The following is a 144,179-nucleotide window of genomic DNA, read 5'->3' on the forward strand; positions in this document are numbered from 1 at the left end:
CTCCTGACCTTAGGATTGTCCCTGGAAGTCGACTTGTTCGCTTCCCCGTGCAATCGGAAGCTTCCGAAATATTACTCAAGGTTCAGGGATCCCCAGGCATATGGGATAGATGCCCTCACAGAACATTGGAAGTTTCAGACAGCTTACGCCTTCCCTCCAGTTCTGGTGATCCTGCAATTCCTTCGGAGACTCAGGTCAGAGAAGGCGGAGATTCTCGCAGTGATTCCTTTCTGGCCCAACAGACCTTGGTTCCCTCTACTGCTGCTCCTCAGTTTTCAAGAGCCAGTTCCCCTGCCTCTCAGGTCGGATTTGCTATCTCAAGGCACAAGGTTACATCCATGCCCATCATGTCTGAACCTCAAGGTATGGTTTTTGAGAGGGAAAGGCTAGAAGCTCTTGGTTGTCCGGAAGAGGTCATCCCAACCCTTCTCAATTCCAGACGTGGGAGTACTAATAGGGTATATGAGCGTATATGGTCCAAGTTTTCGGCCCATATGTCCACCAGAGAAAATTCTTGCAGTTCTCCAACAATACAAGACATACTAAGCTTTCTTCAAACAGGCCTTGATTTACCTCTAGCTATCAGTTCATTGAGAGTCCAAGTATCGGCTATTTCAGCCTTTACGGGTATTTCCTGGGCAAACCATGCACTGGTACAACAATTCTTCAAGGGAGCTACCAGGCTCAGACCCCAAAGAAAACCAAGGTTTCCTAAATGGGACCTCCCTTTAGTGCTGGATTTTCTCTCAAACCTTGGAAAGGATTCTACGGAGCCTCTGTCCATAAGGGATCTCACTCTCAAGACCATCTTCTTGGTAGCTATAACCTCAGCCAAGAGAGTTTCTGAGATTAGGAATCTAGGTTCGGAAGAACCCTTTCTGACTTTCTTTCCAGATAGGGCAGTATTGATTCCCATGTTGGGATCGCATCCCAAAGTAACCTCGGTCTTCCATGAGAATCAGGAAGTTGTGCTTCCCACTTTCAAAAACTCAGAGAGTCAGGATGTTCATCCTCTGGACGTTCTCCCTCATGGCAAGAATAAAGGATTGCGAGCTTCGGCTAGATCTATCTCTACCTGGATCGTTCAGATCATTCAGAGGGCGTACAGAGCAAAGGGCTTGGCTCCTCCTGAGGCATTAACGGCTCATTCAACACGGAGTATTTCAACATCGTGGGCAGCTTCTCGCCATGTGGCGCCTGAAGTTATTTGCAGAGCGGCCTCTTGGTCTTCTATTAATACCTTTGTTTCTCATTACTGTGTAGAGCCAGCGGCTCTGTCTTCTGTTAATTTTGGTTTGCAAGTTTTGTCGGTTGACAATGCTAAATAAACTTTTGTTCTTTGCTCGACATTTTGCCCACCCGGGTGTGTTTGGCGAGTTATTTCCAACACGTATGCTGCCATGGAGCCTTTCAGGAAAACGGAAAATTTATATCAAATACTTACCGTAATTTTTCCTTTCCTGATAGGCTCCATGGCAGCAGGAGTTCCCTCCCAAATGTCTGGAGTCGGCTAGTTACGGAACACTGATAGTAGCCAGGAGCAAAGATTTATGGGAGTTGGGTCCTATTGGGTAATCGTGGAGGCGGGGCTACCCACACGTATGCTGCCATGGAGCCTATCAGGAAAGGAAAAATTACGTTAAGTATTTGATATAAATTTTCCGTTTTCTCTGAAGCTCATTGATGGACACAGCATCTTCATCTTGACCTTAGGGTTATATTGCCACCTTCAGGAGAGGACTAGGCAGAACATGTAAAAACAGCAAAACTGCACAGTACCATCCAGGAGGTGGTACTACTGGCTATAAGCCCTCACACTGCATCCAGAAGCTCAGTTCGTCAAAAAGCAGTACAAACATAAATAGGAGGAGGGGGGGGGCTGTGTCTGTCAATGCACATTAGAGAAAAGGATTTTTACAAAAATCCTATTTTCTCTTTCGTTCATTGACGGACACAGCATCTTTATCTTGACGTCCCCAAGCAGGGTAAAAAAAAAACGAGGGGTGGGAACAGCAAGAAAATAACTCCACCCATAACAACCAGAGCTTCTCAACGGAGGAGTTGCAACCTTAAACAGCCGCCTGTAAAACCTTTGTGGGCAAAGCGTCTGAGAGTGCCAGGAAAATGGCCCCCGGCTTCTAGAAAATGTCCAAAAGGGAAAAAACTGGCTGTGGAATGGGGAATGCTGGATCTTAAAAACCTGAGGGGGAACCCCCTGCAACTCCAGCTTGTAACTGTGGGATATAATTGAGGTGACCCACTTGTCCTGAATTATTGTTCTCCAAATGTCCACAAAGTGTACTAGCCTTCCTCCCACCCAATGGAGTGGGGCGTCCCCTCAAAACAAGGGCTAGGTTGCTGGGTTTAGAAGAATTTTGGACCCAGGGCTTTCTGGCCCTGGCCTTGCGGTTTGCCCCTGGCCCTAGCGCCCTGTTGGCGGCGGAACTGCCTTGGCACTGAGACATTTGAGGAAGCAGTACCTGAAGTTTTAAACGAGGGATGCCTGGTGTTTTTCTTCACATGTAGCAGAGAACTCTTCCCTCCAGAAATCTTTTGGATATAGATTTTTCCAAATGATCACTAATAAACCAATAACTTTTCACAAGGAAGCTCGGCTGACCAGTTCTTACACCACAAAAGTCTGTGAATATGTACAAGGCAAGAGAGCCAAACGAGAAATTTTCTGTATTGAATTAAGGCGTCAACAACAAAACACATCATTAAAGGAATATCTGTCTTATTTTCAGGCAGATCATCCTCCTGGTTAGGCCTATCAGGCCATTTGACCTGATCCTTTAAAGACTAGCAGATACCAATTGCTGCAACAGCTGGCTGAATAGCTGAACTGGCCAAAGAAAAGGAAGCCTTTACTAATGACTCCAATTTCTTGTCAATAGGGTTTTTCAAGCCCTGTGCGATATCTACCTGGAGAAGTTAAGTTCTTGTTCAAGAAAGAGACTGTTGCATCTAGGGCTGGCATTCTCCGCTCCCTTTTTTAACAAACTTTTCATCCATGGGATATAAAAGGGAAAACCTCTTAAGAGGAACAAAATCCTATCAGGATGTTCCCAATCAGCATACACCGGCTGTCCTTTGACCTACAGGCAAGCCTAGATTAAGGCTTACCTGTAGATCCAAGAAATATCTCCTAAACCTATACGGTTTAGGAGATATTTACCCGAAGACAGCCACCGCTGTCTACGTGAATCACAGCGCCGGAGCAGCGAGACCCGGGAAGTCACTCCGGGATCCATCAGCGGCGTAATGAAGATACTAGCTCATTATGCCTTTGCCTTACAGGGTGTGTTTTTTGTTTTTTTTAGCCTTTATTTCCTCTTCAAGAGGCCTCAGGGATCACAAGAGGACCAGGGGGGCTCAGTCACCTCTGCAAGAGCAACTTAAAGGCAGACCGAACCATTTTGGTCTGGATGAAAGGCTCTGCGACAGAGGCAGACATCAACTGGTTATCTTTTTGTGCCTGTAAGCACAATACCAGATAGGTGCAGCAGCTCTGATTATCTGGGGATACAACACTAGGGATATGACTAAGTTCTTCAGGAACTACTGACAACATAAGTGTGCCCTTTCCTGTATTCCTGTGTTAGTCCCACTCCTTTTTTGAAGACATATACTAGCCACAAAAAGAGAGTACTTGGGTGTGGTATTAAAACACCTCAGAAGGGAGACGCTTTAATAGGGCTCACCAAGCCCCTATGCAACAATCCTGCTAAGCACCTTAACCTGCCAAGCAACACTTGGTGATTTATGTGACCCGTGTAAGGAGAAATGAACCGCTGTAAGTGCCTCTTCAGAGTCTGCTCTGTGTCCCACAGCTGCCTTCTGGAAGCAGAGCATGCTTAGCATATCCAGCTTAAAAAAGCTGGGTGTGCACTGAAATGTTCTGTGCGCACGTACGCGGTCCTGGTGAATGGGCGTGGCTGTATTAGCGTATGACACAAATCTTCGTGTGACTAGAGACCTGGAGTTCAGAGAGCTCAAACAAACCATGCCATCCACCTTACAGACACTGGTAAAAAACTGAAGTACTTCCTGTCTAAAGACCTTTGGTCTACCAGTGTCCATTGACCTGGAGACAAAGTATAACCCAACAGCTAATGAATATTAGAGTGAGGCTTGGAGCGCATGCCGACAAAGGCAAACAAAGGAAAACACAAGGGCAGACACGCTGACACTCTTCACCCCAAACACACGGCTGGATTAGCTTGGTGCCAGCTTAGGGGCACATTGAAATGTGAGTCTAACAGTCGTTTTTTTAACTTTTAATAAAGAGAAGAGACATTATACACTATGATGGCTATTTATATTTTGTATGAGAACTAATAGAGCAAGAGATACAGACATACTGCTTGGGAAGGCTGTTGACTGATCCACTGAAATGGAGTGGTTATCCAATTAATGAACCAAAGGTGCATATAGATTTGTATCTGACACCTGAAAAACACTGGAACCATCGTACAACTATGAGCCCGAAAAGTCGGTAATATTGCGGATAATTGTGTTCAGCATTACCAGGAACCGCAGAGTCCTTGGAAGATCCAAAGATTGTTCTGAAGGAGATCACTAAAGCGTTTTATATTCCTCATGGAGGCAAGACTCTGGGAGCATTAAGTTTAAAGAAATCACGAAGATCACATACAGATTTGTCACAAGAGTTATTTATTAGAAGAATTGTTCATAGGAAATTTGGGTACATTGCTTGAAAGGACATTGATAGTAACAGATTCACCGTTTATTATTAGTATTTGTGGTTAAACCAGCGCGGATCGGATGCTGGATGAATGCTGGTTTTCCAGTGTGCCCGTTTGACATAAACCAGTCGTGAGACCAACGTCTGTAGGACAGACAGTTGTACAGTACAAACAAGCCAAAAGTCGGCCAGTTCTTGACGCACTGACTAATTTCCGCCTGTGTATACAGTTGTGCTCAAAGTTTGCATACAGAGTGACCACATTTCCAAACTTCCATTCATGGACACTCCCCAGGATGCAACAGTCGATGACGTCACAAGGGGGCGGTGCTCTGCGACATCACTGGGTGGCCCTGCCTCTTACCTATTTAAGCAATTGTTTCATGTATGTTAACCAAACATTGTAGCTGCAGGCGGCCACTTAGATGCACAGAGTGTAATTGTTCTTACAATGTTGGGCTATCATACATGAAACAAATGTTCTTTATATCTAAGGCACTAAAGTTGTATATAAAACCCCCACCCCCTATACTTTATACTGCAAAAGGAATATAAATGACCTGAGGAATCTGAAGTAAAAACTGGACATACATGGACCTACCCGATTCCTATACTGACCATTATACGGACATACCAGATTCCTACCCCCTCCATGGGGGGGGGGCATGTCACATCCTTAGCTCTGAGGAGCTCATGCTGGGACCTGTATTCCTTCATTAGGAGGATGAGGTCAGTGGCAGATTTAGGGGAGGGATGGGATCACTAACTCTCACTTGCTGTCACCTATTAGTCAGTGTCCACTTGGAAGAGGAGAGAGGATTGGTGAAGGGGGTAGGTGAGAGAGGGGTTGAGAAAGAGGGGGGTGAGAGAGGGTGGGTGGAATAGACCCCTAGCCTTGCCTGCAGTCCCTTCTGTGCCCCCCTCTGTGGGTAGGTGTGTGTAATGCACCTACCTCCCACCCATCTTCGTCTCTGGGGCCGCGGTCAGCCTGTCTTCCTTTTTGTTGATGACAGTGACAGCTGGGAGTGGACATTGGAGGAGTGCAGGCTCTGGGAAGTGGCAGGGATGCTGTGCCCACTGCTGCTCAGCTCAGGGTGGCGGTGAGGTCTTCTACCCGATGCCTACACTGACCTACCCGATTCCTACCCCCTCCATGGGGGGGGTCACATACTCAGCTCTGAGAGGCTTGTGCTCTCTCTACCACCCCTCTCCTAGGACAAAGATGGGTGGGAGGTTGATGCATCACACACCTACCCAGACAGGGGGCACAGGTGGGACTGCAGGCAGGGCTAGGGGGTCTCTCACCCACCCCTTTCTCAGAGATGTAGGGGGAAGGTGGGAGAGAAGTGAGAGAGGGAAAGAAGGTGGGAGAGAGGAAGGTGGAAGAAAGGGGGGTGGGGTGAGTGAAAGACCACCTAGCCCTGCCTGCAGTCACTCCTGTGCCCCCTGTAAGTGGGTAGGTGTGTGTGTGATGCAGTCCTCTGGTCCTTCAGTCAGCCCGTCTTCCTTCTTGATGACAGTGACAGCTTGGAGTGCATGCTCTGGGAGGCGTTGGGAATACTGCACCCACTGCTGTTCAGGTCAGGGTGGCGGTGAAGTCTTCTCCCACCCCCTCCTGGGTGGGTTCTAGCCAGCCTCGTGCTGCGCACCGGGTTTCCCGCTCCCCGTTTCAAGATGCCGCTGCTTTAGCTCCGCCTCCGCTGCCCTGCACCCCTACTGCCACTGGATCAGTGGGACTGTCACTCTCTAGGACAGCAGGACCAGAACGTCAGGTGGCTCTAGCAACCTGTGGTCAGGAGCAGAGTCAAGTGGAGGTGGAGCCAGAGCTGCAGCGACTCAGTTCGCCCCTGTCCCCTGAATTCCTGACTGGCCCCAGTGTCAGTTTTATTCTGGGACCCTGTATTGTTCCAGAATGAAGGTGCCCAGACCGGAATAGATGCCAATTATGGAACATGAGGGCACCCTATTTGCATACCCCATCAGATATTTTGGCATGGATATAAAATGGCAATTAAAAGGTTAATCTTCCCACATCTGTGACTTTTTTAAAGCAGTAGTAAACCGCTGGAAACTCTCACCCCCCCCCCCCCCCAGAAAACACCTGCAAGACAATGTGCTAGTATGCATCGCCCAGCCCCAGGGTTTCTTCCTGGTTTGCGGGCTTCAGTGCTGAGTAGCTAGGGCCACAATGACTTCACTCTCACGCATGCAAAAGGGAGCCCTCGGTTTCGCAAAGAAGCTCTGACATCAGCGGCTGCATGGAGGAGGGAATATCTGCTAAATTTCGAAGATATTCATTTTACCCACAGGTAAGCCTCATTGGCTTACCTGTAAGTAAAAATCACAAAGCAGGGTATACAACCGCTTTAAATTGCAATTCGTGTCTGTTTATAGTCAATGAGTTTGTTAGCTCTCGCATTGATGCGCTGAGCAAGCTAGATACTGAGCCATGGGGAACAGAAAAAAAAAAAACCAGTCGAAAGACCTGCATAACAAGGTAATGGAACTTAAACTGTTACTAAACCCACAACCGTAAAATCAGTCTGTATATGTAGTAAAGCAGGCTTGTTTTCCTCACTGTGAAGAGGTTAATCCTCTGCATTGTTTGAAAAGGCTGTTCTTCCACTGACTCCAAAACAGGTCCAGATAAGACAGTTGGGGAGTCAGGCTGCACATGCTTCGGATGTGTATTTATTTTTTTTAACTTGGGAGGGTGCATGTGATCAGCACAGGGCCAATCACCACTATCCAGACAGAGGGTCAGGGATCCTGAAGCCTGATAGGATAGTTGTGGGAAAATTAAAAATAATGCAAGCTGTACTAGACAGTGATAGGGGTCACAAGACTGCTAAATACAGCTGATGACAAAGGGTTTTTAGCAGTTTATATTTACTAAAACGTAAACAGGTGCTACGCTAAACATTATGTGTGTAAGCGTGATCTATGTAAGAAATCATGTGGGATAAGCAAAGAAAAATACGTGAAAAATCACTTAAGTAATACAATTAAATAGATCAACAATGTCTTTAAACCAGTGATGGTGTGAATGTTGTATAGGCAATATCAACCTAGGACATTGAAGAAAAAAAATCCAAAGACAGTCCATATAGTAAGCAGATATCTGCTTCAGTGTATCCAAGTGATGGAAAAAGTGCTCAAAAAAGCAAATAGCTGGCCACACCACCACCCTTAGGAATAAGGCTTACTGGAACTCAGACTTGAAGAGGCTTATACCTCTCAAGTCGTGATTAGCTTGTATTTGGTATCCCAAAGGATTTTGCTGGTCTCTGCTCCAAAATGGTCACCGATGCTTCACGCGGTGTAACGTCAAAGGAGGTCTCAAGGGATGTGCATCAAAGTCACAAGGATTGCAAGTTCTCAGATGAGGCAAACCACCGCTCCACAAGACACTTGAAGCAAAGTCCTCAATTTATGAGAAGGCACTTCCAGGCATGGCACAGCGAGCTTATCATATGAATTTAGAAAAACTTGGATTCAGTGGCAGACTTAAAGGGGTTTGTAAACCCTCGTTTTTTTTCACCTGAATGCATTGAGGAAAAAAAAAACAAAAAACTTGTCACTGACCGACCCTCACTCGCCAGCCGCCCCCCCCCCCCCCCGTTTTACTCCTGCGTTCTCCCGCCATCTCCTCTCTGCCCGGGGTTCTCAGCTCTTGATTGGATAGATTGATAGCAGTGCAGCTATTGGCTCCCGCTGCTGTCAATCAAATCCAATGGCATTGAGGCTGAGTCCTACATTTGGCGTCTATGGACGCTGAATGCTGGACTCCGGAGTGCGCCCGCAAGTTAACCCCCTGGGAGAGCATGTCTTCTATGGGTAGCCCAGAAGTCAAGGATCAAGGCAACGCTGTACAAAACAAACTGCACATTGGAGGCAAGTATGATATGGTTTGTTATATAAGAAAAAAAAAAACCCCAAAGCCTTACAATCACTTTAAAAAGGAGTACAGCCAAAGCTGGTTTTGCTGTACTTTTCCTCTGGATCACAAAAGTGCAGTTAGTTTTGCACTCCCATGACCCATTTTCAGCAGAGAGCGGGCTGAAGTCCACTCTCTGCTGATGACGTCACAGAAGTCGGTCCAGGGTCTGCATTATCATGATAAGTCAGGATCCGCCAGATTCCTGGATCAACACCCAGCTCAGAGAGCTGCTGAGAGCCTGAGCCAGACGCTCCCACCCACTCCACAACCCAGTGCTACAATGAGCAGAGAGCTGTGACTGTCTGTAGCTCTCTGCTCGGGGAACTGTGAGAACCTAGCAATTAGCGGTGTTCAACCACTTGGTTCTCAGTGTAGAGGTGCTGGGGGACAGAAGCAGCATTGGACCAATGCTGCATCCACCAAGGCAAGTAGGATTCAGAGAAAAAAAAAAAAAAAATACAAAAAACCCATACTTCTCTTTAAGAGACGTTTGGGATATCAAGATCTGGTATGAATCTACCAGCACCATTGGGTTAAGTAAAGTTGTGAATAAATTAATGAAACCTCCATGAGGGCACCAAACTGGGCAAAATGGTTAGAGAGGATATGCCCCTAGGAGCTGGTCCACAGTTTATTGTGTCTGGTTTCAATCTCCTACAGGCAACAGTGGAAAGTACATTGTACAGTACATCCACTTCCGGTCTAGCAACATACCCAATCATTTTTTTTTTTATGGGCAGAGGAGGGATTTGGGGTCTTAGGTACTCTTCATGGAGAGATCTGTGGTCTATGTCACATGCCTATTGCTATCATGAGAAGGAAGTGTCACCAGCACCTCCAAAATTGGGTCCAAAACTTTAATCACACAGTATCAAAAAATAAAAGCAACCCCTTCACCAGGCATGTGACAACAAAGGGGCCCTGCATGGCTCTGAAACGTCGCTTTTATTTTTTGATATGTGATTAAAGTTTTGTAGATCCTTGTGTGCTGGTAACACTTCCTTCTCATAATTGCAGTCAGCTCCAGCCATTGGTCATTTCAGCACCCAATTTAAGATACAGCCGTTTGTGCAGGAACTTGTGCGTTGGGAGTATTGCATTGGACATGCCTATTGCTACCACAAGGATATTTACATTCCTTATGACAGCAATAAAAGTGATCCATAAAAAAAAAAAAAAAAAAAAAATGTAAAGGACAAAAAAAAAAAAAAACCACAATGTAAAAAAAAAAAAAAAAAAAAAAAAAAAAAATGAAAAACTGCCCCCTGTCCAAAGGCTAACACACGCATAGCAAACAGCGATGATCCCAAACATGTGAGGTATCACTACGAACGTCAGATCATGGACTTCCTCTGTAAAATCTAAAGTGGTAACCTGTAAAGGCTTTTAAATCATCACCTATGGACAGTAAAACGTATGTAATTTGTTGCCGTTGCACAGACTTGTGCAATTTTAAAGCGTGACATGTTTGGTATCCATTTACTATGTGTGACATTTTATATTTTACAAAAACAAATTGGGTTATGTATTGTTATTTAGCATGGAGATTCAAACGTGTTTTTTTCCCCCTAACAAAATCGTGTTTGAAAACCACTGCACAAATATCGTGCCACATAAACTGAAAAATCCACCAATTTATTCTGTAGGGCCTCAGTTTTAAAAATATATAATGCTTGGGGCTTCTAAAGCTTCATGGACACTTGAACTACTATGACCGCAGGAAAATGTAAAACATGGCAAAAATCGAACCACGATTTTGTGTGTTGTGGCCAGTGGGCAAAACGTTCCTATCCTGAACGCGCTTCTTCTGCATTCAGGAGAGGGAGATTAGGGGCGGTTGAACCACCCCTAACTACAGCAGCTCCAAAACATTTCTAAAAGCCTATTTGTTCATGGACACATGGCTTTTATGGAGTGTTTAGGAGCTTTGCCCAAAAAAACAACAACAAAAAAAAATAAAACGCTCCTTAACACTCAAGATTAGGAGCCGCTAGTGTACATGGAGCCTAAAGAAATTTTCTAGCAATAAATATTGATTGTTACATGCAAAGTGCCAGAAAAGGCCTGGAAGTGGCTATAGTGTTTAGTATTTGATGCACCCTGGCAGAAGAAGTGCATTTTTGGTTTTGCAACAATGTTCACTTAGAATAAAACAAATGAAACACTGTGCCCATTTTAAGATGGTTTCTTGATATCTGCATTATTTGGGAGCCACTGGATTAAATACCTTTTGGAGATGCACAAATCAACTTTCAGTAACCCAAAAGCACCAGATCTCCACAATGATAGTGTGACCAGACAGCAAACGGAAAGGTCTTCGCGTAGACCGAAATATTCTCTATAACTGTCATTTAATGCTGCAGACATGCCAATGAGTTTTAGCAACCTTTACAGATGTAACACGAGACCTCATCTAATTTTTCACTTCTGCAATATCTAATGAATTACTTAAATCCTACACCATAAGGACTCTCCCACATCCTCTTGTTTTTCCTCATCTTCATCATACACAAATGAAATGGGGAAACAGACACTAAACACATATGGTCAGTCTGATATTTGTACATAAGAAATCATATTAACCATATTACCAGAATCAATGTATTTCACGTTTATCACGTCTACGCTACAGCAGTCACAAACAATGCTTCGGACAAAATCATTAGTGTGCATTCTAATAGGAGACCTCTCTAAAGCAAAATGTCACCAAGTAATACAAAGTATGAAGTTACATTATTTTGATTGTTTTATATAAGAATTTCAGAAGTACACAAAAGGGCTTCAGAGCTATAGTAGGTCATGAACAGCTTATTTAGCATCTTCTCTTAGCAAGCCCAGAAAAGGAAAACGTAATGTCCATTTGTTTAACATATGAATGTCATTTAGCTCTTGGCCAACGACAAGCCAGGTCTTCCAGACCAGCTGGTAGGTACACTGGTGTGCAAGTTTAAAGTCCAGCCAAAGCATTCTTCGTTTTGGAAAGTGAGCTGGCTGAAGGCAGAAGCTACATTGCTGAATCCGGTAATAAAAGTGGCGGCTAAACGGTCATAGCGACGCTGCTTTATGATCCTTCGATGTCGGCTCTTCCCATCATTGTGAAGCAGAATTCACCAAGTGTTGGATTGTTCACCCACTAATAGGGAACGTGAACTGGGTTAGACTGTCGTGAGACAGGTTAGTTTTACCCTACTGATGATGTCCATCTTGCTGTGCAATTTCGCAGAAGTGTACAAATTTCAAGCTGAACAGACTTGCAATATTCTTTCAACCAGTAATGCAATATACTTAAAGAAGAAAGACAAAAGTGCAGCGCTTAACCTCTGAGTATAAATGTGACTTTTTAAGAAACTTTATAAATTTTAGTGAAAAAACTCAATAGTAGGGAACTGTATATTGTAAATCTAAATGATGTGAAATCGTTTAGTGCAAGATACAATCAAAAATCAATCTTCAAAAACTTTCAAAAAATCAATCAAATAAAAAACATTAATCTGTAACTCAAATGTCCAATAAATTTGAAAAACCAAACATCATAAAATCAAAAAAAATGTGTATAATGGTGCAACACAGTGTAAAATATCCCATGTGACTATACACCAAAAATGTAGTCGATCTTGTTTTTTCAAACAAAAATAGTGCTTGACCGCGTGGACCCTTCAACTCTGTAAATCAATAGTGAATGGAGGCTTACCAGATCACCGGTCGGTATGCGCGGATACGGACACACAGTCGTTACGATGCAGAAAGCCGGAACCGGGCCACCTCTTCGGATATATCGTAATCCTCGAATTAGGTCGAATCCTCTCGTAAACCGATCTGCGCGGATGCGAGCATGTAGGAGTTTCGGTGCAGGAAGCCGGAAGACGACCAACTATCTCGAATGTTTCGTAATCACCAGATCAGCTCTGATCCTCTCGCAAGCCTCGAAGCAAATCACCTTAATCATCAAAGTACAGGCATTCTATTTATAATGAACTATTTCCCATTCTATTTTCATGTGCGTACCACTGCCACATCCAGAGTGCCACCTTTAAACAGCAACTTCCATTGGTGGCACACTGGTTAGCAGCAAATTCTGGCTATGCAAGTACTAATTGGAGTCTAGTTCTTTATGATCTTCTTTGACACAAGGAGAAAGACTGTAATGGTCATGGACAAGGTACATGAAGAGTGTTTGTCTTGAGGAGAGTTTGCTTCATGACTGAAAATTGTGGAGGGACCAGCAAGCTCCACCCCTTCCTCTCTTACACCCCAGGAAGGGGTGGAGCTTGCTGGTCCCTCCACAATTTTCAGTCATTAAGCAAACTCTCCTCAAGACAAACACTCTTCATGTACCTTGTCCATGACCATTACAGTCTTTCTCCTTGTGTCGAAGAAGATCATAAAGAACTAGACTCCAATTAGTACTTACATAGCCAGAATTCGCTGCTAACCAGTGTGCCACCAATGGAAGTTGCCGTTTAAAGGTGGCACTCTGGATGTGGCAGTGGTACGCACATGAAAATAGAATGGGAAATAGTTCATTATAAATAGAATGCCTGTACTTTGATGATTAAGGTGATTTGCTTAGAGGCTTGCGAGAGGATCAGAGCTGATCTGGTGATTACGAAACATTCGAGATAGTTGGTCGTCTTCCGGCTTCCTGCACCGAAACTCCTACATGCTCGCATCCGCGCAGATCGGTTTACGAGAGGATTCGACCTATTTCGAGGATTACGATATATCCGAAGAGGTGGCCCGGTTCCGGCTTTCTGCATCGTAACGACTGTGTGTCCGTATCCGCGCATACCGACCGGTGATCTGGTAAGCCTCCATTCACTATTGATTTACAGAGTTGAAGGGTCCACGCGGTCAAGCACTATTTTTGTTTGAAAAAACAAGATCGACTACATTTTTGGTGTATAGTCACAAGGGATATTTTACACTGTGTTGCACCATTAAATACATTTTTTTTTATTTTATGATGTTTGGTTTTTCTAATTTATTGGACATTTGAGTTACAGATTAATGTTTTTTATTTGATTGATTTTTTGAAAGTTTTTGAAGATTGATTTTTGATTGTATCTTGCACTAAACGATTTCACATCATTTAGATTTACAATATACAGTTCCCTACTATTCAGTTTTTTCACTAAAATGTATAAAGTTTCTTAAAAAGTCACATTTATACTCAGAGGTTAAGCGCTGCACTTTTGTCTCTGTTTTGTTGTGCCCAGTATCTTGGTTACAGTGTTCAGCTGCTGACATTTAATTTAATTAATTTAATAAATTTTTTTTAATTTTTTTACTAAGCGCAGATTTTCTATTTCTTTAATGCAATATACTTACATTTCAGTCATGTATTTAACGGGAATTGTGCTTTAGCATTACAGAAATATAAGAAATGACTGGTTCTATATATTGTCAAATGCATGTTTTCCCACAACTAAAACCAGTTTTCCAGCTGAACTGAAAAGCAATGTACCTATTAATTTGTATACCACAAAAGGGAAAACATACGCATTGCTTATTATGTAGGGATTTATTTTAAAAATACTCTCATCAACCACCTAGCATCACTAACAAAACGAGTCTGTAATATATGACAATGCCCTGACCGTCAGGGTCTCAGAAATCTCATATTTAGCTTTTGAAAATGTCAGAGCAAGTAGAAGATTTGTGAAAATATTACATTCACCTGGCAAGCCAAGTTGAACTGTTTTCCTTCCATGCTGGTTTGTTCTTCTGCATGTATAGCTGAGGTTAGCCATTTAATTACATGTGTATCTGACTGTATGCATATATGTATGTACATCATATTATACTATACAAATATACATACATCTATATTTATATAAATATACACCAGTACTCGGTGACAGGGCTGCATAAATAAGCATACAAAATGGTGTAAATGTTTCTTTTTTTTAGCAAAATTGAACCAGTTGCTTCTAAATATTCCTTCTGCAGTAGAAAGCAAAGTAACAGCATCTGGGTAACCTAAAAACAGTTACGTTCAAAAACTAGTCTCCTGTTTAGACTTGTGGTGTAACCAAGCAGCATTAGACTTTTTTTCTTTATAATATAGTATACACAGCTGCATTGGTGTAATAATGCAGTGCAAATTACAGTGGCTAGCTGCCATCTATGATTGATTAAACATAGGTCTTTCTCAGGCGGCGATCTGACACTACAAGTCTCAGCCGTCATTAGATTCGACTGCATCCACCACATCAATGATCTGGAACCAACTATTCAATTCTGTGCCATCTTCAGACATATTTCAGTTCCTATAAATTAAAACAGCTGCTAGGAGGAGAGGGGACATCAGAGCAGACAAACTGCAAAGCTAATAGAGCAGAGGAAAAAAAAAAAAAGCGTGGAATAAAAGATTAATAGATTTGCAAAAAAAAAAAAACAATCCAAATAAAATTCACCTAAATGGCAAGGAATAAGAAAAGCTGCTGGTTTTAAGCCAATTTTCTATTGCTGCAGGTACAGAGTTTCCAAAGTTGCATGAAAAAAAAAAAAAAAAAAAAAAAAAGCATGAAAACCTCACTGCTGCAAGTTCATGGACATGTATAAAAAGTGGTCTATGGCAGGTGGCAGCTCCTGCTTTTAGTTTATGTACAATAATTTAAATCAGCTGTATAAATTCCATTCTCAACACCTTTAAAAAACAAAGGAGGAAAAAATAAAATAAAAAATAAATCAGTTCTTAAGTCAATCATGCATCCTCTTGGGAAGTTCTGGATTAAGATGTCTGCCAGGAGCCCAGCAAAGTATCTATAGTATACAGTTCCTATTCACATTCTAGAGCTTGAGTTTCTTAATGGTTTCGAGTTTTTTCCTCAAAAGATCTCCAACCTCTTGTAAAGAGTGCAGATAGCTGTTCTGAACTTTGTCCATAGACTGCTTTGTAAATATCTTTTCTTCCTGAAAAACAAAGATCTTAATGTAAGTAAGAAGTAACAGTACTCAAAAGCAGCAGACCCAAGCAAGCCATACAATATAGCAAATTCAAATTCACTATAAACCTACAGATACAAAACGGATTATTTAAGCTATATATGGTATTATAATGCACTGAAAAGTGTCAAGAATATGTACATGAAAGATGGGAACAGGGGAAAAAAAAAATCTACTGGTGTATAGCCAACTTATGACCCTTTCCATTCCGGCAATACCAAGACAGGAAGTAGAAACAGAGCAACATATTGCTGGTTTGGCTAGTGAGGTAGTACAGTACAGGACACAGGTAATGAAGTCTTTACTATGGGTTATCTTGCAGCTACCTTCAGGCAAAAATTTGAATGCTGCAGGGCCACCCTCCTATATAAGCTGCCCACTCGCAGCTAGCCTCAGGTTTGTAGTAAGCAATAGGGAGCCCGTGTCCCTTTCCGTATCCCAAGAAACAGATTGTACGGTCAAGTTAAAAATCTTATTTCTAAGGTATGGGGCACAGGAACTTTATTCTTTACCATGGAACGTCCAAAATCAGTCCAAATGAGGGGTGGGCAACACAGCAAACAATGCCAAAAGGCCCAAACAAAAGGTCAAGAAAGGTTTGACAGATTCACACAGCAGTTAGCAGCACCTTACGCCCAAAACAGGCCTACAAGGGGGCCTGAACATCCACCTAGTAGAACCTAAAACTGAAAAAATACTTTACCCGAGCACCACAAACCAAAAATGTGATTTTAATCATAGCAAATTCCCCATTCATCTATGTCTTCATGCTTTATTGTGTTGGGAAACCTTTGAAACGCACCCCCTAGTCATCTTGAATAAGGGCAGATTCATGTAGCATTCACTTCCTGGAATTCATTTGCCCTTAGCTCAGGCATGCAAGCAGGAAAGGGTGTGCTTAGCTGAGACAGCCCCTCCCCCTGGGATGTATGACATTTTCTGAATGTAAAAATAATGTTACAAAATTTACTAAACAATAACCAAGTAAAAAAAAAAAAAAAAAAAAATTGTAGTAAAAAAATAAACCCAATAGTGATTAAATACTAGGGGTGCAACAGATAGTCACCGCGCACGGATCGGCATACGCCGCAATCCGCGGTCACGGCCTTAGGTAAAGGCCGCTTCTACGGCCTAGCTCCGAAGCGGCGGCCATCTTTCTACACCCAGGCCATTTACAATGTGATCATTCCGTCAAATGACGGATCGATCACTTGTAAACAAACCATAACATGACGCCGGTTCCGCTCTCCCCTCTCTGTACTGATCTGTACAGTGGAGGGGGAGAGATCGGATAGCTGCAGCGCTGTGGGCTGCATCTGTAGTGCCCACAGAGTTGCTCTTTGACATCCTACTCTGCAATACCCAGCCAATATTACAGTGGGGGAGATTGTGGATATTACAGTGGGGGACTATATGGCAGTGGAATTTTCACAGGTTTTTGCAAATTAATTTATTATTTGCTGATCCGAAAAATTATCCGATCCGTGACTCTGATCCGAGGAACGATCCGATAGTTTTTTGATAGTTTTTTGATCCGTTGCAGCCCTATTAAATACCACCAAAAGAAAACTCTATTTGTGTGAAGAAAAAGATAAACACGTAATTTGGGTACAGTGTAGCATGACCGCGCAATTGTCAAAGTGAGACAGCGCTGAAAAATGGCTTGGGCAGGAAGGGGGTGCAAGTGCCCTGTAGGCAAGTGGTTACAGAAGACCAAGTGGTGATCTTGAACATTTGAGAACCATTCAAAATTCCAGTTTGTAGAACCTAGAGTGGACATTCTGAAAACCAAGTGAGATTTTCTGGGACTTCGGAGAAGTAGGGACACCCCATCACTGAGAAGAAGCCTTGGAACTAGTCTTGGCTGGTTTGGAGGGCCATGGCTTTTTATGAAAGGATGTCGCTGCCTTGGATTCAAAACTGCAAGGCTGATTCCAAACCTCAGAGTTAAAGTCCTACTAGCAGAGGCACAAGCCCTTTTCTGTGGGAGAAGACTAATCTTACCTCCGTTATCTCCTTGAAGTACTTTTCTGAGGTGGTACCAACAGGCATTCACCTTCATGGGCTCGGGTGCTTCTGGAGAGCTTAGCTAATCAGCAGTTAAGCCAAAAGTATCCAAATAAAGCATGAAGACATGGATGAATGGGGAGTTTGCTATGATTAAAATCACATTTTTGGTTTGTGGTGCTCGGGTAAAGTATTTTTTCAGTTTTAAGTTCTACTAGGTGGATGTTGGTTATATATTGGACGCTGAGAAGTTTTACACAGCATGAGCACTTTATAATAAGGATTGGTGGAAGTGGATTTGTAGTCATACATATAGTCATTTAAGCTAGGTTCACACATATGCAATGCGGGAACTTGCGTGATTCCAGTGCGAGTTCCTGCACCACATGTCTCTCACAAGCAGTTCACACTGCCCTATGCTGTCAATACAAAGTTAATGACACCCCCTGAACAGTTCACAGAGCGCAGTGCAAACTACCAAATGGTGCAGGAATAGAATCGCATGGGTGTTCACATCTGTTTCCAGTGTGGACCAAAAAAAAAAGGGCCCTGTGGCAAATAATCTGCACTAGGTGCAAATCACATGCGATGTCTGTCACATTGCAATAGTGGGAACCTAGCCTAAAAGCTAACAATTATGTTGGAATTTAAGTTTTACAAGGCAATAGCTGGCAACAGCAAGCAGATTAGTAATTGTATGCAGATAGCACCAACACCAGATCACCATTTGTATACAAATAGTACAGTACCAGCAAGGTTATTACGATTATTTAGACTTTGTTTCACACATTGCACTGAAGTTAATAGTACACAGTTTTACAAAGTAATAGCTGGCAACCACCTGTAGCAAGTAAAAGAGGGCACTGCCTCCACATCTTAATAAGAATGGGGAAGGTGGTGTGGCAGATGAACTAGCAGAACGTCCAGAACAAGGCATCATATTGAGAGCAACCATCAGAAGTGTACCAAGGCCTTGTGTGGATAAACTACAACCCCCCCCATTGAAGTTGAATGCTGAATCTAAGCTAGGAAAGGGGTATAATTCTCTCAGTAGAGAGGAGGGGGTCCAATGCCTAAGGACATTAGCAACATCCCATCACCTGAAGGTAGCTCCATATAATCTATGGTAAGGACCAACGTTCCTGTGTCCCAAACTCTACAAGCAAAAAATATATTTTCAGTATTCTTGGTGGCATGATGTACAACACACATGGGATAAATATATAACAGCAATGTGCGACAACCCCAAGACTTGTTGAAAACTACTAAAAAATATATAAAAATGACAGATTCTTGTGAGAAGTTTAAACTATGTTGCCAAATAACTTTATAAAGTACTCACAGTAAAGACCATAATCTGATCTAGGCCAAATACAATGTCCTGTTACAAGAAACTCAAGGCACAGGCCAGAATTTACAAAGAAAAGTGACTGCAAGACATGACTATACAAGCCAATATTTTGTGCAGCGACTTCTAAAATTTCTGTTAATTAACTTGTAACGTTTTCTCAACATTCTAGAATTGGTGATATCGGTACATGTCAATCAGAACAGACAGGTGTGAGGAATGCTACACCTGTCAGCGAGAATTAGAGACTAGATGTTTTACACCTTGAGCTGCTAATTGAAGAAAACATGCCCAAGGATAATAAAAAAATAAATACTAACGTCACTGAGTGTTACATTTTCTAAGGAGAGATCTTCAAGTTTCAGTGCAACCAAAGAGGCTTCCAAATCCTTTAGGTAGTCATTTGAGTCTGTTAGCAATGTTTGCAGCCCAGTGATGAAGTCATGGAAGCCAGTAAACACAGGGGGCTGGAAAAGGAAAGAGTAAATACAGTGAGACCAATATAATGTTATTCCGAGATCCAACCTTTATAAAGAGCAACTGAGCAACATTAGCATGCAACCATGTATGTAAACACTTTAAGAGTGGATGCCACCCAATTACAGTATTTTTTCAGTGAGTACACCTTTTGCAGATCAGGAGGATTCTTCTTTAAATTGCGCACTGTTCAGTATCAACAATAATGCATTGGGAGTCAGATAGACACTATGCCGGTGTATAGGTATTTGGTAATGCGCTGGGGTCAGGTATGGTTTAGTTTAGTGTTTACAGTAGAAGTCTTAACTTGAACCTGCTCCCGCCCACATTCTAAGCCCTATTCTAGCTTTCTGTAAAGGAAAGAGGTCTTACCTATCTCCCAAGGGGGCACCGGACCGGTCACACGATCAACTCCCAGCACCAGCTTCAACGGAGAGGAGGGACAGCTCACAACAGATGACAGCAACACACAGGCATTGCGGCCATTGTCTGATCTCTCCTCTCTCCTGAAGCCAACTACTGGGGATATTAGGTTTTTGACTAGACATCTAATTTAGGCCCCTTTCACACAGAAGGGTCGGGTTGGGTCTGCCTGTTCATTTTTAGGCCAACGTGATTGGACAATTCATTGCTCTCTATGGAACGGCGTCAACGCACATGTGCCCCACCTGTACCCCACCCATCTGGCAGACCGGATCAGATGACAGTTGGATGGAAGGTGACCAGCAGTCCATTTCCATCTGACCGCCCATAGAGGAAAGCAGACTGTGTCCGCTCTGGATAAGCAGAGCAGTCCTGTCATCTTCCTGCTCTGTAGGGATCAGTGGACAGATTCCCCACTGAGCAGGCAAATCAGATAGCGGAGTCCACCCACCTGAAAGGAGCCTTTGGCATTATGCAAGCACAAAAAAAAAAAAAACACAAAGCCTACTTATGCAAGGGCTCTTTCACATGTGTACCGTTCAGGTCCGGCTGCCAGTTTTTCAGACGGACTTGAATAGACGCTCCATGTGCCCCTATGGAGCAACAGATAACAGCAGTGACATGTCCACTGACATCTGGATCCCCTAAACAGACGGAACCCTATTTTCCATCAGTCTAGCGGATCTGATGAAAACAGACAGGTGGTTTCATTTTCACCTGATCAGAGTAGAGCAGGGCAGGGCTCTGACAGGTCCATCTCTGCACAGTGTGCGGAGACAATCAATCATCAATGGAGCGATCCCTGCTGAGTAAGTCAAGTCCGTGAAAACTGACATTACTGTGTGAAAAAGCCCTAACGTGCAAAGGACAGTGCCTATGTACATATACAACCAAGATTTTAAAAAACAGTTTTTTAGTAATCAATTTTTTGATTTGAACAAAATCATATACAGTATCAGCTAAGTTGATATCATTGTACACAGACATTACAATATATTTGACAGTATTATAAATTTACCAAGAACGTGCCCTTAGTTTTAAGAACCTATTGCTGTTTATGACCTTCTAAACCGTTGTTTGTTTTAGGCTGCATTCAAACCTGTGTGTTTTCAGCTCATAAAAACACCCCAAAAAAGCATGAAAAAAAAAAAAACACGCAAAATCCCATTCATTTCAATGGGCACCTGTTCACATCTGAGCGTTCTGTCACCTGGAGAAAAAGCTCAAAAAACAAAAAAAACAAAAAACGAACATGAGCTTCTTTGAAGCAGATTACAAGCATTCTGCTTTTTACATTAGTGACCTGTGCAAAGTGGTGGTAAAAAGACACGACTTTGAAACGCTCAGGTGAGAATGCAGCCTTAAAGTTCAACAATACCCTTTCCAGAAATGGCGCTCTACACCCATCTTTACTTACAGTAGTACTACTTTCTTTTTTCTTCTTTTTCTTCTTCTGAAGATTTGACTTGAACGGTCTAAGAACAGCAGCGCAATATCCCGATACCCAGAGAACAATAGATATAGCCTGCAGGAGGAAGAAAATAAAACAGTAAAATTAATACATTTAAAAGTAAAATCAATACATTACTCTCAAACCACAACCCTTTTCAAACAAATGGCTCTTGAAACACAGATCAAACTTTACTGAAAAAACAAGCAAGCTCGCATTCACACAGACAGAAAAAAAAAATTAGCATTTTACAAATCTATGTGCTGCTGTGAAATAGATTTCCTCATTTGGAAAGAACGCACACAAAAGGAGGCGTTTACACCTAATGCGCATTCTGACAGTCCCACCCCAAACATTTCCCCATTAGGCTTCATGTAGCGTTTAAAACCTCTCCTGTATGATATGATTTAACTTGGCAGATAGTAACCCACGTTTAAAACATCAGTTTTTGCCGCATTTAGGTGTGTTTTTCCACTTTGCGTTTAGAACCGTTTTTATAAACAAACAAAAATAACTAAAGTTTTATTCAAAAAAATAGTCAAAAATTAAAAACGCCTGTAAAACGAAATGCAGGTAACTGCGAGTTAGCGCGTTTAGAAGAGTTTGGCACTCCTGAACTCTCCTCTGTTTTATCTTATCAGTACATGTACACAGGGTCTTTTATAGTAATTTCTAGGCAATTGAATACCTGTACGTTGCCCTTTAAGAGGTGGCCAGCAGGCGCCCGCGGCAAGCTCCGCGAGTGGGATCGCTGGTCCCGCAGAATCCGATCGCGGGTATCCCCGAGCGATTCCTCACAGGGAGGAAAAATGGAGATGCGCGAATGTAAACAAGCATCTCCCTGTTCTCCCTAGTGAGTGCCACTGATCTCTGCTCCTTGTGATCAGAGCAGAGAGTGACGTGTCATACACAGCCACACCTCCCCCCCAGAGTTAGAAACACGCCCCAGGACACACTTAACCTCTACACTGCCAGTGTCATTTACACAGGAATCAGTGCATTTGTATAGCGGTCCCAAAAAGTGTAAAAAAATGTCCGATGTGTCCTCCATAATGTCGCAGTCAAGATAAAAATCGCTGATCGCCACCATTTAAAAAATAAAATAAATTACAAAATAGGGGATAGTTTTATGGCATTTTTATTAAAACTATAACTTTTGCGCAAACCAATCAATGATAGCTTATTGCGATTTTTTTAACCAAAAATATGTAGAAGAATACGTACCAGCCAAACTGAGGAAACATATATATATATATATATATATATATATATATATATATATATATATATATATATATATATATATATATATATATATATATATATATATATATATATATATATATATATATATATATATATTTTTTTTATTATTATTATTATTTGGGGGATATTTATTATAGCAAAAAAAAAATAAAAAAATAAAAATAAAAAGTGTTTTTTTCTAAATTGACACTTTGTTTATAGCGCAAAAAATAAAAACCAAAAGGGTGATCAAATACCACCAGAAGAAAGCTCTATTTGTGGGAAAAAAAAAAATGATGTCAAATTTGTTTGGGAGCCACGTCGCACGACCGCGCAATTGTCAGTTAAAGCGACGCAATGCCGAATCACAAGACGTGCTCTGGTCAGGAAGGGGGTAAATCCTTCCGGGGCTGAAGTGGTTAAACATGGACAAACCTCCACAAAGAAGACCAAGTTCTCAATTATAAGAGGCGATGTCTTGCAGTGTCCTTCTCGATAAAACAGAAGATCTCCTTTACACTGGCTGAAAAGGTCTGAAGAGATCAAAAAAATTTGTTTACCATTTGTGAAAAAGAATGTACTGCCAACACCAATACATATTAAACATTCAGCACGTACCTTTTAAATTGCCTAGAGAAGATTTTAATCTGTTCCCAATTTTTTCTTGAATGTCACAGCTATCATCTGGAAAGAGATGACTTTTTAAATTAATAGTCATTGTAGGAATCATCAGTAAATTTAAATATTCAGTCTGTTTTATATACCATATTTATCAGCGTATAACACGCACCTTTTCCCCCTTAAAAACAGGGGTAAATCGTGGGTGCGTGTTATACACCAATCCCTGCTGTCTGAGGGAAGAGGAGCTAGCACCACTGAATTGCATAGAGCCGCAATCTCCTGTGTACTGGGTGCTCAGTCACCACGCCTCCAGGCCCCGCATTGGGCCACTGTTCTGTCTATCTGTTCTGTATATGCTAATGACAAGGCAGCAATGATCAAGCTTCAGGACATCACAGAGTAAGGAGGGGAGAGACTGGAGTTATGTTACTCCAAGACACAGAATGTTCAGGTAAGTCAAAATGCCTATTATCTTAAATCATACAGTATATGACACAGGAATTGTTAGACCACAGGATGTCCCCAAGCAATACATCGAGGTATGGGCAATAGCTAAAACAGCAGCATCAGGTCCATGGGAAAAAGAAAAAGGGTCAATGATTCGAACAAACAGAAGCACCTTTATAGCCATGTATGCATCAGCACAGGCATAGAAAGAAAAAAAATAAAAATTTAATTATATATATATATATATATATATATATATATATATATATATATATATATATATATATATATATATATATATATATATATATATATATATATATATATATATATACACACACACACACACACACGCACACACACACCATTTGAAACCGAGCATCAGGTGGTGGCCCTACAACTTGTGAGAAAAACAGATGCTGGATGATGTAAAAAGCCCCAAAACCCTGACATCTCTGAAGAACATGCTCATGTAGGGAAGGAGGTGCTCACTGATGAAAAGGGCCTTGGGGGAGGAAAAAAAAAAGCCAAAATAACCATCCAGCCAATTAGAATAGGCGGAAGGAATCCCATAGGGACATCTTCCCAAGAGAAGTAGCCATAGATAACAATCCCGACCCCCACCCATAAAGCAAGTTAAAATTGTTTGATGTGCCTTTAAGGAAGGACAAGGGGAGGGAGAATGACATTTCTATTGAAGGCAATAAGATGAGCACCAGGGAAGCTTAAGAACTGCAAGAGTGTTAGGAAGAGGATATAGAAGGTTGAAACAAAGACCTGAAGAGTACCAGGGGCTAGTTGTTTGGTGATACAAAACAGAGGAAGGAGTTGCAGGATGAGGAGCAGAAATGGGTCCTGGGATGGGGTTCCCCATCACTAGATGAGAACTACCTCACATGATAAAATGCAGAGTATGGGGGAAGCAATCTGCATACCCAATAAGAGAGAGGCACCCGACCTAGGAGGGTGAAATGTGCCTAACTGGTGAAGGTTAGTGAATCAGAGATGCAAGGAGAACTATGGGCAAATGTTTGTGAAGCAGTCATATAATTGAAGATATCTGGTGAGAGGCAGGCGAGTACCTGCATACCTACAGAATAGGGAAAACACACATAAGAGAAGCACTGAGAACAGGGGCAATTCAACTTTTCAAATACTAAACTGGCGAATGGAGTGGACTGGTGTAAGATGCCAGTATTTTTGAGAAGACTGAAGTAGAATGGCTTCTCAGCCTGTAAAACTGGTGACTTTGTAATCTGCAAACTGATACAGGGAGGGAGGGCAAAAAAAATTCAAGGCAGAGCCTGAGGGTTGTAAGCCAGCGAGATAAAAGTTATAGCAACAGAGAGTAAACAAGGCTCTAGGTACTGGAGCTAACCTTCCCACACAGTGAGTTGAGTCCTGGTGACTTGGTGGAGAAAAGCAAAAATGTTGCCAATGTCCGATCACCTGAAGGTAGCAGCATATAACCAATAGCTTAAAAATCTATTCCAGAGTCCTGTACGATTGAGATAAAGTGAGTACTCCATCATTAAGTATTAAAAAAGGATGGCATTAATCACTACATGTGTTTGCAAGGTACAACCTGCTAGCAGCAGTCTGCAAACCTGGATAAGACACCTCTAAAGCTGGCTAGCTTTTTTTTCAGTAAAACAAAGAATATCCAAGCTGGAAAGACAGGTTAGCTCTGTGTACTGTACTGTACTGGCAACTAAAACTTGAGATTTGACTTTCTGCTTTTCAAGCGTGAATCTTTTTTCGAATATGCCTGAATGCCTCCTCTCTGCACCATTTGGTAATGGCAGTCATCACTACCATCTGTGGGCAGATGCCACATTGTCTTATATCCTGTTCAGGGACATTCTTGAAGCGGAGGGCTAGGACTCCCAACATGTGATACTAGTAGTGGACTGGCCATGCAGGATCTCTTTCAGTAACATACTAGTGTGCCCCAAAGGAGTGCAGGGCATATTCCAATTAGGGGGTTAAGTTGTTGTAAGAGTATTGATGTACATACTTAAAGAGGTTGTATACTAATTTTTTTTACTTTTACCTACAGGAAAGCCTATAAGGCTTACCTGTAGGTAAAAAAAAAAAAAAAAAAATCATCTCCTAAACCTGTACGGTTTAGGAGATATTCCCCTCGGTATGCACCGCTGCCTGCAGCGGCGCATGCGCACAAGGGGATTCTCGGCTGAAAGTCCGGCAGTGGCCGGACCCGGCCAGGATGAAATCTCCCGCGCACATGCGCGGGAGTGAAGATATCGCGGCTCCGGCCACTCACTGCGGTGCATACTAGCTCATTATGCCTTTTGCTTTGCAGGTGGTAAAATAAAATAAAAATTAGCGGGTTTACTACCGCTTTAATAACTTTAGGGGTTCAACTCTAAATTTGTTCAAAAATGACTCCCTATTTCCTCTCCAGAAACATTAGAAAGTATGGTTATTTACCCATAGCAGGGTTAAATTATTTGGGCACATTTAGAGCCGGACCTCTACTAAGTTACTCAAAATTTGGCATGTGGCCTCAAAATCACAGCGTAAAACTACAGAGTTGAAATCAACCAGCCAAGGAGGCAATTCACAGAGGTGCTATACCTGCAGACGAACCACAGAGATCAGCCTCCCTTTTCACTTTGCTGCAAAGAATCTGAGGTAACCAGGAAGTGATGGCGGCCAAAAGGCAAGAGCACATAATAACCTTAGGGGCTTAGTACACCACATTATTCTAACTGTAGAAGCACATGCATTTATTATTTCATCCCAGACAAAAGTCCACAATTATAACACATTACAGAAGATCTTTCAAAAAGCACCTGCTAATTTCCAAGATCCACAGCATTCTCAAATCCAAAGAATTGGGAATGGTAATACCTACAAAGTAATTTGGCACTTTAACAAAAACCAAAGGACTGTAATTGGTCTGATCTGCATCTAGCACAGAGAAATGAAGTGCTATCCCCAAGAGGGTGATTTAACAATGCTCTTTAAAAAGGCTTCTAAATCTGGAGTGCATCTGCCCATTTCATATACGTATCAAGTGATCACGCTGTTTGGGATTTCTTTAGTATTACTGTCTGAAACTAAAGTCTGAGCGAAAGTTCAACAAGAAATATGACAAGTGTTGATTGCACTAGTAGATGGTAAATGATTAACTCCAAGTAGGTATTAAGGGGAGTGGGAGTGACAAACTGCTAACAGAAACTGAGCACAACATGGGAGCTGGCTGGTTTTCATTATGAAACACTGCAATCATAAGACAATAAACTTACAGCAAGTTATATAATGTACAAGTGAAAGAATACTCACAAAACTACTCATACCGGGACAAAAGCAATAAAACATTCTGCACACTAAAACTTTGAATAGTGCTATTTCTTAAAAATGTTAAAAGTTAACTGCTTATCCAATTCATTAAAGGGGTTGTAAACCCTCAAGGTTTTTCACCTGAATGCATTCTATGCATTAAGGTGGAAAACCTCCTGTGATGCAGCTGCCCACCAGAGCCCCCTTTTACTTAAATGAACCCGGTCTTTCCAGCGACAGGGGTGAGCACACCAGCTCCAGCTGGTGTCTCGGGTCCTGATTGGATAGATTGACAGCAGCGCAGCCACTGGATCCCACTGCTGTCAATCAAATCCAATGACGTGGGAGCCGGGGCGGGGCCAAGTCCTGCTGTCTGTCAATGGATGCAGTAGGACACAGGAGTGAGCTTGTGAGGCCCCTAGATCAGTGATGGTGAACCTTGGCACCCCAGCTGTTTTGGAACTACATTTCCCATGATGCTCAACTACACTGCAGAGTGCATGAGCATCATGGGAAATGTAGTTACAAAACCGCTGGGGTGCCAAGGTTCGCCATCACTGCCCTAAGGAGAGCGCCTCTCCAACAAGGCACTCGAGAAGAGGTAGAGCCAGGAACCCCGCTAAAGGACCCCAGAAAAGAAGGATCAGGGATACTCTGTGTAAAACCTACTGAACAGAGGAAGCAAGTATGACATGTTTGTTAAAAAAACTAAAAACATACAAACCTTAGATATCCTTTAAGGAGCACTCCTAAAGAAGCTCACTGATGGGCTCAGTTTATTTCCACCCTAACACACCTAAGCCATTTTAGAAAACTTGCAAGCTTCTATTATCAGAAGGGTGCATACTGAAGCACATGTCCCTTTCTACAATTGCTTTAAATGAGTAGCATTGTTCTTACCTATGCCACATGAATCAAGCTGATAAATATCATTCACCAACTGAAAAGTCTCCTTCTGACACTGACAGCAGCCACTGCTTAAGAATCCACTGAGCCGAGAAGCTGGAGGACCAAGGAAAGGATACTGTGAAGAGAACAGCAAACAATTTAGAAACCTGGCAAATCCATAGGCCATGCTGGACTTTATATAGATCTATTAACACATTGAATGCAATAAATAAGCTGTTGACAATTATATTTAAAGTAAAATAATTTCTGTATCAATGTGTAGGATAATGAGATGGCAGTGCTCCCAGCTAATATGAACATGCATGTCCTTAACAATGGGGGTTCTTAGAAAAGGGTATTCCATCTTCTCCCCATCAACAAAGCAAAGGCCCCACTTTGCACACTTCTCAGCCTCTGGCTGTAAAACACATAGGTTCAGTATGATAAACAATCGGTCTTCTCCACAGATGATCACAAAAATGTCCAGAGCAAAATGCAATACCGTGCTTTTTCAGAGCGACAAGTGCAGGGTTTTTATGTGAATGCAATAGTCACAACGTTACAGAGTTTACTGTACAATAAACACTATTTTCCCATTAAACAGATGTAAGCAAATTTATCCAAACTTGAAGGTGTATCTACAATTTAAACATGCTTTATAAAAGAAAGAAAACACAGCATGTGTCTTTATAAATACAGCACATAAAAGAATCTTCAGGCAAGAACAAAAAACAGCTAATGTTAAAAAGGATACAAAAAATACCACTTCAGAAGGGGTGTAATAAATAGCTGTACCTTAATATTCCTTTCACTAAACCGTTTCCCAGAATCCACCGTCTCCTCATACTGCTGTAACAAGGTGCGCACCGTGTCAATCTTGGAGGATACCCCATTCTCTGTAGCCTTTTCAGAGTTCTTGGGCTCAGTATGGTTGAGAGTGGTCAGACCAGTAACCAATCTTAAAGTCAATGATCGGATAAGCAGCCAGATACGTTCTTCTTCCAATGAGAGCTCGTTGTAACCCTCCGTATGGTGTCTAGAAGAAGGGAAACCATGATTTCTAGAACACAGCAATACCAGAACAGTAATTACTCCAAGACAACTTCCATCTTTGGAAACAGGAATGCTTAATGTGCCATTTGTAAAGCAGCAGTATGGCATGGACACTGCTTTAAAAAGGGGGATTTAGATGTGCTTTATGGTATCTTTAAGTCTAATATAGGACATGGGAATTGATTAATTGACCCTGGGTTATAAGCCACTACATTCAGGTGATTGGACACTGGCAAAAGTTTGCTGGGTCCGCTTCCTGATGTCCCCATATAACCTCGCCCGCTTAGTGAGGCTCTGGTTTTGTTAGCAAGCAAGGAAGAGATTAGAGGGTAGGGACATATTTCTTGTACTGTACTCCAAGATGCAAAATTGTTGAGGTGGAAGACTGCCAAATTAGATTATTAGACCCCTTTCAGACTGTGCCGCCACCGGTGTCTGCGGTAAATCGGCGCTATTTTTAGCACTGCTTTACCGTCGTTTCAGTTAGCAGTAGAAAATGGGCTAAATCCGTCCGCAAAACGCAGCCGGAGCAACTTTTTGCTGGCGGTATCGCAGCGCTGCCCCTTTGATTTCGATAGGGAGCAGCGGTCAGATCAACGCTCCTTCACCACTCCAAAGAAGCTGCTGGCAGGACTTTTCCTGACGCCCTGCCAGCGCACCGCTCCAGTGTGAAAGCGCTCAGGCTTTCACACTGGAGTGAATGAAGCAGCTGTTTTAGGGCAGTCTGCAGGCACTATTTTTAACACTATAGCGCCTGCAAAATGCTCCAGTGTGAAACGGGTCTTATAACATTGCACATTAAGCTGAACAGTGAGACAAACACTAGTGAAAAACGTGCAAGTCCTCTTATACATCTGCCCTATAAAACCACTTGCATGCACAGCGGTATGTCTTGCATAATAAGGATGTAAGGCATGCTACAGAGCCATCAAGAAATGCAAGCCAGGAACTGGTATGTAAAAGGATACAGGAAAACACTGCTATATCTAGTCTCTGATGGGATCCGGGCTTCACCTGTCACTGTGGACATACCGATCCGGGCTTCACCTGTCACTGTGGACATACCCTCAAAAAGGGAACTTACGGCTCTGGTTGCCATAGGAATGGACCATGGCCCTAGCACTCTGCAGCTAACCACACTGATTTCATCAGATGCCAAGGTGAGACTCAAACACAGGATCCAGTGCCGAAGCAAACATTACAAGCTTGCCTCACTTTGGATCCAGGTACGGTTCCTAAGGTCATCTTACAAGAGTCCTCTTTCTAGAAACTGCTAGTGAACCATGAATGCATCAAGCAGACAAATCTTAACAAGTGTCGGTCAAAACAAGGTAAAATAAATCTGGTGAAAAATACTACGAAATTCTTCTCCAAAAAGAGGACACTGGATACTCATGAAATGTCTGGAGATATACAAGGACACTAGTGGGCAGACCCAGGGAAGCTTTTGCCAGCAATCAATCACCTTAAGCTCATGTCTTGTATGATAAATATATTACACATTTAGGCTTCTAGGAGATGTTTGGCTTTGCTGTCAAAATTTTGTATTAACTGAAACTTCAATATGTGCTGATAATCATTGCTATTTCAAATATACTATTTAGAACACAAGTGAAATTGAATCTACAATAATCTTTTAAAGGCCATTCCTCCCAAAACTGATTTTTCAGAGCTGGTTAGATCTAAAAGTTAAACCACCTGACAACTTGTTGGGTTTCCACACTTTTGTATTTGCTTAGATTATGGAAAATACATCAAATAGAGCTGGAGCAAATAGGCAGAAAATTGTGACAGGGAGATGTCACTGTTGGCGTGCCAGAGGCTGACTAAGCCCACCTATAAAATAAAATAATACTTTTGGATAGACCGACATGTTCACTAGTTTTTGCAAGGATTTTACAAGGCAATTGAGGAAGTGTTCAATTTGTCAAACCAAAAATAAATCATCAAATTCAGTCTTCTGTACTGCATAAAAGTCACAGAACAAGCCAGATTATCTCTATCTACTGACCTGTCAAGTGAAGTTAAAAGTGTTATGTTTAATTCTACAATTCTTTACATCTTAAATAGGAGCTCCAGGCTCCTTCAGAAGAAATATAAAAAGTCAGAATCTACAGTATTTTAATATGTGGACACTTACCCGTGTCCGTATGGACCCTTACCGCAATGTCCTCACCTGAGCAGATTCTTTAATTGGCTGAAGGCTCTGAAAATAAGGGAAACCAGAAGTGAAGCCTTGCGGCTTCACAGTCTGTTTCCTACTGTGCATGCGCAAGGCGCGATGAGCCATCTGAATGGTCTTGTAGTGCTCTGGGACCTGTGATGTGTCACAGAAGACAGCAGGGGAAGGAGGGAGTGGGTATCTGTCAAAAACAGGTAACCCCCCCCCCCCCTAAAAGTGCCAAAGGTGGCAGTGGAGGGTGCAAACAAGCGTAGCTTCCCCTTTTGGGTAGACATCTGCTTTAATTTGAGACTTAGCCATAGTCAGAATTGACTGATCAATGCTGTCAGATATAAACATGTGGAAATTTTCCAACAGGCTGGTTGTACAAAAGTCGATCCGTAAGTAAACTTACTTCTGAACAATTCTTCCCACACATGGATCGAAAATTTCCCACTGAACCAGCCAAATTATGATCAACGTATGACCAGCTTTAGGAAACACATTTTTCTAAACTGTAACTACATGGTTTGTGAAGTTAAGGTATTTATCCGCGTAAAACACTCACTTTTTTCCCTCTTAAAATCAGGGAAAAACTGTGGGTGCGTGTTATACGCTGATCCCCAGCTGATTGTGTGCGGAGGAGCAAGCGGCGCCAAGATACACATAGCTGAGAGTACTCCGCTCACAGTCACGCCCTATGATGGCCATAACACAGGGACTGGGTGATTGTGAGCAGAGCCAAGCCTAGCCCACTCGGCTATGTGTATCTTGGCGGCACTTGGCTCTGCTCACAGTCCCCCCATTGGACCTGTGTTATGTCCATCATAGGGCGGAACTGCTAGATGAGCGGAATACACCCAGCTTTGTGAAGGTCGGTAGCACTCGGCTCCTCTTGCAAACAGCGGAGATCAGCGCCAAATTTAAACAAGGCTGCAATGACACTGGGCAAGGCTGCAGATGGACACCGATAAGGCAGCATTGATGGGCATTTAAATGTACGTTTTTTCCTTAAAATTCCCTCAAACTTGGGGTGCGTGTTATACGCCAGCATGTGTTATATGTCGATAAATACAGTATTTTTTTACTGTCATGTTAACCTTTTACATAATTCATCTTCCTTTTTGTTAGAGCATACAGTATATTCGCTTCAGCATTCTTAATGAAATGGCTTTGCACACATACAGTATATGATTGCTCTGACACTGGAGGGAAAAGGTAATATTTTGAAGTACCAGCAACAATCTAATGTTTTCATCATATGACAAATGGGTATGGGTGTTACGGCAACACTTTCTTTCCAGATATACAGTATGGGTCTAAAATATGTACCCATTTTGTGCATCCCAGCTGAAAAGAACAGTCAGATCCCGGTTATCTCGCAAGTCCTTCCATGGAATGTCATCCTCCTCTGGAATCAGACACATTGACTTGACACTATCTTCCAGGCTGCTGGAGCTAATAGAAAAAAAAATCAGTAACAAAAAGGAACACAATACAAGGCAATACAAGCTGTGATAAACATGCAACAGTGTTAGCCAGAAAGAAAATAACTACTCACATATGTGCTTCAAGTAAAAGGTCCAGTAACATTCGTTCAGTGCGAACTTGTGCAAAATGCAGAGAATTGTTCAGTCGGTTTCTAAAATCAATAAATTCTGGGATTTTCTCAAAGGCTCCATATTTATAAGCTTGTATAATATATTCTGAGGTCTATCAAAATCAGAAAAAAAAAAAAAAATAAAAAAAAAAAAGCTGTTAAAACTAGGAGAGAAATTAACAAATGAAAAACCAAACAAATATAAAAAAGGTAAAAAAAACAAACAAAAAAAAAAGCCCTTCTACATAACTCTTTCCCACCAGCTGTATGCATATATGTGGCCAATGGGCTTCAACACCGAGCGTCCGTAAATATGCATCCATAGGGAATGCAACTAAAAAAGGTCATGAGATGCTCTTGATCCATGCTTGCAATCGGGAGCAGTTTTTACTGACAGACTAAAAAGCCTAAATAAAATACTCACATCTTTCTGGTTTGAGTGGAAAAACCTTAGTGCGGCATTGCAGGCTTGTGATGCAGAGTTATAGTGACCCAACGGTCCTGCAAAACGAGTCAGCAGATAACTGCAAAATAAGAATTACGGTTACATTCCTTCCTGCATAATGCAGCCATTTTCCAACATTAAATTGTGTGGAAACAGCAACAATGAGCTCCTCTGATTTAGAAGAGCTAAAAGGCAATGTAAAAATCTAACAATGAAATTTGCTTATCGTCTGTCAAATATACCACTGGATACTTTTTTTTGTTATAGCTTTCAATAGGTGCAAAAAAGTCATCTCAAACAGTCCTATCAGCTCTGTTCAATTCTTCCAGTGGACTTCAGAACACCTCCCCTTTGGTGTGGACAGGAGGAGAGGGGAATGTGCTCTGTAGTCCTAATGCACTTCCTGTTCTAGCAAAAGTAAAAAAAAATAAAACTGTACTGCCACATCTAAAGGACTGTTAAAAGCTGCAAAAATACAGGACATTTGACTTAACTGTAAATTCCTCACCTTGAAATACATGACAGGACACATGACTTCTATTCATAGAGACCACAGGTTATATGAAGGCTAACTTCAGGTGATTGGACACTGGCAAAAAAAATTGCCAGGACAACGCCTAGTGTACACTCATAACGAATCCCCAGGCAATAAATTGAGTGGTTGGCAACAATATAGCAAACAAAAGTGCCAACGGGTCCACAATGAGAAAACAAGGGTTAAGTAACCAGAAAACACCTGGCAGCTGTATATATTATGGTCTGAACATCCACCTGGTAAAACAGGAACAGGTAGCAGCCTTGCATATGTGGGATACAGCTGTAAAGCCCAAGACAACAACAATCCTGCCGCAATGAGCTTTGAGGAGGGAGGAACCTTTTCCTCAAGGGCATAAGCCCTGAAAAGGAGTAGGATGGTATACCCGGTAATAGTGGGTAGAACAAAGGGGAACTCCGTTTTGCGAACACAGGCTGTGTCTCCTAGGTAGATCCAGACAGCCCTGCCCACAGATATACAATTTAGGGCAATTCCCTGGTCATGTTTTGGGCCAAGACAGAGTAAAAAGGGAAAAAATGTCCTCAATCGGGGGAGAGGGAGAGGGAGAGAATATGGCACCTCATGGGAAAGAGTTCTCTGAGGATCTGAAAAAAATGATAATTGCTTTACATAAAGATGGCCTAGGCTATAAGAAGATTGCCAAGACCCTGAAACTGAGCTGCAGCACCATGGCCAAGACCGTACAGTGGTTTACCAGGACAGGTTCCACTGAGTGAACGTGCTCAGCATCATATCCAGAGGTTGTCTTTGGGAAATAGACAAATGAATACTGCCAGCATTGGTGCAGAGGTTGAAGGGGTGGGGGGTCAGGCTGTCAGTGGTCAGACCATACGCTGCACATTGCATCAAGTTAGTCTGCATTGCTGTTGGCCCAGAAGGAAGCCGCTTCTAAAGATAATGCACAAGAAATCCTGCAAACAGTTTGCTGAAGACAAGCAGATTAAGGACATGGATTACTGGAACAATATCCCGTGGTTACACGAGACCAAGATGGACTTGGTTGGTTCAGATAGTGTCCCGCGTGTGTGGCGGCAACCAGGTGAGGAGTACAAAGGTCCGGGGCTGCATGAGTGCTGCCGGCACTGGGGAGCTCCAGTTCAATGAGGGAACCATGAATGCCAACATGTACTGTGACATACTGAAACAGAGCATGATCCCCTCCCTTCGGAGACTGGGCTGCAGGGCAGTATTCCAACATGATAACGACCCCACAAACACCTCCAAGACAACCACTGCCTTGCTAAAGAAGCTGAGGGTAAAGGTGATGAACTGGCCAAGCATGTCTCAAGACCTAAACACTAATGAGCATCTGTGGGGCATCCTCAAAAATGGAAAGTGGAGGAGCGCAAGGTCTCTAACATCCACCAGATCCATGATGTCATCATGGGGGAGTGGAAGAGGACTCCAGTGGCAACCTGTGATGCTCTGGTGGACTCCATGACCAAGAGGGTTAAGGCAGTGCTGGAAAACAATGGTGGGCACACAAAATATTGACACTTTGGGCCCAATTTGAACATTTTCACTTAGGGGTGTACTCACTTTTGTTGCCAGCAGTTTAGACATTAATGGCTGTGTGTTATTTTGAGGGAGAAGCAAATTTACACTGTTATACAAGCTGTACAATCACTACTTTACATTGTAGCAAAGTGTAATTTCTTCAGTGTTGTCACATGAAAAGATATAATAAAATATTTATAAAAATGTGAGGGGTGTACTCACTTTTGTGAGATACTGTATGTATGCATGTATACAGCAATCATAAAAGAAGCACTTCTGGCGTTAAAGCAGGTGCTATGACAGAGAACTGAACAATGGGGTCAGAAAAAATATATACACAAAAAGCTGGCTTATGAACACAGGAAAAATATATGGACACAATGAGGAAGATTTACGATTGGTTACTATGCACAGCTGCACCCGTTCAAGTAAATCTCCAATATAAACGTTAACAAAAATATTGGTACTTTGGAATATTTTTCAAACTGCAATATAGGTGGAAAGATTAGAAAGAAAAAAACACTTACCCAATTGTGTCATGTTGTATGTGTTTAGCATCCAGGCTGCTATACAACTCCATAGCTGGCTCAAATGCTCCCAGTGTGCAGTAGATGCGAATAAGCAGCAGTTTAAACTGGGCATTAGAAGGACTGTTATTTAATCCTTCTTCTAATAACGTAAGAGCGTGCCACACTGCCCAGTCTTCACCTGCACAAAGAAATCAAATTAAAGACTTTTGAATTCTCTTAAGTGAAAGCTTGGGAACCTTCTTTCCACAAAAGGCTACTAAAACAAAGTCTGCGCTGGAAAATTAGTGCTTAGAGAAACTTGGGCCACCATTGCTGAGCTCCCACTGAAAACAGCAGCTGTCTTGCTGGACCGTGGGCTTAGAGATGTTGCCGAAAGCCAAGTACGCAGATCAGGAGTCCGACATTACTTGGATTTGCCATGTTCTTGGTCAGTAAAAAAAAAAAAAAAAAAAAAAGAAGTGTTAAAGCCATAGAAAGCCAGCTCCGGTATTTTTCAGTACAGGCTCCCAATAAGCCAGAATACTGTGGCACTCAAAAATGACCACTACTATGGTATATGCTGCATCCATTCTGCCCAGCCTTCCGGTGTGTACTCCCTTATGTCAAAAGTTAAACAAACGTGAAATACATGCAATTCAATGGAACAGAACCTTTAAGGCCCCTTTCACATGGGACGGATCAGTAATTATCCGCCCCGTGATGATCCGCTCGCTCAGTGGGGATCGCTCCGTTGTCCCCGCTGAGCCGGCGGTGGACAGGGCGGTCTTCGCACACTGTGCAGGGACCGCCCTGTCAGCTCTCCTCTATGGGGATCGGATGAGCACGGACCGTCTGTCCGTGTTCATCCGATCTGCAGACGGATAGAAAAATAGGATTTCCCCCGTCTGCAGAATCGGACAGTAGCGGAGGCGGACAATAGCAGGTGTCGCGGATGTTCATCCGCAGACACGCGCTATCCCATAGGGATGCATGCATGTCCGTATTTCATCCGCAAACGGATGGATGAAATATGGACATACTGTCCGCATGTGTGAAAGGGGCCTTAAGCATCAGGAGCTACAAGTGGAGATAAGAGTTGATAGATCTGTCATAAAATAAAAGACAAACTTTTTTTTTTTTTTTTGATAGCAGCTATAAGCTTTTTCTGCACTATCAGATATTTATTACTATGTCTATGCCAAATTGCGGAGGTTTCCCCTCACTTGCAGTTGTGTCACTAGAACAGGAAGTGAGGGGAAATATCTCCCACTAAGACAAATATTTCTGGCTGTGGTTCATTTAAAATCTCACTAGCATTTTATTTTGAGTGTTTTATAACAGAAAGTATTCCCAAATAAAGCATATACTTACCACTAAGCCAAAGATCTAGGAGTAAGTGGGCTCCTATGAGACAGTAGTAATCAGAGAATTGCAGCTCTGTTTTCAGACAGGACTTTCCTAAGGGGAAGAACAATGGAAACACTGGGTAAAAAAAAAAAATCTCAAGGTTCCTATCAAAGACTGGATCAAATATCCACAGAACATTATCCAAACTCACACAAAAAACCTCCTGTTTTAAAAAAAAAAAAAAAAAATTAAATACTACCAATACAAAAGTACAAAAACAGAATTTCATCACTATCACTTTCTTTCATCAACAATCATCACAAGAAAAAAAATAAAATAGTATTCACTATCGTGTAAATGCCATTGGTTTTCTCTACAAAATTCTCACATTATAATCTATGCAAATCAATATGTAATCAAATTTCATATTTTGTGGGGACAAAAGGACTTCCCATATATAGAACTGACTTCATTCCAATATAGGACCTTTTAACAACTGAGTTTCATCAATATAGTCAATGTTCCCAAATATTCTATGCAATACAAGCAGTAGGAAACACTCCGTGTGGTCAACACCTCTAGGTATACATAAGGCTGTACTGGATGAATTGTTTCAATCCAACATTATGATCCAAATAGGGCTGCAACATTATTGTTTTGATTAAATAATAACCTGCATCGGGGGTTGGGGCGCAGCCAAGGGTTCCGCAACACCCACCCGCACTGGAAAGCACTGCTCCAAGGGTGTCACTGCCGCCCGCTGCATACACTGGAGAACCAAATAGGTAGGATATTTCTCAGGCGCACTAGCGCTGACACTCTGCTCCTCCTGCCTGCGCTATAGAAAAGCATTCCAGAGCACCGCTTTAGCATGGGAGAGCCTTCGAGGAACTGGAAGGAATTTATTAGGGCAAGGAAAGTGGTTTGTGTGCAGAAGGCCCTGGACTAGGAAATTGGAGTTTATATGGCAAATGATTGGGGGGGGGGGGGGGGGGTAGTGCAATGGAGGCCCTGGACTGGGGAGGGGCTTGGGCGTTTTCAGAGGCAGCCCTGGACTGAGAGGGGGGGTTCAGAAGAGGCCCTGGACTGAGGGGGGGGGGGTTCAGAGGAGGCCCTGGACTGGGGGGGGGGGGGTTCAGAGGAGGCCCTGGACTGGGGGGGGGGGTTCAGAGGAGGCCCTGGACTGGGGGGGGGGGGTTCAGAGGAGGCCCTGGACTGGGGGGGGGGGGTTCAGAGGAGGCCCTGGACTGGGGGGGGGGGGTTCAGAGGAGGCCCTGGACTGGGGGGGGGGGTTCAGAGGAGGCCCTGGACTGGGGGGGGGGGGTTCAGAGGAGGCCCTGGACTGGGGGGGGGGGGTTCAGAGGAGGCCCTGGACTGGGGGGGGGTTCAGAGGAGGCCCTGGACTGGGGGGGGTTCAGAGGAGGCCCTGGACTGGGGGGGGGGGGGTTCAGAGGAGGCCCTGGACTGGGGGGGGGGGGGTTCAGAGGAGGCCCTGGACTGGGGGGGGGGGTTCAGAGGAGGCCCTGGACTGGGGGGGGGTTCAGAGGAGGCCCTGGACTGGGGGGGGGGTTCAGAGGAGGCCCTGGACTGGGGGGGGGGTTCAGAGGAGGCCCTGGACTGGGGGGGGGTTCAGAGGAGGCCCTGGGGGGGGGGGGGGGGTTCAGAGGAGGCCCTGGACTGGGGGGGGGGGGGGTTCAGAGGAGGCCCTGGACTGGGGGGGGGGGGGTTCAGAGGAGGCCCTGGACTGGGGGGGGTTCAGAGGAGGCCCTGGACTGGGGGGGGGTTCAGAGGAGGCCCTGGACTGGGGGGGGGGGGTTCAGAGGAGGCCCTGGACTGGGGGGGGGGGGGGTTCAGAGGAGGCCCTGGACTGGGGGGGGGGGGGTTCAGAGGAGGCCCTGGACTGGGGGGGGGGGTTCAGAGGAGGCCCTGGACTAGGGGGGGGGGGGTTCAGAGGAGGCCCTGGACTAGGGGGGGGTTCAGAGGAGGCCCTGGACTGGGGGGGGGGGGGGGTTCAGAGGAGGCCCTGGACTGGGGGGGGGGGGGGTTCAGAGGAGGCCCTGGACTGGGGGGGGGGTTCAGAGGAGGCCCTGGACTGGGGGGGGGGGGGGGTTGGGGGCAGAGTGGAGAGCAAGAGACTGACAGTCACCAATTTTCTGCTCAGGGAATACCGAGAACTGAGTGATCTGCGGTGTTTGATTACTCAGTTCTCAGCATTAGAGCTGGCAGGGGGGACAGATGCAGCAGCCACCTATGTAAATATATAAAAAAATCCCAATCTCCTTTCTGCATGGAAATAGTCTAGGTCAAAATTTGACACACAGACAGTAAGAAATGCATGCAGTGTCTGCATTCGGATCAGTGCACCCACTTCTATAGGTGAAGCTCTCTGGTGGATGCAGAAAAAAATTGGCTCAGCATAGAGGACCTGTCTCTGTGTCTGAATGAGTCCTTAGGATAAACCTGTATGCAGCAGTCCCCCCAGCTCCCCTAATACTTAAATGAGCCCCCTCTCGATCCAATGATGTCCAGGAGAGCCTCAACTCTCCAGGGACTAGCGCTCCCGATTGGCTTTTGGCAGCAGTGGGAGTCAATGGCTCCCACTGCTGTCGATCAAAGCCAGAGAACCAATCAAGAGACAGAGTGGGTGGGGGTGTTCCTGCGTGGATGCCCTCATAGCAAGCTGCTTGCTGGATGGGGGGGCACTTCGGAGGGTCGGGCCAGGGGTGCCAGCGAGGGACCCTGGATGAGGGGGATCCAGACTGCTCTGTGCAAAACCATTACACAGAGCAGGTAAGAACATGTTTGTTTTTTTTAAAGAAAAAAAACAAGACTTTAATATCACTTTAAGGTTAGTGGTATGTAGTAAAGGATATGCAATAGAACAGTTTTTGTTTATGAAAAAGAGTGAACTGAGGTTTGTACTGTGTTACATATTCGCTTGTGGCACAGTCATTAAAGCATATGGCCATTTAAGCCCCTCCCACTGTTAAAGCATGCTATGCTGCACATACAGACTGATTTTACGGTTGTGGGTTAATTAACACTTTAAGTTGTCATTTAAGCCCAGTGAATTTGTTGAGTGTAATACCCAGATCCACCTGATCTCTTTTTGTAAAACCATCTGATCAAAATGACCACCTTGTGGATTCGTATAGACCTGCTCCAGAGTCCAACATTTCAAAAGAGTAACATCCCAACATCTAAATGCACTGCAGATCTCAAATTGAAGGCAAGACTGTCAGACGTGACCATACAGACATCTCTGAACCAATTTAAAATAGTTTTGCCAATGTTAATAGCAGGTTAACAGGTTGATCACCAGCTCCATATTACAATCCATGCATTCCCTGCACCCAAGGAGCCTTCCAGTGAACAGAGAGTGGGGCCTTTTACCATCTAGCCACAAAAATCTGAGTCTACATCTGGACATAACACCTACCACATTTTCCAAGTAACATCACTATGCATAAGATCTCCCAGTGGTTGAGCTTTCCTAAACATACAGTGGATATAAAAAGTCTACACACCCCCGTTAAAACATCAGGTTTCTGAGAAGTAAAAAACAAAAAATTATTTCTGAACTTTTTCCACCTTTAATTTGACCTATAAACTGTACAACTCAACTGAACAAAGGACATCTTTTAGTTGGAGGGAAACAAAAAAATAAATAATCAACGGTTGCATAAGTGTGCACACCCTTAAAACGAATACTTTGTTGAAGCACCTTTTGATATTTTTTTTTTACAACACTCGGCCTTTTTGGGTACAAGTACTAGCATGGCACACCTTGACTTTGCAATACCTGCCCACTTTTCTTTGCAAGGGCATCTCTTGTGCACAGCCCTCTTCAAAATCACCCCACAGATTTTCAATCAAATTTAGTACTGGGACCTGGCTGGCCCATTTCAAAACTTTACTCTTCTTCTGGTGCAGCCATTCCTTTGTTGATTTGGATGTATGCTTTGAGTCGTTGTGGTGAAAGATGAAGTTTCTCTTGTGCCCATATTGACTGGTATTTGGAACTGTTCATAAATTCTCTCTACCTTGACTAAGGCCCCTGTTTCAGCTGAAGAAAAACAGCCCCAAAGCATGATGCTGCCACCACGCTTCACTGTGGGCAAGGCGTTTTTGGTGATGTGTAGTGGTGTTTTTGCGCTTAACATATCTTTTGGCATTATGGCCAAAAAATGTAACCTTAGTTTCATAAGACCAGAAAACATTTTTGTTTTCGCAAAATTTAGCCAGGCTTAAAATGTTTCTTTGTAAGCAAAGGCTTCCATCTTGCCACTCTATCCCCATAGCCCAGATATATAAAGAATACAGGAGATTGTTTTCACATGTACCACAGAGCCAGTACTTGCCACATATTCCTGCAGCTCCTTGAATGTTGCTGTAGGCCTCTTGGCAGCCTCCCTGACCAGTTTTCTTTTCAGCTATTTTGGAGGGACGTCCAGTTCTTGGTGGCACTGTTCTGACACATTTTCTCCACTTGATGACTGTCTTCCATGGTATATCTAATGCCTTGGAAAATCTTTTGTACCCTGATGCCTTTTAACAACGAGATCCCTCTGATTCTTTGGAAGCTCTCTGCAGACCATGACTTTTGCTGTAGAAAGCGACTAAAAAAATGTCAGGAAAGACCTACTAGAACAGTTGAACTTTATTTGGGGTTAATTACTGGCACTTTAAATGATGGCAGGCGTGTACTAACTCTTATTTAACATGAGCTTAAACCCATGGATTTAAACAGTTAAAAAAATAAAAAATAAAGGCATGCCGGGAATGCCAACTGCACATTGGCTGTGCTCTCAGCCAAACTATCAAACCATCCAATGGCTGGTGTCATAACGAATCACATGTGCAGCACCATAGCAGTTGAAGATTAAACAGAGGCAAAGATGGCAGCTTCCTTGGCTGAAAACGATAGGGGAGTTTACTTCCACCTTAAATGCGATTGCTTAATCCGGAACACAGCTACAACCACTGTAATAAGAGGATGTGCAAACATATGCAACAACATTTTAGTTTTTGGGGGTTTTTTTTTACTCCCCCCAAAAAACGTTAGCTGGTTTTTCAATTGAGTTGTACAGTTTATAGGTCACATTAAAAAGGTGGAAAAAGTTCTGAAAGGATTCATCTTTGTCTCATTTTTTTTACATCACAGAAACCTGACATAACGGGAGTGTGTAGACTTTTTATATTCACTGTAGATCTGCTCGTATAAAATGTCTTGATCATCCTTTGCTAAAAAATGCCAATATTTGGCATATACAGCATCTCCTTGAACTGCATTAAGAGGTTGTGTATACCAGGGACTCAACGTACTTGTAACTTTAGTATGCGCCTGTGTTTTATTACCGGCATATAGAAGATCCCCTCTGTTCCTCTTGTTGGTTCTTTGAAAAGCTTAAAGCCAGTTAAACTCTGTATACACTTTTTTCGAATCTGGATTTAAGGGCAACCGCCTGGATCCCCTTTATAGTTTTGCATTGTTTGCACCCCTGGCCCGATTTCAACACTCAAATCCCAAAAAGTCATCCGAGAATCACACATTGTGTTGGTGACATGCTGCAAATTACTGAGCCTCTTCTCTGGAGCTTATCCATTAACCACCTCCCGCCCGCCCTATAGCCGAATGACGGCCGTAGAGCGGGCGGTTTCGTCCGGGTGGCCGTCCCTGGACGTCCTTGTGTTTACTTCCGCAATGCGTGCCGCGGGCGCGCAGCGCGGAAGTTTTGTGCTCGCCGTGTCTCCCGGAGACAGGCAAACATAGATCAAAGCGGCCGTTCACAGCGCAATCGCAGCTGCCAATGGGAGATGATCTCAAATGTAAACATATGAGATCATCTCCCATTGCCGTGTCTCTCCCTCCTCACACAGAGACAGCGTGTGAGGAGAGAGAGAGGATCTGCGAGTGACATTTTTTTACTGCGACTAAAATCTGCCAGCCCCAGTGCCGCCTGCCAGCCCCAGCGCCGCCTGCCAGCGTCACCCGCCAGGTCAGCGTCACCCGCCAGGTCAGCGTCACCCGCCAGGTCAGCGTCACCCGCCAGTGTCACCTGCCAGATCAGAGTCACCTGTCAGTGCCATTTGTGATCAATAAAAATGTCACAAAGATTATATTCAGCTGAGGAGGCATATGATATTCTTGCAGCCGACGAGAGCAACGGGGAGGTTTCCGCTTCGGATTCCTCCTCATATTCAGATTCCGAGTCTGACGTGGACTACGAGCCTGTCCTCAGCAGCGATACCATTAAAGCCTCAGAGGAGGAAGATGATAGTCCGCCCGTCAGACGAAGGCACACTGGTGAGGAGGCGGTACCATCCACCAGCACCGCAGAGCCATCCACCGGCACCACAGTACCTCGGCAAAGGCCAAGTACCAGTTTGTCAACTCGGCCCCAAAGGGTTAGGTCCCATGCCAGCCTTCCCTATTCCCTCCAGAACCCCTTGTGGCTTCCTCCTAACTCAGAAGCTAACATTCCCCCTTTCACTGCCAACCCAGGAGCCCAGGTGGACACACAATTTTTCCCTGATGGACTTTTTCCACCTAATTTTTACAGAGGACATGCTTGAATCCATTGTGGTCCAGTCCAACCTATATGTCCAACAATTTATTGAAAGCAACGCAACGTCCTCTTATGCCCGTTCCTACGAGTGGAGAGCCCTAACAGTGGAGGAGTTAAAAAAAATTTTGGGCCTCACATTTTGTATGGGACTAAACAATAAAAATGAAATACGTGCATATTGGTCATCCCGCCCCATCTATCACATGCCCATCTTTTCCTCAATAATGCCCCGGACCAGATATCTAATAATGAGATTCCTACACTTTAACGACAATACCCAGTGCCTTCCCCGGAATGACTCAAATTTTGATAAACTTTACAAAATTCGGCCGCTAATAAATTTTTCTGAGATCTTCCCCCAGTTGTTTACCCCAGACCAACACATGTGTGGATGAGTCCCTGATCAAATTTTCTGGCAGGCTGGGCCTAAAGCAATTTATTCCCTCCAAAAGGGCCCGCTATGGGGTGAAGATGTATAAATTGTGTGATCGAGCCACAGGGTATACATATTCCTTCATGGTATACGAAGGGAAGGACACCCAGCTACATCCCCCTAATTGCCCCGAATACATCGGATCGAGTGGGAAAGTTGTTTGGGAACTCATAAACCCACTCCTGGAGAAAGGCTACCATCTTTATGTGGATCATTTTTATACAAGTTTACCCCTGTTCCGCAACCTCCATAGAAAGCAAACTCCAGCATGTGGCACCGTAAGAACGAACCGGAAGGGCTTTCCTCAAAGCCTCGTCAACAAAAGGTTAAGAAAAGGCGAAGCGGCGAGTTTACGGAACGAGGAAATTTTGGCTGTGAAGGGGAGGGACAGAAGGGATGTGTACATGCTTTCTTCGATCCACAACGACACTTTTGTTGAGATCACCAGGAGGGATGGCCCAATACAAAAACCCACTTGTATCCATGAGTACAACATGTTCATGGGGGGCGTCGACTTGAACAACCAGATGCTCGAACCCTACCTTGCCACGAGAAGAACATACAAGTGGTATAAAAAAAAAATTCAATTTCTTTCTTTAATTTGGCCATATACAACACGTATGTAATCTATCGTAAATCCACAGAAAGACCCATACCCTTCCTTGGCTACCAGGAGGAAATCGTCACTGCCCTTCTATACCCCAACGGCCCACCACAAAACATTTGATCCGATGTAATAAGCAGACTCTCTGAACGCCACTTTCCTGATAAAATCCCTCCCAGACCAACAGGCCGAAGACATCAGAAAAAATGTCGGGTGTGCAGCAAACGAGGATTGAGAAGAGACACCACTTATTGTGCCCAATGCCCTTCCCAACCAGGCCTCTGCATAGGTGACTGTTTCCGCCATTACCATACTTCAGTGAATTATTAGTGAAGTATGGTAACCATAACCCTCACTTCCTGCCATTTACCTTCACACCCCTTATGCCTCTGCTTGCTCTGTAACTGACCCTGGCTTGTTATTCGACCACGCTTCTGCCTACTGATTCTGTTTATGCCTCTGCCTGATCTGGAACTGACCCTGGACTGTTTGACCATGCCTTTTGCCTGCCTCTTGGACTGATCTTGTACCCTCTCAGTGGACTAGTGGGATTCATAACAGGGGTCTCACATATGTGAGGGGCTCCAGAATAGTTTTTTTGGATGGAGAAGACAATTTCCTTTGTTTTCTCATTCCTAGATTAGGGTCTGGAGACTCGGAGGCTTCAAAGAGATTTGGGTGGGAGAAGCCTCTACCCCTATCCCCATTCTGTCCTAAACAAGGCCCTACTTCTACCTGCTGCCTGTAGGACCTATACCATCATGCCTCTGCCTGTCGCATGAACTGACCACACCACATGGATGGACCATGTTCCTGCCTACTACCAGGACCAATATTTTGGCAATGCCGACGATCTCTGCCTGCACTGACCTTGGACTGTATATGGACAGTATCCCTGCCTGCTGCCTATATTGACTATGGACAGTATACCTGCCTGTTGCCTGTAAAATTGTGTTCACTTTTGCTGACCAAGTCCCTGCCTGCTGCCTGGACCAGTGCTATCATCCTGTGGACAACTGCGCTGCTAAAACCACAGGTAATCTTTTGTTTACTCTTTTCTCAGCAGAATGTATTTTGGGGTGTAATTCTTGGTATGTGCATGCTATGTGTCCCTGGAACACCTGATGGTGTTCCTTGCATGTTGGGCCTCTGTATGTGGCCAAGCTGTGTAAAAGTCTCACACATTTGGTATTGCCATACTCAGGAGGAGTAGCAGAACGTATTTTGGGGTGTCATTTTTGCTATGTACATGCTATGTGTTGGAAATATCTTATAAATGGACAACTTTGTGTAAAAAAAATGCGGTTTCATTTTTTTTTCCACATTTTCCAAAAACTTCTGGAAAAAAAAAATGAACCAAACGACTCATTATGCCTCAGATTATACGCTGGGGTGTTAGCTTTCCAAAATGAGGTCACTTTGTGGGCATTTCCATTGTCCTGGTGCTCCAGGGCCTTCAAAACTGTAATAGGTGGTTGAGAAATAAGATGTGTAATTTATGCTCCTAGAACGCCTGATGATGCCATTTCAATATTGGGCCTCTGTACGTGGCCAGGCTGTGTAAAAGTCTCACACATTTGGTATCGTAATACTCAGAAGGAGTAGCAGAACGTATTTTGGGTTGTCATTTGTGGTATACACATGCCATGTGAGAGAAATAACCTATTACATTGAAAATTTTGTGAGGAAAAAAAAAAAAGAAAAGAATCTTCATTTTGCAAAGAATTGTGGGAAAAAGATGACATCATCAAAAACCTCAACATGCATCTTAGTAAATACCTTGGAATGTCTACTTTCAAAAAAAGGGGTCATTTGGGGGGTATTTGTACTTTCCTGGCTTGTTCTGGTCGCAAGAAATGAGATAGGCCACCAGTACATCAGGTGCGATCAATTTTTTTATGATTCGCACCACAGCTTGTAGACTCTCTAACTTTCACAAAGACCAAATAATATCCACTAATTTGGGTTATTTTTACCAAAGATATGAAGCAGTATAAATTGTGGCCAAAATTTATGAAAAAAAAAATTATAAATTTGCAAAATTTTATCACAGAAACAAAGAAATATGCGCTTTTTTTCAAAATTTTCGGTCTTTTTTCATTTATAGCGCAAAAAATAAAAACCCCAGAGGTGATCAAATACCACCAAAAGAAAGCTCTATTTGTGGGAAAAAAAAGAAGGACACAAAATTAATCTGGGTACAGTGTTGCATGACTGCGTAATTGTCATTCAAAGTATGAGAGCACCAAAAGCTGAAAATTGGTCTGGGCAGGAAGGGTGTTTAAGTGCCCAGTAAGCAAGTGGTTAAATACAAATGTAATTGATGTACCTAAACAAGGATGAGGATGTTTACTTTATCTTTTATTTACTGAACCGTATTTTTGTGAGATTCATTTGTGTGAATAAAATGTTTGCACTTGCATTACAGGTGTGGAACATGTGAGTAGAGTCTTCGTCTGGTTTTTCCCACTGGAGTTTGCTCCCCCCCCCAGCATGTACCAACAGTGCAGTTGAAGACAGTAACTGCTCGTTTGGTCTCTGAAGAGCTAACTTTAGAGATTAATGCACGATAGAGCTGCACGATTCTGGCTAAAATGAGAATCACAATTTTTTTGCTTAGAAGATAGATCACGATTCTCGCGGCGTAACATCTTTCACATTAAAACAAAAAAAAAATGAGCTAACTTTACTGTTTTTTTATTATTATTATTGAAGTGTATTTTTTCCAAAACAATTGCATTTGAAAGACTGCTGGGCAAACAGTGTGACATAAAATATTGCAGCAATTGCCATTTTATTCCCTAGGGCAGTGATGGCGAACCTTGGCACCCCAGATGTTTTGGAACTACATTTCCCATGATGCTCGACTACACTGCAGAGTGCATGAGCATCATGGGAAATGTAGTTCCAAAACATCTGGGGTGCCAAGGTTCGCCATCACTGCCCTAGGGTCTCTGCTAAAATTATTATATATTATAATATAATATAATTTTTTATTTTATTTATTAATGTTTGGGTGTTCCAAGTAATTTTCTAGCAAAAAATATAGATTTTAACTTAAGAAAGAAGTGTCAGAAAAAGATTTAGACTTTAAATGGTTAAACTTCCTGCATTTACATGTGGTTGAAAGCTTGGCAGACTGCCCAGATTATTTGTTTACACAAGAAGTTCTATGCCTTTTATCTAAGAAGTTAGTTACAATGTTTCATGCAAGTTCTAAACTGGGATGATTCATTTTGACAGCTGAGTGAGCAGATAATATCTCCACTTGTTTATATGAAAGAATTGCCTATTGGCAGTGGGAGAGATCCTCAGAGGAGAGAATCGAGATCGCGATTTTATAAGGATTAATCGCGCAGCTCTAGTGCACGACTGAACGGATTCTGGACAGCCGCACTGTGATAAAAGCCTTTATTGTAATGAATAGTCAATGTTCATGTAACAGAAGCAGGAAAAAACAGAAGCAGGAAAAACATCTCACGTGTTTCACAACATCATTGTTGCTTAGTCGTAGCTCAGCCGTGCAGACGCGGCTGACATGCGTTCAGTAGAAAATATTGCCACCCCCTGAATGCCTGTTTTCTATGACAGTCGAATTATTATTTTTTGAACAGGAATACCATACCACAACTGCAAGCCAAATGCTAGGCTCCTGATTGCAGCACAGTGCCACAAACTTCAGAGTCGCACTTAACAGTGGTACAACCCGCTGAACATGAGGGGGAGATCATGCTTGCCACCTTTGCAAAGCGCTTTTGGCTGCATTTGCACCCGCAAAAGGTAAACTATGCTTATAGGTGCCAGTGCCTAAAGACTTTTTTTATTTAATAGATTTATATTTTTAAAAACTTTAACCACTTCAGGTCCGGAAGGTTTATCGCCTTTCATGACCAGGCCATTTTTTGCAATATGGCACTGCGTTACGTTTACTGACAATTGCGTGGTTGTGCAATGCTGCACCTAAACAAAATTGAATGTCTTTTTTGCCCACAAATAGAGCTTTGTTTACAGTCCCCAAAAAAAGTCCTAAATCAATTTAGGCCAATATGTATTCCGCTACTTAAAAGAAAAAACCCCAATAAGCGTATATTGATTGGTTTATGCAAAAGTTAGTGTGTCTACAATCTATATATTTTTATTTATTTATTTTTATTAGTAATGGTGACGCACAATGACAGCAATATTGCAGCGAACAGTTGGGACACTGACACCTGACAATTTTTGGGGACCAGCGACACCAATAGTGATCCATGATTAAAAATATGCACAGTCACTGTGCTGACACTGGCTGGGAAGGGGTTAACATCTGCTTATCCTGTGTTTCTACAGGATCCATGTGTTCTGTAGTGACAAAATGGCAATTTGCCTTGTTTATATAGGCAGAACACCATTCTGCCTGTGTATTGAAGCATCTGCGGGTCCCGGCAGACATCGAGCCTGTCGTACCCAAAAATCAGCTTCCACTGTGTCTAATAGCAGGAGGGAGCCAGCGGAGGCATGCGTCCCCCAAATTCAGAAGTGCAGGGTCACGTACTAGGTACGTGATCCTGCGCAGTAAAGCCGCCTTGCCATTGTAGATCTACAGTATATGGTCGGCAAGAGGTTAAATACCTTTGTCAGTTTTTAAGAACTTGCACCCAACAGAGCAATATTACTGGCAAGCAAACAAACCAATTGTATGTCTAAATGCAACTGTAGGTAGGTCTTAAGGCATCTCGTATTTGCTCATTAGATATACAATATATGCTTTTTGCACAACACATGCACCTGACCGATTTCATCTCAATGCAAAGATTTAGAGTTGGCACTGAAATGCGTGTCATTTGGCATGTCCAAAACAACTCTTGGTATACACAGCTCTTGGACACAACATTTAATAGTCTTGATGTAATAAGAACAGCCATTTAGCACCACTGCAGACAGCCTGGCCTATTTTATTGACTAATAATTGATTTTAAATGAAAAAGGACACCAAACTTGATTTTCTAAAGCAACATGTTAAAACAAAATGAAAAATATATATACTAGCCACAGGACAAACTTACCAAACTGAAGTCCATGTCTGTATCTAAAGATGATTTCTCTAACTGCTTCCTGTTTCTGTGCTCTGTCCATCTTTTCATGGAGGCCCAGCAGTCTACTAAGCTGAATCACACATAGGTGTCTCTGCATGCCCTTGATATCCTCTGGCAATGCAAAGTCTCCCACGACAGGAGGAGTCAGAGGTAACGAGCCCAGCAGCCTGTTTATAAACTACATACAGAAGAAAGCGTTAGTTAAAATGGAGCAACAGGTATGGTTAATAGCGAAACATATTTGTGAGCGTTATTAGTGTAACCAAAGTAAAATCAAATTTTTTTTTCTACTCACTGTAATATCCCTTTCCTGTCGCATCATGGCAGCATACACCTATGGGTTGTGGCTCCGCCCCCGCAACCTGATAGGACCGTTTAACTATTAAATCTTGAGAGGGCCCCTGCTTCAGCATTCTCCTTTTTTTCCTCACCCGAGAAGACCGGACATCACCCCTTACCGCTATCGCCCCAGCCAGGTTCAAGCCTCTCCTGGGTGGAAGTCCTACCTGTACAGCCTCTAAATGAGCTTAATGGAGGAATCCCCACTCTGATGGTCTCAGGGGTATCATTTTTTATCTTTACAAATCTTAAACAGATTTATCATGCAGCGGCCTCTAACCTGTGCTTTCTTGGTATTTTCTGTACCTTTCTTTGCTAAGCTCTGTAGAACCTCGCTCCTCGGGCGCCGATGTTTGAACTCCTCTGCGCATGCGCTGGCGTTCAGTACCTCGTTGTCTTGTCGGTTCGCCACTTTCCAAAATGGAGCCGAACGTCGCGGGACATTTCTGCGCATGTGCGGGACGACGTCGACGTTGCGACGGCAATGGCGCGGGATTTAAAAACAGCATTTTTGCTTTGTGTACTGTGGCTGCTGCTGCTTTACTATCAAGATCGTCTTCAAAGTCATTCCGATCGTTTTTTACATATTGTTTCCTTCGGATCTTAAGGTCAGTCTCTTCGTTTCTAAAGTTCTTTTTTTGCAACTTGCCTATCTCCCTACCTGTCTTTGCACACTGACTTCCGTTCGTTTTTAGGATTCACTCTTCATGGAGGCCGCTGCCCCAGCAGACCATCGCCAGCCTATTAGGTAAGTGGGGTCAACTTGGTAAGTACGAAGAGGAAAAAGGAGAGCCTGTCACTAACGCGGTCTAAACTGCACAGCCCTATCAGGTCATCCAGATCATCGCACTCAAGGCGCTCAAGAAGAAGACGCTCAAGTCATAGACGGGACCGAGACCATAGCAGAAGCCGCTCAAGGCGAAGAGAGAGCGGAGATCACAGGAGGAGTCGATCAAGGTCCTACTCTCGACATGGCCACTCCTACCACAGAAGATCCCCTACTAGCAGACATAATTCTCGTGCTCAAAGTCTCCATCCCTCTGGAAACTCATGCTGGGTTTGTGGCGCAATAGCACTCCCAGATAAGCTGGCCTGTCGTTCATGCTTCAATGAAGCAACCAAAGACAGGGAATTAGATCCTAGTATTCCAGCTACTGAATCGCCCTTCCAAATCGCAGGGGCCGGAAACTAGCAGACCTTTGCAAGGCACCACATCTGCTGCTCCCTCCACTTCAAGAATGTCAGATCCTGTGTCAGATAATGATGACATTGACACCTCTACCGGCTTCGGCTTTGCATTAGTTGAACCCTTCATTAAATCAGTGAAGGAAGCGATCGATTGGGTGGAAGAGAAACAAACTCCTCAGAAGCTGAGGAAATATTTTCCAAATCTCAAGAAAGATCCTGAGACCTTCCCATTTATTGAGGAACTAGAGGATTTGATTAAAGAGGAATGGCAAAAGCCGGATAAGAAGATCAGCCTAACTAACAGGTTAGCAAAACTTTAACCCCTGAAGGAGCCTAGTGTCACTCCATTAGTGACCCCGCTAGTGGTGGATTCTTCTCTGATGCGTCTTGCCAGACATGTGACACTTCCAATCGAAGATGCTGTTACATTTAAAGATGTGCTGGATAGGAAAATTGACCTAGATCTGAAAAGATCTTACCTATCAGCAGGAGGCGCATGCAGACCAGCTGTGGCCCTAGCAGCTGTCGGTAGAGCCATTTCCAACTGGTCCGCCAATGCCGAGAGACTGGTGTCAGAAGGAGGGGAACAAGAGAAGGTAATCTCAGCCCTACAGAAACTATCTCTCGCAGGCGACTTTGTCGCAGAAGCCTCTGTAGATATAATTAAATCTACATCAAGAGCAATGCTGAGCTCAGTAATGGCCAGAAGGGCACTTTGGCTGAAACCCTGGTCTGCAGACCCATCCTCGAAGACAAACTGGTGCAAGATTCCCTTTGACGGCGCAAATCTCTTTGGAGAAAAGCTAGACTCTGCGATTTCTAAAGTTACCGGGGGAAAATCGGGTCTGATCCCTTCAGATAGAAGATCTAAACAGCAAAGACCGTCAGCCCCCAGACGAAACCTCCCAGACAAATATAGGGAGGCAAGATCCTACAGACCTGGCAAAGAGTACAGGAGAAACTGGAAGAACCCTCAATCATCCTTCCTCAAGCTCCAGAAAGCCAAGACCCCTACTACAGGGGATCAAAAGTCTTTTTGAAGGTGCGCCCACCCAACCAGCTGTAGTAGGAGCCAGGCTCAGGTTGTTCAAGCAGGTATTGACGGGGACAATAAAGGATCCATGGGCAGTGGCGACTGTCCAATTCGGACACAGATGGAGGTTCCGAAAGCACCCAAGGGACCATTTCCGAGTAACAAAGATACCATCATCTCACCAAAAGAGAGTACTACTGAACGGATATGTTCAGGACCTAATCCAGAAGCAAGCTATAAGGGAAGTTCCTATACCACAGAGAGGGAGAGGATTCTATTCTCCTCTATTTTTGGTAAAAAAAGAAAACAGGAGACTTACGTCCTGTCATGGACTTAAAGAAACTCAATCACCGAATCCTGGCATTCAAAATGGAGAGTCTGCAGACAATCCTCCAGGCCATCAACATAGGAGATTGGATGCTCTCCATCGATTTACAAGACGCCTACCTGCACGTTCCCATTCACACCTCATTTCAGAAATTTCTCCGCTTTGTTGTAGGTCATCAACATTTCCAATTCCAAAGTCTCCCGTTCGGAATATCCACTGCTCCAAGAACATTTACAAAGGTATTACTGCCAGTAATAGCCCTATTAAGGGAGCAAGGCCTGAGGGTGCACCACTATCTAGACGATATCCTTCTCCTGGCCGAGGATTCATGACCCTACTCCAATTGAATACAGCAGAACCATTGCCGCTTCCTGTGACAGTGGATCTACTCTCTCAAGGTCATTTCCTCCATCCATGCCCAGAGAAGTTACACCTAACAGCATGGAGACTGAAAGGGCTAGGTTCATAGCTCACGGATGTTCCCACAAAGTGATAAACACCCTTCTCCAAGCCAGAAGGTTTACCACTAATAACACCTACAAGAGAATCTGGGATAAGTTCCTCTTGATCGCACAACAAGCCTGGGACCCTTCATCCCCTACAGTTGCTCAGGTCCTAGAGTTCCTTCAGCTAGGTCTCGACAAAGGTCTTGGTTCAAGCACCCTGAAAGTGCACGTATCAGCTTTATCTGCCATAACGGGGGTGAAATGGGCTCAAGAACCTCTTATTTCTCAATTCCAGAAGGCTTGTCTAAGATTGAGACCTCCCAGAAAGCCCTCATTTCCAACTTGGGATCTTGCGATAGTACTGGATTTCCTATCCCATGACCCATTCTTTCCAGTTGAAAAAGCTTCCCTTTGGAATCTAACCCTCAAAATCACCTTTCTGATAGCGATTACATCAGCTAAGAGGGTGTCGGAAATGCATGCACTAATGGCAAAGGAACCATACCTTACCATCTACCCAGACAAGGTAGTTCTGAAACCTTCAGACCGCTTCATCCCCAAAGTGGCTTCCTCCTTTCATTTTAATCAGGAAATATGCCTTCCCACTCTTTCTACAGAGCAGGGCAACCCTCATCCACTTGATGTAAAATCTAACTTACTGGCCTTCCTCTCGAAGACCAGTGACCTCAGGAAAGTGGAAAACCTCCTAGTCATCCCTCATGGCTCCAGAAGAGGACAGGCAGCTACTTCCCGCACCATCGCAGCATGGCTTGTGAAAATCATAAAGAAATCCTACTCCCCTAATCAAGCTCAAATACCTGAGGGCTTAAAGGCGCACTCTACAAGGGCGATGGCAACTTCCTGGGCAGCCTTCTGCAAAAGTCTCCTCAGAAACCATCTGCAAGGCAGCCACATGGTCTTCAAAAAGTACTTTTATATCCCACTACAAAGTGGACTCCGCTAGGTTGTCCACGGTGGAATTTGGAAGAGCGATTATTCAGTCCAATTCCTCCATTTCTTGTAAATAAACTTTTTCTGCTCATACCCACCCAGTTTTGCGAGTTATTCCCCATAGGTGTATGCTGCCATGATGCGACAGGAAAACTGAAAATTGTATACTCACCTTTCCGTAATTTTCCTTTCCTGTTGCATCTCATAGCAGCATACAGATGCCCACCCATCTAAGGTGAGGTATCTATATATTGAGAATGCTGAAGCAGGAGCCCTCTCAAGATTTAATAGTTAAACGGTCCTATAAGGTTGCGGGGGCGGAGCCACAACCCATAGGTGTATGCTGCCATGAGATGCAACAGGAAAGGAAAATTACGGAAAGGTGAGTATACAATTTTCCGTTTTCTCTGCATTCACTGAAGAACACAGCCTGGCAAGAACCTTGGACATACGGTTATAGCGCCACCTTTAGGACAACACTAAGCAGAAGAAAACAAAAACAAACCAAGAACCGCCTATGGGCAGCCTTTACTAGTGGCCCAACCAAGTGCAGGACCAAGGGTATTTACAAGACACAGCTGCCAGTTTGGACACAGAACACGCAGTGGTGAAACCCACCAAAAAAAAATAATAAAAAGGTGAACTTTTGATAAAGAGTCACCAAAGAAATATCCCTTCTATTTGGAAAATGAGACTTGTGCAGGACTGACAGCAACAGGTTCAAGCCCCACTAAGTCAATGGAGAATGCACCAGAGGAGCTACATGTCTAACCCCTTGGATGAAAAGGTATAAAGGGATGCATAGTTATAGGACATTGAAAAAGAAAACCACAAGGGGTGAAACCTGGCCCTTAAAATGGTACTTATAGTAAGCTTCTGATCAATGCCCTGCTGGATAGAGGCCGGGATCCTAGCCACTGAAAAGATGCATGGATACACACCAGAAGATTTGCACCACAAAATGTAAGCCCTCCAGGTACGATACATTTTTAAAGAAATTAATTTACGTGTCTAACATAGTAGGGATTACAGACACCAACAAACCCCTGTCCCTCAGAACCTGCAGTCAAAGCCAGCAAAGTTAAAGCAGGGTGGAAGCTCGGCCATTAGGACAGCAGGTCCTCTCACAGACAACGACGCTAGGGGGCATCCAGGACCAGGCACATCATGCTGGCATACCTGGGGCCAGGACACGAATATGAGGCCAAGAGTGACTGGAAAGGATTCAGCCTCTATCCTTCACAACAGTCTTGGAAGGAACTTCAATGGCGGGAAATCATAAGAGACTCAGCCTGGCCATCTGTCACATCTGCCCAGGGATCTTGTGCCCTCGCCACAAATTTAGCACACCTTTCTGTTAAGAGGAGGCCCCAGAAGATCCACATAAAGGGTTTGTCCCACTGCAGACTTTTTTGGGAAAACCTCTAGATGCAGGGCCCACGATACTGGTCTAGAATTTGATGGCACAGGTAGTCTACCTGCCCGTTTTCCCACTTCTGGCATATAAAACTACAGAGCAGAAATTTAAACTCTGTCCACTTGAGTGTGAGATACCTATAGTGTCAGACTGACTGCTCGTTCCGCCTTGGTGATTGACATAGGCCACTGCCGTGGCCTTCTCCGACATAACCTGATCACATGCAGCTCCAGCTGATAAGCAACAGATTCCTCCTTGGTCAAAAGGCCTTGGGCTGACATCTGAGCTATCGACCCTCTTCCCTCACTGCAAAACAGACAGGCTGGCATCCGTTGTGACCACAATCTAAAGACCGGGTAAAACTTGCCACTAAGCAGAAACGGAGACTGAAGCCACCAATGGAGATTTTCGGGGGTGTGTCCGACTTCCGGTATGTGAAGACCTGTTCCTGAGAGCTCCTGACCGCGCCGAAATCCTTACCTTATCCTGTCCAGCCTGAGAACCAGGATTGCCCCGCTAAGCAGTGGACTCAATCCGGGAACACACCGGGCACATGAGCATGGTCAACAAATACGGCCCGCGGGTAGGTGGCAAGCCCGCGGACCGTTTGGCACGATTCGCACACGAGGCCGGCCAAGATGGCGCCCGGACACACGGCGCAGCGGAGCTGAATGGACACCGAGGGGGATCCAGACTGGCCTGATCTCACGGATCCTTTGGCTACTCCCCTGCCATCCCCTCCACCTGATGCAGAGGAAGGAGGCTCCGGTGCACAGGTAAAAGAACCCATGCTGGCTCAAATTATGGACACTATTAAAAGCTGCCATGCAGCGCTATCTACCCAGATAGAAACCATCCGAGTAGACTTTGCTATACTGAAAGATGATGTCCAGAAAATCAGGCAGAGGGTCAGTGAGGCAGAGCAGCGCATTAGCACAGTGGAGGATGACCTCAATCCATTAATGGTGCAGGTGAGACATACTGTGGCGGACTACAAGTCCCAGGAGGCCAAATTGGGGGACATTGAGGACCGCCTTCGGAGGAATAGCCTCCGCTTCTTGGGGTTGCCGGAAGGATCCGAGGGAAAGCAGGCAGAAGAGTTTGTTATCCTGGCTTAAACAAACCTTTGGCACAGACTGCTTCTCTCACCTCTTTGCTATTGAGAGGGTTCATAGAGTCCCATTGAGAGCACAACAACCTGGCAGATATCCTAGACCCATACTAGCTCGCTTTCTCTACTTCAGAGATAAAGAAGCCATATTACGCAAGTCCCGCAACATGCCTGAGATACTGTACAACAACCGAATAACTATTTTCCCTGACTTCTCGGCTGCGACACAGAAGCAGAGGGCAGCCTTTCAGAGTGTGAAAATGAGGCTGAGGGAACGCAGCCTTCCATACAGCATGCTGTACCCGGCCAGATTACGTGTGGTTCAGGGAGGGAAAACGCAGTTCTTTACACCCCCCAGGGAGCCTAACAACTGGATCGAATCCTTGGGCCCGGCTTGATGAACACTGGCATACCTATTGTGGAACCGGAGGGCGGCGAAAGATGTCCAGCAAATGATTACCTGACAACTTACATATCAGAAAGCTCACAATGCACTGACACTTGAAGTATTACTGCACTTGAACTGTTGATTCGGCCTGGCAGGCTGGGAGATATCCTGCTAGCGACGCTGTTTGTACTTTGCTCTTTTGGAAACACATACCCACCCTTGATCGCCTGGTCCGGCTGGATGGAGTATTCCCCTCTCAGGGGTGAACATGTCTATTGGTTCCCAGTTTGGGGTACAGGCTTGTGGGTTGTTTGGGGCTACGGGCAGGGTGGGGGGGGAGGGGGAAGTTCTGATCCACGGTTATGGATCACGGTTTACTGCAGATGGATCTCATGACTTTTGCACTATTTTTTATAACATGTTCGTATTGTGGTGTTTGACTATGCCTCCCCTACTTTGGGGGGCGTTGTTACTACTGCTCTATAATGCACTGGGAGGCATGGGGGGTGGGGTGGGATGCTCTGTCCGCTTTATGGAGATCCCAAGCACACCCTTCATGGATGCTGTCACGCTCCTAACTTGTTGATTATAGTACTCACTCACCATGCAATCTCTTAAATTAATATCGTGGAATGTGAGAGGCCTCAACTCCCAGATTAAACGTGCCTTAGTATTCAAATATATCCAAAAACATAACCCAAGTATAAATCTTTCTCCAGGAAACACACCTGACGGGATCTAAGACATTGGCCCTTCATAGGGCTTTTGTGGGCAGGGCATTCCACTCTACGTACTCCAATTATGCCAGAGGGGTTTCGGTCTTGGTTTCCAAGACATTACTGTGCCATACCAAGATGGTCAAAACGGATCCTATGGGTAGGTTTGTGGTTCTGGTATTGGAATTAGACAACAGAGTACCGTATATACTCGAGTATAGGCCGACCCGAATATAAGCCGAGGCCCCCAATTTACCCCCAAAAAAACTGGCAAACTTATTGACTCGTGTATAAGCCGAGGGTGAGACATGCCTGTCCATCCCTGTGTGTGTGTCCGTCCATCCCTGTGTGTCCGTCCATCCCTGTGTGTGTGTGTGTCCATCCATCCATCCCTGTGTGTGTGTGTCTCCATCCATCCATCCATCCATCCCTGTGTGTGTGTGTCTCCATCCATCCATCCATCCATCCATCCCTGTGTGTGTGTGTCTCCATCCATCCATCCATCCATCCATCCCTGTGTGTGTGTGTCTCCATCCATCCATCCATCCATCCCTGTGTGTGTGTGTCTCCATCCATCCATCCATCCCTGTGTGTGTGTGTCTCCATCCATCCATCCATCCCTGTGTGTGTGTGTCTCCATCCGTGTGTGTGTCTCCATCCGTGTGTGTGTGTGTGTGTGTGTGTGTGTGTGTGTGTGTGTGTGTGTGTGTCCAGCCTACCTGTGTCCCGAGCCTTTGTCCCGAGCCTCCGTCCCGTGTCGTGCCTTGCCGTCGTGCCTTGCCTTCGTCCCGTCCCGTCCCGTCCTGTCCCGTGCCGTGCCTTGCCTCCGTCCCGTGCCCTCTTCGTCGGCGGCCATTGTAAAATTCAAAAGCCGCGCCTCCTCCTTCGCCTGTGATAGGCGGAACACTGAATTTCCCAGCAGCCTGTGTTCCGCCTATCACGGACGTCGTATCATCCTCGTCCGTAGTACGAGGATGAGAAGATGCCCGTGATAGGCGGAACACAGGCTGCTGGGAAATTCAGTGTTCCGCCTATCACAGGCGAAGGCGGAGCCGGAGGCGCGGCTTTTGAATCATAGAATGGCCGCTGTCTGTCTGCTCGACACGCTGATCGAGCGGGCAGACAGCGATGACTCGAGTATAAGCCGAGGGGGGCACTTTCAGCCTCAAAAAAGAGGCTGAAAATCTCGGCTTATACTCGAGTATATACGGTATACGTTTATAGCTGTGTACATTTCCCACCCCCCCCCCCACCCCCATTTACTATAGAAATATGGGCAATAATGATGGATGCTGCCCTCCGATTTGCAGAGGGTCCCATTATTCTTGCTGGGGATATGAATGTGGTGCTCTCACCTGATACAGACAGATTTGGTATGACGCCTAAACATGGTTCCCCATTAGCTCAGTGTATTGGGTCATATAACCTGGTGGAGGCCTGGAGTTGGAAAAACCCACATGTTAGAGCTTACTCCTGTCACTCCACCACATTTAATACTCTTTCTAGGATTGATTTATATTTTGTGTCCAATGAATTATTGCCGAGAGTGCTGGAGGCCCAATATCTACCTCGCGCTGTCTCGGATCACTCCCCACTTTTGGTCACCTTTGACATGGAGAGACCGAGAGACGTGGTGTGGAGGTTGAGCCCATTGTGGCTCAAGGAGGAAAGTTTTGAGAGGTCTACGCAGACGTCTATTTGTGACTTCTGGGGGGACAATCGGGCAGAGGCGCCTGTCGGAATCACCTGGGATGCGTTTAAGGCCACACTTAGGGGCTCCGTAGTTGGGGTTATTAAACAACTTAGATCAGATAGGCAGTGGAAACTCCTGGATGCAGAAAGGAAAGTGACAGATGCAGAGGTGGACTACACAGCAAACCCCAATTCAGATACATATGGAAGTTGGAAGGAAGGGGTGCGCCACTTAGATCTTGTATTAGTAGAAAAAACCCGGAAAAAACTCTTATACCAGGCGCAGCGCATATTTGAATTTGGTAATAAGAATAGTAGCCTGCTGGCATACCTGGCCCACTCGCAGCAAACCCCAGCCTCTATCCCACGTATACATGACAAGCATGGGACCCTGTGTACCACACAAACAGAAATAGCGAATGCGTTTGTGCAATTTTATTCTGAATTGTATTCTTCTAGGGTGGACTATGGGGAAGAGGAGGTGCGTGACTACCTGGCCCCCATCCCGCTCTTAGAATTGGGGGTGGAGGCGGTGCAGGATCTGGAACTTCCCATTACTGTCGAGGAGACACTCTTTGCAATTCGTGCCCTCAGCCCGAACAAGACGCCAGGTCTGGACAGCTTTCCGGCTGAGTGGTATGACACATATGCAGACAGCCTGGCCCCTAGATTGTTGAATATGTTTATAGCTGCTTTGGAACAGGGGGAGCTCCCCGAATCTCTGAGGGAGGCGCTTATTGTGTTAATACCGAAACCGCACAAGGACCATGAGCTAAGCGAGTCCTATAGACCCATATCATTGATTAATGTTGTCGCCAAAATATTAGCAAAAATTTTAGCCCCGAGACTTAATAAGGTGATAGCATCTGTTATTCATCCGAATCAAACGGGCTTTATACCCGGGAGAACGACGGCGATAAATCTTAGGCGTCTTTTTACCATTGTTAGGAAGATTTGCCAACAACCACCGGAGCTGATATAATATTGTTTGTAGACATATAGGGCCTTTCAAAGTCAAAATTGGAATCTTCTCATCAGTACTCCACTAGGACATAGATCCAAGGAGAAAGGATAGAAGACTGTGTAAAACCATCCATAAAATTTTAAAGAAGGTCGATGACTCGCATTTCAATAAACGTCAAAAGCATGTATTGAATGATGCATGGAAAAAACTAGTTGTAGTGGCATGGACAGTATATCTACTGTCCTGTCTATGCCACTACAACTAGATTTTTCCATGCATTGTTCAATACATGCTTTTTGATGTTTACTAAAATGTGAGTGATCTACCTTTTTAATTTTATCAATGGTTTTACATCATGTTGAGTCTATCCTTTCTCCTTGGATCTTTGTCCTAGCGGAGTACTGATGAGAAGATGCCAATTTTGACTTTGAAAGGCCCTATATGTCTATACACAATATTATATCGGCTCCGCTGGTTGTTGGCAAATCTTCCTAACATCACAATTTATATTGGAGAAGATTCCAGCAAACCATCCATGTTTAGGTGTTGACACCAATGACCATTTGGTATAAGCTGAATAGGGTCATTATGTTCCGGTAAGCCTCCTTATGTTAGGTAGCAGATGTTTTTCACAGCGGTGATCCATCATTTTTGGGTGATTTTTATTAATATTTGGCATCACAAACTATGGACTCACGATTTTCATATATGAACTGTTTAGGAGTTCTCTTATTGTGTTATTACCCTTTTTTACATAATGAGTCACAACTCATTATCACCATTGATTCACGCTTAGCGCTGCACTTTCTATACTTATTTCTTTTGCACAAGTTTTCCCTTGTAGTACTGGCTGCTTTGTACTAGGTTTTATTTCCACAATTTGAACACTAAGCGCGGTTTAAAACTACAGTATTAATCTTAGAAGACAACCCGTTAGAGTCTGCAAAAGACTGGGGCGGAGATTCACCTTCCAGCAGGACAACAACTATAAACATACAGCCATAGCTACAATAGAATGGACTTTGACTGGGCCATTCTAACACATGAATATGCGTTGGTCAAAACCAGACTTGCATCCAATTGAGAATCTGTGGAAAGACTTGAACATTGCTGTTCAGACACTTTCTAGCCAATCGGACAGAGCTTGCGCTATATTGCAAAGAAGAATGGGCAAAAATGTCACTCTAGATGTGCAATGCTGGTAGAGACATCCCCAAAAATGCTTGCAGCTGTAATTGCAGCAAAAGGTGGTTCTACAAAGTATTGACTCAGGGAGGCTGAATACAAATGACCACACTATTCACATATTTGTAAAAAAAAAAAAAAAAAAAAATGTAATTGAAAACCATTTATCATTTTCCTTCCACTTCACAATTATGTGCCACTTTGTGTTTGTCTATAACATAAAATCCCAATAAAATAAAATTTACATTTTTGGTTGTAACATGACAAAATGTGTAAAGTTTCAAAAGGAGTATGAATATTTTTTAAAGACACTAAGTGCCAAAAGAAAATGCCCCACCTCTGAATCCCTGGGCAAGCCTCAATTTCAAAGGGTCTCCTGCACAGAGAAGATCAAGGCAGAAAGCTTTCTATTGTGCCAAAGTGGCAGAAGGTTTGTTCCCAGCATCCAACGGGGCCTGATCCAATTCCACAGGTTGTGTGGAAACCACAGCCACATCAACTTCTACCTCAGTCTTTCGAGGAAGAGGAGATGGGAAGTAAGCATTTTTTGTTCACCTTATTTATGGCTGAGCGTCCCTTCTGCCCAAGAGACAAGAATCTCCAGGACTAACCGAAACCAGTACCAGGAAGAAGCCAGTGGTAAGCTGATGTGTCCCACAGTTGTTTCAAACACCTGACACCAGACTTTCGCTTTTGGAAGTGCTGCCCATACACAAGATTCAGCCGCTCCTATCAGAATAGCGTAGGAACCTTGTCCCAGTCCGCCTCCCAAAGCGGACAGTGTGTCAAGAGTCCAGACCTGTACTGTCATGCGTTTCCTGTGAGAAAACCCATGGGCCATCCTACTCCTTGATGGCATGTGGCTAGGGGTCTGCATGCACTTGCTGGCCAAGCTGGGGTGACTACTAGGATCTATATTATCTAGGCTGTCGCCCATGTTGGCTGTTGATTGAGATTGAAAATTTAAAAGAAAAAAAAAAAAGGACGTAAAACCCTACTAGAAACAAAAGGAACTAAGAGTCCCAAGCAGGAAGCTAGGTTCTTACTCTTAGACACCAGACAAAAACAAAAAATAAATAAACAAGCTGCCTATAGCAGATGGGCAGTTTGGTCACTAGTAGGGTGCTGCCCACAAGTTATGCTCATTTTATGCCTTGTGTCCTACTCCTGAAGGTGGTGCCAAAATCCCTATAGTTAAGATTCTTGTGGGCTGTGTCCCTCAATGAAATAACAAAATGTATTTTCACCTTGGAGTATTCTTCGCATTTTCATTATTACTATTATGTGCAATGATATATGAAAAACACAAAATTGAAAATAAAGAACATAAAACTTACATTTGAATGCTGGGCTGGACTGAATAGATCCACAAAAACTTTAATATCAGTGAAGCAGCAAGGCTTGTCTCCAAACTTAATAAAGAATTGGAACATCAGATCTTCCGGGTCTCCTAAAATACCAAAATATTTCGTGTCAGAGCTCTTCCATTATTCATTTAAACAGCAAAATTTGTTTTAATATTGAAAAATATGCAAGGGCAATGTGTAGTTATGGGGAATCTACTGCATTGCTCAACTTGTTAAGTATGCCTGACCCCATTTCAGAACCTTTGGGTGTGACATAAGTAATTCTGGATACCACAGGGAAAGACCCAGTGCTGTATTGAAAAACACAAACCCAGCCAACCCTCAGTTTGTTCACGTAAACAGATACAGGTAAAGTAAATTTGGCAATGTTTCCCATCTGATTTTAAAAACACAATATCCAAGGTAAAATAAGCGAGCCAAAGACCAAAATCTATGCAAAAATTTAGTTGAAGATATAGCTAATGAACATAAGGCAGCAACAATGTTTGGAGTCACCATTTTTGCACATACTACCCGATACCCTGTTCACTTACCCAGATTGTACTCATCACTACATCCTCTGCTTCTTAGACGTCTAATCAGTTCAAGCTTGGCTAGATATGGTCCTCGGAGCGGTCGTGGATTTTTAGAATCTTGCTCTATTTGATCTTCCACAAACCTGACCACCTGCTCTATGGTGTGATCCAAGTCTCCTTCCGCTGACCTGGGGAAACACACTATTGCTTGATACCACTTTTATTTACTTTAGTCCAGACTTTTATATTTAGGTCCCAACTTAAAGTGGGCCTAGGCTCACCAAAAAGGGCTAAATTACTATTACAATCCATAATTGCAAGGCTCAAACAGTTAAGTAGGAGGTAAAATACAAACCCTGACAAAAGTATGGAATCACCATTCTTGAAAAATGTTCATTCAATTGTTTAATGGTGTAAAAAAAACAACGAATCACAGACATGCCTCAAAACTATTTCCATTTAACATTTCAACCTTAAGAAAAACTTAAAATAAAAAAGAAAGAAAAACAAACTGTAGGCAACGGTTTTTGCAGATCAAGCAGAGGAAAAAAAAAATGCAATTACTAAAATCTGAGGAAAATATGTTATCATGAAAAAGCACTACAGTATACCACTAGTACTTTGTAGCACCACCTCTGGCTTTTGTAACAGCTTGAATTCTCTGAGGCATGGATTTAACCAACAGTTTTCTTTATCAAACCGGCTCCAACTTTATCTTATTGCATTTGCCAGATCGGCTTTGCAGGTTGGAGCCTTGTCATGGACCATTTTCTTTAATATCCACCATATATTTTCAATTGGATTGTGGTCCAGACTATTTGCAGGCCATGTCATTGACATTATAGGTCTTTCTTGAAGGAACGTTTTCACGGCTTTTGCCCTATGGTAAAATGCATTATCCTGAAAAATGATGTCAAACATACTTTCAATTGATGGAAGAAAAAAAAAAAAAAAAGTGTCCAAAATCTCAATAGAAAAAACGTGTGTATTTATTAAATATATAATGACATCTCCCCCCTACCTTTATCTGACATGCAACCCCATATCATCAATCATGTGGAAATTTGCATGTTTCAGGCAGTCTTCATACATTTCATTGGAACTGCACCAAACAAAAGTTACAGCATCATTACCTTGCCCAATGCAGATTCGTAATTCATCTCTTAATATCACTTTCATCCAGTCATCCACAGTTCATGTTCCTTTTCTTAAGCCTACTGCTACTGTAACCCCCCCCCCCCCGTTTAGGAGTTAATGGTGGTTTCCATCTGGCTTTTCTGTATTACTGTAAATCCCATTTCCTTTAGGCCAGTGGTTCTCAACTCCTGTCCTCAGGACCAACAGGCCAGATTTTACCTTGGGGAGATGCAGAATAGAATACTGCAATCACTGAGCAGCAATTTATATCACCTGCATTTCAGTTATCTTACAAACCTGGCCTGTTGGTGGGTCCAGAGGACAGGAGTTGAGAACCACTGATTTAGGCGATGTCTTAGTTTGGTCACAGACAATGACTCCAGTTTCTGACCATATGTTAATTTGTAATGTTGTAAATTTTCTGTTTTCAAGGCATATTGCTTTAAGCTTTCCATCTTGACGCTTTGATGTCTTCCTTGGTGTACCATTACAATTCCCTTTAAACAACCTTCCCATTTGATTTGTACTTGGTCCAGATTTTAGACACAGCCGACTGGGAACAACCAACAACTTTTGCAACATTCTGTGACGATTTACCTTCTTGAAGCTTTTTAATCCTCTCCTTTGTTTCAACTGACATCTCTCCTGTTGGAGCCATGATTCATGTCAATCAGATTGGTGCAACAGCTCATCAAGGTGTGCGAGTACTTTTTTTTTTTTAACTACAGAATAATTAGCAGATGTAATCTGACGCAGATGTTTGTTTTAGAACTGCAAAGTACATGGTGATTCCATAATACTTTCCTCAGAATGGAGTGATTCCATATTTTTCCCTCCACTTGATCTGCAAAAACAGTTTCAATTGACTACCATTTAAGCGTTTTTTTTAAAGCCAGAAAGTTGGAATGTTAAATGAAAATAGTTTTGAAGGATGTCCAATTAGCTTTTTCTACACAATTAAATGAACATTTTCCAAGGTTGGTGATTCCATATTTGTGAAAACTCTGCTGCAGAATAGTGGGCTCTAGGCACCCCCTAGTGACAAGACCAATGTTTAGGCATTGATAAAATAAGCTATCCCAGAAGAAAAGTGAGCTAAACAGACGGAGATAAATGTAGGCTCCCCCTGAAAATACTAGCTGTCCGACTTATACTTTTATTTCAATATTATGAGCCAATACCTTGGAACAAGTACAGGAGATTAGAAATGCTGACTTTTTTCTCTGGCTGATTTAATTTGTGCTTGGCCTGCATCGAAAGATGCAGGAGTAGTAATGCCTAGCATTTTCAGGTCAGCAACAGCAGCCTACATATTTGTCTCATAATATGTAAACTTTAATGTATTTGCCTGATCATCAAGCTGTAAATTGCCTTAAGACTAAAGCCTAGCTTTCCACATCCTATTATACTATATCAAAACAGAAAATTGGTGTAGAAATAGCAGCTGTCAGCAATCTTGCTGTTTGCTGCAAATATTCACGGATACTGCGGGCTTTGTGACATAATAATACAGATTCAGGGTACTGTAGCAAATACTTTTAACAGTTTAATACCCATCCAACTACCCATCCCAATTTTCAATGCCTCGGTTTACCAATGCTGATATAAATCTTTGAGGTTTAGGAAGTATGCAGAAGAACAAATGCAAAGGAACAAAGACTTACATTGGGCTCTCGACTGGAGGAGTCCATGAACTATCAACAAGGTGCAGCACCGAGTCAAAGTAAGAAATATAGAACTGCCAGTCATCTGGGCTACAAAAAAAAAAAAATTACATATATTAAACCAAGTAAACAAAAAATAGAAACATTTATGCTGAAGAATTGAGAGAAGCACATGATTAATTTCTTGAAGTGGAAATCTTTATGTTGAACCTGCTACTCACTGTAAACCTTAAAAGTAAAAGCTCTGAATGAAATGAAACATATGACAGCTGTCACATTTATTTGGAAGAAAATCTTCCTCATGTGTCTTCTTTCCACTTTGATACAAAAGGTCTGAATTCCCCAGTCCAATGACTGTTGTGAAGAGACCTTGAAACACACTGAACATAGAAATGGCAGTGGCTCACCTCACTACGAAAATATCAGTTGCTTGGCAATCAAGCTGATGCCCCAAGTCTTTGACCTGGAACAAGTGTATGCCACACATCAGAACTCTTGATCCAAATCACTGACCCAGAGCAAGTATGCCAAGACCCCTTTCACACCACACCGCCTGCTATTTTAGCAGCGTTTTACCGGCGGATTTGCGGCGCATTTCGGCCGCTAGCGGGGCGCTTTTACCCCCACTAGCGGCCGCAAAAGGGTTAAAAACGCCGGCAATACGCCGCAATAGCGGCGTTTTGCCGGTGGCATTACAACGCTGCCCCATTGATTTCAATGGGGAGCAGTGGTGGAGGAGCGGTAAACACACCGCTCCTTCACCGCTCCAAAGAAGCTGCTGGCAGGACTATTTTCTGACGTCCTGCCAGCGCACCGCTGTAGTGTGAAAGTCCTTGGGGCTGTCACACTACACACAATGGTGCAGCTTCTTTAGGGCGGATTGCAGGCGCTATTTCTAACACTATAGCCCCTGCAAAATGCCCTGGTGTGAAAGGGGTGTAAGTGTTGAATCCATTACATCTGCATGTGCCAGGGAATCAAAACAAAAAGTAATGCAAAGGAATATTCAACACTTATCCATGTAAAACATAACCCTAAGCTTTTGTCTACAGCAGGTAAGTGTGGCGGCCTAGGTGTTGTAAATTATATTCTACCTTTTCTTTTCTAAACAAGTCCTGGAAAAAGTTACCATTGCAATACCAGCTGTTTATTCAGTTAATGTCAGAAATGAGGTCCAGACTAATTTTAGCCTTTAAGGAAACTATATGTATTATATAAGCATTTCAGGTTGTTCCTTCCCGTTCACTCTTTTCTAAATGTGCTATTCTCTAACTTTTTCGCTTGTTCCCTTGATATACGCAAGCCCCAACTTGAATTTTGATCTATATGTTTGGAAAAACCATTCTAATTTGATGCAATAAAAGATTTTTCTAAAAATTTCAGCCCATCTACATTTTTTACCAAAGAGGCCTGTCAATGGTGTGTCTGCATAGATTTATTGTAGCTTTGAATTGGTATCAGCACGCAAGCCATGTAAATGCCTAGGTGCTCCACACAAGGAAAGTAGAATAGGAGCAAAAGATTTGGTAGGCTTTCCATCAGACAAATTTCATTTTCTTATTACACACATACATGAACACACACACTCAACAAGTAAACATGTACAAATTAACAAGGAGGATGCCAGGTGGGTATACCATCACCAAATTATCTTTGAAGGCACAGGCCATGGCATCAATACCTAGAAGATCAGTAACCCAGAGCCCCCTTAAATCACAAAAGTATAAAAGGAAGATCAGGATGCAGCCTCGTAGTATGCACATTCAAAAACTAGTAGGCAATGGTAGCTTTTCCATTTCCCAGTCCTAATGAGTTGCTGGTAAATTAAGACAGAGATGAGACACAAAGCTCAGAACTTACTTTTTCAAAAGTAGTCTCTTTGAAAGAGCATTACATTCAGGCCACTTGCTGAGCTTCTTGTACATGGCCATACACTTGTTTTCACGGCTCTGCAGTTCACTGGTCAATTTCTCTGAACAGTAACAAAACACAAATATTAAATGTCCAATGAGCGCAAGTTTACATTTCATAGTTGTCCATTCATAGTCATATCTGGGCAAACCATGTCTAATCTATTGCTAAGACTAGCCATACCATAAGTTTTTATTTTACAAAATAGAGTGCCACTTTATAAAACTGTTCACCACAGCATCCGCCTGACCCATACAATTGCTAGGTTTTCTTTTTTGCCGGTAAATGCAGCAGAGAGATGGTTATACCCTCCCGTCCAAAAAAAAAATATATATTTTTAAATTAATTATTTTTCAAGAACCAACCGTTGGTGAATAGCAATGTGCAAGTAATGTAAAACAACCCATAAAAATGATCAGTTAATTATAACTGAAAGGCATTTGGCTGCTATAGATTAAGATCTTCTCCCCATTATTAGTTCTGCTATTTTAAAGAATCAATGGTATGTATGGAAATGTAAATGGTTGCTGCCCCATTCTCTGACACGATTGTGAAAAATAAAAGAAAATAAATAATATACATACCTGAACATACACACAGACACACAAAAGCAAATGGTTGAGGTGCACGTAACAAATGTCAAACAACTGCACTAACAAGTTTCAGGTAGACTCCAACAGTCATCCAATAAATAGAAAGGACACCGCACACTTTCTAATGCAAAAAGAGGTTTTATTCAAGAACAAAAAGATACAGAAGGGTAGATTTACACAAGGCAAATAGACTGTACACTTCGCAAAGGAATTATTCCTACTTTTTTGTGAATGTTGTAAAATATCACTTAGCAAAAAATACCCATTCATGTGCCAGGAAAGTAGAACATACATTTTTGCTTGCACATTACTGGATCATGGAAGTCACCAAGCTCTGAGGAAAAATCTAGGGTTGCACCGATACCGCTTTTTAATACCAAGTACAAGTACCAATACTTTTTTGGTCATGTGACAGTAGGGGGGAGTGGACAATTTTTTTTAAATTATTTTTACAATGTTACTTTTAAATGTTACTATCTTTCCTTTATCAACCCTGTTGGGGGTCTGGTGAGATATCAGGTGTCTAAACAAACCCCTGAGATCTCCCCTTTGAGACAGGGAAAGGGACTGAGGATACAGATTCCCCAGTCCCTTTCTCCGCTGTCTCAGCTGCACTCAAGATGAATTGACAGAAGACAGATGCTCCTCTTCATTCATAAATTCAAGTATCGTAAACCCAGTTTAAGATGCTCACACATAAATGAACAGTCAGAGATCACCGACTGTGCGTTCAGAAAAGGAAGGAGCCAGTAATTTACATATTTAACGGCTCCTTCCGCCACTCTCCAGTCTGACTGACCGGGGCAGGACATATATGGTGGAGGCATATAGAGGGGGACCGAAGGAGGAAATGAAGGGGGACCTTAGGAGCACTGAGGACAAAGGGGACAGTCAGGGACGATGAGTACAGAGCGGGGGGGGCTCGGAAAGTTACAAACACAGATCCCCCCCTATATAGAGCAGAGAGCCGCGGGAGCGAGGGGAGAGGAATCGGCTGTTTTATTAAAATCTACACAGGAGAGATCAGTGCTTGTAAGTGCCTGCATCGATCAACCCCGACTGCCTAGGTATCGGAGCGAGTACAAGTACTCGTGAAAATGCTCTGTACTAGTATCAGTGCAACCCTAGAAAAATCCCTTAAAAAGTGCAACTTTCCTTATAAAGATAATTAACCATCTCACATTCAACTAACTGGGAAGAGAAAGCATATATCAACTGTATAGCAATCAAGTAACCAACCTATTAAAGTAATAAACTATATTATGAATGGTCAAAATACAAACCCTTCAGAAAGAACCAAAAATACATTTCTCTCTGGGCTAAAGCACTCTATAAAAAAAAAAAAATAAAAAAATAAAAAAAATAAAAAAAACACTGCAGGAAGCGTTCATCAACCACAAATGTCATAGACCCTACTTAATCCTTGGGAATGTAATGTAAAAAGTTTGTGGGTCCCACTACTTTAAACCAAGAATGCAGTTATCCCCCTTTTCAATTTGGGCAGCTCATCGTTTACCATATATCCCAGATCAGATGCTTTATGATTTATAACCTATGGAAGAGGTTTGTTGGGAAATCCTTCACACAAAATGCAGCGCTTAACACAAAAACATAAATTTAAAAATACAAGAACGCAAAAAGAATCGGTCCTTATAAAGAAAGGAAATCCATGCATATAAAAAAATAAAAAAAAAAGTACTTGCCACAATCATGAAGCAGAATAAAAAATTAAAAAAAAGTTGCAAAAGGGCAAGCTCCAAAAGAGGAGAAAGCAAAAAGACAACCCAAAGCTCAAGTGGAAACTAAGGTGGCTGCTTACCAAAGGTTATTGGCTTTCAACAACAGGTTCCTTCTGGCTAGCCACGCCCCTGACGTCAAAAGGTATGACGAAAAGCGTGGGCCATTGCCTAACATGTCGTCACCCCGTACTGTGGCCAACAGGAACCAGTCACTGACTTTATGACATTGCGATGCCTGTCTTTCTTATCCTAAAAGATGTGAGTGGTTTGCTTTACACATACATTTTTATAAGCACATACTGCACTGAGTTTTTGCATTTTATTATGTCCCTGTGGATCAGGATTAAAGTCGCAGTGGTGTCAGAAGTTTGAGGGCTGTTTTATCATTTGTGGTTTATCCCCTAGTGCTTCTGGCTTTTCATTAGTTTGAAAGCCAATAACCTTTGGTAAGCAGCCAACATCACTGGACCTATGGAGAGTCTTCTTGCTTTTTCCTGGTTTATAAGTATGGGAGGCAATTTTTTCTTTTTTTAAATAATGCATGTATTTTCTTTGTAAGGACTGACTTTATACGTTTTCTTCTATTGAAGTTAATTCATGCTATTATAGCTGCACTTTGTCTGAATTATTTGTAGTAGGTTTGTATCTGTTGACATGTGCAAGCAGCTGTCCTCGCGTTCACTTTTTATTTATATCTAGTGTGGAATTTAACATGGTTACATAGTTTCATGGCAGGAATACACAAAAAAATAAAATTAAAAAAAATAAATAAAAAGAACCCCACGGGTAAAAAAAATTCCGTTCTGAGAACGATCACCGATTTTCTACAAGTAATAACCGATCACCCATTGAAAAAAAAAAAAAAAAATGCAAAAACTGTGTTGTATCATTTACAAATGAACGATATTAAACGCTGGTGTGAAGGTCGGCCCTAAGACATCTCTTGTACGCGAGACGTCAACATCACGTATGAAATTTTTTATTTATTTTTTTGATTGGTTAATGTTAGCAACAATTTCGCAAGTGTTTTGCACAGAATGGCCTGCTCCTCCTCTTCAAGTGCCCCCTTGGAGATCCGATTTCCAAGGGTGCACTCGAGCGGGTGCACTTCCGAGTCCTCTCGATGCATCAATTGACACAGACAGCAGGACTGGGCCTGAAAAAGTAAAGTCAGCCTCTAGAAGTCTCTCAAATTTTTATCTGCAAAATCTGTGAAAGGAGGAATAGGTGCAACAGGTAAAGTGAGATGTTTGATAAGGAAAGAGACAGCAGGACCAACCAGAGGAATAGCCCACTTCTTTGCAAACCTTTTTCCACTGGAAAGAGTACAGCAAAGATTTTTGGGGGAGTGAAAAGCCTTTCTGGAGGGATCCAGTTGTCATAAATAGAACATTACATCTGTTCAAGAACAGGGAATGTTTTGCAAAATTCTTTGTGCCCAAAAGGAGCATGGCTAGATAGAGTCAAGTTGCACAATGCCAAGGCTTTTGTTAACTGAGGCAATGAGTTTTTCTACTTTAGCCAGCATGCTGCCTCTTCAATATAGTGATAATCTAGGGAAGACAAATCTTCCACAGCTTCCTCCCAATATTGCCAGAATAGCCTCTCAATTCCCTGAAGTCTGCATCCTCAATGGCCGGCATATTGGAACCTGAACCAGGTGGAGAAAAAGTAGGTGGGGAAAAAAAAAAAAAAAAAAAAAAGGGCTGTGGCATTTTTGGTCCCTAGAAGAGGGCTGTGCTCCTAATCTGGCTGAGGAAACATGAAATAGATGCAGGGAATTCTGTTTTAGTAAAATAGGTTGCTTGTTGTGTGCCTAAAATAGAGCTAGAACCAGATGCTGAGATCAGTGTTTGAACTGGCTCTTGCTTCGACACAAGGGACAAATTGTCACTCAATGCAGTTGAGTGCTGTGCAGGCCTTTGGCAGAGCGAATGTTCACCTATGATTTTGCATGAATTACCTTTAGCCTGTTCTCTGCCAAAGCTACAAGTGAAGTTACTTTCCTGTGGAGGTACTCAGAGTAGGGAGCAAAGCATAGGGTAAGTGTGTCCATGAGTACACACATGAGTACACAATAACTCAAGTGTAGACCATCCCCAGATCAGCTCACAGTGTGAACTCGCACAGGAATCAGAACACCCATGCGATCCTGCACTATGTTCGTGCAAATCCAAAGCGAGTTCAGCCATAAAACTGTATGGCTGAACTTGCATTGCGCAGACATTGCATGCGATCGGTACCACAATGCGGGTACGAATCACATGTGACATATGTGTTTGCACAGTATGAACCTGGGCTCAAGGACGAAGTGTTCTTCCCATCTAATGGAGCTACAAGGACAATACCCATCATCCAATTTATGCTATTAGACAAGACACTTCGCTGAAAAAACAAAAAATCATAAAGAATCATATTGGAGGAGACAACCCCATTATTGATCTTAAAAAATATATGAGGTGTGCCGAGCAAGCTCTCCTTACTGTATCCCAAGGATTATACAGGGATCATGATCTTTATCTGTATAAGCGATTGAGGTACAAGTTTCTTTGTTGATTCTTTTTGATTTTGATCACTTATCTTTTCTTTGTTACTCTGGGGTGGGTTTACTAAAAGGAAACTGTTCAGAGTTTTTAAGGAAATTGCAATTAGCAAGGAAAGTTTCCCTAGATCTTAGTGAATGCTCTGCTGACTTCCATCAATCACATACAAGCAAAAATGCTGTTTTCCCTATTTCCTTGCAATTGGGTCTTCTTTACAAGGTGAAATTTCACCACATTCTTTAAAGGTCTTGGGAAATTTCCCTTGCAAAGTGAACTGCATAATTTTCCCTTGGCATATCGACTCCTTTGTATCTATTTTGATAGGACTGCTTTCCTTGTATACTGGGCAAGCAAGTTGGTCACCTGGTTGTTATGCAGATGACAGGTTTCCTTTTCTCAGCGAGTTAAATGCAGGAGGATTACTTACCTGTACACCTGCTGAACTTTATATAAAAAAAAAAAAAAAAAAAGGGGGTGGTTGAAACGGTTGTTCCAGTATCTGAAGAAATAAATGACATCTTTCAGCATGAATAAAACCTCTCTTCATTGCATTAAAGACTGTGCGGCTTCCCAAATAAGTTCCTTCGTCACCCGCTTCCAAAACCATAACCGCACAAACTCAGGAAATCCCATTGAACAATTTTTTGCAGAGATCTTTTAATTACACGCACAAGTTAAAGTAAAAACGACTCCTATTAGAAACATACCTCCTAGCTTGCCCCTGATAACTTCTAGTGCCTCTTCATATTTCCCCAAACGTTCTAATATCATGTAGTACAGTTCAACCTGCAACAGACAGCAATCACACTGCTGAAACTAAAATGAAAATGCCATTGCTACAAGGAAAAAACATTAAAACTGCCTCAACTTATTAATTCATTAAAAGTAAAAATGAGCCAATTTCAATTTACTGCAATTAAAGCAGCCATAATCAGACTACTTCTAACAATTAAATGTGTATCATTGCTGATGGGGTGAAAGATGCAATTTAATTTAAGCCTCCTTCTTAGGAGTAAATCTATACACAAGCAGCTTAATGGTGTCTGCTGCCAGATGAGTGTGCAAGATAAGCACTTCTTAAGATGCTCCATCTCGGTTTCTCACCAAGTGGTATGTGAAGCCATAGAAGTAATCACTCTGGCTTGTTTGCTTCAACCTCAAAACAGTTTAAAAGTATCCAAAAAAATTATAACTATTATACAGAGCACATGCCACCAGATGCACATTTATAAATGCGTAAATATAAACTATTGAGAAACCATGATCTAGAAGGAAATTTCAGAAAAGGAGAATATGGAACCTAGAAAATACAGAAATCGTATAAAACAAGCGTACGGTATGTATAAAAAGGTTATAGCATATCAAGGGCCAAGAACAAAAATTTTATATTCCAGCTTTTTAAAAGGCTTCTTTTATTTTCCTGCACTAGGGGGGAGGATGCTCACACGTCTGTAAGGGCCGGTTCACACTGCAGGCGAGGCGACTCAGACTTGCCTCACCGCGACCTGCCGCGGCCTCAGCGGCGACTTGCAGATGACTTCTGTATAGAAGTCAATGCAAGTCGCCCCGAGGTCGCCCAAAAGTAGTACAGGAACCTTTTTTCTGAGTCGGAGCGACTCGAGTCACTCCTCTCAGAACGGTTCCATTGTACAGAACGGGGGCGACTTGCGAGGCGAGGCGTGTCGCCTCGCATCGCCCACTGTGTGAACCGGCTCTTACAATAAGTGTTATTAATGGATAGCAACAGAAAAAAAAAAAAAAATACTAAAAAAACTGCACATATTTCAGTGTTACCAAATTGTGCACAAATAAAAACAATACAGGAAAATGAAATTGGGTACACAATGAGCAGATAAAAGTCCACATATAATGCAATTAAAGACATAATGGTTGCACACAAAGTGAATGTTGTTCAACAGTAAAAACGGAAAAGGAACCAGAACAGTTAAAAAAAAAAAAAAACACTATGCATAACAGATAATTCAGAGGGGGAAAAAGCCCAGGAGGAGAAAAATGGGAGAAAAGAGGGGAGGAGAAAAACAGCAAGAATAAACAAGAGAATCTCAGGGGTCAGATGCACAGGTGTATCAAATGTCTAACAACTGATGATGATAATGCAAAAAGGTGAGAATGCGATATCCAAGGCTGCCAAACTAAGAAATTTGTCATGATAATCAGAAAGCAAATCTGTCAGTGGCTTTGGCAAAGAGTGCTGATCGGCAGACTGTTTTTGGTAAAGACCCGGACCGGCTGCCATAAACATGGGCCAAATGTCAGCCAGTTTCTATTGAAGCGGCCAGTGTCGCCCGACATTCAGCCGTGCATACTAGGGCTTTACAGTATAACAATGTATGAAGCAAAGCATAGACCTGAAGCCATTCTGCTCACCTTTGGACAATTTCACTAAATATGCGCCATTGTTGCGAGTTGGTTACCATGTCGAAAACAAGTCGAGGGATAATGCAAGCCAAAAAGGGGCCGGCATATAACACCACTTTGTACACATTTTAAAGATTAAGAACATTTCTCGAACGCTTTGAGAAAACCAAAGTCACGATCTGCCAGCCCTGAGGATCCAGCGTCAAAGCCAGTTCACGTTCCCGTCATTGCCTATATTGTCTTACAGGGGGTTGCTTGATAGACCTTATTGAGGTGTAAACAAGAGATACAAGGCCCGGTGAGTGAGGACAAGAGCGACAAAGACTTTCAAAGGGCATCAGACTATATGGGGTGGGTGGGGATTAAAAGGAGGCCAGAAAAGAAAAACGACGGAGCTGTAACGGAAAAGCTCACGTATAAAGTATCTCATGCGAGGAACTAAGGGTTTCAAAAGGTCAGAATCCTGGTAGGCGTGAGGAGAGAGTGAACATTCGTAAAGTCCTTGGACCACTAATGGATCTGCGCTGGATTTTCAAGATCGGGAAGGGGGGGGGGGGGGCTTGGGAGAGGGCAGTGAAGCAATGAAAGTAATGGCAAATTAAGGGAAATCAGACAAAAATATTTAACAGAGTCCCAAAGTCGAAGAGTATGGAGCAGAGCAGGGCCTAAGGTAGAGGGACGGGACTCTGGAGGGAGCCAGGGCAAGGCAAATATCGAGATAGGATGAGAGTCAACCATGTCAATAGTTGCCTAAAGCGGAAGATAAGTAGCATGAAGTATTAGGAGTGGAGCTATATTAGCCGCTAGATAGTAAACCTGAAGGTTGAAAGTTCACAATTTATCTTGCGGGTGAATAATACGCGGCAAGGGCAAGAAGATCCCCAGGGAGAATTGTAAAACTCTCCGCTGGTGGATTCAATATGAGGAGGTATGGGGGATCTGAAGAACTCTGAAAACAAAGTTTAAGAAGATGGGTCATGCGAACTGCATTAATTCTACCAAACCATGACAGTGGGAGACGACTCCAAGGAGGTTAAGAGCACAGAAAATTGCATAAACAACGCTGAATAATTGGGGGGACAGTTTAATACCAAGATACAGTTAAGTAGTGGTAAACCGAAAAGGAAATGCTTGGAGTAGTGCATCTTGCGTTCGATTCGTCTGAGTCACCGACACAGCCACTGATTTTGTGGTGTGGACATGTAGCCCTGAGAGATGCTTACACTTTATACCATATATGTATGGCAAAGTAGCGTTGTCACCCTAGGACAGGGCTACAGAAAACATCAATCCTCTTTTCACCCTTTTTTTTTGTTCAAAAACACACATACTAAAATGGTATATTTAACAAACAAAAAAAAAAGGAACCAAAAGAAGAAAATTGTAAGGGTTCCTAACATGGCACAAACATCCATTGACATTAAACATTGGTAGTACTCTTGGCTATACTATTACATGATAATTCACCAGAGTTAAAAGAAGACATACTGCAGGCTTGACATCCTTGTAGATGTATTGCAAAAATCTCACAGGAAATAATATTGCCGGGGATGCCATATTCCCTGCAGCAAACTTCCTAAACTATGAAAAAATAAAAAGTGAGCCAATTACAGGTGTGGGGGGATAATAATTCTGGAATATGTTAGCTACGATCTTTAGACTGCTGCCATAAGGCATATCTGATTTTTGTCGGTTAGAGAAATTCGCTTTCTAACTAATGTTACCAATATTAGCCATCAGCTCACACATGTAATATGATACCAGGAAAAACATTTTCTAAAAAAATAAAGTGATCATACCTCAGCTTCTGCTTCTATCTTGTCCTCCTTTACCATCTTCTCAACCATTCTTTCAGCCAGTGGCAAAAACATCGTTTTAGACAATTTTGTATCCTGAGCTGAAATAGACTAGAGAAAATAAAGAATTTAAAATGGACTGGTTTACTAAGCAGATATACACAGACAAGGATGAGGATTGCCAAATATTATAGAATATGTATGCATGTTCAAAAAAAAATAATATGTTAATTTAACCACTTGAGCTCTGGAAGTTTCTACCCCCTTCTAGGGATGAGCTTGATGTTTGAATCAACATCTGGTGTTCGCTGAAAAGCAAATATGAGGCGTTCGTGGGAAATATGAGCGCTGTGGAAAGCTGCGAGATCGCAGTGCATTTCTGTATGATTGTCGGGAGCATGCTTTGGCCAATCACAGCACGCTCTGCTGAGAGGCAAAATCATGGCTCAGGGGGACTAAGCAGCCCACACTATATAAAGCAGCTTACATCAGTGGCCATGTATAGTGTGTGGATAGAGATATGTTAAGCTAGATTATGCAGGCAAGTTAGTGGCAGTGTATTTGAGAGAATATAAATATATATATATATATATATATATATATATATATATATATATATATATATATATATATATATATATATATATATATATACACACACATACATACATACACACACACACACACACACAGTGTATTGAAGTGGTACCCTGCACCAAAATTTTAGAAATGTCAACATGGGGACAAGGGCCTCATCCCCACAATCCTTGCCCAGTGGCTGTGGTGGTCTGCGGACAGGCAGCTTATTGGAATCTTTAACAAGGGGGCCCCACATCCCAGGCACCCCCTATGTGAATGGGCAGTACCCAGGTCCCCATACACTTTTTATGGCAATAACTTGCATATAAGCCTTTAAAGTGAACACTTTAGATTTTTCACGTCCGTGTCCCGTAGACAAACTGTTGGCACAAATTTTTTTGTCTGTTCGCATGTTCAGCTCATCCCTTCTTCATAACCAGGCCATTTTTTGTTATTCAGCATTGCGCTACTTTAACTGACAACTGCGCAGACATTCAATGCTGTACCTAAATTACATTTAACAGCTATTTATAATGGTACTGTGATACTGCAATGGACAATATGACACAAACTGTCACAGACATCACCAGTGCCAATTTTAGTTATCAGTGCTAATATGCACTTTCACTGTACTAATGACACAGGGCAGAAAGAGGTTAATATCTGGGGGGTTTAAAGGGTTAAATGTGTCCCCAACAAGTGTTTATGTAAGTACTGTGTGCTGCTTTTACTGGGGATCTAGTCTTTTTATTCCCTGCTAAGCAGGGAATGAACAATGAGATCCTGTGTTACTTTACACAACTCTGCATTGTTTGCATTCAGGGAGCTGTGCCTAGGGATGCTCAGAAAAGATTGCGTGACAGCGGTCAATCATTGGCTGGGACCCGGTGATCGACGTGTTGTGAGGAATCACAGCATAGACAGGCGCACGCACCCCTCTACCTGGAAATACAGAATCACACACACGTGATTCTGTGCATGGGGTCTGCCCTGTGGCAGTAAATTGCTAAGTGGTTAATACAGAACTGACCATTACACTTCTTGCATCATTCCTGTGCAAATCGCTTCTGCAAAAAAACTTAGCTTCTGAACAGTGTTTATAGAGCACTGTCTAAAAGCTTCATTTAGAAATACAATGCGACACCGTATTGACTTTGTTTTATTCATCTGAAGAGGAGCAACCTTTGATCTGCAATTATATCAGTTAAAGCAACCGTACCAATTCCAATTTAATAACATTTTTACAGATTTAACCTCTATTAACTTTAATCAGTTCTAATTCACTCCTTTCCTTCAATTTTCAGAGAGCTCTTGTGCATCAAAATGCACAAAAGTAATTAGAACCTAAACATGGAAGCACATGTTTCAATGTGACAAACATGGCTGTCCCATAACCTTAACACAGACTTCCAAAAAGATGACTTAAAGTGCTGGTTTTGGCTAGCTCAGTAGCCCAATTTTAAAAAAAGGCTTGGGATTCTCTTAAATGTACATAATATAACTGGATACTAACATTTACAGGCGACGTTGATCCAGAGAGTATCCGATTGCCTCTTGGGGGATCAGGAAGGACATTTTTTCCCCTTCTGGAGCAAATTGGATCATGCTCTGCTGGGGTTTTGTTGCCTTCCTCTGCATCAACTGTGGGTATAGGATTGTATGATTTTTATTTTTTTTTGTGTTTCCCCTTTATTCATTGAACTATATTGACTTGTGGCTTTTTTCAACTTAACTAAACTAACTAAATTAGGGTTTTAAATTAGTTGCGCTTTCTAATGATGTAAAACACAAAAAATATGAAAGCAACCCTTATAGGAGTGTGCCATTCATCTAATATTCCACACTAACATGGACAACGTAATTACACTGAAGCGACAGCAATGCCAAGATATATTCATTGCTTACCTGCATGATCAGGCTCATCACAGACCAGAAATAATAGGGATTTTTTGGAACAATTTTATAAAGTGCCATTCCAGCCTGCAAAAGAAGACAAGGTAGTAATCATTCATCATCAGCATAACAGTCTAGAACTATCACTAATACATTACAGATATCAACCGCATATACCCCAAATTAAAAAGCACAACAAACAATATTTACTCTTAAGGAAAATACACTAAGATTTAAATCATTTTTAGTGAACATACATTTTGTAGACTGAAAAGGATATAAAAAAAATGCAATATTTCTATACCTGTTGCATCTTCTTATATTCCCCTACTCTGGCGTAAGCCATGAAGAGATGAGAGTGATATTCTTCACTGGTAGGGACTTTTCTCACAGCTGCTTCATAGAGTTTAGTTACCAATTCCGCTACAAAAAGAAAACACAAATTAAGTCCATTTAAATAGCCGAATCCCTGATAAAACCAGAAAAATCTTTGCCACCTTCACCATGTCAGCTATTGCTCAGTTCTTTAACCGCTTCCCAACCGGCACACGACGACGTACATCGGCAGAATGGCACAGACAGGCACGTCCCTTTAAATGTGCCGCCGTGCCTTCGCGTGTGCGCTGTCAGTGGCGTGTGCCCCGGTCACCACGGGGAAATGCTAAATTAACCACTTTCAGACCGGACCATTTTGCTGGTAAATGACCAGAGGTCTTTTTACAATTTGGCACTGCGCTGCTTTAACTGGTAATTGCGCGGTCATGCAATGTTGTACCCAAACAAAATTTGCGTCCTTTTCTTCCCACAAATAGAGCTTTCTTTTGATGGTATTTGATTGCCTCTGCGATTTTTATTTTTTGCGATATAAACGTAAAAAGACCGCAAATTTTGAAAAAAAATGATATTTTCTACTTTTTGTTATTAGAAAAATCCAATAAACTCAATTTTAGTCATACATTTAGGCCAAAATGTATTCAGCCACATGTCTTTGGTAAAAAAAAAGTCAATAATTGTATATTTATTGGTTTGCGCAAAAGTTGTCACATCTACAAACTAAGGTACGTTTTCTGGAATTTACGCAGCTTTTAGTTTACGACTGCCCATCTCATTTCTTGAGGTGCTAAAATGGCAGGGCAGTACAAAACCCCCCCAAATGACCCCATTTTGGAAAGAAGACCCCCTAAGGAAATTGATAAGTGGCATGTTGAGCCCATTGAATATTTTATTTTTTTGCCTCAAGCGATTGAATGACAAAAAAAAATTTTTTTTTTTTTATTTTTTTACACAAAGTTGTCACTAAATGATACATTGCTCACACATGCTATGGGTATATGTGAAATGACACCCCAAAATAAATTCTGCTGCTTCTCCTGAGTACGGGGATACCACATATGTGGGACTTTTTGGGAGCCTAGCCGCGTACGGGGCCCCGAAAACCAAGCACCGCCTTCAGGCTTTCTAAGGGCGTTACAGTTTTGAAGGCCATAAAATGCCAAGATGGCACAAACCCCCCCCCCCAAATGACCCCATTTTGGAAAGTAGACACCCCTAAATTTAGGGGTACACTAGTGAGACTAGGTAATAAATGGCGGGTGCCCTGAAACTATAAAAAAATAACTAACTAACCAACCAGCGTCACCTGTAACAGTTATATGGTGATCACTGGTGAAAGGGTTAACTAGGGGGCAATCAGGGGGCTTTATGCAGTAGTATATGGGGGTCCCTGGCGCTATAAAAAGCTGCGGCGAACCTAATTACCTACCTGCCTAACTAGCGTCACCTGTGACACTAATACAGCGATCAGAAAAACGATCGCTTATTAGGCTGGGTTCACACTGGAGCGATGTGGGAACGCCACGAATCCGAGGCGGGTTCCCGCATCGCATGCCTCCCGGCGGCAGTTCACACTGCCCTATGCGAACTGCTGGGAGTGTCAGTGAAATGTTAATGACACCCCCAGATCAGTTCGCATATCGCAGTGCGATCTACAAACTCGGATCGCATGGTGTGAACACCCATGCGATCCGATTCTGCTGCGGGCCAAAAAAAGGGTCCCGTGCGAATTTGCGGCGGGTGCGATGCGAATTCAGCCATACTATCTGTATGGCTGAACTCGAATCGCACAGAGATCGGATGTGATTTGCACTGCAGTGCGGTGCGAATCACATTCGTTCTCATAAACCGCTGCAATGTGAACCCAGCCTTAGTGACACTGGCGACGGGGGGTGATCACGGGGTTAAACCTTTATTGGGGGGGTTAGGGGGGTACATTAGAACTAAAGGGGGCTAACCCTAACTGCCCTAACAGTTATTACAGTCACAAATGACACCAATGCAAAAAAAAAAAAAAAATGACATTGGTGTCACTGTGACTGGGGGGCAGGGGTAATTGGGGGGGTGATCGGGGGGGTGTGAGTGTGCCTGGCATGTTCTACTGTGTAGTGTTGGTGCAACTCACCGATCCTCTCTCCTCGGTGTCGGAACGAAAAATACCGACACGGAGGAGAGATTACATCACTTCCTCTCCTGTGTTTACATTACAGGAGAGGAAGTGATGTGACGAAGGATTTCTATTCGTCGGGAGCGATCGCGAGGGGGTGGCCATGAATGAATGGCCGCCCCCTCATCCCGGATCGCTCCCGAACGAATACCGACCGCCGCAGGCACCGGGCGGGGGCCCGATCGGGCCCCCGACCCGCTGGAAGGCAAGGACGTACATGTAAGCCCTTATGCCTGCCCGTGCCATTCTGTCGACGTACATCGTCGTGCGGCGGTCGGGAAGTGGTTAAACAAGTATCTCCCCCTTCTGTCTAGCAACAGTGACACTGATCTCTGCTCCCTGTGATTGGAGCAGAGATCAGTGATGTGTAAAAGACAGCCACACCGCTCTTAAGAGATACTTAACCCCTACAGTGCCACCTCCTGTGTCTGCTATAATGTCGCAGTCACAAAAAAAAAAAAAAACACACACACACACACACACACAGATCACCGCTATTACTAGTCAAAAAAGAAAATGGTTAATAAAAATGCCATAAACTATACCCTATTTTGTAAACGTTATAACTTTTGCGCAAACCAACAAATCGCTTATTGCGTTTTTTTTTTTAACAAATATATGTGGAAGAAAACGTATCGGCCTAAACCGAGGGGGGAAATAAAAGCTTTTTTTTTTTTATATACATTTTTGGGGGATATTATAGTAAAAAATACATTTCAAAATTGTCGTTTATAGCACAAAAAATAAAAAAACCGCAGGGGTGATCAAATATCACCAAAAGAAAGCTCTAACATCAATTTTGTTTGGGAGCCACGTCGCACGACCGCGCAATTGTCAGTTAAAGCGACGCAGTGCTGAAAAAAAATAAATAAAAAAAAAAAAAGTGGTCTGGTCTTTGGCCAGCAAAAAATTCCTGGGCTTAAGTGGTTAAGAACCCTTTTACACCGATACGTTTTTTAAAGCGTTCCCATTGACTTACAATAGAAGGTGCCTTTTTGGTGTGCTTTTGAAAAACTGCACCAAAAGATGCAGCACTTTTCACAGCACAGTGCACCTGCAGGTACATAAGATTTAAAGTGGTTCTAAAGGCAAAAGTTTTTATTCCCCCCCATCTTAAAGCATTCTATGCATTACGATGAAAAAAAACAAAAAAACAAAAACAAACACCTTCTGTGTGCAGCAGTCCCCCTAATACTTACCTGACCCCTCGATCAGGGATGTTGCACAAAAGCCTCGACTGTCTGGGACTCTCCCTCATTGGCTGAGACCGCAGCAGGCTCCATTGGCTCCCGCTGCTGTCAAAGTCAGTGAACAAATAAGAGGGGCTAAGCTGCAGCTGTGTGTCTGAGTAGACACAAAGCAGCGGCTTGGCTCGGGTGCCCACGTCACAAGCTGCACCGGCAAGGGACCCGATTAGAGGATCTGGGCTGCTCTGTGCAAATCCACTGCACAGGGTAGGCAAGTATAACATGTTTGTTATTTAGATATTATTTTGATATTAAGACATTAATATCACTAAAATCGGGAATAGTTTTCATATGGACCAAAACGCATGTATTCCTTCATTTAAAAAAATGCCATGACTTCAGTGTGAACTGCAGATATATTGTATCCCAGCTGGTGACGACCCTCACCTCACAGTGAACATCAAGCAAAGCCGTGTTGCCTAAAAGCTCTACTCAAAAAAAATAAAATTTATTTATATATATATATATATCTGCTTTCCCACCAGTGAGTGAATTAGACACCTGTACTGTGTTTAAGCCCTCTTCAGAATGTTTGAAGGGCAAGTAATGAGGGAATCCAGCCACAAAGCACCCTTAGCCAAGAAGAGGCAAATGCTGCTGCACCGATTTTTCCAATTGTTTACATTTCTACAATTTAAATCCTGCAAAAAAAAATAAAAATAAAATAGAAACGCTTACGTCTGTGCATTTCCCTGTACAAGATGGTGAGTGCTTGCAAGGAGTTGTCATCAGTGGGCTCCAGAGCCGTTACCTCTTGGGCCAGCACAAATGCTTCATCTTGCTTACCCGTTCGCTGTAACCCAATCGCTTTGAGAACCTAGGAAATATGATGCAGAAATTTAGTGACTCTGGTTAGTTTTTAATGCAACTCCTTTCATAAACTAATCAAATAGATTTCTACATTTTCAGAGAATAAATTAAAGAGGTTCTAGAGCCCCCCCCCCACAGAACATGAACCAGAGTCCTCCATGGATCCAGCGCTGTGCCCAGCTGCGGCTCTTCTCTCTCCTCTACATTCTTTTACAGGCTTGTACGGGAGCCATTTAAATCATGTGAGGAGGCAGCGGTGGGCAGGGTTGAGCTATGCACGGTTTGTCTATGGGCGTATGCAGTTTGGCTGGGGAGCGCGTCCACACAAGTGTCCCCATAGCAGCCCGCTTGGTATGGGGGCGCTCGGAAAAAAAAAAAAGCAGCCAGCGGGTGTCTCCAGTAGGAGGAGGCTCAGTGCCGCTCTGTGCAATACCACTGCACAGAGCAGTTAAGGACAGCACATTTGGTTTTGTAAGAAAAAAAAAAAGCCTTTACAATCACTTTAAGAGTTTAACAGTCCACTGTGACATTGTACAACTTTGCTCACACGGGGCTTCAGCTTGTAAAAGAGCGGCGTATACAGCAAGCCATTTTCAAAGCATTTGTGAAACTTTTGGCAAGCTTCAAACAGCTTTGCTGAAGATTTTAAAGGTATGCATTCCCCTATGAAGTGGTTGATCTATGTAGAGGTTGAACGCAAAAGCCTTGAAGCAGCATTAAACCCAATAGCAAATTGTATTGTAGATTATCAAATGTGGGGCTACATTAGTTTTCTTTTTAGATGTTTTCGTCTCGTATATTTTCACCTGGTAGGACCGGTATTCTGGAATATATGACATTTTTGTTTTTGGGTTTAGATAAGCTGAAGGGTGCCCTAAAACAAAGTTGTTTTAAGTGGTTGTAAACCCTTACAACACACTATGACCTACAGGTAAGCCTAGATTAAGGCTTACTTGTAGGTCCAAGAAATATCTCCTAAACCTACACGGTTTAGGAGATATTTGCCGAAAGACAGGCACCACTGTCTACGGCGCATGCGCCATAGACAGCAGCGCGCAGGCGCACTGAGCGCCCGCGGTCAACGGCGATATGCCGCGAGTGGCGGCTCCCGTGCGCTTCGCCGAATGACAGTGACGGAGCAGCGAGACCCACCGAGAAGATGGAGGCTCCGGACTACAAGGGACAGCAGTGACTTCGCTGGCTCCTGTGTCAGGTAAGTGACACATAATGGACTACTATGCAATGCATAGTAGTCCATTATGCTTTACCTTTGCAGGGAATGAAAGAGGAAGTAAACTCATCAGGGTTTACTTCCTCTTTAAAGCTTGCTGTACACTACTCATATACATGCTGAAGCCCATGTGAACAAGACATAAGTACACCAATGGTAATACCTTGGCACAGTGCAGGTCTTTATGTTTTTTCAGCAGTTTCTCAGCTTGCTGAATTGCCATCTTGTTATTGCCATTATCCAGGTAATCTAGAATGAAAACATAAAAGAAAAGTGTTAAAAAAAAATAAAAAAATAAAAAATTAGTAATTAACTGCTGTACATATCCGAATTTGACCTGCATGCTTCAGATGGCAGCACTGTATTCCTTGAAGGACAAATCCAGAGCGGGTGTAAAAAGTAAAAGCCCTTGCACTGGCTTAAAACAAAGCAGCTCTGGCTGGTACACTCACCCAATCCCCACTGCTGTCCTCACAAAGGCTAAAGGATGCCGGGCATCACAACAGTATCTACTTAGTAGAACCCCTAAAAACAGTGTGGTAATAAGTGCCGTCTGCTGTGCGTTGGGGAAATTTACCAGCCACAAAATAATTCTGTCCAATGAATCCTGCGATTCTCACTTTCCTGATACACACCGGTAGCCATTGCCATTTCCTACTTCAGTTACAACTTCCTATGTCACCTATCTCCAGGCTGATTATTGGACAATGAATCTGCATTCTCATCCGTGTCCTATATGCATCAAGGTGACACACACAGCAGTGAAGCTGAACCGGGACATAGCAAAGGTAGCTGTATAGCTGCACATGAGAACCCATGTCCTACATTCAGAGAGTTTACCTTCAATAGCATTAACCAAATATTTTTGGGAAAGACGTCTGAAAAAATTCAAACAGGGATTTCACCTGGAGATAAATATGAACTCGCCTTCCCACAATTCAGATTCTACAGTGCAAGGTGCCTTATGCAATCTGCCACCTTCCCTCCATCACTTTGCCCACACCCCCAAATCTTCCACCTTCCCCTCCCTTGCATTCCCCACACCGGCAAATCTGCAACCCCCCCCCCCCACCCCCAAATCTGCCACTTTTCATTCTCTGCACCCCTCCCCCCCCAAATCTACCACCTTCCCTCCCCAGCATTCCCCACACCCCCCCCCCCCAAATCTGCCACCTTCTCCTCCCTTGCATTCCCCAAACCTGCCACCTTCCCTCCCCTGCATTCCCCACAGTCCCCCCCCCCCCCAATTCTGCCACCTTCCCTCCCCTGCATTCCGCACACTGCCGCCGCTCTCCACCCCCCCCCCCCCCATCTTCCCTCCCCTGCATTCCCCACATATCAACCCTGCCTCCTTCCGTATGTGCATGCAAAAAGGTGAGTAAACTCAGGCAAAGGTAAGTACAGGGGGGGGAGAAAAAAAAAAAAACACTGCCATTTTGAGACATTTTTCTTTTTTTCCCCCTATGCCTCTGCACACAGATCTATTTCAGCCAATGAGGTTGATTTAATAAAACTAGAGTGCAAGATCTGGTTTCTTTGCAGAGATGCACCAATCAGCTTAAAGCTTAAATTGAAAAAGCTTTAGTTAAAAGCCGATTAGCTACCATGTACAGCTGCACCAGATTTTCCACCCTCCAGTTTTAGTATATCAACCCCCACTGTGTCCATACACATTGTGGCATTTCAGTTTGAATTTTAGGGTAGTCAGCCCCAAACCTTTGTTCAGAGCAGGGCAGATAAAAATCTATTTAAAAAAAATCATTTATCAAAACAAAAACAAAAAAAAAAAATAAAAAAAAAATAAAGGGCTTTTGGAATAAAAATCTAAAGCATCTTAAATAGAAAAGTAATATACGGTAGCTTATTCAGCATGAAATTGAGCTTAGTTATGTAGCTTTATATTCTGAAGTACTTACATTTTTGGTAAACTCATTCAATGAATCCAAGCTCTGCAAGGTGAGAACATGCACTACATTGATGCATTCACACAATTCCACAGTAACCATAAGATAAATCAAAGTTCAGGAATATATTTCTTTATCCATTTTGCAAATCTATGTACACTACAAACTGTATGATTGAATCGGTTCCGATATCACGGTTTAACTAACCTGACAGCTTATTATTCTAAATAGGAAACCTTCATTTAGTTTGCAAATATTAAAAGATTCCAACTACCAGCAAGAATGAGACCTTACATTTAAAGAGCACCCGTCATTTCAGAGCCATCATGGCAGCACCTGTTAGTCATCCACTCACCTGCTCCCGCCACATCCCTCGCCTTGTTGTGTCACCGCTGCATCACCAGCCATCCCATTAAAGTAAATGGGTCTGTGTCGGCGAGGCAACAGCAGGTCAGATAAGGAGGCACTGTGGGAATAGAGATGACAGTTGCTCTTTAAAAATTATGATTTAAATCACAATTTAAATCACCGCTAAAAAGGCTTGATTTCAATCAACTAGATTTAAATCATAATTTTTAAAGAGCCACTGTCTTCTCTGTCCCACAGCGGCTTCTCCTGACCCGCTGTTGAATCGCCGACAGTCCCATTCACTTTAATAGGATGGCTGGTGAAGCGGCAATGACAAGGCGAGAGACGTGGTGGCAGCAGGTGAGTGGATGCCCGCCAACAGGCACTGCCATGGTCAATCTGAAATGACAAGTACTCAGAATGTAGGCAATTATTCTTGCTGGTGGTTAGAATCTTTAATATTTGCAAACAAAAGGTTTTAGAATAATAAGCTGTCAGCTTAGTAAAACAGGAATATCAGAACTGATGCAATCATAGTTTGTAGTGTACACAGGGGAATATTCCCAAACTGTTTATCTCTGGTTACTGTGATATTGTGCGAATGCAGTGGATGTTCTCAGCTTGGATTCATTGAATACATTTACCCAAAAAGTAAATATTGCAGAACAGACTCTCGATAGATAACCAAGCTCCATTTCGTGCTGAATAAAATAAATTATGTATCTTAAAGTGGAGCTCAACCCATTTAAAAGTCAGCAGCTAGAAAAAGTGTAGCTGCTGACTTTTAATAATCAGACACTCAACTGTCCCACAGTCCGGCGATGTGGGTGAATGTGTCCCAAAAAATTGCAGGGATGGGGTTTAGGGGGGAGAGGTTAACTTCCTTCCAGCGCCGCAGAGCCCCGGGGAGGAAGAAAGTTATGTCAGGGGGTCACCATCACTTAAAGGGGGGGGGAGAGAAGAGAGAGAGACACTCCCAGCTCCAGCCCCACATTTATAGGAACCAGTGGTAAAATTGTCTGGGATCTTGCATACTCTGTTCAAAAAGGATACCACTTATATGTAGACAATTACTACAGCAGCTTGCCCCTTTACCATCACCTGTATCGTAAACAAACCCTGGCATGCGTTACCTTCCGAAAAAATAGGAAGGGCTTACCACAGAGTTTACTATCAAAATGGCTACAAAAGGGGGAAATCCGCATTCATGAGGAGGTGTTGGCCATGAAGTGGCGGGACAAGAAAGATGTTCACATGATTACCATCCACGACGACACCTGGGGTGGATTTAAATGATCAGATGCTACAACCATATTTGTCAACCTGCAAGTCCTGCTATTGGTATAAGAAATTGCATCTGTTTGATATGGCCCTGTTCAATTTGTTTGTCTGCTATCAAAAATCACCCAAAAACCAATCCATCACCTACCTCAAATATATTGAAGGCCTTGTCACTGCCCTGATTTACCAGTAAGAACCCACCCCAGGAAGCATTTGCTCTGATAGTGAGGGTGGACTTCATGAGCAACATTTTCCCTATAACATTCCCCACAGAATCTGGAAGAAGATGCCAAAAGAGAGGTGTATGCAGTGGAGGAGTTAGAAGAGATACCAGCTATTATTGTCCCCAATGTCCCTCCAAACCCAGCTTTTTCTAATTTATCAAATATTAGTTATTAGTAACAGACTGCCATTTCCCCATTTCAAATACCTGTGTGGATCATTTGCCTGCTACCATGTTTCTACCTCCCATGTTAACTTACCCTGGCCTGTTTACCGATGATGTGTTCTTGCCTGCCATTTCAACCACGTTTCTGACTTCTATGTGCACCAACCTTAACCTGTTAATTGACCACGTTTTTGCCTGCCACGTGGACTGATCTTTTGCCCTTCTACTTTAGTACGCAGGGGTCTCACATATGGTAGGGGCTTCAGAACAGAACTCAGTAGAAAAGAAAAAAAAAAAAGTCAACTTTTGGTTTTGTGTGTTCACAGAACAGGGTCTAGTTACCCAGAGGCTTCAAAGAGATTTGGGTGGGAGAAGAGTCTACCCCTGTCCCCTAGTCCTAATCCTGATGGTCCTTCTTGCTGCCTGGATCAATATTTTGGCTGTGCTGACCATATTGCTGCCTGTATAGACCCAGGACTTCACGGACTATGTTTCTTCCTGCTGCTTGGAACAATACTTAGGCTGTGTTGACCAAATCTCCGTCTGCTGCCTCTACGGACTATGGACAGTATTTCTGCCTGCACCAATGCTTTGGCTGTGCTGACAGCATCTCTGCCTGTACCAACGATGGACAGTATTCCTGCCTACTGCCTGGACCGATGCTCTCCTCTGTGGACCAGTGCACTTCTAAAACCACAGGTTATCTTTTGTTATTTGGTATGTACATGCTATGTGATAGAAATACACAGAGCCTTTAAAAAAAAATGTGATCGGTAGCCAGGAAATTATGTGTGTAATTTATGCTCATAGACCACCTGGAGGTGCTACTTCAATGTTGGTCCTCTGTATGTGGCCAGGCTGCATAAAAGTCTCACATGTGGTATCGCCATACTCAGGAGGGGCAGAATGTATTTTAGGGTGTCATTTTTGCTATGTACATGCTATGTGTTGGAAATATGTTATAAATTAACAACTTTGTGTAAAAATAAAAAAAGTGGTTTGATGTCAGTGGCCAGAATGAATGAATGTTCTAATCTATCCAACAGATTGAGTTTAAATGCATATGCTTCTAAAAGCCATATACCTGTCAATATTCATAATTAAACACCAAAATGAGCATTATTTTATGCTCCTGGCAGACAGATGGCGTGTAGATAGGAGTAAATTATATTATTATTATTATAATACAGGTTTTATATAGCGACAACAGTTTACTCAGCGCTTTACAACATGAGGGCAGACATTACAGTTACATTACAATTTGGTACAAGAGGAATCAGAGGGCCCTGCTCGTTAGAGCTTACAATCTAAAAAGGAAGGGGCAATTGATACAAAAAAGGTAATAGCTGTGGGGGAGGGGGGGGATGAGCTGATGGAGGAAGTAAAACAGTATTAATTAGAAGCAGGATAGGCTTCTTTGAAGAGAAGGGTTTTCAGGGATCGTCTAAAGATGGATAGATTAGGGGACAGTTGGACAAATTGGGGTAGGGAGTTCAAAAGGATGGGAGAAGCTCTGGAGAAATCCTGGAGGCGAGCATGGGAGGAGGTGACAAGGGAGCTAGAGAGCAGGAGGTCTTGGGATGACCAAAGAGGGCGGCTTGGTTGGTATTTTGGGACTAGGTTAGTGATGTAACTAGGGGCAGAGTTATGGATGGCTTTGTAAATTATTGTTAGTACTTTGAATTTTATTCGTTGGGTGAGTGGAAGCCAGTGCAGGGATTGGCAAAGAGGGGTGGAGGACACTGGATGGCTGGTAAGGTGGAGGAGTCTGGCACCGGCATTAATTATGGACTGGAGGGGGGATAGTCTATGTAAAGGTAATCCAAAGAGGAGGGAGTTGCAGTAGTCAAGGTGAGAGATGACCAGGGAGTGAATTAGAAGCTTGGTGGTGTCAGTTAAAAAGGGGCGTATTCTGGAAATGTTGCGGAGGCTAAGGTGGCATGATTTGGACAGGGCTTGTATGTAGGCCTGAAAGGACAGTTCGGAATCTAAGGTTACCCATAGCACGTGGGGATGGACTGATAGATGTGCCATTGATCTTGACAGAGAAGTGACATTTGCCCATGGATGGATCCTTATAGTGAACTGCGATCATGTAATGTACCATGTGTCACTTTGCTATAAGAGGTTTGTCTCCATTTAGATCAGGCCACAGAATTCGGTAAAACACTCCACTATTCCCACACCCGTACGGCATCTTTCTGCTGATCACAAGCATCACAGGATATGAACCATCAACTAGAAATAAGTGAAGGATGTAGAATTAAATAGATCTGGCACTTGTTTAGTAAACTGTCCATAATTAAAAATCCATAAATATGGGATGTGTTCATATACCTCTGGACAGCAGTAATTCCTTCAATGGGCCCCACAGATGGTACAATTCGGTAGCTATGAGTTATTTGGCCAGTTTGTTTTTTGTTTGTTTTTTCTCCCCAGACAAAATAAATAGGACTCTAACTAGAATGAGGAAAATTAAGCATTCCGGTTCTGTTAATGCATCTAAAACTAGAACTGTCTGTACTGTTCAAACAGCGTGCACATTCTCATTTCACTCTTACTGGATAGGAAGGGCAAAGCACCATTCTTTCCTCCGGCACTAATAACTAAGGCCAGCAAAGATACTGTAGGCATCTCCCCAAACACTGGAGCTGAAGAAGTACTAATAAAAATGGGACTTTTTTTTACTGCACTTTGATGTGCATGTCAGGAATTTGTTCATTGAAGCTTGTAAAGTTGCTGAAAGGTCTAATTTATCCAATGTTCCCAATAAGTATGGCAACAGATCATAAGTATAGTCAGCTTGGACTCTGTTATGGAAGGGGAAAAAAAAAAAAGAAGGCATATACAGACATGGTCAAATAGAAACATAGCTTCGTTCTTTGTGAAAAGTAATGCAATATTCTCGCCATTATAGCTTAATGCCTTTTGATAGGTCATGTGTAAAGCAAAATGTGAAAATGTGCTTATCCACTTCCCATCCAGCCAATGTACAAATACGGCTGGGTGGGAGCACTCTACTTCTGAGAGGACGTTCAGGAACGTCCTTCAGAGGGGGGGGGGGGGGGGAGAAATCGCACGCGTGCGTGCCCCCGCAGCAGCACGATCCCGATGTGCTCGTGTCACCCGAACACGGCGCATCTCGGATCGGCAGGAGGGCTCTGTGATTGGCCCTCCTGATCACATTACGGCCGTGTCCAATCACGGCTGTCATGTGATGTAAACAGCCGGTCGATAGGCAATCGTCTCTCCTCACACGGAAGTCGTCGCTGAGGAGAGGAGAGCAGATAGCTGCAGCCGGCTGGTGATCAGTGAGTATGAGCTGTTTTTACAGTTTTTTACTCACCGATCACTAGTCTAGTGTAATACACACACATGTCCTCACACATGTCCGGAAATAATAAAAAGACCCCCAAATTAAAAAAAAAAAAAAAAAAAAAAAACACACATGTCCCCCACATATGTCCCACTAAAATCACATGTTCCAATGATTATCTGCACACATATGTACGTGATCACCTGCACACATGTACATGATCATTTGCGTACATATGTCCGTAATCACACAAACCAATTATACACTTAACGGAAATTTTTTTTTTTTTACCAAAAACATGTAGCAGAATACATTTTGGCTTAAATTTGACAAAATTTGATTTTATTGGATTTCTTTTAAAATAGAAAAAAAGAAAATATTTTTTTTTCCAAATTTCCGCTTTTTTGACGCTTATATCGCAAAAAATAAAAAAAACGGAGTCGTGAATAAATACCACCAAAATAAAGCTCTATTTACACGAACAAAATGATAAAAATTTCATTTGGGTACAGTGTAGCATGACCGCGCAATTGTCATTGAAAGTGCGAGAGCGATGAAAGCTGAAAATTGGGCTGGGAAGGAAGGGGGCGAAAGTGCCCTGTATTGAAGTGGTTATTCTACAAAAACATTCTACAAATGGCCTGCCCAGATTTGTTGGTACCCCTATAAAACATTAGAAATAAATAGATCGAAGGATGTTGGGTAGGAGGGGGCTGACAGGGTAAAGCATGAAGCAAAGCTAAGAACACACCAAAATTCGCACAGTGCATGGCCAGCTTATGAAGTCTAAAGTGGTTGTAAAAGCTGAAGGTCATCTTACCTAAATGCATTCTATGTAGGATATAAAAAAAAAAAAAAAAAAAAAAAAAACACACACACACACACACACACACACACCATCAGTGGGCTGCTCCCTTCACAGTCCCCCTAATCTGAATCCATTGATGCGCACAAGAGCCTTTGCTGTCCCGGGACTCCAGCTCCTCATTGGCTTAGACAGCACTCCCACTGCTCTCCATCACAACCAGTGAGCCAATGAAGGAGAGAGCGGGGGTGGGGCAACGCTGCGGCTCGGTGCATAGAACAGAGCCCAGGAGTGAGGACACACCAGTACCCACGTAGAAAGAGACTTGGGGAGGAGCAAGAAGCACTGGCGGGAAACCCATGAAGAGAGGAGAATAGGGACTGCTCTGTGCAAAGCCATTACAGAGCAGGTAAGTATGGCATTAGATCTGCACGATTCTGGCTAAAAGGAGAATCACAATTTTTTTTTGCTTAGAAGATAGATCACGATTCTCGCAGCGTAAAATTTTTCACATTAAAACAAAAAAAATATTGGGCTAACTTTACTGTTTCTTTTTATTCATTGAAGTGTATTTTATTCCAAAAAATTGCATTTGAAAGACCGCTGGGCAAATACAGTGTGGCATAAAATATAGCAGAATTAAAAAATGTATGTTTTATTCCCTAGGATTATATATATATTTATATTATATTATATTATATTAATATATATATATATATATATATATATATATATATATATATATATATATATATATATATATATACACACACACACACACACATACATACACACACACACACAAAAAATATTGATTTTAACTTAAGAAAAAAAAAAAGTGTCAGAAAAAGATTTAGACTTTAAATGGTTAAGCTTCCTGCATTTACACTTTAAAAACGTTTCATGTAAAAAACTTGTCAGACTGGCCAGATGTTTTCTTTTGACAGCTGAGCTAGTAGATAAGTCTCTCCACTTGTTATATGAAAGAATGGGCAAACTCTGCAAAAGAGTAGTCAGTGGGGTTGAATCGAGATCACGATTTTTTTTAACGATTAATTGTGCAGCTCTATATGGCATGTTCATTTTAACCACTTGCCGAACGTACATGTAATGAGGCACGTCAGCTCTATTGTGCAAAATCCTGTACCTGTAGGCCATTTTGTGCAATAGCCACTAGGTGACGTACGAGCCAGAGGGGGAGCCAAGCTGCGTGTCCGGCGGTCTTAATGTCCGCCAGCCACCCGTGATCGTTCCCATGATGCAGAACGGCAGTCTGCCTATGTAAACAAGGCAGATCGCCTTTCTGACAGGGAAGAAGTTCCATGAATGGCCGGCTTAAGATTCAAACAAGCACTGCATAATAACCCATAGGTCCAATCAACAGATTTTCTGTTATCAGTACATGTTATAGCTTCAACAAACCTTGAAGCAGAGATTCATATGGTAAGGGAACAAAGGGGGAGCAAAGTCTTCATTTTTCCATGGCTCAGAGCAGTGTGTAGTGACAGAGGATGGGATGGAGAGAGACTCTCTCTCTCTCTCTCTCTCACACACACACACACACACACACAGCATCTCAGGCACTACGACAGCCATGTAGCCTCCAAATCAGTGCATTATGGTGTCCGTTTATTAAAGTGGAAGTAAACCCATGGATTTAAACAGAAAAAAAAAAAAAAAAAGTATGCCAGGAATGCTAACTGCACATTGGCTGTGCTCTCAGCCAAACTATCAAACCATCCAATGGCTGGTGTTATAACGAATCACATGTCTATGCAAAAGCATTGGAAAAAAATACAGAGCAACAAAAAGGACCTAAAAGTATATACTTAATTAAAAAAAGGTAAAAAAGTTTACATTTATCGGATTCTGAATCCAGAAAACTGAATTTAGCTACATTATTTTATCTTTATAAACTTGTGTGTAAATAATTTAATTACCAGTAATCTGTTTCTTCCCCACCCCCACACACAACCATAGATTAGTGTCTTCTTGCAAAGTTGTCATTTTTTCTTGTTTTTATTTCCTACTCCCCTCGGGAATATGGAGAGACCAACATCTAGCATATGGAGGCATTTTCACATTACAAGTTCTTCTGAAAAGAAAAATGTGATTTGCAAATATTGTCAGATAAAATATGCATTTCCAAATGCTACCAGGATGACAAACACATTCTTGTACGTAACAAGTGTCCTGTAGGTATTAAAGAATCCTTCATGGATCGAAGTGAAGAGGACAACAATGATGACAATGACTTTCAATATTAAAAATAAAAAAATAAAAAAAAATAATGCACTAATGTAGCATTTTTTTTTTTAAAGTTTACTGAAAATTTACATTTTTTCCCAGCTTCAAAATTTCTCGAAAGTTTACATCTCTAGACACAAATCATCGTAGCAGCAAAAGGTCTTCAGAATGAACACAAAGTCATTAAGAGGAGCCTGGAATGAGCATGCAGATTTCACCTCCACCACCAGTCAAGAAATATACAAAAACTAGCCATGTGTGCCACCTGTTTCCAAGAAGTGAGGACAGCAGCATTTTCTCAATATAGAACACTCACCAAGCCAGAGTTACATTCCATCCACAAGCGTTTATGACACAATGGGGGTTGATATACTAAAGGCAAATCCACTCTGCACTTAAAGTGCACTTGGAAATGCTGTCGCTGTAAATCTGAGGGGTAGATCTGAAATGAGGGGAAGCTCTGCCGATTTTATCATCCAAACATATGCAAGCTAAAACGCTGTTTTTTATTTTCCTTGCATGTCCCCCTCAGATTAGAGGTCGACCGATATATCAGCCGGCCGATATATCGGCCGATATTTGCCGTTTTTTAAATAATCGGCATCGGCCGATTTGAGCTGATAAAAAGCCGATTTAGAACTACAGCGGGACTTTTCTATTACAGAAGTCATTTCAGTCAGTGTAAGTTGCCTGAGTCGTCATAGCAACCCTTTCCTCCTCTCTGGGCAGGCTGCCAAGAAAATAACTAAATGATACAATGTTTACACTTGAATGAATGAAGTCATCTCTGTGTGTAGAAGTTCTCAGTTTAACCATTTAACCAGTTGCCGACCGCCGCACGCCGATGTACGTCGGCAGAATGGCACGGGCAGGCATAAGGGCTTACATGTACGTCCCTTGCCTCCCGCGGGTCGGGGGCCCGATCGGGCCCCCGCCCGGTGCCTGCGGCGGTCGGTATTCGTTCGGGAGCGATCCCGGACGAGGGGACGGCCATTCATTCATGGCCACCCCCTCGCGATCGCTCCCGACGAATAGAAATCCCCCGTGACATCACTTCCTCTCCTGTAATGTAAACACAGGAGAGGAAGTGATGTATTCTCTCCTCCGTGTCGGTATTTTTCGTTCCGACACGGAGGAAAGCGGATCGGAGAGTTGCACCAACACTCTACACACACAGTAGAACATGCCAGGCACACTCACACCCCCCCTTTACCCCCCGATCACCCCCCAATTACCCCTGCCCCCCAGTCACAGTGACACCAATGTAATTTTTTTTTTTTTTTTTGCATTGGTGTCATTTGTGACTGTAATAAATGTTAGGGCAGTTAGGGTTAGCCCCCTTTAGTTCTAATGTACCCCCCTAACCCCCCCAATAAAGGTTTAACCCCATGATCACCCCCCGTCGCCAGTGTCACTAAGGCTGGGTTCACATTGCAGCGGTTTATGAGAACGAATGTGATTCGCACCGCACTGCAGTGCAAATCACATCCGATCTCTGTGCGATTCGAGTTCAGCCATTCGCCGCACCCGCCACACCCGCCGCACCCGCCGCAAATTCGCACGGGACCCTTTTTTTGGCCCGCAGCAGAATCGGATCGCATGGGTGTTCACACCATGCGATCCGAGTTTGCAGATCGCACTGCGATATGCGAACTGATCTGGGGGTGTCAGTAACATTTCACTGACACTCCCAGCAGTTCGCATAGGGCAGTGTGAACTGCCGCCGGGAGGCATGCGATGCGGGAACCCGCCGCGGATTCGCGGCGTTTCCGCATCGCTCCAGTGTGAACCCAGCCTAATAAGCGATCATTTTTCTGATCGCCGTATTAGTGTCACAGGTGACGCTAGTTAGGCAGGTAGGTATTTAGGTTCGCCGCAGCTTTTTATAGCGCCAGGGACCCCCATATACTACCGCATAAAGCCCCCTGATTGCCCCCTAGTTAACCCTTTCACCAGTGATCACCATATAACTTACAGGTGACGCTGGTTGGTTAGTTATTTTTTTATAGTTTCAGGGCACCCGCCATTTATTACCTAATAAAGGTTTAACCCCCTGATCACCCGGCGGGTGTCATTTGTGACTAATAACTGTTAGGGCAGTTAGGGTTAGCCCCCTTTAGTTCTAAGGTACCCCCCTAACCCCCCCAATAAAGGTTTAACCCCGTGATCACCCCCCGTCGCCAGTGTCACTAAGGCTGGGTTCACATTGCAGCGGTTTATGAGAACGGATGTGATTCGCACCGCAGTGCAAATCACATCCGATCTCTGTGCGATTCGAGTTCAGCTATACAGATAGTATGGCTGAATTCGTGTCGCACCCGCCGCAAACTCGCACGGGACCCTTTTTTTGGTCCGCAGCAGAATCAGATCGCATGGGCGTTCACACCATGCGATCCAAGTTTGCAGATCGCACTGCGATATGCGAACTGATCTGGGGGTGTCAGTAACATTTCACTGACACTCCCAGCAGTTCGCATAGGGCAGTGTGAACTGCCGCCGGGAGGCATGCGATGCGGGAACCCGCCGCGCATTCGTGGCGTTCCCGCATCGCTCCAGTGTGAACCCAGCCTAATAAGCGATCGTTTTTCTGATCGCTGCATTAGTGTCACAGGTGACGCTAGTTAGGCAGGTATTTAGGTTCGCCGCAGCTTTTTATAGCACCAGGGACCCCCATATACTACCGCATAAAGCCCCCTGATTGCCCCTAGTTAACCCTTTCACCAGTGATCACCATATAACTGTTACAGGTGACGCTGGTTGGTTAGTTATTTTTTTATAGTTTCAGGGCACCCGCCATTTATTACCTAGTCTCACTAGTGTACCCCTAAATTTAGGGGTGTCTACTTTCCAAAATGGGGTCATTTGGGGGGGGGTTTGTGCCATCTTGGCATTTTATGGCCTTCAAAACTGTAACGCCCTTAGAAAGCCTGAAGGCGGTGCTTGGTTTTCGGGGCCCCGTACGCGGCTAGGCTCCCAAAAAGTCCCACATATGTGGTATCCCCGTACTCAGGAGAAGCAGCAGAATTTATTTTGGGGTGTCATTTCACATATGCCCATGGCATGCGTGAGCAATATATCATTTAGTGACAACTTTGTGAAAAAAAAAAAAAAAAGTTTGTAATTTTCCCGCAACTTGTGGCAAAATATAAAATATTCCATGGACTCAACATGCCTCTCAGCAAATAGCTTGGGGTGTCTACTTTCTAAAATGGGGTCATTTGTGGGGGTTTTGTGCCATCTTGGCATTTTATGGCCTTCAAAACTGTAATAGGTAGTGAGAAGTGAACTCAAAAATTTACGCCCTTAGAAAGCCTGAAGGCGGTGCTTGGTTTTCGGGGCCCCGTACGCGGCTAGGCTCCCAAAAAGTCCCACATATGTGGTATCCCCGTACTCAGGAAAAGCAGCAGAATTTATTTTGGGGTTTCATTTCACATACGCCCATAGCATGTGTGAGCAATATATCATTTAGTGACAACTTTGTGTAAAAAAAAAAAAAAAAAAAAATTTTTTTTGTCATTATTCAATCGCTTGAGGCAAAAAAATAAAATATTCAATGGGCTCAACATGCCTCTTATCAATTTCCTTAGGGGGTCTACTTTCCAAAATGGGGTCATTTGGGGGGGTTTTGTACTGCCCTGCCATTTTAGCACCTCAAGAAATGAGATAGGCAGTCGTAAACTAAAAGCTGCGTAAATTCCAGAAAACGTACCTTAGTTTGTAGATGTGACAACTTTTGCGCAAACCAATAAATATACAATTATTGACTTTTTTTTACCAAAGACATGTGGCTGAATACATTTTGGCCTAAATGTATGACTAAAATTGAGTTTATTGGATTTTTCTAATAACAAAAAGTAGAAAATATCATTTTTTTTCAAAATTTGCGGTCTTTTTACGTTTATATCGCAAAAAATAAAAATCGCAGAGGCAATCAAATACCATCAAAAGAAAGCTCTATTTGTGGGAAGAAAAGGACGCAAATTTTGTTTGGGTACAACATTGCATGACCGCGCAATTACCAGTTAAAGCAGCGCAGTGCCAAAGTGTAAAAAGACCTCTGGTCATTTACCAGCAAAATGGTCCGGTCTGAAAGTGGTTAAAGACTAAATCTTTTCTGACACTTGTTGCTTACAAGTAAAAATCTTGTATTTTCTGCCAGAAAATCACTTAGACCCCCCAAAAATGATATATATTTTTTTAGCAGAGATCCTAGGGAATAAAATAGCGGTTGTTGCAATATTTTATGTCACACGGCATTTGCACAGAGGTCTTTCAAATGCATTTTTTTTTAGGAAAAAAATACACTATTTAAAAAATAAAATAAAAACAGTAAAGTTAGCCCATTTTTTTTTTCGTCCAAAAGTTTTGACTACCTGTTTTTATTTAATATATAGGTTTTTTTTTTTTTTTTTTTTTTATCTAAATCATACATACAAGTAAACTGATTGGGGGTTTTGTTTTGTTTAATAAATGTTTAAATGTAAGAAATTTTCTGTATCACTTATGAAGTTGCTTTCACACTGGAGCGGGTAGGCGTTGATGGTAAAACGCAAGTTTTAGCGGCTCTTTACCATCATTTTAGCGGTGCTATTTGGCTAGTGGGGCACATATAACCCAGCTAGCGGCCAAGGAAGAGGTTAAATGCGCCCATGAAGCACTGCTGCCAAATCGCATTGCATGCGCTTCGGCAGTGGTGCCCATTCATATCAATGGGCAGGAGTGGTGGAGGAGCGGTATACACCACTCCAAACGTGCTGCTTGCAGGACTTTTTTTTTTAAGATCCTGCCAGCGCATTGCCTCAGTGTGAAAGCACTCTGTCTTTCACACAGACTGCAGGGGAGCCATTTTACAGGCGCTATTTTTAGCCCAAAAGCGCCTGAAAAACGCCCCAGTGGGAAAGGTGTGTTAGATCAAGGGGGATTAAAAAAAAAAAAATAAAAAAGGAAAAAAAAAAATAAATAAAATAAAATCAGCCTAACATATCAGCCCAAAAAAAAAAAAAAAAAAAAAAAAAAAAAAAAAAAAAAAAAAAAAATCGGCATCATATATCGGCTATCGGCCGCCATGATTTCTAAATATCGGCATCGGCCAGAGAAAAACCCATATCGGTCGACCTCTACCTCAGATCTACAGCGAGTGCACTTGCCTTTTAGTAAATAAACCCCAATGTTAAAAACTAATCAAACTGATTTCAGCAGCTCAAAGCTGTAATAAATGACTATATAAATATTTATAAAACGAACAGCATGTGTTTAAAAGGCCAAAAGTTTCATTCAAAAATTTGAAAGAGCGTTTAGTCCAACACTACCATGCACCCTATGCACAGAGAGTACTGGGCTTTCATAGAAGATCTTATGCCGCGTACACACGAGCGGACTTTTGAACATCCAAAGTCCGACGGAATGATTCCGTCAGACTATTCGATCGTGTGTGGGCTGCAACGGACTTTTGATTCGCAAAAGTCTGACGGACTTTAGAATATGGAACATGCTTCAAATTTTTCAGACGAAACTCCGCCGGACCCGGTCCCTCCGACGGACTAAAACCGACGCTAGGGCAGCTATTGGCTACTGGCTATGAACTTCCTTATTCGAGTCCAGTCGTACGTCATCACGTTCGAATCCGTCGGAGTTTAGTGTGATTGTGTGTGGTCAAGTCCGCTCAGTCGAAAACTCCGGCAGAACTCCTTTGGAAGTCTGTCGGACATAAGTTCTCTCGTGTGTACGGGGCTTTATAGTATGTAACCTCAAGCCTATTCCCAACTGCAAAATGAAACCACAGCAAAATAAAAACAATCAAAAATTGTATTGAATGGAGGAGGCCAAGTGTCCGTGACCCACATAGCTTTCACTGCTAGCTGGAAGGCTCAGCCTTGGGAGATTGGCTCTTCAAGCTTCTTTACAGTGGCACTGCCCTCTGAAGAATAATCAGTGGTGTATCACATTTCAGAGGGTGTTTGACAAGCAGTGAGATGGTGTTATGTTGCCTCCTCACTGCTTGTTTTAGCCCTGAAAGACCCGTACCACCGCACCACTTGTGGTTCACACACCAGGTGCTTGAGCTGTGAACACATGATATGAAAATCAGAAGAGAAAATTCCTAAGACAAGCTGTCTGTGGATTTTGGGATCGTTAGTACGGTGCATTCGACAGCCGATTTGACTTTTACATCAGACAAAAGCTGGATGAGCAGGCTATAAAATTTGTCGGATGTGAATTCAACATCTGATTTTCAGATGGTCAGTAGAGAAATCGTCACACAAAAGTCACTACAAACAGGCATGCTCGGAATCAGGGAACGACTGGGAAGAGTTTGGTCTTATAAACTACTATTCCTAATCTAGAATTAACATTGGTGACGCGGCGACTGATGAAATGTCAAAATGCAGCGCACATTCTCATTTTCTTTAAAGCAGAGTTCCACCCGTTCAGTTTATTAAAAGTCAGCAACTACAAAAAGCATAGCTGCTGACGTTTAATAAACTGACACTTACCTGTTCCAGCGATGTGGCCGCCGGAGGCTAGCTCCTCTCCCTCTCCTCGGCGCAGTCATGGTAACTGTGGGCACCCGACCATGACAGCTTATGGCTTCACAGCCAGGCGCACACTGCGCATGTGCGAGTCACGCTGCTCTCTCCTACTGGCCAGCCGATCTTCTGGGCCCTGAGTTTTGTCCCAGAAGATTGCTGGCAGGGGGCTTTCTAGGGCGAGAGGAGTCGTCACCCAGGTGGCCAAAGTTAGGAAGCGGGACAGGAAGTCCAATGAAAAAAAAAAAAAAAAAAAAAAAAAAAAGGTTACACCCCCCCCCCAAAAGAAATTACATGCAAAATGGTGGCATGTCAGGGAGCGGGGAGCGCTTAAAGCGGAAGTTCCGCTTTTGGGTGGAACTCCGTTTTAATGAGATAATAATGAAGCTGTTTTACTGGCGATACTGATACAGTTATACCAAACGTATTTTAAAAGACATTTGTTTTGTACGATCGCGAATCAACGCTCACCAAAATTCTACTAACACAAAATCAGCATAAGGGGCCCAAAGGGTGGCACTTGAGAAATTAACTCTCTCTTTATACTCTCATAGTACGTCACTATGTTTGTGTTTGTCAAACAACAATTTGCGGATAGTTAGCATGCTAGACAAAAATCCTGGACACACAATCAAACCATGTGTATGAGGCCTAAGACTGCACAGAAAAGAAGTGTAGAGGTGTGACTGAGCCCCATAGAAAATAATGGTCATCCACCTGTTGTGCATCAGCCAATGGTGTAAATGGGGACTGAATGTTGGGTATTATTTTTTGGTGTTTTGTAAGCACACCAGATTTTGAGATTTATATTAAACACAGCCTCATCTTACATAAAGATCTCCTATTCTGGGGAATTCATAATAGGCTCTACAATCATTCAGAATGCCATTGTGTCTCTCCATGACAAATGTCAGTCCTTGCCCTAAAATCCCACACCTGTTAACCACTTGCCGCCCGCCCTATTACAAAATGACGGTGGCAAAGTGGTTTCATAATCCTGATCGGACGTCATATGACGTGATCAGGATTATGAGCCGCTGCACGCATCGCGTCGATCGTTGTTGCGGGGTGTCAGTCTGACACCCGGCAACTACGATCTCGGTAAAGAGTCTCCGACTGAGACTCTTTACCACGTGATCAGCCGTGTCAAATCACGGCTGATCACAGTGTAAATGGGAAGAGCCGGTGATCGGCTTTTCCTCACTCGCGTCTGTCAGACGCAAGTAGAGGAGAGCCGATCAGCTGCTCCTCTGACAGGGGGGGTCTGTGCTGATCGATTATCAGCACAGCCCCCCCCGAGGATGCCCACACTGGACCACCAGGGACGCCACCAGACCACCAGGGAAAAGGTAATCCTCCCTAGACCACCAGGGATGCCAGTCAGCACAATGGATGCCAATCAGTGCCCACAATGGATGCCAATCAGTGCCCACAATGGGCATCACTGATTGGCATGCATTATTGTTTGGCACTAAATGGCATCCATTAGTACAGTATATCACCAATGCCGCCTATGAGTGCCCACCCGTGCCCATCTGTGCCGCTCATCCGTGCCAGCTATCAGTGCCCATCCGTGCCCATCAATGCCACCTCATCAGTGCCGCCTTATCAGTGCCACATCAGTGTAGCCCCATCAGTGCCCATCAGTGAAGGAGAAAACGTACTTATTTACAAAGTTTTGAAACTGAAACAAAAAACATTTTTTTTTTCAAAATTTTCTGTATTTTTTTATTTGTAGCACAAAAAATAAAAAACGTAGAGGTGATCAAATACCACCAAAAGAAAGCTCTATTTGTGGGAAAAAAATGATAAAAATTTCATTTGGGTACAGTGTAGCATGACCGCGCAATTGTCATTCAAAGTGCGACAGTGCTGAAAGCTCAAAATTGGTCTGGGCAAAAGTGCCCTGTATTGAAGTGGTTAAACACTCCATCCTGGGTTCAGCTGCTGAGCTCCCTCTGAGTTGCACCCATCACATACAGCACAGTGGCCGAGGATTATTGTACCTGGGTGGGTGGAGCCTGATGGGGATTGGAGGACACTAGCTCCCAATCAGACCGGCTCCCCTTGTGACTGACAGTAGGCGGATCCATAGCCAAAAGACAGTGATACTGGCTCTAGAATCTGCCCACTGCCTATGACAAGGAGAACGTGGACCTGACTGGGAACCTCAGCTTATCCATAAGGCTCTGCCCACTGTCAGCATTACCAGTTGCCAGGAGCCCATCAGCATCCTGGACAATCAGTGACAAGAGGGGAGGGGGTAGCAGCTGTATTTATGCCTATAATAAAGCTTACCGGTAGGTAAAGGGCCCCTAAACATGCACAGTTTAGGAGATATTTACTTTGGTAGCAACTGGTGATGTCACAGGCGCATGTCTCTGGGGTGCAATCTGAGCCATGGATGTGTATGGCTCAAATCGCACTGCATTCACACCAAACTCCCATGAAATCCAATTCTGCAAATCGCAATGTGTTTTGCTAACTGATTGCGGGGGTGTCGTTATGAGCGGGTTGCGATTTGGATGCAGTGTGGAATCTATTCGCAATCTAGTGTGAACCTGAGGCTAAAGGCCAAGTAAAAATAAAATAAATGCACGTACTTTTGCAGGAAAACAATAAAAAAATTTAATTTATGATTTTATCCCCTAGTAGCCCATTACACCAGCAAATCAGTGGATGGTGAGTGCAATGTCAGGCTCCTGCAGACATGTCCTCCAGCTTTCAGTTTATACCTCTGTATTGGAAAGTTGGAAGACTCGTGAATTGACTACGATCGCACTCACCAGCACCCTCATAGTCCACCGTTAACTACAAGCCAGCTGCCTTGGTGACAGAAGGGACTTGTATATTATTCATTCACAGAGCCCTGTGAATGACGCTGTGCAGGCAGAACCTTTTAATTGACATGCACAAAGTGACACCTTTCATGTCACCATATAGCGGCATGGGGCGTTGCACTGCCGTACAGTGATGTGCGACCCCTTCCTGTATTTTGCGATACCATAGGAGCATGCGTGTATTTTAGTGTGTTAAAGTAACAAAGTAACATCCAATGCACTAATCCCAACTCACACATTCCTGTAGAAATGTCTGTGCACATAAATGGCAGCTGTAGTGACCAACGGCTGGATCTGTGTCAAGTCAGAGCAAGAGAATATCACCAGCACACCAAGGATCTCCAGAGTGGGTGCAGAGCTTTAATCACTTCAGCTCCAGAAGGTTTACCCCCCCCCCCCCCTTAATGACCAGGCGTTACTTTAACTGACAATTGCAGTCGAGCGACACCGTACAAATAAAATTGAAGTCCTTTTTTTCCCCACAAATAGAGATTTCTTTTGGTGGTATTTGATCACCTCTGTTTTTTTTTTTTTTTTTTACTTTCTGCTATAAAACACATCCAATTAAAGAAAATTTTAATGTATAAGGATTTAAAAAAAAAAAATAGAATTTCTTAATCAATTTAGGCCGATTTGTATTGGTTTGCACAAAAGTTATAGCATCTACAAACTGGGATTTTTTTTTCACCTCCCTGGCGGTATGATTCGTTCTGGTTTTAGGTGCTGAAAGCAGTACAATTATTTTGCATGGAAATTTGGCGTTTTATATTGTAGTCCTGTAATTCTTAGGAATAACTCTCTTGAAGTGGTTGTAAACCCTTACAACCAACTTTGACCTACAGGTAAGCCTAGATTAAGGCTTACCTGTAGGTCCAAGAAATATCTCCTAAATCTATATGGTTTAGGAGATATTTGCCCGAAGACAGGCACCACTGTCTACTGAGCGCGGCACGTCAACGACGGAGATGCCACGCGTGTCGGCTCCCGTGCGCATACACGGGAGTGACGTCATCGCGGCTTCGCCGAATGATAGCAGCGGAGCTGCCAGATCCCACCGAGAAGATGGATGCGCCGGACTACAGGGGACAGCGATGACTTCGCTGGCTCCTTTGTCAGGTAAGTGACACATAATGGACTAATATTCGATGCATAGTAGTCCATTATGCTTTATCTTTGCAGGGAATGAAAGAGGAAGTAAACCCATGAGGGTTTACTTCCTCTTTAAATCTGTTCAAACCAGAGTCTAGCAGACATCCCGGGTATGATAAAGTTTATAGTATAATAAATAATAAAAATTATTCAATAATGTAATCAAATCCTAAAACACTGAAAAGTGGACACTTTCTGGTTGCTATGGACAATCACCAAATTCCAGCCATAAAAAAAAACAGTATAATATAAAAGTGCATGCAGGGCACTGCACAGACCACAAAGGACAAAGGGGGTGTGTATTTTTTTTATACAGTACTGTAATCTGTAAGATTACAGTACTGTGTGTTTTGTGTACTTTTACTTTTTTGAATTTGGCGCCGATCTACGCTCCCGTGCGCCGTAACGTCGCAGGGAACGGAGCTCGGTGGCACTCGGGCACTGTGTGAATCAAGCAGAGGACAGCTCGATCACACAGCGCGGAGGACATCGCTGGATCCAGGGGACAAGGCAAGTAACTTCTCCGTGTCCTCCCTGTATCCAGCGATGCGATCCCGAGTCTGGCTCGGGGTTACCGCTTGTGGACCTAAAATCCCAACCCGAGCCAGACTCGGGATCACCGCTAGGGAGGTTAATGGAATTTTTATTTATACTAGTAATGGTGGCGGTCAGCGACCTATAGCGGGATTACGACGGACAAATTGGACACTAAAGCTGAACACGCACTATAAAATTTTTCTTCAGATTTTTTCCTTTAGATTTACCAAAACCATATAATATTAGGTCACGTCTAAACATTTTCATTTTGTATGCAATCAGGCAGGCCCTTGCATTACATAGTTGAAGGTAAATCTAAAGGAAATGGAACAAAAAAGTTGTATAGTGTGTATGCAGCTTAAAGAGAAAGTAAAGTCTTCTTTAATTGTACCCACTGGTAAGCCTATAATAAGGCTACCTATAGGTACCGTAAATATCTCCTAAACTTGCACTGTTTAGGAGAGATTTACTATATATGTTGCCACCGACCTCATCAGCGCATGCGAACTGAAGGAACGGCCCGCTCATGCCATTGTTCAGGGCCTGAGCTGTGACCCGCGGCGTGCATGTGCAGGAGTGATGTAATCGCGGCTCTGGCCAATTAAAGCACCGGAGCCCTTGAACCTGGAAGTAACGCGGGGAAACCTGCAGGCCACGTGAACGGCGTTGCCAGCGTCAATTCACGGCATCGTTCTAAGGTAATTATTTCATAATGAGCTAGTATGCGATACACACTAGCTCATTATGCCTTTGTCTTGCAGGTTTTTTTTTGGAGGTTTACAACCTCTTTAAGTGACACTTTTTTGGGAGCAGTGACATCAAGTGATCAATGCTAAATAATATGCACTGTAACTGTACTGACAGGGAAGGGGTTAACAGGGGGTGTGCTTCTACTGTATGAAGACAGAGATCAGTGTTCTTGCTTAGCAGGAAAACAAGATCTCTGTCTTCTATCACAGAACGGCGACACAGGCAGACCCTAGTTCTTTCTGCCCCAAAACGATTGGTGGGTCTGTTAATTGGCTCCCGCAGTATCCAATCACAGCGGGAGCTGATCGCCAGTGGGGTGCGACTCACGTCCAGGTCCGTGACTTTGTGTCGAAGTATATATACAGTATAAATGCGAGGGGAGGTCCGGAAGTGGTTAATCAGAGCTCACATCGTTACAGCAGATTGCAACACTTCGAAGTCACGCAGGACCCCTTCACCTGGCGTGTCACACAAGAGTTGCAATCTGCGGTAACAATGTGATCGCTGATGAAAGCTCTGGGCCCACTCTGGAGATCCTCTGTGTGCCAGTGACATTTGTGTGAACACGGACCCCTATTTTCTGTGTCCCAGTAGTGACCGTGGTTCTTCCAGTGCAGAAAACTACTCATGAGTGACCTGACACCAAGGAACTATGGGAATGTGTCATATGATTTGGTCAAGCTACTGAAAGTGTCAGCGGGGCTGTTTTTAGGGCCATACCACCTGAAAATTGTGCCAATGCTTCCCTGCCTCCCCCCTCATTTATACAGTGTACACCTCCATGGCCCTGTGTGCCCCCTCCCATGTATACAGTGTACACCTCCATGGCCCTGTGTGCCCCCTCCCATGTATACAGTGTACACCTCCATGGCCCCGTGTGGCCCCCCCCCCATGTATACACCTCCATGGCCCCGTGTGCCCCCCCCCCATGTATACACCTCCATGGCCCCGTGTGCCCCCCCCCCCCCATGTATACATCTCCATGGCCCCGTGTGCCCCCCCCCCCATGTATACACCTCCATGGCCCCGTGTGCCCCCCCCCCCATGTATACACCTCCATGGCCCCGTGTGCCCCCCATGTATACACCTCCATGGCCCCGTGTGCCGCCCCCCCCCCATGTATACACCTCCATGGCCCCGTGTGCCCCCCCCCCCATGTATACACCTCCATGGCCCCGTGTGCCCCCCCCCATGTATACACCTCCATGGCCCCGTGTGCCCCCCCCCCATGTATACACCTCCATGGCCCCGTGTGCCCCCCCCCCCATGTATACACCTCCATGGCCCCGTGTGCCCCCCCCCATGTATACACCTCCATGGCCCCGTGTGCCCCCCCCCCATGTATACACCTCCATGGCCCTGTGTGCCCCCCCCCCCCCATGTATACACCTCCATGGCCCTGTGTACCCCCCCCCCCCCATGTATACACCTCCATGGCCCTGTGTGCCCCCCCCTCATGTATACACCTCCATGGCCCTGTGTGCCCCCCCTCATGTATACACCTCCAAGGCCCTGTGTGCCCCCCCATGTATACACCTCCATGGCCCTGTGTGCCCCCCCCCCCCATGTATACACCTCCATGGCCCTGTGTGCCCCCCCCCCCCCATGTATACACCTCCATGGCCCTGTGTGCCCCCCCCCCCCATGTATACACCTCCATGGCCCTGTGTGCCCCCCCCCCCCCATGTATACACCTCCATGGCCCTGTGTGCCCCCCCCCCCATGTATACACCTCCATGGCCCTGTGTGCCGCCCCCCCCATGTATACACCTCCATGGCCCTGTGTGCCCCCCTGCTATGGTGATATTATGACAGCCTACAGATCCGGCTCATCTACAACCATAGAGATCCGAGCACGGCATGCCAGGCCCCGGATCACCCCGCCCGGCCAGCCATTCATCGGCTCTACTGTCTCCTCCGGTGCCGGGCCTACCTACCGCCCCGCCACTACCGAGCCCTTCACTACCGACACCGGCCGCCCCGTGCCCAGCGGTCCTCCCCACCCCCCGGTCTCTCACCGTAGATAGGTCGGAGCCTCCTATCGTTGGGATCCTGCACATGGCCCCGCGCCGCCATGATGACAAGCGCAGAAGCGTAGTGCGCATGCGCGACAGGAAGCGGACGGCGGCGTTAAAGGGCCAGCACAGGTGGGGAGCGGAGTGAGGAGTTCCCTGTCCTGGAGCTGTACTGCACAATGGCTGCACTGTGTTCCTTATCATACTCCCATTATCTAAGTCATGGCCTTCCAGCCTCTCCATGGAACTGACAAACGCAAAGTATTCTCAGCTCTTCTAATGGCCCGTATACCCAATTGGATACAGCACCGCGTTATGCCCCATATACACGATTGGATACGGCACCGCTTTATGCCCCATATACGCATTTGGAAACGGCACCGCGTTATGCCCCGTATACTTGATCAGATATGGCACTGTGTTATGCCCCGTATACCATAGTTGCCAACTGTCCCGAATTTCCCGGGACATTCCCGGGATTAGGACATTTGTCCCGGGAAATTCAGTTTGTCCCGGGAAATTGAATTTCCCGTTTTTTTGCTGCCGGCCGCTAGAGGTGGAATTTAAAGAGTTAGCGCAACCCATGTTTTATACAATTGTTAAATCTTGACTTTCTGGGTATCTATTTACTCATCTCAACCTCATGTCTCATATTTAAAAATAAAAAATATAATAGGTATTATGTGATATTTGTGCACTAAAATTCATTTAAGTGTATTTTTCCCTGAAAATTTGCACTTAATAAACAGCTGTACGAATATCGTGTGATGTAAAATATGGCAACCACCACCATTTAATTCTCTGGGGTTCCATATATATAATTTTTTTTTTTTTCATTTGTCAGTTAAAAGCGAGCCCAGGTCATATGACAGAGAGAACTCTTCTTTATAACTAATGTAATAAAAACAGATACAGGGATCATTATTATTTAGAAGAATGATGATGGCAATGATCAAAAAAAAAAAAAAATTATATAATTAAAAAAAAAAAATTTAAATAAATAAAGCCTTGCAGACTTCATGTACACTGCTGCTGGTAAACAGACGTTTAGGATCAGTTGGGTGTTTTTTTTTCTCAGCTGTCCCTGAACTCTTCTCTATGTTCTCTTATCAGTACATGTACACGGGGACCTTTAGGCCCCTTTCACACTGGGGCGGTGCGGCCGTCGGCGGTAAAGCACTGCTATTTTTAGCGGCGCTTTACCGTCGTTCTAGCGGCGGTCTGCGGGTGCTAGCGGGGTGGTTTTAACCCCCGCTAGCGGCCGAAAAAAGGTTAAAACTGCCCGCAAAGCGCCGCTGCAGCAGCGCTTTGCCGGCGGTATAGTCGCGCTGTCCCATTGATTTCAATGGTTAGGAACAGTTTAAGAGCGGTGAATACACCGCTTCCTTCACCGCTCCAAAGATGCGGCTAGCAAGACTTTTTTCACCGTCCTGCTAGCGCACCACTCCAGTGTGAAAGCCCTCCGGCTTTCACACTGGAGTGAAAGGGGCCGGCAGGCGCTACACAGGTGCTATTTTTAGTGCTGTAACGCCTGAAAACCGCCCCAGTGTGAAAGGGGCCTTATAGTCCTTTCTAGGCAGTTCAGTTTTAGAAGTATTTATTGGAAAGCAAAAAATAATAATAATAATAATGTATTCAGGACGGATGTTCAGAGGAATTTGAAATGCCAAATGCCATAACAGTCTGTAATCGTAGTAACTCGCATTTAGCCAAGTTTCGTTTACAGGTGTTTTTAATGGAGATACATTTTTGACCATTTAATAAAAAAAAAAAAAGTAATTTAATAAAAAGAAACCTCTACACGCAACCGTGATAAAACTGACATTTTTAAACGTTGGTTACTATATATATATATATATATATATATATATATATATATATATATATATATATACACACACACACTGTAAAGGCACATCCAGCATGTGTAATGTGTGTAATATATGGAGATAGATATGGATGAGATATATATATATATATTAGTTCAAATCGCACCCTTGCTGCATAACTAATGTAATAATATAGAGAATAAATAAATAAATAAATACAGAATACTGGGATCATTATTATTTAGGATTTAGCAGAATGATGACATTGAGTTGAGAGGAAGCATCATTACAAAACAAGGACTACTAAACAGGCAGCACAGGCTGGATACATAATAAACCACAATGGGCTCCCCCTGTAGAAGATCAGTGGTCTTTGGCACCGAGATCTCAGCCCAGTGAGATATCACATTAGGATTGGTATCTCTTGGTAGAAATCATGACATTTGGGGGGTGAATAGCTGTTAGGGACGTTATGTGGGCTTTTTAAAGCACTTTAAAGCCAAGAGCTGAGAATGAACCCCCGGGGGGAGGGGTGTCTATGTATATATAGAAGCTATAAATGCACAATAAGAAAATATATTTTAATGTCTAAAGATTTGTATATTATAAAACAGAAAGAATTAAAAAAAAATGTTTTCTCTCTCCAGGAGATCATGATCCATCATCTCCCAGTGTCACCACCCCCACCTTGGAGGGGGAGGACAACCCACTGGTTCCATCCACCAGTGACAGAGAGCCAACAACACCGGCTATGACTGTGGAAGACCAACCAAGTGCAGTCTCCCCATCTACCATTGAGGGTGAGCAAACTGCACTGGTTCCATCCACCAGTGAGAACGAGGCAACACCGGCTATGACTATGGAGGACCAACCAAGTGCAGTCTCCCGATCTACCATTGAGGGTGAGCAAACTGCACTGGTTTCATCCACCAGTGACAATGAGGCAACACCGGCTATGACTGTGGAGGACCAACCAAGTGCCGTCTCCCCATCTACCATTGAGGGCGAGCAAACTGCACTGGTTTCATCCACCAGTGACAACGAGGCAACTCTGGCTATGACTGTGGAAGACCAACCAAGTGCAGTCTCCCCATCTACCATTGAGGGTGAGCAAACTGCACTGGTTCCATCCACCAGTGACAATGAGGCAACACTGGCTATGACTGTGGAGGACCAACCAAGTGCAGTCTCCCCATCTACCATTGAGGGTGAGCAAACTGCACTGGTTTCATCCACCAGTGACAATAAGGCAACACTGGCTATGACTGTGGAGGACCAACCAAGTGCAGTCTCCCCATCTACCATTGAGGGTGAGCAAACTGCACTGGTTCCATCTACCAGTGAGATTAAACTGGATACAGTTAATAAGAACCAGCAAAATTCACTCACTCCTTCTAATGGTGAGGTTGAAAACAAATTTTGGGCATCATTTGCCAACTTCATAAAGCAACAACAACCTCCAAAGTGCAAAATAAGTGAGTCATCACCTTTGGTTCCTTCATATCTTGGAGACAAAATGTCTGTGTGGAGTTCATCTTCATCCATCCCCACCATGAACAAGAAGACATCTGAACTGGTCCCATCCTGCAGTATTAGGAAACCATATGCTGAAACCTTCACCTTCCATAAGGAACTTGGAGAGGGGAGCTTTGGGAAAGTGGTGTTGGCCACCCATCCAGCCACTGACCAAAAGCTGGCGGTGAAGTTCATCTCAAAGAGAAAACTACTGAGATTTGGACCCTACATGGCACTCACAGAAAGATGGATTCTTGAAGAAGGCAGAGAGTGCCCATACATCACCCATATTTATGGATCTTTCCAAACAAACGTAAGTCTTTTAATCTCCCAATTTCTTCTTCTCTTTCCTGTACTGCGCTCCACCATTGATCCAGACCCCCTACAATAGTTATGCAAATGGTGACTTTTTTTGGGAGTCAAAACTTACACATGGCTAAGCATCCCCCTGCCCCATGAGATGAGGCGCCTAGAGGCGATTCAGTTCGCATTGTGCGCTATACAAGTATTTCATTTGTTCATTTATTCATGACAGTGTTGAGACCTGTCATCTAGTCCTTCAGGCACTAAGTGCTGAATTGGAGGAGGCAGAAGAAAGCTTAACTTGTGTCCCACATCAGGTTCTTCTGAGGGCTCTGGCTGTAGATCAGGGCAATGCAGTAAAGGTGAAAGAAGTCTCTAGAGTGCTTCCTTCAAGGCTGGAGCTTAGTGACCTAAACTGTACAGAGTAGAGGCTTTCCTTCAAGAAACCACATACTGAGAGGCCGCCATTACTGACTTCAGACATTACTAGTTGCCTGGCTATCTCTGGCCTTAAAACTTTGAGTCACTGAGTCAGAGCACGTCTACAACTGGCAAGGCAGGAGAAGTCAGAACTCCTGATCGACATACATCTTCCAGGATGGGAAGCCAAAATATAGAAATCATTGGGCCACCATAACAACCAGACAAAACTAGTATTGTGGTAAAGGTCTTCGGGCAATGGCGGTCTAATATTCTTCTCTGTCCGGGTTTCCTGAGTTCCTCCCCAGGAAGCATTTAGTAAAGATGCCACACTGCACTCTCTGCTGGTGTGCGTGTCTTCATATATTCCTTCACAAAGTGAAAACTTCAATGTCTATAACGTAACCTGTTTTTCCTATTTTCACAGAACCATCTGGCCTTTGTTATGGAGTACCTGAGCGGAGGAGATCTCTCTGACCTGATAAGAAATTCAGCTCCACTTCCTCTGGACACCTTAAGGCAGGCATGTCCAAAGTCCGGCCCGCGGGCCAATCGCGGCCCGCGGTCCAGTTTTGAACGGCCCGCCTGGTAATCTAAACATATATATCTTTTGTGGCCCCCGACGATCTCCCAGCGCCGGGGCCACAAAAGATATATAGTCTGGCTGCATTGGAGATAGGAGGCTGTACGAGCGCTGTGCACACAGGAGTATTTCCTGTTTACACTGCAGCCTCTGTAATAGGAAGTCCCATCTCCGCCATTGGACGACTGTTCTGTCCATCAAAGGAGGCGGGACTTTCTCTTAAAGAGGCCGCTGTGAAAACAGGAGATTCTCCTGTTCTTTGGCGCTCGTCCAGCCCCCTCCATGTCTCCTCCAAGGCTGCACTGATGGCAATGGTAAGTACATTCCTGACTAATAGTGAGTGAAATCCTGGCAATGGTGGGTGCATTCATGGCAATAGTAAGTGAAATCCTGGCAATGGTGGCTGCATTCCTGGCAATAGTATGTGAAATCCTGGCAATGGTGGCTGCATTTCTGGCAATAGTGAGTGAAATCCTGGCAATGGTGGCTGCATTCCTGGCAATAGTAAGTGAAATCCTGGCTAATGGTGGCTGCATTCCTGGCAATAGTATGTGAAATCCTGGCAATGGTGGCTGCATTCCTGGCAATAGTGAGTGAAATCCTGGCAATGGTGGCTGCATTCCTGGCAATAGTATGTGAAATCCTGGCAATGGTGGCTGCATTCCTGGCAATAGTATGTGAAATCCTGGCAATGGTGGCTGCATTTCTGGCAATAGTATGTGAAATCCTGGCAATGGTGGCTGCATTCCTGGCAATAGTGAGTAAAATCCTGGCAATGGTGGCTGCATTCCTGGCAATAGTATGTGAAATCCTGGCAATGGTGGGTGCATTCCTGACAATAGTAAGTGAAATCCTGGCAATGGTGGGTGCATTTCTGGCAATAGTATGTGAAATCCTGGCTAATGGTGGCTGCATTCCTGGCAATAGTGAGTGAAATCCTGGCAATGGTGGCTGCATTCCTGGCAATAGTGAGTGAAATCCTGGCAATGGTGGCTGCATTTCTGGCAATAGTATGTGAAATCCTGGCAATGGTGGGTGCATTCCTGGCAATAGTAAGTGAAATCCTGGCAATGGTGGCTGCATTCCTGGCAATAGTATGTGAAATCCTGGCAATGGTGGCTGCATTCCTGGCAATAGTGAGTGAAATCCTGGCAATGGTGGCTGCATTCCTGGCAATAGTATGTGAAATCCTGGCAATGGTGGCTGCATTTCTGGCAATAGTATGTGAAATCCTGGCAATGGTGGCTGCATTCCTGGCAATAGTGAGTGAAATCCTGGCAATGGTGGCTGCATTCCTGGCAATAGTATGTGAAATCCTGGCAATGGTGGGTGCATTCCTGGCAATAGTAAGTGAAATCCTGGCAATGGTGGCTGCATTCCTGGCAATAGTATGTGAAATCCTGGCAATGGTGGCTGCATTTCTGGCAATAGTGAGTGAAATCCTGGCAATGGTGGCTGCATTCCTGGCAATAGTGAGTGAAATCCTGGCAATGGTGGCTGCATTTCTGGCTAATAGTGAGTGAAATCCTGGCAATGGTGGCTGCATTCCTGGCAATAGTGAGTGAAATCCTGGCTAATGGTGGCTGCATTTCTGGCAATAGTATGTGAAATCCTGGCAATGGTGGCTGCATTCCTGGCAATAGTATGTGAAATCCTGGCAATGGTGGCTGCATTCCTGGCAATAGTATGTGAAATCCTGGCAATGGTGGCTGCATTTCTGGCAATAGTATGTGAAATCCTGGCAATGGTGGCTGCATTCCTGGCAATAGTGAGTGAAATCCTGGCAATGGTGGCTGCATTCCTGGCAATAGTATGTGAAATCCTGGCAATGGTGGGTGCATTCCTGGCAATAGTAAGTGAAATCCTGGCAATGGTGGCTGCATTCCTGGCTAATAGTGAGTGAAATCCTGGCAATGGTGGCTGCATTCCTGGCTAATAGTGAGTGAAATCCTGGCAATGGTGGCTGCATTCCTGGAAATAGTGAGTGAAATCCTGGCAATGGTGGCTGCATTCCTGGCTAATAGTGAGCGAAATCCTGGCAATGGTGGCTGCATTCCTGGCAATAGTATGTGAAATCCTGGCAATGGTGGCTGCATTCCTGGCTAATAGTGAGTGAAATCCTGGCAATGGTGGCTGCATTCCTGGCAATAGTGAGTGAAATCCTGGCTAATGGTGGCTGCATTCCTGGCAATAGTGAGTGAAATCCTGGCAATGGTGGCTGCATTCCTGGCAATAGTGAGTGAAATCCTGGCTAATGGTGGCTGCATTCCTGACTAATGGTGGCTGCATTCCTGGCTAAGAGTGAGTGAAATCCTGGCAATGGTGGCTGCATTCCTGGCTAATGATGGCTGAAATCCTGGCTAATGGTGGCTGAAATCCTGGCTAATGGTGGCTGAAATCCTGGCTAATGGTGGCTGCATTCCTGGTTAATGGTGGGTGCATTCCTGGCAATGGTGGGTGCATTCCTGGCAATGGTGGGAGCGCAGATGGGCACTGACCCTTATTTTGCTTCAGAGTTTTTTATTTAAAATTTCAAGTTTTTTTTCCCTGAAACTTCCCTCTTATTCGCCAATAAATACGGTATATCCAAATAACACGCCCAAGCTCATCTCTTCAACACACACAGCCACAAAGGCAAGAGAATTCTTGTTGGGCCGTGTATTAGTGTTCGAACAAACACACTTAGACCGATTTTTAATGGTTCAAAGAATGTCAGGCAAAATGGTCGGCCCTCGTGCATGTTCACTTCATCAAATCTGGCCCTCTTTGAAAAAAGTTTGGACACCCCTGCCTTAAGGTAAGTTTGATGTCAGGGTCACTTTGGAGTCGGGGAGGCTGACCACTGAGAACAGGCAGTGACCTATCCAGGCCCCTCCAGCTGATCCCATCCATCTATACCTCTATGTACTATAGGGAGAAGTCACTTTATCTTTACCATTAACTGGTGCGTGATGATTTTTGATGCTAATCCATGTATTTCTCTCTCCATCAGAAACCTAACAGCGGAAATTATTTGCGGCCTGCAATTCCTGCACGACAAAGAGATCGTTCACAGAGATCTGAAGCCAGAAAACATTCTCTTAGACAACTCTGGCCACGCCAGAGTTGCGGATTTTGGATTGTCAGCGAAGGGAGTCACCAAGACTAAGAGAAGTAACGAACATACAGGGACACCAATCTACATGGCCCCAGAAGTAAGTATCCTCCTGATATCAGATTTAATTATAAAATTTATCAAGATATACCCATTATTATGGTTGGATATGGAGAAGAGATAAAGGGGTGCTCCACTTCCACTAAATAGAGAATGTCTCCACTGGTGCCCTGGTTGCTTTTAATGGCTTTCCAGGCTAGAACAATATCCCAAGCAAAAGCTGGGAAGTTCTGAGTCATGGAGCAGTGTTGGGGCTTCTTTGTAGGGGACATTGAGGCCGAGTGTAGATGGATTCATCTGCCTGGCCCATTTCACACATATGAATGGGGTAAAACCTCCAGTAACTGCTCACCCACTGTTTCCCTTCTCCTCTTTAACATGGGGAGCGCTTGTGAAAATTGAGCTATTGGGGTCAGTATATCTTCATCCACCTACTTTAAATGGGGCAATTAAAGGGCACCTCTAGGCAAAGCCCCAGAGTGTTTAATCCCTTTCTATTTTATCCGACATGTTAAAAAAAAAAAAAAGAAGGGGGTTTTGACTATACATGCTGTTTAAGCCCCACCTCCAATATTCGCAAGCTCCACTTCAGTTTGATGCCGTTTTACTGCAATTTTAGTCATGCATGAGCTTTATACATCACATATGTCACTATGTTGTCATCTCTGTCCTCTGCCTGGTCTGACAATGTGCTCATCCCTCTTTCTCTTATGTTTCTACAGGTCTTGCAAAAAATGTATTATTTCAGCATGGTTAACTATTTCTCCCTTGGAGTCATAGTATATGAGATGGCGTTTGGGAAACATTCCTTCTACACCATGGAGAACTGGGAACAAATAAAGAGGAATATTATTGAAATGGAGCCAGATTATGAGGAGGGTATGGACCCTGACCTCCATAACCTCTTAGTTAAGGTAAGTTACAGCGAGCCTCAGGCTCCTCTATTGCTCAGATATTGTTATTGGTCATGCAGCATCTCATTATATTTCATTCTCATATATTTCATTCTTCATTACAGCTTCTCTGGAAAGACCAAGAGGGCCGAAACCATCTAGTCAGTGACATCAGGAGCCATCCGTTCTTCAAGACCATCGACTGGGCAGAGTTAGAGCGAAAAAAGGTAGCAATGCCACCTGAATCCGAACCAGTAAGTATACAGATAATAGAGTCCAAAGACATTGGACGGGGAGGGGAGATTTTCAGCAGCAGGCTCTTCACCATCTAAGAAATTTGCTTTAAACTGACTTTTCAGACCTGTCTATGAATTTGTGATCACTATATAATCATACGGTAGGGTCTGAATGATTTCTATTCATTATTGGAGATAATTATTGTGTATGTTATCTGACCACTAGAGGGAGCTAGGGTGGAAGGAGCCTACTTGGTGAAATCTGCTGCACTTTGGGGGTGGGGTTCACCATACTTTGTTACCATTCTCTGTATCAATTAGAAGCAGTAATGAATGTCTTTTTCTCTTTCTAGATTTGTGAGGAACCATCAAACAACAGCATGCCATTGAATGAATTTATCAACTACCTGGACTGGGAGGCTCCAATATCACCATATGAGCAGGAGTATTTCACAGGATTTTCATTCATGAGCGACGGTCTGAAGATGTCACCAATGGACTTATTTTCACCTCCACCATTATCGCCAGAGAAGAAGCCTCATTTTGCTGACTGTAGTAATGACAGTGAGTGTCAGAAGGAGGAACCAATTGACTGGTCTCCAATATTACCACTGAACATCCATGGACCAGTACCGAATCCAATGGAGAACCATTATAAGGCGGCTCTTCAACAATTGGCAGAGCAAATGGTCTCTCTTCAGCCATTACCAGCAGTCAGACAGGAGAATCTCTTCACACCCTGGCCAATGGATTATGAGGAGGCTCATATGAACCTAAAAGAGCCAGAGGAGCAGAATTATATCGATGACTTTGGCTACCAGATTCAGCAACCACCACAGGACTTCTTCCCAGCGGCATACTGCCAGGAGAATGTGTTTACACCGTGGCCGATGTACCATGAAGAGGCTCATAACAATGTCATAGAGCCAGGGGAGCAGAATTATATCTATGACTTTGGCTACCAAATTCAGCAGCCACCACAGGACTTCTTCCCAACAGCATACTGCCAGGAGAATGTGTTCACACCGTGGCCGATGTACCATGAAGAGGCCCATAACAACGTCATAGAGCCAGGGGAGCAGAATTATATCTATGACTTTGGCTACCAGATTCAGCAGCCACCACAGGACTTCTTCCCAACAGCATACTGCCAGGAGAATGCGTTCACACCGTGGCCGATGTACCATGAAGAGGCTCATAACAACGTCATAGAGCCAGGGGAGCAGAATTATATCTATGACTTTGGCTACCAGATTCAGCAGCCACCACAGGACTTCTTCCCAACGGCATACTGCCAGGAGAATGCGTTTACACCGTGGCCGATGTACCATGAAGGGGCTCATAACAACGTCATAGAGCCAGGGGAGCAGAATTATATCTATGACTTTGGCTACCAGATTCAGCAGCCACCACAGGACTTCTTCCCAACAGCATACTGCCAGGAGAATGTGTTCACACAGTGGCCGATGTATCATGAAGAGCCTCATAACAATGTCATAGAGCCAGGGGAGCAGAATTATATCTATGACTTTGGCTACCAGATTCAACAGCCACCACAGGACTTCTTCCCAACGGCATACTGCCAGGAGAATGTGTTTACACAGTGGCCGATGTACCATGAAGAGGCTCATAACAACGTCATAGAGCCAGGGGAGCAGAATTATATCTATGACTTTGGCTACCAGATTCAGCAGCCACCACAGGACTTATTCCCAATGGCATACTGCCAGGAGAATGTGTTTACACCGTGGCCGATGTACCATGAAGAGCCTCATAACAACGTCATAGAGCCAGGGGAGCAGAATTCTATCTATGACTTTGGCTACCAGATTCAGCAGCCACCACAGGACTTCTTCCCAATGGCATACTGCCAGGAGAATGTGTTTACACCGTGGCCGATGTACCATGAAGAGGCTCATAACAACGTCATAGAGCCAGGGGAGCAGAATTATATCTATGACTTTGGCTACCAGATTCAGCAGCCACCACAGGACTTCTTCCCAATGGCATACTGCCAGGAGAATGTGTTCACACCGTGGCTGATGTACCATGAAGAGCCTCATAACAACGTCATAGAGCCAGGGGAGCAGAATTATATCTATGACTTTGGCTACCAGATTCAGCAGCCACCACAGGACTTCTTCCCAATGGCATACTGCCAGGAGAATGTGTTTACACCGTGGCCGATGTACCATGAAGAGGCTCATAACAACGTCATAGAGCCAGGGGAGCAGAATTATATCTATGACTTTGGCTACCAGATTCAGCAGCCACCACAGGACTTATTCCCAATGGCATACTGCCAGGAGAATGTGTTCACACCGTGGCTGATGTACCATGAAGAGCCTCATAACAACGTCATAGAGCCAGGGGAGCAGAATTATATCTATGACTTTGGCTACCAGATTCAGCAGCCACCACAGGACTTCTTCCCAATGGCATACTGCCAGTAGAATGTGTTTACACCGTGGCTGATGTACTATGAAGAGCCTCATAACAATGTCATAGAGCCAGGGGAGCAGAATTATATCTATGACTTTGGCTACCAGATTCAGCAGCCACCACAGGACTTCTTCCCAACGGCATACTGCCAGGAGAATCTGTTTACACCATGGCCGTACCATGAATAGCCTCATAATAACGTCATAGAGCCAGAGGCGCAGCAACACTTATGTGACATATTTCTACCATCAGAGAGACAGGACAATGCACTTACAGCCTGGCCCATGTATTATGAGGAGGCTCATGTCAACATCATAGAGCCTAATGTTCAGTTTTTCCCAATTGCCTTCGTCTAGTGCACACCCCTTCAGACTGGGCGCACATGGGCCAGTTTTTATCAGTGTGCTTTTCTTATATTCGTGTGCGTTTCTTATATTCGGTGTGCTTTTCTTATATTCGGTGTGCGTTTCTTATATTCGTGTGCGTTTCTTATATTCGTGTGCTTTTCTTATATTCGGTGTGTGTTTCTTATATTCGTGTGCGGTTCTTATATCTGTGTGCTTTTCTTATATTCGTGTGCATTTCTTATATTCGGTGTGCTTTTCTTATATTCGGTGTGCGTTTCTTATATTCGGTGTGCTTTTCTTATATTCGGTGTGTGTTTCTTATATTCGGTGTGCGGTTCTTATATTCGGTGTGCGGTTCTTATATTCGGTGTGCGGTTCTTATATTCGTGTGCTTTTCTTATATTCGGAGTGCGCGTTTTTATATTCGTGTGCGCGTTTCTTATATTCGTGTGCGCGTTTCTTATATTCGGGCAGCACAGTGGTGTAGTGGGTAGCACTTTCGCCTAGCAGTCAAAAGGGTCACTGGTTCAAATCCCAACCATGACACTACCTGCTTGGAGTTTGCATGTTCTCCCTGTGCCTGCGTGGGTTTCCTCCGGGTACTCCGGTTTCCTCCCACACTCCAAAGACATGCTGGTAGGTTAATTGGCTTCTGTCCAAGAAATTGGTGATATCCTTGAAATCCTTGATGGTAGGGACTGATGTGAGTGTGTCCTCACTCAGAATGGACTAGTGTCTTTATTTAACCTTACTAACTATGTAACTATGAGAGCCCATCACCAGAAACACTGGTCCCTGAAAGCTGTGAAGTGAATATGCCAAGCACACCAGAAGAAATGTTTGACCAAAGCAAACCTGTGCAGGAGTCAGAACAAGAGGTGGAACTCATATCGCCTAACTCAAGTTCCCCACCAGATCCTGCTGAACTGCCTGAAGTCAGAAGATCCACTAAAAAGGCTAAAAAGGGAATACCACCCCACAAGCTGTTATACACTGTCAAAACACACAGCATACTTGAACCAACATCCTGGGAAGACATAGAAAAACATGAAGCAGACTCTACTCTCTACTCCAGGAATCAAGAAGACAGATTGATAGAATAGAATATACATCCTTATCTATGTTATCCAGCATCTGACACGGGTTTGATTCCTGGCCAATGCAATTGTCAAGATGGCTGCCTCAACTGCTAACTGCTTTGTGTCTCCAGGAAATTGGAAAAAATGTAAACCAAAGGGAATGCGTTTATGTATGGATTTTGTTAAGTACTTTTGAATAATATATTTTTTGTACAATGATATGATTGTTTTGTATTCTCATTTACAGCCAGGAGGTGGAGCACTCAGCTCCTTTTCAAGTATTTTCTAGGCTATCCTAAGCACCTTGGCTGAAAAAAAGCCTGCTGTTTACTATATAGCTCAATAGCTCTCTCTGACCCTCCCTGTAACCACAATACCATCCCTCCCTATATCCCCAAGAATAACCCTCCCAGTAACCCCCAATACTATCCATCCCTATATCCCCAAGAATAACCCTCTCTGTAACCCCAATACTATCTCTCCCTATATCCCCAATACTATACCTCTCTATATCCCCAAAAACATCCTTCACTGTAACCCCAATACTATCCCTCCCTATATCCCCAAGAATAACCTTCCATGTAATCCCAGTACTAACCCTCCCTATTTCCCCAAGAATAACCCTCCCTGTAACCCCAATACTAACCCTCCCTATTTCCCCTATAATAACCCTCCCTGTAACCCCAACAATAACCCTCCCTATATCCCCAACAATAACCCTCCCTGCAACCCCAATACTATCCCTTCCTATACCACTAAGAATAGCCCTCTCTTTAACCCCAATACTAACCCACCCTATATCCCCAAGAATAACCCTCCCTGTAACCCTAATACTATCCCTTCCTATATCCCCAACAACAACCCCCCCTGTAACCCCAATACTAACCCTCCCTATATCCCCAAGAATAACCTTTCCTGTAACCCTAATACTAACCCTCCCTATACCCCTAAGAATAACCCTCCCTGTAACCCCAATACTAACCCTCCCTATATCCCCAAGAATAACCCTCCCTGTAACCCCAATACTAACCCTCCCTATATCCCCAAGAATAACCCTCCCTGTAACCCCAACACTAACCCTCCCTATATCCCCAAGAATAACCCTCCCTGCAACCCCAATACTATCCCTTCCTAAACCCCTAAGAATAGCCCTCTCTTTAACCCCAATACTATCCATTCCTATATCCCCAACAATAACCCCCCCTGTAACCCCAATACTATCCCTCCCTATATCCCCAACAATAACCCCCCCCTGTAACCCCAATACTAACCCTCCCTATATCCCCAAGAATAACCTTCTATGTAACCCTAATACTAACCCTCCCTATACCCCTAAGAATAACCCTCCCTGTAACCCCAATACTAACCCTCCCTATACCCCCAAGAATAATCCTCCTTGTAAACCCAATTCTAACCCTCTCTATATCCCCAAGAATACCCCCCCTGTAACCCCAATTCAAACCCTCCCTATATCCCCAAGAATAACCCTCCCTGTAACCCCAATACTATCCCTTCCTATATCCCCAAGAATAACCCTCCCTGTAACCCCAATACTAATCCCCCCTATAGCCCCAAGAGTAACCCTCCCTGTAACGGAACGCAGTGAATCTAGTGAGAAGGGGGGGTTGAGCCCCGAGTTCGCCTTTAAAAAAGCTGGTCTGTAATGTCGGCATCTATAATGCCTCAGGAGCCCTAAAACACACCAATGGTCACATCATGAAGTGGAAGTTCTCCATGCTTGAAAAGAACTGTTTGGCGGCTCAAACTGTCTCATCTCTATATGGAGGATCCCATCCCACCACAATGTTCTCTTCTGCCTCTGGCTCCCCAGGTATAAAATGCACAATCCACTTCATCTTATCTTCCTAGGTACTCCTGTTCCTCTCTCTCCACCTCTGTCCAATCACACATATATTATATTACCAAAAGTATTGGGACACATTACACAAACTTTCCGACCGGGCCATAGCCGAATGATGGCTACAGTGTGGTCGGATAATTCTGGGAGGGCGCACAATGATGTCCCCCCAGAATCACGATCCCCACACACCCCCTGGGGTGTACACACAGGAGTGTCCATGCTCGCCGTGTACTCGGGGCCCAGTGCATCACAGATCGGGGTAAAGGGCTGCTGGGATTGGCCCTTTACCCTGATCCATGACGCTACGGGTCCCTAGTACCCCTTTGCCATGTGATCACTCCATCCAGCGGATCCAGAGCGATTACTGTCCACGAACTGGTGTTATGTCCAGTTCTCTCCTCTCCTCACGCTGATTGTGTGAGCAGAGGAGGGAGAAGCTGCAACTTGAGGCTGCTTGATTTTTTTTGCATGTATTCCAAGTGCCCATCTGTGCTCCAGCAGTGCAACATCAGTGCCCATCTGTGTCCCATCAGTGCCATATCAGTAACCAGCTGTGCCACATCAGTACCTAGCCATGCCACATTTGTGTCCAGCCATGTGCTACAGTGGCCCAGCAGTGCAGATCTGTGCCTCAGCAGTGCCACACCTGTGCCAAAGCAGTGCCATATCAGTACCCAGCCATGCCACATTTGTGCCAGGCAATGCTCTACAGTGCACATCTGTACCCATCAGTGCACATATGTGCCCCAGCAGTGTCACATCAGTACCCAACAGTGCCCCAACTGTGCCCAGCACTGCCCCAGCAGTGTCACATCTGTACCCAGCAGTGACCTACAGTACTACATTAGTGCCACATCTGTGCTCTACAGTGTCCCATCAGTGCCACATCTGTGCTACATCTGTGCTCTATAGTGCCTCATCAGTGTCAATACAGTGCCCATTAGTAAATGAACCCTCATCAGCGCTCATCAGTGTAGTAAAAATGTGTAAAAAATGTGTTTTCATTTTCTTTCCACATTTTTTCAGTGTGTTCAAAAGACTCATTATGCCTCATAGAATATAAGTTGGGATTTCTTTCCAAAATGGGGTCATTTTGTGGGCGTTTCCATTGTCCTGATGCTCCAGGGCCTTCAAACGTGTGATAGGTTGTCAGGAAATTAGGTGTGTAATTTATGTCCCTAGAACACCTGAAGGTGCTCCCTGTATGTTGGGCCTCTGTATGTGCCCAGGATTAGGGATGAGCTTCAAGTCGAACTCATGTTTGACACGAACATTGCCTGTTTCCCGAACAGCGAACCATTTGGGGTGTTCACAGCAAATTCAAAAAGCCGTGGAACACCCTGTAAAAGTCTACGGGATAAATCTAAAGTGCCAAATTTAAAGGCTTATATGCAAGTTATTGTCATAAAAAGTGCCCCAGGGGACATGTATCAATGCAAACTTTTAAAAACGGACGTTTTTTCGGGAGCAGTGATTTTAATAATGCTTAAAGTGAAACAATAAAAGTGTAATATTCCTTTAAATTTCTTACCTGGGGGTGTCTATAGTATGCCTGTAAAGGGGCGCATGTTTCCCGTGCTTAGAATTGTCCCTGCACAAAGTGTCATTTCTGCAGGAAAAAAAGTAATTTAAAAGCACTCGTGGCTATAATGAATTGTCGGCTCCCCGTAATACAGAGAACAGTCATTGAAAGTCATTGATAAAAAAATAAATAAAAAAAAAAGCGTGGGGTTCCCCCCAAATTCAATTACCAGACCTTTCAGGTCTGGTATGGCTATTAAGGGGAACTCCACGGCAAAAAAAAAAAAGGCGTGGAGTTCCCCCCCCCCAAAAATCCAAGCACGCAACCTGGCAGGCCGCAGGAAAAGAGGGGGGAACGAGAGCGCCCCCCCAAACTGTACCAGGCCACATGCCTTCAACATTGGGAGGATGCTTGGGGGGTCTGTTGCTGGGGACAAGGGCCTCATCACAACACCCACTAACTCCTGCAGATGGCTCGATTAGAGAACAGCAATAAAGGGTAGATACAGGTGTATACTGCGCTGAAGGCACACGACACCCACTAACTCCTGCAGACGCCGGAACATTACACAAGGCTGCCGCGCTGGCGGCCTTATATAGTGTGGGGCGTGTATTAAACAGTCTGAGCTATAATTGGCCACAGGCATCCTGCCTGTGGCCAATCATGGCTCTCCTCGCTGCCGGCGCTGTGTTTGTCCAAGCATGTGGGGTCACAGTGCATGCTTGGCCAATCATGAGCCAGCAAGGCACTGCGATGGCGCAGTGCATTGTTGGCCGTGAGCGCCACACGAATTTGGTGCAAACGGCCCATAATGTTCGGTATTCGCAGAACGTGCGAACAGCCGATGTTCGAGTCAAACCTACGTTCATCTCGAACACAAAGCTCACCCTTACTCTTCAGCAATCAAGAGTTTTATTTATATTATTCTGCATTTGGACTATCTGCATATAGCTTAAGATCACGTTTTGTCACTTTCGCACTGGAGTTTATTATGAAGTATATATTTGAAAGTTACAGCGCTATTACTTGTTTTGATTCATTGGTACATGTGGTGTCAGAACACATTTTAACCTCTTGCTTACTGGGCACTTAAATCCCCTTCCTGCCCAGACCAATTTTTAGCTTTCAGCGCTGTCACAATTTGAATGACAATTGCGCGGTCATGCTACACTGTACTCATACAACATTTTTTATTCTCCCCACACAATTGGAGCGTACTTTTGGTGGTATCACCACTTGGGTTTTTATTTTTTGCTAAACACAAAAAGACAGACATTTAAAAAAATTAAAAATAAATTGGGCGGCACAGTGGTGTAGTTGGTAGCACTCTCACCTAGCAGTAAAAGGGTTGCTGGGTTTGGATCCCAACCAAGACACTACCTTCCTGGATAGGGATGAGCCGAACACCCCCCGGTTCGGTTCGCACCAGAACTTTTGAACGGACCCCGCGTTCGTAACGAACGTTAGAACCCCATTGAAGTCTATGGGACTCGAACGTTCGAAATGGAAAGTGCTAATTTTAACGGCTGATATGCAAGATACTGTCCTAAAAAGGGTTTGGGGACCTGACTCCTGCCTCAGGGGACATGGGTCAATGCAAAAAAAAGTTTTAAAAGCGGCCGTTTTGGCGGGAGCACTGATTTTAATGACGATTAAAGTGAAAAAAAAAAATGAAATATTCCTTTAAATATTGTGCCTGGGGGGTGTCTGTAGTATGCCTGTGAAGTGCCACGTGTTTCCCGTGTTTAGAACAGTCCCTGCACAAAATGACATTAAACGGAAATAACACCATTTAAAACTGCTTGCGGTTTTAATGTTATATCTGGTTCCTGCAATATGGTTGAAAATCATTCAGAAAAATGGCATGGGTAGCCCTCCCTGCCCATTACCAGCCTATTTGGGTCTTGTACGCATATTAAGGGGAACCCCGTACCCATATTAAAAAAAGGAAATGTGTGTTGCCCCCAGGCCCTATATACTCAGAACAGCAGTATACAGGCGGTGCAAACAAGACAGGGACTGTGTAGGTTTGTTGTGTTAAGTTGAATCTGTTTGTAATTTTCAACTGGTACATTTTTAAAGTGTAGCTCCAGTCAAAAAAACTATTTTTAAGCTTTTTGGAAAACATAGGGAAGGGTTATCACCCCTGTATAATTTGTTTTGTCGTCCATCTTTTTTCATCTCACTTGCTGTTGTCTCCTTCCGTTTGCAAGTAGGAGATGTTTGTAAATTGGATGTTTGAAAGTAGGGGCCTGCCCTATATGCTCTGCAGAAATGGCGGAACAAGGTGTTGGTTTTGCCACAACATTGTAAGCCCTCAAAGTGACTCTTGGTGGGCGCTGGAGCGCCCTGCTGTGAACGATTATATCAAGAATTGTAATTACATGCCATTGTTGAACAGTGGTAGAAAAATTGACCTTTGGTGGTTGTGGTGCTGGTGCCACAACACTATAAGTCCTCACCGTTACTCTGGGTGGGCACAGGAAGGGGCCCTCCTGTGAAATATTATATCAAGAATTGTAATTACATGTCCCTGTTAAACAGGGGCAGAAAAATTGGGCCTTAGGCACTGGTGCCATCACACTGCAACCTCTGCCATATACTCTAGTTTTATTGCAGGAATTAGCCCTGCTGCAAAGCATTGCATCAAAAATTGTACTTAAACGCCCCTGTTAAACAGGGGCAGAAAAATTGGGCCTTAGGCACTGGTGCCATCACACTGCAACCTCTGCCATATACTCTAGTTTTATTGCAGGAATTAGCCCTGCTGCAAAGCATTGCATCAAAAATTGTACTTAAACGCCCCTGTTAAACAGGGGCAGAAAAATTGGGCCTTAGGCACTGGTGCCATCACACTGCAACCTCTGCCATATACTCTAGTTTTATTGCAGGAATTAGCCCTGCTGCAAAGCATTGCATCAAAAATTGTACTTAAACGCCCCTGTTAAACAGGGGCAGAAAAATTGGGCTGCTGGCATCACCCAGAACCAAAAATGTTCTTCCAACATATCAGCGGAGGAGGAAGAGGATAGACAATCAACATAACAGGACAGTCACTCAGCATCAGCATAGGCAGTCTTGAAGGGATGTGGTATTTCAAAAAAAATTATTCGGTTACATCAGCTTCAGGTGCTTGGTAGCTGTGGGTGATCCAAGACTGATTCATCTTGATGAAGGTCAGTCGATCAACTGATTCGGTGGACAGGCGCACCCTGTGATCGGTAACGAAGCCACCAGCAGCACTGAAGGTGCGTTCCGAAAGAACGCTGGATGCAGGACAGGCCAGTAGCTCAATTGCATACTGTGCAAGCTCTGGCCAGTGATCCATCCTCAAGACCCAGTAAGCCAGAGGATTTTCAGTGGGAAAGGTGTCCAAGTCTGACCTTGCCCCTAGGTATTCCTGCACCATGTAAATTAGACGCTGGCGATGGGTGCTGGAACCAATCATACCTTGGGGCTGCGGACTAAAAAATTGTCTGAAAGCATCAGTCAGACGGCCACCTTCTCCACCGCTCCTTCTGACTGCTGCCTCAGCAACACGTTGTCCAGGACCAGGAGTTTGTGACCTCCCAGTCTCTGGGAACGCGTTGCACGGAGCTTTCTGCAAGGCCTCCCGGAGATGTCTCATCCTCTGCTCCCTCTGCGATGGCAAGATAAGGTCGGCAACCTTACCCTTGTACCGTGGATCAAGGAGAGTGGCCAGCCAGTAATGGTCCCTCTCCGTGATCCGAAGAATACGAGGATCCTTCCGCAGGCTTTGCAGGATCAGGGAGGCCATGCAGCGTAGGTTAGCTGAGGCATTCGTTCCGGAGTCCTCTGGGTCACTAAGGACAACATGATCCGCAGCTACCTCCTCCCAGCCACGTACAAGTCCACGTGTTTCTTGGGACTGTAAATCATCCCTATAAGACTGCTGCTGCTGATGCTGATGCTGAGTGCCAGCCTCCACCTCCATGCTGACACAATCATCCTCCTCCTCCTCTTCCTCTTCCTCACCCTCTTCCTGTGTGATGGGTGGCACAGCAGGAACACTGTCTGGATAAAGGGGGCCTTGAGAGGCAAGGAAGTCCTCCTCTTCCTGCCTCTGTTCTGCCTCAAGTGCCCTGTCCATTATTCCACGCAGCGTATGCTCCAAGAGGTGGACAAGAGGTACAGTGTCACTGATGCATGCACTGTCACTGCTCACCATCCTTGTGGCCTCCTCAAACGGTGACAGGACAGTGCATGCATCCCTGATCATGCCCCACTGGCGTGGTGAGAAAAAACCAAGCTCCCCTGACCCTGTCCTGGTGCCGTAGTCGCACAGGTACTCATTGATGGCCCTCTGCTGCGTGTGCAGCCGCTGCAGCATGGCCAATGTTGAGTTCCATCTGGTGGGCATGTCACATATAAGGCGGTTCTTGGGCAGGTTCAACTCCTTTTGGAGCTCAGCCAGCCGAGCACAGGCATTAAATGATCGGCGGAAATGCACACAGACTCTCCTGGCCTGTTTCAGGACATCCTGTAAGCCGGGGTACCTGCCCAAGAACCGCTGCACCACCAGGTTAAGGATGTGAGCTACACAGGGCATATGGGTCAGTTGTCCCTGTCGGAGGGCGGAGAGGAGGTTGGTGCCATTGTCGCAAACCCCCATTCCTGGCTTAAGCTGGCGTGGCGTCAACCACCTCTCGGCCTGCCCCTGCAGAGCTGACAAAACATCCGCCCCAGTGTGGCTCCTGTCCCCCAAACAAACCAGCGCAAGCACGGCATGGCATCGTTTTGCCTGCGTACTTGCGTAGCCCCTGCAAAGCCTACGGAGCACCGCTGGTTCTGAGGACAGAGCACTGGAAGAGGCCATGGAGGAAGAAGAAGAGGAGGGGGTGGAGGAGAGAGGTGTGTCACAACCAATAGTAGCATTTTGGAGGCGTGGTGGCGGAACAACCTCCAACACAACTGCACCTTGTCCTGCATCCTTCCCAGCAGCCAGAAGAGTGACCCAATGGGCCGTGAAAGACAGGTAACGTCCCTGTCCATGCCTGCTGGACCATGAGTCAGCGGTAATATGCACCTTACCGCTGACCGCCCTGTCCAGCGAGGCAAGGACATTGCCTTCCACATGCCGGTAGAGAGCCGGAATCGCCTTCCGTGAGAATAAGTGGCGTTTGGGGACCTGCCACTGAGGAACCGCACATTGTACAAACTCACGGAAGGGGGCCGAGTCTACCAACTGAAAAGGCAGCAGTTGAAGTGCTAGCAATTTAGCCAAGCTAGCATTCAACCGCTGGGCATGTGGATGGCTGGGAGTAAATTTCTTCCGCCGGTCCAGCAGCTGGGGCAGGGACATTTGCCTGCTATAATCGGACGTGGATGTACCACTAGCAGAGTTCCCGGAAGCACTTGGCTGTGACACACCTAATTCTACACCTTCATTCCTCTCAGAGCAGGTTTCAGAGAGGACTGAAGGTCTAGTGGGGTTGGAGATGCCAGCTGATGAGGAGCAAGGAGAGGTCCGCTTTGTTCTTTGGTGTGGGTCTTTGAGGTATGGTTGCCAACGAGCTGCATGGCAGGTCAACATATGTCTGGTCAAGCATGTGGTGCCCAAGCGGCTGATGTTTTGGCCACGTGAGATACGCTTGAGACATATGTTGCAAATAGCAGCGGTGCGATCTGATGCACTCGTCTCAAAAAAGGCCCACACCAAAGAACTTTTAGAATAACGCGCAGAGGAAGCGCTCTGCGCAGGCGGAGCTCTGCGGTGTGATTCAGTCGGTGTGCTGCCCCTAAGCTGGCCCCCGGAGGGCATCCTGCCTCGTTGGACATGTGCCTCCTCCTCCTCCTCCTCCTCCTCCCTCCTTCCAGGCACCCACGTGGAGTCAGTGCCCTCATCATCCCCTCCCTCTTCATCGCTGTAGCAAACCTGGCAGTATGCTGCAGCTTGTGGAACATGACTGCCAGATTGCTGTGCTTCTTGAGCATCCTCTCTCTCTGCGCTCACGCTACTGCCTTCCTCTAGCTGAGTGTCATCATCAGAGCCCACCAAACACTGGGCATCCTCCTGGAGCATGTACCCAACACTGTGCTCAAAGAGTTCAGGAGACTCCTCAGGAGGACGTGGTGGGTCTAGGGAAGGAGTCACTGATGATGACATTGAGAGGAGGGACGACGATGTGTTGGCAGCTGCTTTTCTACTACCCTGAGACTGGGTGAGAGAGGATGAGGAGGATGAAGAGGGCTTGGTCATCCACTCTACCAAGTCGTTGGCATGTTGCGGTTCAACATGTCCAGCTGCAGAAAAGAAGGACAAGCATGTCCCATGGCCACGTGCTGATGACAATGCACCGCGTCCACGACCAGCACTGTTGTCTCTAGACACAGAGCCTGCTTGCCCTCTTTTATCGGCTCGCGCCTGTCTGCCTCTCCTTGCTGGCCTTCCAGACATGGTAATGGCCTGAAGGGAGTTGGGTAAAACAGTAGTTGGGTAGTTTATATTGTGCTGGAGGCACACAACACCCACTAACTCCTGCAGATGCCTTTTTTATAGAACAGCAGAGTTAAAGGGGTATATACAGATGTATACTGTGCTGTGCTGGAAGCACACACAACTTCCAATAACTCCTGCAGATGACAATCGGGCCCAAATAGAGAACAGCTATGTAGGTGGATTATAGCGGTATGTACTGGGTACAGAGCACGCACACAGCACGCACTATCTCCTGAGTGACACTACTGACTGCAAGCTCTATTGTTAAAGATGGACCACTAGCTATATAGGTGAGGTGAATATCACAGTGTATACTGCGGTCAGGGCACGCAGACAATAACCAGAAAACAGCAGAGTTAAAGGGGTATATACAGATGTATACTGTGCTGTGCTGGAAGCACACACAACTTCCAATAACTCCTGCAGATGACAATTGGGCTCAAATAGAGAACAGCTATGTAGGTGTATATAGTGGTATGTACTGGGTACAGAGCACGCAGACAGCACGCACTAACACTACTGACTGCAAGCTCTATTATTAAAGCTAGATCACTAGCTATATAGGTGAGGTGAATATAGTGGTGTATACTACGGTCAGGGCACAGACAGTAACCACTACACAAGAGCAAGATAGTAAATCAGCCAAAAACGATTGGTGTGTAACTGTGTTGAAGGTACACAGAACACCCACTGCTTCAGACGCCAACACACTACACGAGGCCGCCGCTATGGCGGCCTTATATAGTGTGGGGCGTGCACTACACAGCCTGAGCTATGATTGGCCACAGGCAGGATGCCTGTGGCCAACCATGGCTCTCCTCGCTGCTGGCGCTGCGATTGGCCAAGCATGCGGGGTCACAGTGCATGCTTGGCCAATCGTGAGACAGCAATGCATTGCGCCATCGCAGTGCATTGTGGGCCACGCGAATTTTGCCGCGAACGGCCCAAACTTTCGGAATTCGGCGAACGCACGAACGACCGATGTTCGAGTCGAACTTGCGTTCGACTCGAACACGAAGCTCATCCCTATTCCTGGAGTTTGCATGTTCTCAGTTTTCCCTGTGCCTGCGTGGATTTCCTCAGGGTACTCCGGTTTCCTCCCACACTCCAAAGACATGCTGGTAGGTTATTAGCCCTAGTATATGAATGAATGAGTTGGGGACCTTGGATTGTGGCTCCTTAAGGGTAGGGACCGATGTATGTGTGGAGCGCTGCATAAATTGATGGCGCTATATGGGTACCTTAAATAAATAAGGTAATAGAGGAGCATCTTAATGAGATACAATTTACAGGGATAGGGACAAATGTAGACACGCACACTCACTCAGGTTGAACTGGACTACTACGTTATAAAATTTAGAAAATGGGTAATTTTCCTCCTTCATTGATATTCGCTGATGAGGCTGCACTGATGGGCAAAGATAAGACAGCACTGATAGGTGGTATTGATAGGCAGCACTGGTGATGAGGCACTGACTGGTGACATTCATTAGGTGGCACTGATAGGTAGTGCTGGTGGGCACAGAAGCCTCTGCAGAGGCTCTCCACGATCGGAGCTGAAGTTCCTCTCACAGCCGCCGGTGATGATCAGCTGTCATTGGCTGATAGCTGATCACATGGTAAGGGGTTGCGATCTACCCCTTACTCCGATCTGTGATCAGCCGAGTCTGAGGCCGCGTACACACGCGGGGACTGTTCGCTCAACTTTGGACAGTTTCAGCGGACAGTCTGACGAACAAAGTTTTTCGGAAATTCCGAAAAACTGTCCGCTGAAACTTGGTTTGAGCGGACAGTCCGCCCGTGTGTAGGCTTGTTCGTCAAACTAAGTCTCGCGCATGCTCAGAAAGAATTTACACTCCGAAGGTTGCATTGCAGTGTATAGGACGTCGTTTTCTAGTCCCGTCGTACGTGCCGTTCACGTCATCGCGCACGGTTTCAGCGGACTGTTCGTTCGTCGTGTGTGGGCAAGTCCATCCATGCTAATTTTGATTGGACTGTCCGCTGAAACTGTTTGACGGACAAAGTTGAGCGAACAGTCCCCGCGTGTGTACGCGGCCTCAGACCCGCTGATCACAGAGCGTGCCCCACATGGGGCCGCTTGAGCGCGGGATAATGTCCATGCACGCCATCCCAGCAAATTAGGTCCACGCTGTAGCCGTCTTTTGGCTGTAGTGAGGAAGGGAGGTGGTTAAATAGCTGCAGCTGTTTTTCATTAATATAATTAGTCACATTATGTATAGTTTTTAGGTTGTTTGCAAGACTTCTATCAGCGCTTTAGTATATTATACAGAAATTTTAAAGATTCTAACTACCAGCAAGAATGAGGCCTTACTTTTAAAGGGCACCTGTCATTTCAGATCCATCATGACAGTGGGCATTCATTCACCTGCTGCCGCATCACCAGCTATCCCAATAAAGTGAATAGGACTGTCGGTGAGTCAACAGCTGGTCAGACTAGGAGCTGCTGAGGGACAGTTGCTCTTTAAAAATTATGATTTAAAAGTGAGTTGATTTAAATAAAATACACCTAGAGGCGATTCAGTTCGCATTGTGCACTATACAAGTATTTCATTCATTTATTCATTCACCCTTCGGTTAGGTGTGCTGAAGTGCAAGGAAGATGTTGATAAGGGGGGAGAGCAGAGTGAAAGACAGAAAAAGTCAGTGTGCTGGATGGGAATGGTGAGGTTACCTGTAAAGTTAGGCTGAGCACACATGGATCGAAATTCAGTGGGTTCTACAGCTATGTATGTAGCTTCCCCTGTTGGACACAAGCTGATCATTAGATTGGCTTCTGCTGAATAAGACTGCCTATTTCCTGATGTCAGAATACAATGTGGATGTAGAAAACTTAATTTTTTCATTCAGTCTGATGGCTGAAGGAATAAAAACTCATAGTTGCCAATGTCCTGAATTTCCCAGGACATTCCTGGGATTAGGACATTTGTCCCGAATTAATTTTGTCCCGGGAAATTCAGTTTGTCCCGGGAAATTGAATTTCCCGTTTTTTTGCCGCCGGCCGCTAGAGGTCCGCGGCCGGCGGAGACAATGTCTCCTCCGGCCGCCATTTTTAAGGAGACCAGAAGCTGGTCTTCAATAGAGAACCTGTGGTGCCGCCCACCCCCGCTGCCAGTGTGTGTGAAGAGCAGTGGGCGCCACAGTTCAAAGTCAGCGCGGCAATGACAGCTGCCGCTTGGAGGCCAGGAGATGTAATGTCCTGTCGGGGGAGTCCGTGCAGTGAGTATGTGGGGGCCAGGATGTGGATGTGGGGGCCAGTCTGTGGATGCCGGGGCCAGTCTGTGGATGCCGGGGCCAGTCTGTGGGGTCGGTCAGAGGGGCCCCTCTGGATGTCAGAGGGGCACCAGATGTAAGGAGGGGCTCCGCTGATGGACACAGATTTGAGGAAGGTACCTCTGATGGAGCACCTGATGTAAGGACAGACTCTGCTTGGGACACCTGATAGCATCTGGTGGCAGGCAACGTGGCTGGTGACGCGCTCATGGCTCCCACTGATTCTGCATTATGGTGAGTTGAATGATTTAATTTCATATTACAATGTAATAATAGAAATAATGCTCTTCAATCATCCTGATACCATAACAATCATGGCGCCGGGATGATTGAAGCGCTAACACCAGGTATTTGGAGTATCTTTATTTGCTGATTGTCAAACTCTGGCAAACACATATTGCTATTGTGGTGCAGGATCGGGGGGCTGCTGTCTCCCCTTTCCCTCTCCCCCCTTTCCCTTTCCCCCCCTCCTTTCCCTCTCCACCCTTTCCCTCTCCACCCCTCCTTTCCCTCTTCCCCCGAATCTCAGACTCTAACCACACCCCTTTGAGCCACGGCACATTATACACCTGTAAGGCAAAAGGTATAATGAGCACCGCATAGTACTTACTTTAGAATGAGGCATTGGTAACTCACCCACGCCAAGGGAGCTGACGTTGCCTCAGTGTGTCTTCCGGGTTTCATGGCTCCAGCGCTGTGAGTGGCTGGGGCTGCGGTTTCATCACTCCCACGCATGTGCATGGGAGACTTCTTTCCGGCAAAGTCCAGAGTCTGCCAGGTTTCAGCCAAGAATCCCCTGTGTGCATGCACTGCTGAAGTCAGCGGCTCATTGCGAGGGGAATATCTCCTAAACCATACAGGTCGTTCCTCGGATCAGAGTCACAGATCGGATCATTTTTCGGATCAGCAAATAATAATTGAATTAGCAAAAACCTGTGAAAATTCCACCACCATATAGTCCCCACTGTAATACCCACAATCTCCCCCACTGTAATATCCACGTCATCTCCCCCAATGTAATGGACATCTCCCCCACTGTAATATTGGCTGAGTATGGCTGGGTACGGCTGAGCATGGCTGGGTATTACCGAGTATTGCAGAGTATGGCTGGGTATCACCGAGTATTACAGGGTATGGCTGGGTATGGCATAGTATTGGCAGGGTATAGCAGAGTATTGGCTGGGTATTGCAGAGTATTGGCTAGGTGTGGCAGAGTATTGGCTCGGTATGGCATAGTATTGGCATGGTATGGCAGAGTATTGACATGGTATGGCAGGGTATTGCAGAGTATTGGCAGGGTATTGCAGAGTATTGGCAGGATATTGCAGAGTATTGGCATGGTGCGGCAGAGTATTGGCAGGGTATTGGCAGAGTATGGCAGAGTATTGGCAGGTTATTGCCGAGTATTGGCAGGGTATGGCAGAGTATTGGCAAGGTATTGCAGAGTATTGGCAGGGTATTGGCAAAGTATTGGAGAGGGTATGGCAGGGTATTGGCAGAGTATGGAGGGATGGCTGTGACTGCACTTGTCACAGAGCAGCACTGTGGGCACTACAAATCCAGCCCATAGCGCTGCTGCCATCCGATCTCTCCCCTCCACTGTACAGATCAGTACACCGAGGGGAGAGAGGAACCGGCGTCATGACATGACACCGGTTTGTTTACAAGTGATCGCCTTCCGTCATTTGACAGAGCGATCACATTGTAAATGGCCTGGGTGTACAAAGATGGCCGCCGCTCCAGAGCTAGGCCAAAGCTGCAGCCTTTCCTGAGGCCAAGGCCGTGGAGTGCTCCGTGGACCGCGGCATGTGCCGATCCCAACAGAGTGACCCGTTCGGATCACGGATCGGTGACGATCTGTTGCACCCCTACAGGTAAGCCTTATTATAGGCTTACCTGTTGGTAAAAGTAATAAAATTGACTATACAACCGCTTTAATGTTTTGTTTTTCAAGTCTATTCCTAATTCTGTCCTCTTAGCCATGAGAGTAGAATTAGAAATATACTTGAAAAACTTAACATTAATAAGTCACCGGGACCAGATGGCTTGCACCCGAGGGTCCTTAGGGAACTCAGTCAAGTAGTTGCCAGACCATTGTGTGACAATTACTAGGTTGACCAGTGATGGCAGATCTCCCAATAAACAATTGCTTGACAAACATCTGTCCTACGTCAGTCACACCAGGGAGCACTGCTCTTATATATATATATATATATATATATATATATATATATATATGGCTCCTTAAAGAGGAAGTAAACCCTGATGGCCTTTACTTACTCTTTATTCCCCTGCAAAGTAAAAGCATAATGGGCTAGTATGCATTGCACACTAGCCCATTATGTGCCACTTACCTGCAAACGAAGCCCGCAATGTCCCCACTGGTGGACACGTCAATCTTCAATCTTCACCCCTCTTCCTTCCGGAGGCCGTGGGCTCCAGCTCTGTGACCGCCCGGAGTCACGATCGTGCCCTTTCTAAAATGCACATGCTGATGACATCGACGCAAGCGTATATATCTCCTAAACTGTGCAAGGAGATATTTCCAATAATAAAAGTGGTCTGTAAGGGTTTACAACCACTTTAAGCCTAGTACACACCACTAGTTTTTTTTAAAACTGACAGCTCAGGTCGGAGCTGCTATACCAGGCATATGCAATTAGCGGACCTCCAGCTGTTGCAGAACTACAAGTCCCATGAGGCATAGCAAGACTCTGACAGCCATAAGCTTGAAACCCAGAGGCAGAGGCATGATGGGATTTGTAGTTTTGCAACAGCTGGCACTCCAGTCAGCGCAGATCGAGAGCCTGTTGGCAGACCCAGGACTGTGACGTCATAAGGGGCGGGGTCAGCGGGTTTCATCACCCAGTGACCCCGCCCCTTATGCCTATATAAGTCGCTGCACACTGTAGGGCTGCCACGATGAGTGGACATAATCGATTACGTCGACTACAAAAATACGTTGACGTGCGTGCAGGGTGTCGATGCGTCACACTACTCTATATCTTCCGCTCTCCTCAATGCTGCCGTCCCCCTCTCTTCTCCCCCTCCGTGCATCTGTCCCCCTCCATGCCGCCGTCCCCCTCTCTTCTCCCCCTCCGTGCATCTGTCCCCCTCCGTGCTGCTGTCCTCCTCTCTTCTCCCCCTCCGTGCTGCCGTTCCCCTCTCTTCTCCCCCTCTGTGCATCTGTCCCCCTCCATGCCGCCGTCCCCCTCTCTTCTCCCCCTCCGTGCATCTGTCCCCCTCCCTCTTCTCCCCCTCCGTGCATCTGTCCCCCTCCCTCTTCTCCCCCTCCGTGCTGCCGCGCCCCCCCCCCCTCAGTATCTCAGGATGGAGAGCGGAGGTAGAAGCCGGTAAACCCGGCTCCTTTGTTTTCAGAATGGACAGAGTCAGTGACCACTGACTGTCCATTCACATAACTGAAACGTTGTAACCTGCTGTGATTAGCTGCTGTCTTCTCTCCATTCATTATCAGTGCAGTCCTTTTCCCTGTCTAAAATGGGAGATGTCAGGTCTGTTAAGACCCCTGATATCTCACCATAGAAACCCCCCCCCCCCAGAGGGCTGATAAAAAAAATTGCAATAAATAAAAAAAACTAAATAAAAATTGTAAAGAATAATAAAAAAACAAAACAAAAAAAACACACTGACACTGTCCCCCCACACCCTCCTACTTAAAAAAGAAACATTGTAAAAAATAAATTATAAACATTCATGAACTTCTGAACAAAAAATATAAAGCTAAGATAAAAGAATATATATATTCCGCTCATTGGAACCCTCCCCCCCTCCGGCGCCACAATTGCCACCTTTCAGGGGGGAGGGGGTGCAGATACCTGTACAGTACAGGTGTCTGCACCCACTTCCGGCATAGAGATCTGCAGAAGGTAGCCCCCTTCCGCAGAATCTACGCCCCTTTCCGAAGGTCCCCTGCTGTATGCTGGGAAACACACGGATCCCAGAGACAGCAGGACCATCCTTATTGCGCAGCGCGACTCGCGCATGCGCAGTAGGGAACCGGGAAACGAAGCCGCAAGGCTCCACTTCCTGATTCCCATACCCAAGATGGCGGTGGCAGCACCCGAGAGACGATCGAGAGATCGGTTTCGGGTGCCCACATTGCGGGCGCGCTGGGCGGGTAAGTGTCATTATTTTAAAAGTCAGCAGCTGCAGTATTTGTAGCTGCTGGCTTTTAAAAAAAAAAACGGCGGACTCCCGCTTTAACTTTACAAAAAATAAGTACATAAAAAAGGGTAAGATAAAAAGAATATAAGTACATACTTATATATAATATATATATATGTACTAGTTATATTCTTTTATCTTACTTTTTTTTTTTTTTTTATGTACTTATCATTTTTTGTAAGGTTATCCAAAGGATTAATTAGCTAATCAAAAAAAAACCACTAGATTAATAAAAAAAAATAAAAATAAAATAATCGTATAGTCGATGACTAATCGAAAAAATAATCAATAGATTAGTCGACAGACAAACTAATCGTTAGTTGCAGCTCTAGCGCATCATGTCTACGGCATTACAGCGGGAGAGAGCGTTGTGTCAAACAAAAGAGCAGCACTTATTAAAGGGGGCTCCCTGATTCCGATAAGCCCCCTGTCCGCAGACCCCAACAACCAGCGGCCAGGGTTGTCGGGAAGAGGTCCTTGTCCTCATCAACATGCGGCCTGGTATGGTTCAGGAGGGGGGGTGGGGCGCTCACTGGTTCTCACCCCCCCTCCCTGACCGGCCAGGCTGCGTGCTGGGATAAGGGTCTGGTATGGACTTTGGGGGGACCCCCACGCCGTTTTTATTCGGTGTAGGAAGTTACCCTTATAACCCATACCAGGCAACGGGGCTCGCAAGTGTCAATCTCGCCGATAAAAGCAGTGAGAATGATTTCCCTCTCTAGTCCCTTCGTACCTGAAGTCACATTCAAAATGAACAGCCTTTAGTCCGTGTGTGGACAAGTCCGTTCATTTGGAAAGTCTGTCAGACCTCCGCCAAAAGTCCGGTGGATTGTTCGTCAGACCTAGTCCGCCAGAAAAGTCTGATCATGTGTGTGCAAGTCCGCTTGTTCGGAAAGTCCAGCGGACCTTTGCTGCAAAGTCCGGCGTATTGTCCGCCAGAAAGTCTGATCGTGTGTACGCAGCATTACAGCTTTTTCAATTTTTCACTTCCAGTGGCAGTGACACATTTTCTATCCCAGAGTGACAACGCACACTCACTGTATTGTTTTTACATTTCAATATTATCTATTGAAGATCAGCATTGCATAGTTACCAACATCTTCATAACATTTTTAGGCACACTATTTTTCTTCTGTAGGCAAAACATTATTTTAATTAGGGCCATTCATTTGCAGATGTGGTCTAGCAGGAGAGGATGTGGCGTGCTAAGGCTTAAATAGGCTTAATTTAAATTACGCTAAATATTGGGCATGGCTTAAAGGGGGTGTGGCTAAATAGTCTGAGATGACTTACGTAGTGGTAATATAGGGAATGTAAGTATGGAGGGGGATGGAGAAGAGGGGGGGGGTGTGCAGAATTGGGGTGGCGATGGAGAAGAGGGGGGTGAGCAGAGTTGGGGGGGATGGAGAGGAGGGGGGTGAGCACAGTTGGGGTGGGGATGGAGAAGAGGGGGGTGAGCAGATTTGGAGAGGTGGAGAAGAGGAGGTGAGCAGAGTTGGGATGGGGATAGAGAAGAAGGGGATGAGAAGAGCTGGTGGATGGAGAAGAGGTGGGTGAACATAGCTGGCATTGGGATGGAGAAGAGGGTGTGAGCAGAGTTGGGAGGGATGGAGAAGAGGGGGGTGAGCAGATTTTGGGGGGTGGAGAAGAGGGGGGTGAACAGAGTTGGGTTGGGGATGGAGAAGAGGGGGGTGAGCAGAGTTGGGGTGGGGATGAAGAGGGGGGTGAGCAGAGTTGGGATGGGGATGGAGAAGAGGGGGAGTGAGCAGAGTTTGGGTGGGGATGGAGAAGAGGGGGAGTGAGCAAAGTGGGGATGGAGAAGAGGGGGAGTGAGCAGAGTTTGGGTGGGGATGGAGAAGAGGGGGGTGAGCAGAGTTGGGGGGTGGGCAGAGTTGGAGGGATGAAGAAGACAGGGCGAGGAGAGTTGAGGGGATGGAGAAGAGGGGGAGCAGAGTTAAGGGGTGGAAAAGAGGGGGGTGAAGAAGAGGGAGGTGAGTAGAGTTGGGGGGTGGAGAAGAGGGGCGTGAGCAGAGTTGCGGGGTGGAGAAGAGGTGGGTGAGCAAAGTTGAGGGGTGGAAAAGAGGTGGGTGAGCAGAGTTAGGGGGTGAAGAAGAGGGGGGTGAGCAGAGTTGGGGGGTGTAGAATAGAGGGGGTAAATATAGTTGATGAAGGGGGGTTATGATCAGAGCTGGGCTGTTCTGTGCTGCTGGGAGGGAAGACACTGGGACAGAATGTTGCTGGGTACATGGGCAATGACACAAAGGGGTAAGGGTCAGTCCAGGACAGTCAGCAGACAGCTTTCTATAGGAGGACTCACTGCGCCTGTAGCTTTTCTGGTGGCAGGCATGGGTATCTGCCTCGGGTGTCTTTCGCTGTTCACCACCGTGCCGGAGTGACAGAGATAAACTAAGTAGAAAGGGGCGGTCCTGCAGCTTCATGAAGCAAAGCAGACACCCAGCCCCTCCTGAGCCAATCACAAGCTGAGCTGAGACCAGACTGGAGACTGAAAGGAGCGGGAGTCAGTGTGACGGGGGGCCGCACAGGACCCCTGCAGCTATGCAGTTGGTGTCACCCGGGTGTGGTCAGCCCACGACAGAGCCTATTTTTCAGGATTCTGCCTTGGACAGGTTTAGACCGGGACATTGGTCTGATTTCTGTGAATGTCCCGGGCATTGTCACCCTAAGGCCCCTTTCACAGGTTCGGCTGAGAAGGGGGTGATAAAGACAGGTGGCTGAGCTGTGGTCTCCTAACCCTAAAGTTTAAAATACAGCTGGAGGAGGCTGTACACATGCAAAATTGAATGTGCCATAGTGAACTGACAGATGGTACCACTTATCAGACTCAACCATTCACGTCAAGGCTAGTGTGAACCAAGCTTAAGACATGGAAGGATCTATGGGGGGCTTTTTTTCCTCAGAGAATAGGTTCAGGAACTCCCCTTTTGAAGTAACCCCTTGTGTCTTTGCCCCCTATACACTTCTGAGCACCGTCACTTGGTTCCATCCTCTACCCACCTTCCTGTACAGCCCTTTTTAGAGAATACATAACCAAGAATCATTTTGTGGTGCTAAGTAATTTGTATAGATTATATTAATAAGCATTAAGATATACACCCTTCTTTCATCAATAGATCCTCCATGTCAACAATAGACCACCCCCCCCCGCAACAAAATTACCCTACAGTAACAAAAGATCCACCCCAGCAACAATAGACCCCGTCAGCAAAAACAGATCTTCCAGCAGCCAGCATCAATAGACCCTCCAGCAGCCAGCAACAATAAACTCCTCTCTCATCAGTAGATCCCTCCCAGTAACAATTGGTCCCTAGTAGTGATGGACGAACTTCCGACGGGACGTTTCGCGAACGCGAAACGCGAACGGACACAAACGTTCGCGAAAACGACCGTTCGCCGCGGGCTCCATTGACTTCAATGGGAGGCGAATTTCGCAAACCTTTAGGTCGAATTTGCGGCCACGGGGTAATTATTAGGGGGTAGCACGTAGTCCCACCACCTGGACAATAGCATAATACATGTATGAGGTGAATTTGGGATCGATAACTACAAGCATTTTTTTTTTATTTGGGAAATTGTTCTGACAATTCAGGACTATGGAGCTAATGAAGGCAATGGAGGAGAGGGAAGGTCAGGGACCAGGGTAGGCAAACAAGAGGGTGCAGGAGATACAGAGCACTGACAGCAGCACCGTAATACAGAGCACTGACATCAGCACCGTGACATACAGCGCTGACAGCAGCTCCGTGACATACAGCGCTGACAGCAGCTCCGTGACATACAGCGCTGACAGCAGCTCCGTGACATACAGCGCTGACAGCAGCTCCGTGACATACAGCGCTGACAGCAGCTCCGTGACATACAGCGCTGACAGCAGCACCGTGACATACAGCGCTGACAGCAGCTCCGTGACATACAGCGCTGACAGCAGCTCCGTGACATACAGCGCTGACAGCAGCTCCGTGACATACAGCACTGACAGCAGCTCCGTGACATACAGCGCTGACAGCAGCTCCGTGACATACAGCGCTGACAGCAGCACCGTGACATACAGCGCTGACAGCAGCTCCGTGACATACAGCGCTGACAGCAGCTCCGTGACATACAGCGCTGACAGCAGCTCCGTGACATACAGCGCTGACAGCAGCTCCGTGACATACAGCGCTGACAGCAGCTCCGTGACATACAGCGCTGACAGCAGCACCGTGACATACAGCGCTGACAGCAGCTCCGTGACATACAGCGCTGACAGCAGCTCCGTGACATACAGCGCTGACAGCAGCTCCGTGACATACAGCACTGACAGCAGCTCCGTGACATACAGCGCTGACAGCAGCTCCGTGACATACAGCGCTGACAGCAGCACCGTGACATACAGCGCTGACAGCAGCTCCGTGACATACAGCGCTGACAGCAGCTCCGTGACATACAGCGCTGACAGCAGCTCCGTGACATACAGCGCTGACAGCAGCTCCGTGACATACAGCGCTGACAGCAGCTCCGTGACATACAGCGCTGACAGCAGCTCCGTGACATACAGCGCTGACAGCAGCTCCGTGACATACAGCGCTGACAGCAGCTCCGTGACATACAGCGCTGACAGCAGCTCCGTGACATA

The 144,179-nt window shown here is 44.5% G+C and overlaps 1 protein-coding gene across 2 annotated transcripts; it reads right to left on the reverse strand.

The window, feature by feature from the left end:
• Nucleotides 1-14,154: 14,154 nt before the first annotated feature.
• NAA25 (N-alpha-acetyltransferase 25, NatB auxiliary subunit) lies at nucleotides 14,155-109,567 on the reverse strand. Of its 2 annotated transcripts, none has more exons than XM_077462030.1 (24): nucleotides 109,430-109,567; nucleotides 85,483-85,568; nucleotides 83,957-84,095; nucleotides 79,836-79,954; nucleotides 79,544-79,618; nucleotides 77,063-77,170; nucleotides 73,592-73,670; nucleotides 67,959-68,070; nucleotides 66,099-66,188; nucleotides 63,316-63,485; nucleotides 62,753-62,865; nucleotides 49,628-49,835; nucleotides 37,001-37,087; nucleotides 35,648-35,828; nucleotides 33,047-33,146; nucleotides 32,584-32,735; nucleotides 32,355-32,480; nucleotides 28,604-28,844; nucleotides 27,821-27,944; nucleotides 23,165-23,230; nucleotides 22,982-23,079; nucleotides 21,269-21,376; nucleotides 19,287-19,418; nucleotides 14,155-15,563 (listed from the first exon to the last, which is right to left on the reverse strand). In XM_077462030.1, exons 1-24 carry the CDS (start codon nucleotides 109,485-109,487, stop codon nucleotides 15,441-15,443), a joined length of 2,895 nt encoding a protein of 964 aa, XP_077318156.1. In that variant the 5' UTR covers nucleotides 109,488-109,567; the 3' UTR covers nucleotides 14,155-15,440. The 2 variants fall into 2 exon arrangements, with proteins under 2 accessions (XP_077318156.1, XP_077318154.1); XM_077462028.1 differs by having other exon boundaries at nucleotides 19,272-19,418.
• Nucleotides 109,568-144,179: the final 34,612 nt, after the last annotated feature.

This window comes from Lithobates pipiens, unplaced genomic scaffold, assembly GCF_037356315.1.
Source record: "Lithobates pipiens isolate NorthernLeopardFrog02 unplaced genomic scaffold, aLitPip1_a1.2 Scaffold_3, whole genome shotgun sequence".
Lineage (NCBI taxonomy): Eukaryota > Metazoa > Chordata > Amphibia > Anura > Ranidae > Lithobates > Lithobates pipiens.

Coding starts and splice junctions, on each gene's coding strand:
- NAA25 (XM_077462028.1), bottom strand. CDS start 109,487: ATGGCGGCGCGGGGCCATGTGCAGGATCCCAACGATAGGAGGCTCCGA. Junction 35,829..37,000: donor CCTAGATCTTTGGCTTAGTG/GTAAGTATATGC, acceptor TTCTTTGTGCAG/GTGAAGACTGGGCAGTGTGG. Junction 23,231..27,820: donor GCTTGATTCATGTGGCATAG/GTAAGAACAATG, acceptor ATCTCTTTCCAG/ATGATAGCTGTGACATTCAA.